The sequence below is a fragment of the Cenococcum geophilum genome, assembly GCF_001692895.1.
Source record: "Cenococcum geophilum 1.58 unplaced genomic scaffold K441scaffold_3, whole genome shotgun sequence".
NCBI classification, from domain to species: domain Eukaryota; kingdom Fungi; phylum Ascomycota; class Dothideomycetes; order Gloniales; family Gloniaceae; genus Cenococcum; species Cenococcum geophilum.
Window position 1 is genome coordinate 1,559,288 of NW_027137561.1, and position 125,060 is coordinate 1,684,347.

Sequence of the window (125,060 nt, forward strand, 5' to 3'; positions counted from 1 at the left end):
GCGTCCATATGCCAGCCTAAAGCTTCTTTTAATTTATCCTACGCTGCCTAGGTGATTAACCCTAATAAGAAAGACATAAAACTGCTTAATAAGAGGATTTAGTGGCAAATTAAGAACCTAATAAGAGGTTTAAACTTTGTTAAACTTAATATAGAGATATTATAACTACTTATATTTACTAATTCCTTATTTATAAACAATAAGGATCTCTTATTATAGATTAGATACATTCTAGTACTAGCAGACTTATTAAATAAGGCGAACATCGTTTACTGGTCCTTAGTTAAGTGTAAGAGAATTACTAGAAGCGTACTAGCCTCCGAATTATATACTATAGCCCATAGTTTTAACATCGGTGCTGCAATTAAGGCTATAGTTAAATTATAACTTAATATTAGCCTACCGCTTATCCTTTATACCGATTTAAAGTTAATTTATAAATACCTCGTTAAACTAGGAACTATATAGGAGAAGAGACTTATAATTAATGTTATATGCCTATATTAGTTATATAAAAGACGCAAAATAGCTAAAGTTAAGTAGATCGATGGAGACAGTAACCCTATAGACGCTGTGACTAAAAGTAAACCGTTATTAGCTCTTAAGTAACTTATTAATATAAACCGAATTAAGTTAAAGATAGTAGAATGGGTAGAACGTGCTACTAACAATAGCACTAATATAAAGGCATAGGGTAAGGAAGGAAGAAAGGAAGGAAGGAAGAAAAGAAAGAGAAGTGTATATATAGATTTTCGAACTGCATAGTTGTAGAATACTAGTCCTCCGCATTTTCTAAAGTACTCCTAGTATAGCTAGAATATATTACATTACAATAGGAGGCAAATTGCTACTATGTGTAGCAAGTTGCCGTTATATAAGGCAAGTTGCCGTTACGTGAGGCAAGTTGCCATCACGTGTTACCGCGGCACTAGCGTGGTAAGGAACCTTAAGTCCCTTACTCTTCTTCGTATTGAAAGACAACATCCATTTACAACACCGTATAGTACATATCATTGTGATATATGTATTCTGCACGTTGTTAAAGCATACCAATAGAAAGAGTGTATTTCCGGTAACTGGTAAGGTCGTGATATCTATCTAATAGAGGGAAGAAGGAAAGAAGCCGAAGGCTCTATAAATATAGGAAAATGCCAAGACAGTAGGCGACGTCCAATCTACACCACTACACTATTTCACTACTATAGGAAGTAAGTAGATTGCTTCCGTTAATACAGCCACTTAGGCGTTAATAGGGATTTTTTTTAAAGCTCTGCCCAAAGGTGCGTATATAAGCATTTACCTCTAATACAATCTATAGTGCCTAGAAATCTATAGGCCTTCTACCTTATAATCCTACTACTATCTTAAAGACTCTTACTTATATAGAGCCTTCTAAAAGCTAGGATATAGAGAAATTAAATATAGTTAACTTAAATAGGGTATAAGGAAGAAACGACTCTACTGGAGCTTGGCGTTGCTAATATTAAGTAGAGCCGTTCTAAGCCCCAGTGGGTATAATTAGGATTAGGTGTAACCTATAGCCTGCAAATAAGTGGATTAATAGGTCGTTAATCTAGAAGGGGACGTCGTAGGAATATGGTAGTCGCCCATGCAATTAGTTAGCGCGCTAGTCTACATCACCACTATAACGTAGTTAAATTAATTTAAGCAACATCGCGATCAAAATAGAAATATAAAAACTTTAATTTGGCCTATCTGAAATATATATAAGCTCGTTGTTGATTTTATTATAAATTAATCAAATATCACCTATATGTGGCTCGCTACGTGGGGTTAGCTACGTTATGAACTGAATCTAAGGCCTCCCTATTGCAACCGAACATTCCCTTAATTCTGGAACGGAGTGCCTGAGCTTATGGGCGTTGTTTTAGGGTTCGGTTGCAGCTCCAGATTGAATATGGAGGCTTCAGAACCGATTCGGTCAATCTGGCGACTTTCTGATCTGGAGCTCCTCCAGATCGGCAACCGCGTTAAATTCGCACGCTTTACCGTATATAGTAGTTGAACTGAAGCTCTTGGCGTAGAACGATCAACCGAACAGTCGGCTTTATTTCAGATTGAGTACGACACCAGATTAAGCGCTAATTATCTACTGATTAACCCCGGTGAAAGCACGGATCAACGTCAGATTGAAAAAGCTTCAAATTGCAACCGAATACGCTCGTTTAGATTTTAAAAGGAATCTTCATAAATTTAGACTAACTACCTATATCTAACTTTTAATATAATATAGCTATAATTTAACTATAACGTGAAGTAGCGGAGGGCTTATACATCATTATTTTTAAAGCAATTAGACGATGGAAAGGTATTAAGGTTTAGCAGTAATTTAAGAATATAGTAGTTAAATCGCGCCCATAAGCTCTCAGACCCTCCGCGGAAATTTTCGTTGGTTAACAAGGAGCAGCAACGCCGTGCAACGTGCCAATGATCCACGGAGGGTCTGATTTATGAGGTGAGGGTATAAGTGCTTGATATCTCTGTGTCTTGTCCGGATGAGTGGAACCCTTGGATGCATGTGGCGCCGATGTACTTGATGTGGAAGCGAACCCTCTTTAGGCCGGGTTTGAGTTGACCCCCTATCCTCCTCTCCCAAAGAATCCAATACAACCAAATTAAAAAAATTCTCACGGCACTGAGGTTTCCAAGAGGCGCCAAGGTGCTCAAGCTTTTTGATGGCACTTCGCCATATAAGGCAGTCTTAGCTGAAGACACTGGCCATTAACAGGCCGCTCAAAACCCGTCGCTGCTCCCGCAGAGAGAGCTGGGATACCAGGTACATACAGTAGCGTGCACGGCTACATGGCTACTAGTACATGTAGGCACCCACTAGAGAAAGGCGTCGGATGATTCGTGGAGAAACTCTTGTCTCTCTGCGGAGAATTTCGGCCATGGCTCTGGGGTCCCCTTGGCCTAAACCCCACCTACCACGTGCCGTCATCTGCCTTTGCGCACGAGATAATATATAGCTCCGGCGCCATGCAGTCCCTCACATCTGGCGCCTCTGTATTGCACTCCTGAAGTCGGCCTTCAACTTGCACATCGAGCAAGACTGTCCATCTTCACCATGGCGCCCAATTTCTTCAAAAACCGCAGAGTCTACCTGCTTGCCACTGTTGCCTACATGGGTTCTCTGCTTTTCGGTTTGTTTACTCCTCCGCTCCCAGACATCATTTTGCTAACCAATCATGCTTAGGCTATGACACCGGTGTAATGGGAAGTGTTCTCGCCCTCAACAGCTTCAAGAAAGACTTCAATCTGCCGACTGGCTCTTCAGGCTTTGCCAGCGCCAAAAATGCATGTTTCCTCAAATGTCGTTTCACTCCTTACGGCAGGGTGCTTCTTTGGCGCTATTGCTGCAGCCTTCTTGAATGAGCGGTTTGGCCGCCGGTACTCGCTCATGTTCTTCGCCGTGATTTTCCTTATTGGCGCGGCGGTGCAGACGGCAGCCCACCATGAGATAGGGATGATCTACGCCGGCAGAATCATCGCTGGCCTGGGCGTTGGAGGCATGTCAAGCATTACACCTGTGTTTGTGTCTGAGAACTGCCCTCCAAATGTACGAGGGCGCATCGCAGGACTATTTCAAGAGTTTCTGGTAATAGGTAGCACGTTTGCCTACTGGCTCGACTATGGTGTCTCTCTCTGCATTCCAGTATCGACAAAGCAGTGGCGCGTACCGGTGGCTATCCAACTGATCCCTGGAGGTCTCATGCTGTTTGGTTTGCTCTTCTTGAAAGAATCTCCCCGATGGTTGATGAAGAAAGGAAGGCATCATGAAGCAGCTGAGTCGCTTGCACATATTCGCTGCGAGACTACGGACAGTCCCGACGTGGCGAAAGAGCTTGCTGAAATTCGAGCGGCCATTGAAGAAGAACTGAACGCAACTGAAGGGGCTACTTGGAAGGAGTGTCTGCTACCCGGTAACCGCTATCGCTTCTTGACTGGCTTCGCTCTAATGTTCTGGCAACAATTCTCGGGAACGAACAGCATTGGGTACTACGCACCTCAGATTTTCCAGACCGTTGGGCTTTCGAAAGCTCTTCATCCCTGTTTGCAACTGGCGTCTACGGCACAGTCAAGGTAGTCACTACTGCCATTTTCCTTCTGATTGGGATAGACAGATTTGGCCGAAAGAAATCGCTCATATTTGGCGCTTTATGGATGTCAGGCATGATGTTCATTATCGGCGCCGTGCTTGCTACACACCCTCCCAATAATCTCGGTTCCGTCTCGCATGCATCCATCGCGATGGTTGTCATGATATATCTTTACGTCATCGGATACGCTGCGTCATGGGGACCAGTTCCTTGGGTGTATCTGAGTGAAATATTTCCCACACGTCTCAGAGCGTATGGTGTGGGCATGGGCGGTATGGTTCCCTTTCATATTGTTATTCTTGTGTCCATATCTAACATATATTAGCCGCCACTCAATGGCTCTTCAACTTTGTAATCACGAAAATCACACCCGAGGCTGTGAATCATATAAAATGGCGGACTTTCCTCATGTTTGCAATCTTTGTGAGAGCACTCCCTCTTTGGAAATTTATAATGCTAACCAAAACAGTGTCTTGGCATGTGTGTCTTTGCCTTTTTCTTCATCAAAGAAACCAAAGGCCGCTCTCTCGAGGATATGGATATTCTTTTCGGAGCTGTCAATGCTGAACAGCGCGCTGAGGATGTTGAAAGAGTATTGGCTTCCGAAAAGGGTGCTGTGCAAATGGACGAAAGCTCCGTCGATATGACGAGGCGGAAATCATAGGACTCTAGCAGCCTTAAATCGATTTCTTCGGCGGAGAGTCGAAAGCTTATAATGATGTATACTAAATTAGTAACATCCAAATACTGAGCTTGCATGCATTTGGCAAATGGTCTGAGTGATAATTAACTAATTCCAGCGCTATCCAGATTGAAAGAAGTGATGATTATGTACCTAATTTAGCGTATATACAAAACCTTCCAGCGAGAACGTCACAGCATTCAAGATCCAAGCAAAATTGCTCTTTCCCAGATTTAAAGAGTATCAGAAGTGAAGCGCCGTGGTAGCATCTCAACGGAGGCCCGATCAGGAGCTTCATGCCCAGCTTGCTCTTTACCCAGCTTGCTCTTTACGAACTCCCGTGCTGTCGTGCTCAGTGATCTACTTAGACTAGAGCTATCTTAGAGCGCCATATGGATTGCCTAAACTTCTGGAGCTGGATCGCTTGATTTTATTGGTGGACTGGACTAGATCTGGGCTTGTGGAGGCTCCTGGCGCTCCAGTTCCATTCCTTATTCAGACGTGAGGCTAATAAGGACAGGACGCTGAGGAGTTAGTGCAGGTGGTAGCGGCCAATTAGTAACTTTTATAGTATTACGCCGTCTTAAAAGACGGTCAATTACCCGTAGATTTTTGCCGTAGAATTAAGGAGTTACCCTCCTGTTGCTCCTACTGCATATACTCTTCATTAATTTAGTATTTTGTTTCTACTATAGCCGCTAAATAAACTTGCCTACCAGTAACAAATTAATCCAGTATTACACGCTTCTTACCTAATTACTTAGCTACACCCCTATCTAACGACATTATTCTTACCCTAAAATATATTAACTCTGTAGCTAAAGGCCGCCTAGAGATAGAGAAGTTTAAATATAGCGGTAGGTAGTATATCTAGTGCAAGTCCCTTATACTTAGCGTTAAAAACACTAAGCCTTATACGTTACCAATACGGAAATAGGGGGAGGACGTTTACCTTAAGGGCGCGGTTAGCAATAGGAAAAAGGTATACTACTACTGTTATATCTATAAGAGGGTAAGGCGTTAGCAGAAGCTTATAATAATCTTATTAGAATATACTACTACCAGGGTTGTCAATGATGAATGAATGAATAAATAGGCCCAATATTGTATTCAATTTATAAGCCAACCAAAATATCGCGATATAAATGAATAATCACGATATCTTAGTATCGGAACGTTAATTATGTAACGTGGTTACGAGACCACGTAGCGAGGTTAGCTAACCTGACCTTGGAGCAACCCCTTACTTCTAGACAACAATTAACTACCAACTTCAACACCGCATACGTACCACTACAAGTGATATTCGTGCACGTTGATAAAGAGAGTTATACTAACACTAATCAGTAGACGTATAGATTAGGAAATACGTAATAGTAAAGCTCGAAACCACGTATTAGCTTAACTGCTAACGCGTTAGATCGCAGAGCTATCGCCCTATTTTAGTTAAAGGAGAAAACTACGTTACCCTTAAAGCTCGAAACCACGTATTAGCTTAACTGCTAACGCGTTAAATCGCCTAGAGAACCATATCTTTACTTAGAGAGAGCTATATTATCCTTAAAGCTTAAAACTACGTATTAGCTTACTAATACGTTAGATCGCCTAGAGGACCCTTAAAGCTTAAAACCACGTATTAACTTAACTGTTAACGCGTTAGATCGCCTAGAGGACCATATCTTTGCTAAGAATTATCTATAGTGTCTAAGAACTGTAGATTCGTCGATAGGACACGTATATACCTTTACACCCTTACCTTAAACCTAATAACTACCCTTACACCTACCCTTATATACCAAGACACGATAGTATAGAAATTAACTAAAAGGAAAGAATTACTAAATACGGCTATAGAATTAACTTAAAAACGGCTATAGATGACGACCTAACGGAGTATATAAAGACTAAGATGCACCTATATACATAATCTAACCTTATAGACTTTGCATTATAGATAGTATTTTAGGAAGACTTTAAGAACTTTACGCCGGAGACCTTTAAATAAGTATAATCTAATACTAAAATAGGAATCCGTTAATACCTAGTTAAGAAAGGAGTATATATTATTAAGTAAGATAAGAGATACTCCCTTAGCAAGGTGTTAACGGACGTCGCTAATAAAGAAGAGTTTTATAAATAGACGGATAAGGAGCTTATTGCGGCCCTTATAGAGGTAAAGCTAATAATTATAATAACTCTATAAGACTAACTTAATTCAACCTTAAATAAGCTTGCTATACCTCTAGCCCTATTACCACTACTAGCTACTCCACTAACTCCACCAGCTATTCCAGCTGCTATATTACCAGCTACTTTAGTTACGGCACCGCCAGCTACTCTAATTGCTACCCCCACTACTCCTCCTAGTCCTTAATCCTCCAATTATAACTAAATCTACGCTCTTATTAACTAACTACTATAGCTAAGAGAGTAGCAACTATAGCAGCTATAGTAACCGTAGTAGCTATATATATATACACTACCTAAACTAGCCGTGCCTAGTGTGGAGTAAGGACCTAGATATAGTAAGGAGGTGGCTATAATTACGAAGATCTATATAGACGACTAAAAGTACAATAGAGTTAATGACAGCTTTAACTTTAAGCTAACCATCTTTTATAACATCTGTAAGAGATCTGGCTTACTACTAAAAGGCTATATAGTGGCATTCCCTAGCATACTAAAAGGGCTTGCTTAGGATTACTACTATAACAGTAACCTTAAGTTAAGACCTTTTATAGAAGCCTGTAACCATATATAATAATTCTTTAAAGGGCTAAAATACTACTATAAGAACCTTATAGAGTGGAATAGTATAACCCTCTAAGGAGTTATAGACAAAAACCTTAATAGATTAATCTATTAAAACTTCTAACTACTTATAAACAAGCTACTAAAGTAACGTTATAGACTACACCTAGACTTTTATATAAACTATATTCTTATAAATAAGCTAGTTACTACTTGCTAGGAAGTACTAGTATGCTATATTACTATCTCCAACCCTTTAAAAAACCTCTCTTAATCAACCAATAAGCTATAATCCTCTATTATTACATAGGAAAAAGAATACCCCCTATAGGCCTTAATAAGATCGTCTTATTAAGCCTTTTTTATAGATTAACGTTACTACTAAAATAACCAGAATTAAGACTAAAACACTAATCGCTATAGTAGTAATCGCCCCTATAAAACTAACGGCAGATTAAAGGCCAAGTGCTATATCTATAAGAGGGAGGACTGCCATTTATAGAAATATATAAAGGAGGAGCGTAATCAGTCTAGAGACGACTATAAGAGACATTTTATTGATATTAAGGGCCGTAATAAGGGTAACTTTGACAACCACTTTAAATAATACGTCGCCGCCTGTAAAAGAGATAAAGAGGATAACTTAGACTTTAAAGCCTATATACACGACGCTAATAACTCTAGAAGCGATGCCAGAGAACCTAATAATAGTTCTACCTATATCACTACCTTTAAAACGCTTACTATAGAGGAAGCAACCTCTATAAGCGTAGAGCTAGCTAATAAGGCTTATACGTACCTACTTATAGCTTTAACACTTACTACAAAGTCTACTACGGAGCCTTATACGAAGACCGACCTATTTGCCTATAGTACGGCTACAGCTACAGCGTCACAGTATACCTTAACGGTCTTTATGGGAATTATAATTAATATAGGTGCTTCGCGTAAGTCTATAGCTAGCTATAGTTAATTCTAAGCTCTATAGGCCGTAGATAAGTCCGTAAGTCTTAATATGTTAACTAAGGGCCAAGTAACTATCTAATTTGGAATTAGAGCCTCTACGTCTATCAGAACTATAAACGTCAACAGCCCCGTAGGTAAGGTATAATTCTATATCATTAAAGTAGATACTCCCTTTCTACTTTACTTAGCAGATATAGATAGACTCTATATTAAATACGATAACCTAAAGGACGTCATCATTACTCGCACTAAAAAGGTGCTAGTGGTTAAACGATTTGGCCACCTATTTCTCTTATAGAGCTTCTCCTTATAATCTTATCTCGTCAAGTCTTTTAATATAAACCCTTGCTATTTAACTAACGTAGAACTACAACGCCTATACTATTGATTTGGTTACCTATTAGTTAATAAACTATAAAAGCTTCTTAATAAGACTAGCTATGGCTATAATACTAATAGATCTGCTATTAAAGAGCTAACTAGACTCTGCTACTATTACTAGAAGTTTAGCAGATCTCTAGGTAGATTTCGCTTTACCTTATAAGACGACGTTAATTTTAATTATAATATCATCGTTAANATTATNTATATTANCNGCTCCCCCNTACTANANNTAGTNGANAAAGCAACTTAATTTTAAGCTAGTAGATAGCTATAAGATATTAGCGCTAAGCATACTTAGGACGTTCTACAAATGTGCTAGATTAACAGCTATTTAGGACTACTAGACTTAATTACCATAGACACTAGAAAGAACTTTATTAATAAGGAGTTTAAATACTATGCTATTACTATAGGAGCAACCACAAAGTTAGTTCTGGTTAAATTATACAATTTTATTAGAATAGTAGAACGCTACTATAGTCCGCTATAACAAGCCTACTAAATTATTACGACTAAAATCCCTAAAATTAGCAAGGAGATAGCCCTATAAATGGCCTTTAAAGCCATTAATAACACGGCCGGCCTAGAAGGCCTAGTCCCTATACTTTTAGTCTTTAGAGCCTACCCCTAAATAGTTAAATTGGACGCGCTATTACCTTTAGTTATATAGCGAGCTGCGGCTATTAAGAAAGTAATAGTGGAAATTTAGAAGTTACGAGCTAAATAACAGATCGCTAACGCTCTTAATATGCAAAATGGACCACAAACTAACGCTATTCATGGCCTCCTACCTAGTTCGCCTGTCTTAGTCTAGAGAAAAGGCAATACTGGCTAAAGTAGTTATTAGGACGGACTATATATACTACTCGCCGTTAACGGCGAGACCTATACTATAAAGCTACTAAATAGGCCTATAACCTTCCGCTCTACGGTTATAAAATCTTACCTACTAGACCTATAAGACCTAGTTAAACTATAAGAGTCTGCCGAATTAGATAAACTAGTACCTTTACTAGCCAAACCTTAATTATTACCTAAGGCTAAACTATAGCCACTGCCAAAGCGAGGTAAAGGTCGCCCCTGTAAATACCTATTACTTACGGCCGTCGCAGACATAGCTATTACGGATACTACGATAGATATAGGCGCTTTTACAGGTAATATTGCGGATATCGCTAATATCGCTATCTACCTATAGGACGATAATACTATAGATATGGCTAACACCACTATTTACTTATAGAACGATAGCAACACCTAATTTAGTACTTTACGACAAAAGGAGGTTACAGGCCTACTTAAGAAAGGCGTCTTTAAGATTATTAAGCTGCATAATATACTAAAGGGGGTTAGACTCTTTAATTTACGGTTTATTAACAAGATTAAGAATAAGGGAATTAATAAAGCCTTTAAGAAATTATAACTCGTTATACAGGCCTATAATAACTTGGAGAAAGAGCTAGTCCTTACTTAGTTACCAACAATTTAACGAGTTAGCTAGCGGCTAATTCTCTATATCGCTGCTATACTACCGTAGATATAACTTTACCTCTAAGATATCTTATAAGCCTACGTCTAGTCTACTATAAACCTAAACCGCGAGTTTTATGTATAACCACTATATAAGCTAAATAAATAATTGGGAATTAATACGGACTCCATTCTAAAGGTTATAAAGCTACTTTATAGAGTACCTAAAGCTAGAAACCACTGGTTTAAGATATACCATTTATATTACGTTAATTAGCTATAAATGGACCAGTCCATATATAACCCTTACTTACTTTATAGCAATAAGCCTTTTAGAATTATTGGCCTATAAACTAATAATATACTATTTCTTACAGATAATACCTTTATAGAGGCTAAATAAAGCGAACTATATAAGGCTAAATTTATAGCTAAGGAGCGAGAGTAACTGACCGCTAATATACCAATTAAGTTTAACGGAGGACTTATTTAATTAATATAAGACGAGAGTATTACGCTAATGTAAAAGCGCTAGTGTAAGAACCCTAGTGTGATTAATACTATGCTAGTAGACAGCACTAGCTCTAAAGAAGTTATATATAGCCTACTTACGCCAAAGGACTAGTATATCGCTTAACGCGCTAGAGGAGCCTATATCGCCTTAGTCTATTAGCTAGAGGCCTTATTTAACTTATCCTTTACTACCTAAGTAATTAACCCAGTTAAAGATAATATAAAGAGTTTTAATAAGCGATTAAGCTAATAGATTAAGAACGTAAATAGAGGCCTAAAGTTCGTTAAGCTAGACGTTAACACCTTATAACTCCTGGTATTTATAGACGCTTCCTTTACCAATAATAAGGACCTATCTTCGTAAATTAGCTACGTTATTGTACTAGCTAATATAACTAAGAAGGCTAATATCGTCCATTGGAGCTTAATTAAGTGTAAGAGAGTTACTAGAAGCGTTTTAGCCTCTAAACTCTACAGAATGGCTTACGGCTTTAATATCGCTGTCGCCATTAAGTTTACGGTAGATAAGGTCCTATAGACTAACCTCCCGCTTATACTTTATACCAATTCTAAGTCGCTATATAACTATCTTATATAACTTAGAACTATATAAGAGAAGCGATTAATAATTAATATAATGTGCCTATAATAAGCCTATAAACGTCAGTAGATTATAAAGGTTAAATAGATTAATGGCGAAGCTAACCCTACGGACATAATAACTAAGGGGTGTTACGGACGCTTTAAGTACAATATTATGACTACTTAGAGAGGAGTCGGAAGAAGCTAGTTGGTTAATACAAGCACGGTCTAGGATAGAACCCGTGGAACTATATAACGAGGAATAGTAACTAAGGTTACATAAGGTGCTATAAGAGGAACGAGAGGAATAAAGGGAACTTACGTACCTTATGTATAAGACGTATATTATGTACAAGAAGGATTTTATAGGAGTACGGTTGTGTATTTAAGGACCCTTAGTCCCTACCTAGATAGTTCCTTCCTAGTAGTAATTCTTAGAATATAATTAGAGTTAATCTGTTAGGCAACCACTCCACCAGTTATTATTACGTTATTAACTTAATTTGCTTTACCTATATACCTAGCCCAATAACAAACCTACCGTAGTACCTACTACAAGGTTCCGTTACACAATTACTACCTAATTATGGTATAAATATAGAAGTCGAACAACATGCCACCAAAAGTAGCCACTATAACGCTATTAACGGCGGCAACTACTTTAAGATTAGGTAACAACACCAGTATAGCAGACACTGACTCGCAACAGCCTGTAATAGTAGGGCAATTATAAGAGATAGTTAATTAGCTAATGGAAAACAATACAGCACTAGAATAACGGATTAACGGGATAGGAGTAGTAAAGGTTAAGTTACTATTAATCGAAAGATTCTTAGGAAAGAGATTAAAGCTTAAAGGATTCCTTATATAAATACACTTTAAGGTTACGCAAGAGGGAGCAAAGCTAGTAATACCTATGGATTAAATAGCGTATATAGAATTGTTCTTATTAAAAAGGGCACTTAAATAGTTTAAGCCTTACCTTATAAAGATATAAGTAAATAGAATAATAATAATAAACTAGGAAGTACGGTTTATGTTCTTAAGCTAGAATAGATTTATAGAGCGACTTATATAAATATTTGGAGACCTAAAGGCAACGACCACGGCAGAAAGAAAACTCTAAGACATTACGCAATAAACCTTAGCCATTAAATACACAACGCAGTTCTAAACATTAGCGATATAAGTTAAGTGGAATAATAGGGCGCTTATGGCATAGTATAAATAAGGACTTAAGGCTAAAGTCTAGGACATAATTATTCTAATAAAAGATGCGGATACCCTAAGGGAATTAATAGATTAAGCGATTAAGATTAATAATAGGATCTTCTAAAGGGAACAGACTAAGAGAGGTTAGGATAGAGTTTTATAGTTATATAAGGCGCAGAGCACGTAATAACAAAAGCTAAGTTAGAAACTATAATATGGCGTAGAGCTAATAGACCTAAGCGGTACTAAAAAAGCCTATAAGAGATAAAGCAAGAAACTATAAAAACTTAGAGGTTAAGGATCTAGTAATTATAGGACTAAGGAGCATAAGCTAAACTAGAGATCTTATTAGCAGAAGATGTTTAGGCGGACTCTATAATAGAGTTAATAGTTTAGAGATAGAGCTTATATAAATTACGGGAAATAAGGTCATTTTATAAGGGATTATAAAGATAGTTAGAGTTACTATATAATAAAGGGAACTAGACTAATAGTAGAAGACATATATATATAAAGGGATAATAGTATACTATAAGGAACAAAAGAGTGTTTAATTAAAAGTTTCGCGTTTTATTATAACAACGCATACTAAATTTATAAAGACGCTAAGTACGGCGCAAGCTATTAGCTATAAAAACTAGAGTTAAGAGGACTTAAAGGGACTTAAGAGTTAGATAAAGAATAAGATTAACTCTATAAGCTAGATTAAGATATTATAGTAACATACGGATAAAGATTAGCAATAATAATAATAGAGTTAGAGTACTTATTAATTAATAGCGATAAGGATAGTAAAGGAACCAACTAGGGGTATCTAAACCTTAATAACGTAACAGAAGTAAAGACTAAGACCGCTATAGAGCAAGGTTTAGTAACGGGTATTATAATACCGTTAGATACGGCATCCATCGCTTTATAAGACGGAAGGAGTAATATTTAAAGATAATTAAGCAAGCAGACAACTGCTAGTGCTAGCTTACCACTTAATAAAGGTAAAAGGCCATAGGCTTAAGATTCTTAAGATAAGATAAAAGATAACCAAGATTCTTAAGACGAGATAAGGTACACCTAAGGACCTATAACAGACGAAAACCAATAGAGTAGGGCAGCAGCTTAGTTTAAGAACATACAAATAAGCTTGGGATAAGAGTTTCCTACAGTATAAGATTCTTAAAACGAGATAAATAAGATTTAAGACTCTTAAGATAAGATAAGAACACCACGGACGCCTAATTAAACTAAGGCGGGAGCCAAACTTAAGTTAGAAGTAAGCTCAAAATTAAAGAATCTAAGGGACTAAGAATTCGGAGTATAAATAAGGATACCTATAGGCAAGAGGCAAGGAGCTTCTTTATAGATTAGAGAATCTATAATATAAATAGTAGTTAGACTAGGAGACAGATATATAGACCTAAAGGACTTACTAGGGGAACGCAGTATTTAGCCTAAAGATTAAAAGTTTAATACCAAGATTAAGAAGCATAAAGACTTTAAGAATCTACTTATAAGATATAAAAGAAAAGAAACTATAGAGGAATTTAGAGCAAGAATTACCTTATAGCAAGAACAGAAACTAAAAAAGAGATTTAGTATATTAGGACATATAAGGGACAAAGCACTAGTACGAAGAATTACTAATAGGCTAAAAGTAGGCATACTAAGAGCTAAGTGGCTTACTAAACTAGAACAAGAAGAGGATCTAGGGATTCTAACTAGGTTTAAGAAACGACATACTAAAGGTTGTTACAACGCAGTAATAAAGAGATACTTCTTAACAGACAGACCGTATATACTTAAGTAGCTATACCAAAAGTGGTATAGGCAAAGGCACAATAATAAGTGGGAAGATTTCTATATATAGTTGGACGAAAAAGTTGTCCAAGACTATCTAATTATAGAGAAGGCAATAACTTATATTAAGGGAGCCTTAATTATAATATTAAAGGATCTAGAGGAGTAATTAGAGGACTAGAGAAGTAAAAGGCGAATTTTAGTACCTATAAATAAAGTCGCGACGCTTAGATTAATATAAGAAAGGTTTAAACTCTAGGACGAAGATAAGCTGAGAGTTAACCCAAAACACTAAGTATATTACACACTATCGTGGATAATATACGTGGATAATGCGTGTAATATATATAGAGCACTAAAAGATAAAAATCGGAAGTATTTAATAAGGATATATTAGATAACGGACGAGGCGAAATATTAAAATGCTAAGTATATGCATGGTTGGTACCTAGTAGAAGTTTAAAAATAAGGGGACTTAATACTTTAACTAGGAAGATTCCTTACGGAAGAATACCTAGAGGGATAACAATAGTGGGAATGTCTAGAGAATACCTATCTATAGTATATTAAAAATAAAAAGCAAACTAAGTATTAGCCTAAGTTAGACTAAGTATAAATAGGATTAAGCAGCTAATAGTTAGGAAAAGTAAAGGCCTACAGGACTAGAGGGAACTAGTAGTAGAGCCTTAAACCCTTAAAGGAATTTAAGGATAACACCTAAATTTATAAATTAAGTGGCAAGATTAACAGTTTAAGGTATTAATAGATAGTAGAGCAATAAGGAACTATATCTCGCTAACAGCAGTTAAAAGAATAGGGTTACTATATAGATAGAAGGAACACTTTTACCTATTAGTGACAATTTTAGGAGATCCAATAGCCTATAGAGGAGGCATTATTAATCTTAAAACAAGACCTATTTAGCTAACCATTAAAGGAAGACCAGTTAAGATATCTTTTAATATATTACCATTAGGGAATAATAAGGCAGTGTTAGAAATGCCTTAGTTATAGAAATATAATCTAAAGATCGATTAGATTATAGGTTAGGTCGATATTAAAGATACTTAATACCGCAAGATGCGACAATAAACTAAGTTAGTATAGTACTAAGTCAGAGCGATATATAAAGAGACTAATTAGGGATTAAGTTATATACTAAAGAGATACTACAAGTACAGCAAAAAACTATAGTTACCTAAAAGTAAAAAGCTGTTAGAGTATATAGTATAGGACTATAAGATAGAATTAGAACCAGGAATAAGTCTAAGGTTTTTTCTAATCTATAAGCTTACCAAAGAGAAAGGCAGAGCACTTAAAGAGTTTGTCTAGAAGAACTTACGAAAGGGATATTAGACTATTGCAGTCATTAGCGGGTTATCCAGTACTGTTTGTACTAAAGAAAAATAGTAAACTAAGGCTGTGTATTAACTATAGACAGTTAAACAGCATTACTAGGAAGGATAGGTATCCTTTACCCTTAATTAGCGAAATCTAAGATAGGATCGGCAATGCGTAAATCTTTACGAAGATAGATCTAAGATAGGCGTATTATTAGGTTAGGATTAAGGAAGGCAACAAATAAAAGGCAGCCTTTAGGTTAAAGGAAGGACTGTATAAACCATTAGTTATGCAATTTAGGCTTATAAACGCACTAGTAACGTTTTAAAAGCGAATTAATAATATATTAAGAAAACACTTAGATAAATTTGTTATAGTATATCTCAATAATATTATTATCTACTTAATAACTAAGGAAGAATATAGAAAATACGTTAAATAGGTTTTAGAGAGACTATAAGAAGAATAGATGCTAGTAGCAATTAAGAAATGCGAGTTCTTTACTAGGAAGACCAATTTTGTTAGATTTATTATTAAACTAGGCTAACTTAGTATAGATCCAAAGAAGATCGAGGCTATAGTAAATTGGCAGGAACTAGAAAACGTTACGCAGTTAAAATCGTCCCTAGGGTTTTACAATTACTACAGAAGGTTTATAGCGTAATGGTTAAAAGACATTAAGCCATTTACGCGGTTAATGAAGAAAGAAGAACTATAGATATAGGGAAAGGAATAATAAGAACTATTTAAAGAAGTTAAGAGGTTATTTACCTAGGAATTAGTTCTTAAGATCTATTAACCAGGACTAGAAACGGTTGTAAAAATAAACATATTAGACTTTATACTAGGAGCATACTTTATATAAAAGCATCCAGACGGATAGCACCTAGTAGTATACTATAGTCAAAAGATAACACCACTAGAACTAAACTATAACATCTATAATAAGGAGTTATTAGGTATAGTTACAGCACTAAAGAAATAAAGAGCATTCTTATAAGGTATAGAGAACCATTTATAGTTAGAATAGACTATAAGAACCTAACAGGATTCCTAACAACAAAGGAACTTAACTAAAGACAGGTTAGATAGGTAGAGATACTTATAGAATACCATTTTAAGATTTAGTATACTAAGGGTATGGAGAATGCATAAGCAGATGCTCTAAGCAGAAAGGCTAAACTATAAAATAATAAAAAGCCATTAGGGGCTTTATTGCGAAAGGATATAGACGGATTAATTAGGTATAATTATCCAAGAATTATAGCAATATAAGAAGAAAAGATCTACAAATTACTAGAGAGTGATTGGACACAGAAGATCTAAGAAGCACAAGTAGAGGATCTAGACATAGAGCAGTATAAAAATTAAGAAGCAACGTACGTGCCAAGATCCATTATAAAGGAGTTTATTAAGTCGTTTTATAAAGGACTAACTTAAGGACACAATAGAGCTACAGGCTTAGTGTTAAGACTTTAAGAGGAGTATATTATTAACGGAATCTAGGGACTAGTAAGACAAGTTATAAGAGAATATCTAGATTACTAGAGAAATAAACTAACGAGGCATAAGCTATATGGAGGGCTACAACCTATTAAAATACCAGAGAGACCATGGGAGGTTATATTATAGGACTTTATCGTTAAGTTACTAAAATTAAGAGATCCTATTACCGGACGAGATTATAATATGATCTTAGTAATAATAGACAAGCTTATAAAGTAGGGATACTTTATAGTATGCACAGAAGAAATCTTAGTAGAAGATGTCGCTAGAATCTATATTAAAGAAGTATTTACAAGACATAGAGCACTAAGTAAAATTATATCGGATAGAGATCTAAGATTCGTAGCAGCATTTTAGGAAGTGTTCTTAGCAGAGCAAGGAGTTTAAGCAGTAACTTCTACCGCATATTATTTACAGACAGATAGTTAAATAGAAAGACTAAATTAGACACTAGAGCAGTATCTAAGGCATTATGTTAATTATACACAAAATAATTGGGTATTGCTATTACTAGTTACACAGTTTGCATACAATATAACACTATAAGAAGAAATAGGTACGTTACTATTTAAGGCAAACTACGGATATAAGCTAAGGACATTATTATTGCCACAATAAGTAAAGAAGATAAGTAGCAAAGCTAAGTAGAGAATAGAGAATTTAATAAATCTTTATGCAGACCTTACGGAAATAGCTAAGGTAGTACAGTAAAGAATAAAAAAGTACTATAATACTAAGAGATCTAAAGGACCAGATCTTAAGGAGGGAGATAAAGTATGGCTACTATACAAAAATTTTAAGAGTTAACAACTAAGCAAAAAGTTAGACTATGTTAGACTAGGACCTTTCAAAATTATATAAAGAATTTTATTAATTATATTTAAGTTAAACCTACCAGCCAAAATAAAGATCTACCCTATATAGCATATCGCAATGCTAGAGCCAGCACACGGGAATATTAAGCCACTAGTTTATAAGGCAAACACATATAGAGGACAGGAAGAAGATAAATAGTAAGTTTTAAAGATCGTTAGTTATAAGGACATTAACAATAAAATATAGTATGAGGTAAAGTAGATAGGCTATAATAAGACTACCTAGGAACCACTAAAAAATTTAAAGAATGCTATAGAAAAGGTATAGGAGTATCGGAAGAGAAAAGGTTAGGTAATATTAATAAAGAAGGATCGCCAAAGAACGAGCCACCTAAGGGGGACCCAGGAAGAGCGACTGCCGAACTACTTAGAGTTGTTTCCTTTACTATAGAAAGAGAGTCAGTTTTTTTATCACCAAGTTCCTACAGACCTTATTCTATAAGTTTCCACTCCTTAAAATAAACCTTCTCACGCACCTTTTTAAGACGAAGTAGATGGGTAGACGCCGCAATGCGAGCATCTAGGGCCTTCTGTTCCGCATCCTAAGAACGCTTAAGCTTAGTAAGGGCCTGCGCTAGGTTACCATTAAGCTTTATAGCAGCAGATTAAACACAAGACCCTATAACAAATTACTTAGGGAACTTAAAGACTATTAAGAGTTATAGGGCGCGTATATTTAGCGTTAGAAGTAAAACGAACATCGCAAGACGATTAAACGTTTACTTTAGTGCACTCCGAATAAAAGGAGGGTTACCAAGATAAAGGACTCGCCAACGCAATATAAACTAACCCCTCTTTCGCACAATAAGAACATGGAGACGGCATTATTTCACTAAGCAATAATATTACAGTAATAGTACGAGCACGACGTTGCGCGTGCGAAGAAGAAGAAGCTTTAGGTATAATAAGTAACGATATTAACTAAATTAATTAGACGGATATTACACCTCTAGTAAACGACTTAAAGATATTTAGAATCTTTAATGTTGGACTCACAAGGGGATATCACGTAGCTACGGTTTATAGATAGTATAATGGTTATAAAGCTTATTCTTAATAGGAATAAGGAAAGGGGTAAGGAACTTAAGGTTCCTCACCACGCTAGGGCTACGTCGATACGTGACGACCGCTTGCCTCATTCCCAACACTAGCAACTCTTCTTTTATGGTTGCCATCTATATACACTTATAGATTGCCACTATATAAAGATACAAAGCTAAGGAAAAGAAGTAGAAGATAAAGAAGGACGTTAGGTTTAACGAGAATACAAAGGGAGTCGCTAAGGCGCTAGTAGTAAGCGGGCTAATAGCGATTTTCTATGCCGGGCATGGAAAATCCTAATTGGCTAGCAGAAGTTAGGGTCGGCAGAGTATGGTAGGAATTTGGCAGGTAGTACGCCCTAGGAAACTATGTCGTTAAAATAGGGTTATGGAGCTAGCGGAGCGTAACTAGATACGGCTAGCTTAAGCAAATGGGAACGACAGTCGACCAATAGGAATGCTCTTAAATTGCCTTTGTTATCGCATCTGCCGGGTTGTCTTGGCCACTAATCCATCGAATCCTAAAGAGTTCTTAATGCTCTACGAGGACCTCCACGAGAACCTCTGCGAGGACCCCCACAAGAACCTCTGCGAGGACCTCCATAAGGACCTCTACGAGGACCTCCATAAGGACCTCTATAAGGACCTCCACAAGGACCTCTATAAGGACCTCCACAAGGACCTCTACAAGAATCTCCCTGAGGATCTCTACGAGGACCTCTACGAGAATCTCCACGAGGATCTCCACGAGGACCTCTACGAGAATCTCCACGAGGATCTCCACGAGGACCTCTACGAGAATCTCCACGAGGATCTCCACGAGGACCTCTACAAGGACCTCTACAAGGACCTCTACGATTACTTTATAGTTAACATTAATTGTGCCCTCTGCCGTGTTCCAATTCCCTGCTAAACTTCTCCTAATCTTGTAGTGGTAACGTAGATCTGGGTTGTTAAGGAGGTTGTTGCAGAGGTTGGTACGGAGGTTGTTGCGGAGATTGCTGCGGAGATTACTGGTGGGACGGAGCTTGAGGCACGGGTTGAGATACGGCAGCTTAAGGCACTTAAGGTATTTAATAGCCTAAGGTTATCTGTGGTGGTTCTTATAGAGCTTACTACTAAGATTGCTGCGGAGATTGCTGCGGATATTGCTGCGGAGGTTACTGCGGAGATTAAGGCATAGGTTAAGATACGGCAGCCTAAGGGACTTAAGGTATTACGGGTTGTATTAGTGGATCCTAGGGAACTGAAGATAGAGGTGGAAGCAATAGATACTAGGAAACTGAAGATAGAGGTTAAAGCGATAGATGCGGAACGGAGGAACTTGTGCTTAAATTCCATCATAAGCTGAGCTTCTTTTAGTGCTTAATCTCTTATAGAGTCCATTCGTGCTCTTCTTCTGCGTTAAGGACTTGCTAAATATTGTCTCTAATAGTACCCCTATTTATAGGGATAAATACTCCTTTCTCCTAAAGGAAGTCTCGAAAATCTTAAATAATATAAATGGATATGTCTATGTGGCTAAGCGAGCACTGCAGCAGCACCCCTGCATCTTAGCAATACTAACATTATTAATATTCACAAAATTGAGCCTTGCTTGCTTGCTTTCTATATTAGTCTCATTTAAGAGCTAATGCCTTATTTACTCAATTTCTAATAATTAATTGTTGCTGTTAATAACTTAACGACCTATACGCTCGTCTAAACCTTCGCGAATTATTTGTGAAAACCTTAAAAACTTAACTAATAACGACACACTCGACGAGCTAAACTCCTTAAAGGTTACCTACTAGTCTCCCTCACCTTCCCCTATACCTTTAGGCGATACGCCAGCGTCACAGTCTCCATCCTTTATAATGGCGCCTCTCTCCGCGGCTTAACGCGAGACTTTAGCCGCTGAAAAAGCCAAAGAATAGCTTTAGTAACTACACAAGGAGGACCTAAGGATTAGAAGAGCTTAGGTAAAGGAGGTTAAGAACTAGGCAACTAACTAAAAAATAAGACTCCTTTAGGAATAGGAGGACTATACCAAAATGCTACGCGTCCGAAAAGAATAGGAAGATTAGGCGACTAAACTCTATATATTAAGCCTTACTACAGTAATAGCGAGATTAGCTACGGCAGTGTTATCCTTAACCCCAATTAATAAACTGGGTAAATTACTCCCATCTATAGCCAATATCCTAAATACCTTTCTCCCTGGCGTCCCGAATAAAGAGATACTTAAGGTATTTTAGGGTACTTTCTTGCCTAATAACCTCTCTCGCCTCCGGATATACTAGCTCTAGTCTAAGCCTTAGAATAATATCCTTATCGTTAACAGCGTCCTTTCTATAAGACCAAAAGAAGGGATAATAAAGGACTACCTGTCTATTAAAGTGTAGGTAGAGGGCTTCTTTAACTATATAATAATTTTAATCGTTATATATAAGAATCTTTTAGTAGATCTTATTCCCTAAATACTTACCTTCTATAATTAAGTTATTTAGCTATCTACCACCTACTAAATTGCTCTCTTAATGACTATAGCCTTGGAGCACCACTCTATGGTTATTTAAAAGAACTAGTTAGAGCCAGCTAACTAGAAGATCTTTAGTAACTTCCTGGATATTTATTGCAATTCTAGTACTTATAAATCCGCATCTATCTTAAAACGCGCGCGAGCAAGCATTAATATCTTAAGGACCTGTTATAGCTTTAATAGAGGGAAGTGTGACCTAGGCAAGGATTATAAGTTCCTATATACCTACAGCAAGTGCGGTGGCCTATATACTACGAGGAATTATAAGTAGTAATTACTAGAGGAAAGTGTTAATAAGGAAAAGAAAGAGGAGGAAGAGGATTTTATTAAGCTATACCTACACTCCGCTAAAACTATGCTCTACCCTTATAGTACGGGTAAGCCGAATACTATACCATTATTTCCAGTCTTTCTGCCTTCCTCTCCTCTATAGGACTCTCCCTCCCCCTTAATTATTTAAGCGTGGGGGCGTTATCTATCCCTATACCCCAGCAACCTCTAATATAATATTATTGGTATCTTAAAGTTCGGATACCAGATTAGGGCAGACCTAAAAATTAAGCTCCTTTCCTAGAAGAACTAAGCCTTAATAGCCGCAAATACGGTCCTAATTTTAGAGAAGATTAGCGCCAATTTAGACATAGGTAGGATTATAATAGCAATATCTCCCATTATATCTTTACCGCTAGGTTTAGTACCTAAAGCGGATAGGGGATAGCGCCGTATTTACAACTTATCCTTACTATTTAGCCAATCTGTTAACGACTTAATCCCTATAGTATTTGCTACACTATAATATTTAATAGTTAATTAGGTTCTCTAACACGTTATATATACAGGCCATAGTTATATAATTATTAAGAGGGATATTAAGGACGCCTTTTAGAACATCCTACTTTCTATTAAAGCTTAACGCCTTATAGGGTTCTCCTAGAAGGGTATAGTGTATTTCAAACGTTGCCTTTTATTCAGCCTTTAAACTACACCCTTTTTATTTAATTTTTTTGCGGAGGGATTTTACTGGATACTTATTCAATATATCCCGAACGCCGCCTTAGAGCACTATCTAGATAACTTTATCTTTATACTCTCTAACACTTCTATTCTCCCTTAATTACTTAGTGTATATAACCAATTAAGCAACAAATTAGGCATCCTATAAAACAAATTAAAGAATATTAAAGGCACTACGGCTAAAGTCCTAGGTTATATTATAGATACTCTAAAGTCTAAGCTACGTCTTTTTCCTTTAAAACAGGCCACTACGATTAAGGAGATTAATAAAGCGTTAAGTGGTAGATCCCTAACGCTGGTTTAGAGTTAAAAACTAGCTAATAGACTTACTTAGAGCGCCTAGGTAATTAGGCTTAGGCGTTTATATAACCGCTCTATTTAGGAGTTTATCTCCACTTTTATAAAGGTAGGTAGTTATCCTTACCAATAGCTAACAGCTAAACTTCGCCAAGACTTATTATGGTAGAGGAATGCTCTTACCCTTTTAAATAGTATCCTCTTCTTTAATAATACGGATCAAAAATAATTCTATCTCTTCTTAGACGCATCCGGGATTCTTAGTTATAGGGCCTTCTTCTTCCTTAAGGATTCTTAAGGGACAATATAGCCGCCCTATTCGGTATCTCTACCCTAAGACGATTTTTTAAGCTGCTACCCTAATATAGAACACCGCCTTGCCCTAATTAATAAGTGGGAGGTTTAAGCGATTACAACCTCATTCTAGCTCTAGGTAACGCGGTAGGAGCACAGCTTAGTCTATATCTATACGGATAATATAGTAGCACTCTTAGGATTCTAAAATACGGTAGTAAAAGGACTAGGTAATTATTCGCTCCGTAAGATCCTCTAACTAGCCGCAGCCTATAATATTACGCTCTATATAGAGTAGGTTTCCTCTATAGAAAACAGACTAGCTAATGCTCTATCTCGTTTTAATTGCGATAGGGTGTTATTACTATACCCGTATTAGGATACTTCTAATTTACTGTTACTATACGCTTCTTTATTATATTTAATCTAACGCTAAAATAGGAAACCTGGTCCCTCTTAAAGACCCCCTACTTAATTTCTAGATTAAGGTAAAAGCCCCCTTAGAATGCTTTGGCTAACTATTATAGTACGGCCTCTCTAATAGAATGAGAGATTTATACCATCCCGTAATTAAAAGTTAGGAGGGCTACTGTGACCTTTACGGAGCGGTAAAGTACCTAGCGCCCCTCTACTACCTAGGAGAATAGATTACCTAATAAATCTTTAGCAATGCTAGTCCAGGAATAAGCCATATTAAGCCTACTATAGTTAGAGCCTACGTCTCCGCAATTTAATCCTACTATATTAACGCTAATTATAACACCTCCGTCTTTAATAATCCTATTATTAAGAGAATCCTAGACGGTATAACATCTATAAATCCCTTTACTACGGCTAAAAGATTACTAATTACTAAAGACATCCTCACCTAATTAGTTACCCTAAATGCCTAATCCGTTAAGGATCTTAACTTTAACGCCGCCGTTACTATAGCCTTTGTGGGATTCCTTTATCTAGGTAAGATTACCTACACTAAGGCTTAAAAAGATAGCCACGCCTTCTTTATTATAAAATATACTAGAAACAATATAACGCTAGCAGAGGACTATATAATATTATATCTAAAGCATAGTAAAACGGACGTTAATTATTAAGGAGTTTTAATTATAATTGCCGCTTTAGGGCAACCTAAATGCGTAGTTTAAGCTATAAAACACCTATTTAAAAATAACCCCCAACCCAGAAACGCCCCTCTTTTTCGCTTTAAGAGATTGGCCTTTATAAGCTACGTGGTTAGGAATAAGCTAAAGTATAAAATTACCGCTCTTAGCCTCCACTCTAAGCTCTATAACGGACACTTGTTTTAAAAAGATGCTGCTTAATATACTTAAGATAACGGTTTTACGGACGGCTAAATACAGCAACTAGGCCAGTGGTCCTTATAAGCGTTCTAGCTTTACTATTTATTATCCCTAAAAAACCTATTCTGGCTAAGTGTAAACTTCTAACATAGAATACTAATACTGTTCTTATTATTACTCGCCCTAGATATAATGGGCGAAGGTATTTAGGTATAACGGCGTATAGGAGTACCTATTTTAGCACTCTAATATATTAACTTAAATCTCTCCTTTCCCCCCCTTTTTTATTTTTTATTTTTTTTTCCCCCTACTCTACCTTATATGGTACAGGCGCTGCGCTTCTAGGTCTATAGGCATTACGTTTAGTTAAGGCAGGGTAATCCCCTATAAATGGCCTTACAAATATACCTATTCTTAATTAATGCCTTTAAGCCCGTACCCACCAATTAGATTAATTAATTCTCTTCTCTATAAGCGTGTAAATAATAGATAGATATATCTATGTGGCTAAGCGAGTACTATAGCAGCACCCCTATATCTTAGTAACACTAACATTATTAACATTTACAAAATTAAGCCTTGCTTGCTTGCTTTCCCTCCCACTCGCACCTTTTTCTTTAGTTGTATATTTTGGGCTTTATAAATAGATACTGCAGCAATATGCTTGCGCACGGGTCCATGGGCATCACGTTTAGTTAAGGCAGGGCAATCCCCTGCAAATGGCCTTGCGAATATACCCATTCTCAATTGATGCCTTTGAGCCCGTACCCACCAATCAGATTAATTAATTCTCTTCTCCGCAAGCGTGTGAATAATAGATATTACCAAGTGCCCAGGTGTTGGCAGTCCATCCTATAAAATCCTCCCTAAAATATTCCTACAGCTATAAATTAGCGTAGTATCTACTTTAGTAAAATAGAATACGGTGTAGGAGAAAGCCGTTAACTTGTTTTGCGGTATAAGTTGTTATATTAAAGGTAAATTCATCCCAATTTTCGTCGATAAGTTTCGCGTACGTAGCTACCCCTAGTGGTAAAGAGTCTTTCCAGTTATTTAACGTGACTGTAGCCATATTTTCGGCTTATGGCTATATTGTTAGGTGTCATAATAGAGATTATAGGGTTATAGGAATTGTCGTTTAGTACGCGTTTGTGATGTATACTTATCGTTTAGTACGCGTTCATGGTTTAGTACGCGTTCATAGTTTGGTACGCGTTCGTGGTTTAGTACGCGTTCGTGGTTTGGTACGCGTTCAGACATATATTTACAATTATAGGGCTCAGGACCAGTTCTAGCCTTAAATCGCGAAGACTCGTAAAGCGTGTTGTTCTGCGTAATAGACGCAAGAATCCGTAATCTTAGAAAGGCTCAGGACCAGTTCTAGCCTTTTAGATCCTTAGATTCGTAGAAGAGTTCTATTTAAGGTTTAGGACCAGTTCTAACCTCAAAAGACAGCTTCCCTTAGCACGAGTAGCACTAGTACAGTGGCTCGTCTCTTCTTAGTGAATACCTAGCTGTTCTGTGGCATAACTGTAAAGTTAACCACTAATCAGTGTTAGACTCATAAGGGGATATCACGTAGCTACGGTTCGTAGATAGTATGATGGTTATAAAGCTTGTTCTTAATAGGAATAAGGAAAGGGGTGAGGAACTTAAGGTTCCTCACCACGCTAGGGCCACGTCGACACGTGACGACCGCTTGCCTCATTCCCGACATTTAAGGACGAAGATAGAGAGAAGGGAGATGGTATTACGGACGCTTTAAGTACAATATTACAACTACTTGGAGAGGAGTTAGAAGAAGCTAGTTAGTTAATATAAGCACAGTCCAAGATAGAACCCGTGGAACTATGTAACGAGGAATAGTAATTAAGGTCATATAAGGTGCTATAAGAGAAACGAGAGGAATAATGCTGTTTAACTATTTATAGTTAATATATAGCCTAAGTTTTCTATTCTTCTTTAGTACGAATAGTACTAGATATCCTACTAATAACTATAATAGTCTAATATATCCTTTTTAAAGATTTTCCTGGACAAACTCCTTAAGTGCCTATAACTCTTTTTCTATTAACTTATAAGTTAGGTAGAACCTTAAACTTATTCCTAGTTTTAGTTCTATTTTATAGTCCTATACTATATACTCTAACAGCTTTTTACTTTCTAGTAACTATAGCTTCTTGCTATACTTATAGTATCTCTTTAGTATATAACTTAATCCTTAATTAGTCTCTTTATATATTACTCCAACTTAGTACTATACTAACTTAGTTTATTATTATATCTTATATTATTATATATCTCTAATATTAACCTAACCTATAACCTAATTAATTTTTAGATTATATTCCTATAACTAAGGCATCCCTAATACTGCCTTATTATTCCCTAATAGTAATATATTAAAGGACATTTTAATTTATTTTCCTTTAATAGTTAGCTAAACTAGTCCTGTTTTAAGATTAATAATACCTCCTCCGTAGGCTATCGGATCTCCTAAAATTATTACTAATAGGTAAGGACATTCCTTTTATCTATATGGTAATCCCATTCTTTTTACTGCTGCTAGCGAGATATGGTTCCTTATTGCTCTACTATCTATTAGCGCCTTAAACTGTTAATCTTACTATTTAACTTATAAATTTAGGTGTTGTCCTTACATTCCTTTAAGGGTCTAAGGCTCTACTACTAGCTCCCTCTGGTTTTATGGGCCTCTACTTTTCCTAACTATTAGCTATTTAATCCTGTTTATACTTAGTCTAACTTAGGCTAATACTTAGTTTACTTTTTATCTTTAATATGCCATAGATAGGTGTTCTCTAGACATTTCTACCATTATTATCCATCTAGGCATTCTTCCGTAAGGAATCTTCCTAGTTAAAGTATTAAGTCCCCTTATTCTTAAACTTCTACTAGGTGCTAACTATATATATACTTAGCGTTTCGATATTTTACCTCGTCCGTTATCTAATATATTCTTATTAGATACTTTTAATTTTTATTCTTTAGTGCTCTATGCATATTACACGTATTATCCACGCATACTATCTATAATAGTGTGTAATATACTTAGTATTTTAGGTTAACTCTTAGCTTGTCTTTATCTTAGAGTTTAAACCTTTCTCGTGTTAATTTAAGCGTTACAACTTCATTCGTAGGTACTAAGATTTATCTCTCGCTTCTCTAGTCCTCTAATTACTCCTCTAGATCCTTTAATGTTATAATTAAGGCCCCCTTAATATAAGTTATAGCCTTTTCTATAATCGGGTGGTTTTAGATAACTTTCTTGTCTAACTATATATAGAAATCTTCCCACTTATTATTATACCTTTATCTATACCACTTTTGGTATAGCTACTTAAGTATATATAGTTTATCCGTAAGGAAATATCTCTTTATTACTGCGTCGTAATAGCCTTTAGTATATCATTCTTTAAACCTAGTAGGAATCCCTAGATCCTCTTTTTATTCCAGTTTAGTAAGCCACTTAGCTCTTAGTGTGCCTGCTTTAGGCCTATTAGTAATTCTTTATACTAGCGCTCTGTCCTTTATATATCCTAATATGCTAGATCTCTTATCTAGTTTCTGTTCTTGCTATAAGGTAATTCTTACTCTAAATTCCTCTATGGTTTCCTTTACGTCACGTCTTATAAGTGGATCCTTAAAGTTTTTATACTTCTTAATCTTGGTATTAGCTTTTTAATTTTTAGGCTGAACACTACGTTCTCCTAGTAAGTCCTCTAGGTCTATATATCTGTCTCCTAGTCTAACTACTATTTATATTATAGATTCTCTAATTTATAAAGAAGCTCCTTACCTCTTACCTATAGGTGTCCTTATTTGTACTCCAAATTCTTAGTCCCTTAAATTCTTTAATCCTAAGCTTGCTTCTATCTTAAGCTTAGCTCCCGCCTTAGTCTAACTAAGTATCCGTAGTATTCTTATCTCATCTTAAGAGTCTTAAATCTTACTTATCTCGTTTTAAGAGTCTTATACTATAGGAAACTCTTATCCCAAGCTTATTTATATATCCTTAAACTAAGCTACTACCCTACTCTATTGGTTTTTATCTATTATGGGTCCTTAGGTATACCTTATCTTATCTTAAGAATCTTAGTTATCTTTTATCTCGTCTTAAGAATCTTAAGCCTATAGCCTTTTACCTTTATTAAGTGGTAAGCTAGCACTAATAGTTGTTTGCCTGCTTAATCGTCTCTAGATATTACTCCTTCCTTCTTATAAAGCAATGGATGCCGTATCTAACGGTGTTATAATACCCGTTACTAAACCTTGCTTTATAGCAGTCTCAGTCTCTACTTCTATTGCGTTATTAAGGCTTAGATACCCCTAGTTAGTTCCTTTACTATCCTCGTTACTGTTAATTAATAAGTACTCTAACTCCATTATTATTATTGCTAATTATTATCCGTATATTACTATAATATCTTAATCTAGCTTATAGAGTTAATCCTATTCTTTATTTAACTCTATAGTTCCTCTAAGTCCTTTTAACTCTAGCTCTTATAGCTAATAGCTTATACTATACTTAGCGTCTTTATAAATTCTGTATACGTTATTATAATAAAACGTAAAACTTTTAATTAAACATTCTTTTGTTTCTTACAGCGTACTATTATTCCTCTATATATATATATTATATACTACTAATCTAGTTCCCTTTACTATATAATAACTCTAACTACTTTTATAGTCTCTAGTAAAATAACCCTATTTTCCATAATTTATGTAAGCTCCTTCTTTAAACTATTGCTTTTGTTATAGAGTCCGCTTAAACGTCTTCTACTACTAAGATTTTTAGTTTGGCCTATACTCCTTAGTCCTATAATTACTAGATCCTTAACCTCTAGATTTCTATAGTTTCTTACTCTATCTCTTATAGGTTTCTTTGGTACTACTTAGGTCTATTAGCTCTACGCTATACTATAGTTTCTAATTTAGCTTTAGTTGTTGCGTACTCTACGTCTTATATAACTATAGAACTCTATCCTAGCCTCTTTTAGCCTATTCCCTTTAGAAGATCCTATTATTAATCTTAATCGCTTAATCTATTAATTCCCTTAAGGTGTCCGCATCTTCTATTAGAATAATTACGTCCTAGACTTTAGCCTTAAGTCCTTATTTATACTATGCTATAAGCGCCTTATTATTTTACTTAAGTTATATAGCTAGCGTTTGGAATTATATTGTATACTTAATTGCTAAAGTTCGTTACATTAGGTCCTAAAGCTTTCTTTCCGCTATAGTTATTACTTCTAGGTCCCTAAATATTTATATAAGTCGCTCTGCCAATCCGTTTTAGCTTAAGAATATAAACCGTACTTCCTAGTTTATTATTATTATTCCGTTTGCTTATATCTCTATAAGGTAAAACTTAAACTATTTAAGTGCTCTTTCTAATAAGAACAATCCTGCATATGCTACTTAATCTATAGTTATTGCCAGCTTTACTCCTTCCTACGTAACCTTAAAGTATATTTACGTAAGGAATCCTTTAAGCTTTAATCTTTCTCCTAAGAATCGTTTAATTGATAGTAACTTAACCTTTACTGCTCCTATCCTATTAATCCTATTTTTAAGTGCTGTATTATCTCCTATTAACTAATTAACTATTGCTTGTAACTGTTTTACTGTTATAGGTTATTATAAGTTAGTATCTACTATGCTAGTGTCGTTACCTAATCTTAACGTAGTTGCCGCCATCGATGGCGTTGTGGTGGCTGCTTTTAGTGGCATATTATTTAACTTATTAAAACCGTAACTGTAGTAGTGATTATATAACGAAGCCTTGTAGTAAGAACTACGGTGGACTTTATTAATAGGCTAGGTATATAGGTATTATAAGTAAGTTAATAACGTAATAATAACTAGTGGAGTGGTTGCCTAACAGATTAACTCTAATTGTATTCTAAGAATTACTATAAGGAAGGAACTATCTAGGTAGGGACTAAGGGTCCTTAAATACACAACCGTACTCCTATGAAATCCTTCTTGTACGTGATGTACGTCTTATACGTAAGGTACGTAAGTTCCCTTTGTTCCTTGCGTTCCTTACGTAGCACCTTATGTGACCTTAGCTACCATTCCTCATTATATAGTTCCACGGGTTCCATCCTAGACTGTGCTTGTATTAACCAACTAGCTTCTTCTAACTCTTCTCCAAGTAGTTGTAACATCGTACTTAAAGCGTCTGTAATATTTATAGGTAGTCCCTATAAGCTTTAGAAATTCTATAGTTATTACCCTAATAAACCTAGACCTCTAAAGTACCTTAATAAGTAGATAAAGTGCTAGAATAATAAAGACGATAAGCTGCCTATTAAGTATAAAGATAAGAATACCTTATAGACATAATACGGACGTATAAAGCTTAAGGGTAGGCTTTTTCAGAGGGGGGGTAATATTACGGCACTGGTGGAAACTGGTAGATTGTGGCTAATAGATATTAGTGGATTATCGCAGATAGTTGTAGATAGTTGCCGTCACGTGACCAGAGGATCGTATATAACGTTAAGCGGCGCCGCCCTCTGTCTCCTTTCCTTTCTTTAGCTTTAGATCTTTGTTTATAGACTACCAATTATATAGGCTTACGCGTCCCTCTTGCCATACTCGTGCCTCGATTGACTAAGTCGCTAACACTAAATAAACTAATATAATTACTTTCTTAAGCCTCCTAAACTAAGTAACTTTAATTAGCTAATAATTAAGGACTATTCTAAATAGTAGGTGCTTAAGCAGAGGTTAAACTTTAAGGCGTTTAAGCAGCTATTAATTAGGTAGATTATCTATTACTATATTACTTTTTTTTAGTTTAAAACAAATACTTTTAAAGCCTTCTTTATTACCTCTATCCGGCCCTTCTAAAATTCCTACTAAAAGCTAGAAAGACAATTTGGGGCTAGATTATAGTAGAGTTTAAGTAGAAAAAGGATAACCTAAAAAAGGAGCTGGCCTCTACTTATAGCTCTATATCTATATCCTTTAACTTATAGATATTACTAAACTCCCATATAATTCTTAGTATTATTAGTTATTATAACTTAAATTTTATTAAAATTTATTAGTGCTGTAATTTACGCAGCCGGTATTGCAGCTTATGTAGCAGTGCTAAAAATTATGCATTTGTAGCGGGATCGTGCCTAAATTTACGTGGGGTAGGCTGATAGCTGCGCACCCGTGATTGCGCGTGCGCAGTCGCTTAATTTCCTAATTAGGAAGGTGCAAGAACTTAGGAGCAGATGAATTGCGAAAGCACTTTCGACGTAGTTTAGTAGACATTATGTGGCCCGTGTGTCAGTGGGACCAATTAGAATCACCGAACCATCGGGGCACACGCTCATTACAAATGGTCATCGCGTTCTGCAGACTGACGTCATTATACGGGGCGAGCGAGAAACGACAGCTCGGCAAATCATGCTGCGGTCGATTGCACTGCATGTAAACCTTAAAACCACAGTTACAGTAACCGGCACTATGGCTGAACCCTGCTTGTCTTCGTTTGGGCATGGCATCCATATCGAAATTTTGGAAGGTTTGCAAAAGCCGATTGCATTGAAGACGAGCTTGCAAGCACTACCGCTTATTGGCTAGCTCTTGATTTCCCAGTCCCTCATCATATGCGGGCGACGAAATCCCATCAACCATGCGTTACTTGCTGACCCTGAAATTGATTTCCGTGAACTGAAGTCCAACGGTAGAGGTATGGCTTTCGCTAGAAGTAACCCACAACTACTCGATTTATTTAGATGGCCTAGTGTACCTGTCAAGTTTTAGCACTGTTGACCGCAGCAACTCTATCGTGGTCGACGTAGCAGCCCGTTCAAAGAAAGCCGGGTTACTAAGTACAGCTTGTACGAGCTCCGGCTTCTCCCCTGCGTGAACTCGTAACAAACACCTAATTTCGCTTTCTTGCGCACTAGAGAATTTCAAGTTTAACTCTTATAATTAAGCTTAAAAGTTAGAGACTTTACCTTTCTTGTAAGTGCACATACTTTGCTTGTGAGTGCACAACCTTTTTTATAAGTGCACAGTATCTACGCTTGATAGTGCACTTGACTAATTATTAGCCAAATTGGGTGTGTGTTGTGCGCGCACACTGAGGGAGAAGCCGGAGCTTGTACAAGCTGTACAACGGCGCGGAACCTGATGGAAAAGGCAGATGGAACAGTAACCGTTTCTCGCAAGCAGCACCCAGCAGCACCCAGCAGCACTATGAGGTGGCGATTCATACTCCTCTAAATAGCGCAGATCTCTCAATGCAGCAAGACAGTTTAGGATAAGCCAAGAGGCAAGATATCGAAACAAAATATGTCAGCCAAGTCTACGCAGCTGCAAATGTTCGCACGCCTGGCCTTCTCGAGTACCTTGCGCCAATACTTCAGGGCTCTTAGCGAAAACGTCCGTGCAGTTACACTAATACGTGGCCTTTTTCTTGGGGTTGAAACTCAAGCTGTTATATAACTGAAGGTTACAGTGCAGCGGCTGCGAATATTACCCCCATAACTTTACAAATGGTGAAAATGAACGCACGGACATGCCGGGCGCAAGACCCTGAAATTACTGGCACAATTTCAATCTGAAGCATCTGAAGCATCTGATACAGATTGTACTAAGTTAATAAATGGGAGCCTGTAAGGTATGATAATATAATGTAAGTGAATAAGAGAGAGGCTGGGTGGCCCAGCGTATGCATATCCAGCTCCATCGTTAAACGATGCCCAATCTTTGTTGGGAGAACCATTGTGTGGAGATAGGAGTGCTGGGGGGCGAGCTCGATCGGAATGAGGAGGCACTCTGCGACGAAATTCAATGGTACAGAGGCAGGTGTAGATGTTATCAGGAAAATAGTGGGTACTAACTCCGCCCCTTGATGTTCCGTGGGGAGTAAAACGCCGAACCTCTGTTCCACTCCACATTTAACCCTGGCTTCGATCGTTTTCCGCGGCGTTCTGAATTTTAGCGTCCGATACTAGTGGACTCCTCGGAGGCTGTATTGGCTTGCCTACGGCCCGTGAGGAGTCGGGAATAGGAAGCAGGAAGACATATGGCTTTGAATCCTTCTTCCAATAGGTCAAGAAAACGTCCCTGTAATCTATAGAAGGACGATACACCAATGTCCCAGTTGCATATTATTTCCGACCTCCATCATGATTCCCAACTTCAAGGCGCAAACATTTATGGCTCCTCATTTCAAGACGCTATAGCACTGATCTAAACAAATTCATATCATTTACACGAGAGAAAATTATACTGGCTGCAGTACATTCGTACAGTCAATTTGTTCCTTATTAATTTTAATAGCGCGCTTCTGTATTCATCAGGAGTATACTTCGCAAGATGACAACATTCCAACCCAGTCACTATGAAGATTTCGAATTCGATCCAGACGCAGACGCTGAGATGTCCACATCGGATGCCATCGATAGACGTTCAGAAGGATACTCGAACAACCAAGACTCTTTTCACGGATTTATGGCATATATTCCGGGTACCTCAGGTCTGAGTGACCGAATCACTCTTGATGGACTAATCGAAGCATCAAGGCCTGGAGGCTCACGCATAGATGCACCTCCAAGCCATATGATCGCCCAGAGCGCGGCTGTCATCGACGGCTTCGTGCCAAACCTCACGACATTCGCACTTACCACACTCCCTTCTGGTGAAAAAAAGAGGAGAGGTTCTCGAGAAAGCTACACGGAGAGTATAGATTCCTTCTCGGGAGGGCACATGTCACTTTCTTCGCAATCCAGTTTGTTTTCGAGACGTCAGCCGAAACGTGACTTGATGGACGCTACAGAAGGGGATTCGCCAGGCCCTAAGAGAGATTCAGACCAAATATTCACTGGACGAACAATGACCCGCCAAGATGAATTTATGTCTAACCTGACAACATACAAACTTGGAGTTGAGGATGAAGCCCAAAGACGGCCGACTCGAAAGAGAAGCTATGACGAAACTTCGCAACAGCTCGAAGCTGGAGATGTACCAGCAAGACACAAGATTAAGAAATCGGAATTGGGTGGTCCAGATTCTAAGCGGGCGAAATACCTAGAGAAGAACCGACTTGCAGCAAGTAAATGCAGGAACAAACAGAAAAAGCGGGTAGAAGAACTAATGGGAACTGCTAAGGAGGCTGAATCAAAGAACAAGGTGTTGAAAGCGGAGATTGCCTCTCTGAAGGCCGACATGTTGTCGCTGATAGAGGACATAGCGAAGCATAGTTCGTGTCAAGATGAGAGGCTGCGCCGCTATGTTGAGCGCGAAGCTGATCGACTGGTTGGTTACAGGAAGGCTGGTTGCGAGTACAAAGCCGGTGCTGCATACGAAGGTGCAGGGCCAGCGCCTAATATGCATGCAAAGGGAGTGCGACACGTTGGAGAGCAAGAAGAGATTGACGAGTCAGGAGAACGGGATTAGATGTGGGCTGATGCCCGATGCAATGCAGCCAACCAGCCCGAAGGATGACGATCAAGATGGTCGGTCGCAGCCGTTCGAGGGTCTCGGGGTCTGGGTGTCTCCTGCGAAGACGATATTTGCCCCACACTATGCTAGCCATGGACTAGTTGGGAATGGTAGTTAGTAGAGAGCACTGCGGAGCGAGACGTTGAAGCAGGGCGAAGTTGTCAAGCCACGCAGCGCACATGTACTTTAATAAGGTCGAAGTCTCGGAGCAGCTTGAGCAGCTTCAGCAGCTCTCGGATTCCGCTTGGAAGTCGTGCAGTTTTCAAATGGCCCTGGGGCGAGCTCTGGAACAGAGCCAACCGACGAAGGTAGGCAAGGATTTGTGAGTCTCATGGGCAGTGGAGATGAGCGTAGGCAATATGACGGCGCTTTTGGAATGGCGAGACAGTGTTGATCGTTTTTGTTGAATTTCACCCATTTAGCGAGGCTGGCGCGTTGGAGGTTACATGCCGCCAGGGTTGGGTTACGTACATCTGGTGTTTTTGATGGAAGAATCTCCGGACCTCTGTCCAGGTCTGCAAGCCCAAAAGCAAGCACCAAACAGTAAGAACAGCCGCAAGAGTGCACGACATCTAGTAGGACTCAAATGAGAGAGCCTGACAATAGCCACCATTACCTACCAGGCTATAGGATAGGTGGCTCTTAGCGATGCCATCACATGCGAGATCCAAGTGGCCGCTGGAGGAGTCTCTCGCCCTTGCTATCGATTTGCGATTTTGTCGGTTTGGCGATTTGTGGGTTTGGTGATTTGGCGTTCTGGCGGCTTGACGACACAGGTACGCACCATGGCCATCATTGTCAATCATGCACGCGGCGTCGCTCGAACAGGCCGATGGTGTTATTTGATGGCATCAAATCCCGTATAATTAGTCGAACCCAGCGAAACCACGGTCTCCAGACCCTTAGACCCTGTATTTCCCGTTGACCGTAGCCTTATGGCTTGGGATTGCTGCGTCTGCCCCTGCTCCTGCACCTCGCCTAAAGCGTGTGCATATCCCCCCGCAAGTGGCAATTGCACTGTAGCACTGGCTTGACTGGTTGGCTAGGTAGGCAAAGCGGGGCCAAAGAGAGGCATTAAGAGGTCTGATGGTCTGACGGGTCTCCTCGGTCTGGCTGCCGGGGGCCTTTGGGCTATCCATCGTCCTCGCCCAGCTACTTTATCCTCAGCGAAGAACACACCTCACAGCTGGCCTGCACTCAACGGAATCAGGATAAAAAACAGGATGATAGGTCCGCCCTCCAAGCAGCCGTGGAGACTCCCTTCGCAGTTTCGCTCTCTCCGCAGCTTTTCCTTTGTCCTGTCGTGCGACTCGCGCCGCATCCGAAGCCTCGCAGGTGTTCTCCCCGGTGCAAATGCTGGCTCTGAAGCGTGGTTGGAGAACCAGAGACTCGGTTCCATCGTCAGAGGCTCCAGACTGCCACCGTTGATTGTCGTCCTGCATTAGAACGCCCGCACGTGCACCTTGGTCTCCAACGTTAACATGCTCGTTAGTCCCGGCAGAGTGGTAGTCATCATATTCCCGCCGTCATCGTGAAGAGTGCAGCAGAAACATCACCCCGCATCCCTACTATCTCTGTTTAACCAACTTGCTAATTCTCAATACCCTACATGCCTATGCCACGCTCCCTTAGCTGTTGATCCTTTCCTCACGTCCGATATGTCAATGGATTCGAAGAGGACTCCCATATCTGCAAAACCTTTGCAGACCTGCGATGTTTGCAAGCTAAGACACCAAAAGTGCAGTGGTGAGCGTCCTAGGTGTTCGCATTGTGAACTGCGCAATCTACAATGCGTTTACTCCAATGTCCCAGCACACAAAGTGGATCGTTCGGTCATTCGTCGAAGCAGTTCCATACGACCAGGCCGAAACGCAACTCGCCGTGTGTTCAATTCCCCTCCTGCCTCAGTAAGTGAGGCTGCAGTGGCCTCGGACTCCTCGTCAACCGGAAGGGAAGAAACTCCAAGCCAGGGAACTCCGGATGTTCACAAGAATCAGCTGCCAGCTAAAACCCAAGCTCCTCGGTCTGCGGCTACAGCGAGTCTTCAATACTTTGTCGGAGCTATAAGACTAATTCTTCTGGGAGATGGTGGGGAAAATGCCTCTAGGCCGCAGTCTTCCGCCAAAATGGATGACCCTTATCCAAGCTCCGTATGGAAAGGCCCTGATGTGCGGCCTTCCAAACTCATTGAGCGTGACGAACTCCCACCGAAAGAGTACTCTCAGGCTCTTCTCAATGCGTTCCTCGATGGACCTAACAAATTCATATATGTCTGTGATCCGTTCGAAAGCCAAAGGCAGTTAGATTTGTTGTACGATTTCAACATACCAATGCGCGAAGACTTGCTCGCTTTGATATATCTACAACTATCTCTGGGTGCGCAATTTACCGATGATATGACCGAACTTACCTGTTCTGCTTGGTATGAGAGTGGGCGTAGCAAGATGGAAGTCGCGCTTGAAAGAGATCAGGAGTGCTGGCTATGGGTTGCACAGGCTATGCTTTTAACCTGCCTTTATTCTGTCGTTGCCAAGCCTTCCATGTGCTGGATAGCTCTTGGTATGTCAAATCGTCTCAAAGAGGGTTCCCCAGATGCTGAAGCGCCCAATCTTTAGGCTCTGCAATCCGCATAGCTCAGACGTACCAAATTGATCTAGATTATGAGTGCTCATGTTGTACATCGCGAGAAGACCACGCCCACTGGAGACAAGTTTGGCTGAGCATGATAATTCTAGATGCGTGAGTCTTTGGTCGCTACCCCGTGACATGCTCACTAACTTGATTACTCCAGTTGGTACTCTGCTGCCCTTGGACGACTACCACAAATATCTGAGAACACAACACAGGATCCATTCCTCCGTAACACCAAACTCAATCCCGGTCTACTCCCACAACTTGTTCAAACCAACCTTGCTAGACTTGCGGTCATTGTTGGCAAAATCGTTCGAGACATCCATGGTTCCAAGAATGTCGAGCTTAGTACATACGATCGTTATATCCAAGAGCTAGAGAACTGGATATCAGCTTTGCCACCTTCATTGAAACTCCATACAGATCATCCGAGCATTAGTGATTACACTCAAATCTCTGTTGGAGACCGATCGGCAAGAGTAGGTTTCATTAGAGCTATTCCAGGATCCCTCTAATAGAATACTAACCTCTAGTCACTAGTTTCACCTCGAAATTGTTTACCTAGGTACGATGATGCTGCTGACGAGGCCTCTGCTTTTGCATTCTGCTGCCCTGGAGAAACAGCAGCCGGGACGGCTACTCCCTCTTAACATTAGGAATTACGCACAGACCTGGTAAGTGCCATGCTATATAACTTCTGATATGTCCTGGCACAGATCACTTATGCTATTCAGCGTTGACACCGCCATTCAAGTCGGTCATTCATGTTCGACCATGTTGGCCCGCGGGCTTTTGGTGAAACGAGCTTGGCTTATTATGTTAGTCAACATTATGCCTCCTAATTTAGAGCCAGCCACGACTGACTCATGGAAAGCTTTTTTAACTTCAATGCATCGTTAAACCTAATAGTCAGCCTCTCCAGGCGAGGAACTACCCCTGGATATAGTGTCACCGCAGCCCAGGAACACACACGTCGAAGTTCAGAAGAGTCTGCCTTGAATCTGTGCATGGGTGTATTATCTTATTGTGCCAAACAAGATCGCCTTGCACAGCAGTATCTGCGAATTACGAATGATTTCCGATCCATTCTCGTAGCTCCTCATTCGGCATCTTCCACGCCATCAGTCTCAAGTCCTGAAGGTTTCGCTCCTCCAGTTCAATATCCAGAATTCGCTCCTTTGGGGCCTGCAGAAAGCTTTTCTGGCCAATCAACGTCTGGTCGAATTTTTTCAGAATCCTCGAGTGGTATCGATGTCGCTCAATATTTAAACGGCCCCTTTCAATCAATACACGAGGACTTTGCTATATCGTTGAACTCGCCAGTTCCCAGCCTAGCAGGACTTCATCCTGACACTATTAGCGCACTCAGCGATTTGAAAGATAACCATGACATATCCGACTGGTTTATCAACCCTCAGAGTGTTTTCTCCTAGCTGTACAATGTCGAGCCAAATGCCTAGACAGCTTCCGCATGTCCGCGAGACCTCAATATCCTCCAGAGTCGTCAGAGTTATTTAGAGGGCCAGGTGATGATTTATGCACAAAGCGCCAACAATAGCAAGTTCGGTTATGATTTCGTGAAGACCCAGCGGCCAGAGTTCCCTGTATAATCATCTTGAATCAATATAACGTACCTACAAGATTTGGTCTCCCAAGCCCAATTTGTGAACCCTGTGCTTCATCATGTTGTATCTTTAGCACCTAAATGGACAGCGCGTCACGTTGAGCCTCTAAAGGGTCTCTTAATCATCGCTCATCGATTTTATGGCTAAATTGCGAGAATATCCGCGGTTAAGCCCCTTAACTCGACGCACTCAGATTTGTTCCCTTTAATTTCATGCCTTTGTTCCCTACACCGAAGAGCTACTGTCGTTGGAAGCTAATCTCAGATGGTGTTTGGAACTCACTTCCGTTTGGGGCTAGGAGGGCTAGCGACTAGCTGCTATTCACGTACCTAGACAGCTCGCGTTAAATTTTGTAACCTTGTCTGGGAAGCTTGATTGGGGAGCTCGAATCAGAAGAATTTGGTGAGATTAAAACCGATTATATAGTTTCTTTCGTTGAATGCTTCATGTCTATAGCTTGGTGTATAATCGAGGAGTGATCTTGATTGCCCCCAAAAAAATGGGAGCGCTTCTATACCGCCAGCGCGTTGAAGGGGTTTCACCGTTAATAAGCCGTCCCTTGGGATACCTAGGAATATACCTGGCCAATATGCTCTTGGGTTTACCTGGCTTTTACGGAGCAACTTTTCAATATGAGCCGGCCACGCGACTTCAGCCCACATGAGGCAGGGAGGTATGCGAGATTCTTTTTAGGGAGAAAAGATTTCTAAATCCCCCACAAGTCTACTTTTAACAGAGCTGTTCTGCCTAATACCGGTATACAACTCGTTCCGGATTATTTCTGCCTTATTCTAAAACAAATTGTCTTTAAAAGGAACACAGTTATATATTATTTTAAAAGGTTATACTCGAAAATAAATAATATTTTAAACAATATTTTAATATAAGTATTTAATTAGCTATAATTTAGAGGCTTTTTATGGCTTTAATTTTATAGGGCCTTAGCTTAGGGGCTTTTAGTTTGACGTCGGATCGCTATACCAGATTGGGGCATTGGTGGTGGTGGCTTGCTACGCCTTCCGTTTTAGCTTTTCCGCTGTAGCCGACGTCAAGCAGCTGAAACGGGATGTTGCTGCGGGCTCGGTGTTATCCGGTACAACGCTCAGCTGCACCCCGGCTCGTGCGCTGTTACACACCGAGCACCGCGGAAGTATTCCGCTCATCTTATTTTTTATGCCGAAGCTGGCCGCTCCGAAGCCGGGCATCTGACGCGGGAGTGGCGCCGGGAACGTTTGCCGACTTGATGCAGACCGAGCTAACGGGAGCGCCACGAATGATCCACGGCAGCGGGGGTGTGTGGGGTCGAGCAAACGTGAGGGGCAAGCAAAGAGAACGAGGGTGTGAAGCTACAAGACCTCGTGTTTCACCGCGTCGGAAACTCACGTTTGCTGATACTTTCACTATACCCTTGGGTACCTTTCAACTTTCATCACTTCCTGAACCACAATCCCGAAAAGCACCAGAATGTACGTTCGCTCTGCAACCTTCTCGTTGGACAACTCGGGTCTCCAGGCTTAACGCGAGCATAGGGTTTACACCGCTTCCTTCGCCTTCTTGGAGGCCATATGGGAAGCCGGAGTCACGCACTGCTTCGTAAACCTAGGTTCCGACCATCCAAGTATCATTGAAGCCATAGTGAAGGGACAAAATGAGAAAAAGGGCCGGTTCCCCAAGATCGTTACATGTCCAAACGAGGTAAGTGACTCTCGGTAACCACATCCACTTTGATATATACATCTCGCATCTGGCTAGCTCCAATTCTTAGTAATGGAAACTAAATACTGAATCCTAAGTAGATGGTCGCTCTATCCATGGCAGATGGCTACGCGCGTCTCACCAATAAACCCCAATGTGTGATTGTACATGTTGACGTCGGAACACAAGGCCTCGGAGCCGCAGTACACAATGCCTCCTGTGGTCGTGCCCCGGTTCTCATCTTCGCTGGCCTATCTCCATTTACAATTGAAGGAGAAATGCGGGGGAGCAGGACCGAATATATTCATTGGATACAGGATGTGCCGGACCAAAAGCAAATTGTATCTCAGTATTGCAGATACACTGGAGAAATAAAAACGGGGAAGAATGTCAAGGTATGTTCACGGCTGCACAGACTTTGCAAGGCTTAAAATTAATTCTGCGATGTCCAGCAAATGGTCAACCGCGCTCTCTCATTTGCAATGAGCGAGCCCAAAGGTCCGGTATACTTATATGGTGCGCGGGAAGCTATGGAGGAAGATCTAGAGCCGTACTCTTTGGAGCAGACATACTGGCACCCAGTGGAACCTTCAGCGCTGTCCCAAGACGCCGTCAAGGCCATAGCGGAAGCGTTAACTGAAGCACAGGAACCACTTCTTATTACTGGCTATAGCGGACGCAATCACGCTACGGTGGGTGAACTTGTGAAGTTGGCAGATACGGTCAGGGGACTGCGCATTCTAGATACTGGAGGCAGTGACATGTGCTTCCCAGGTATAGATGACAATCTTCGCTCCAATCTGCCATAATTTGCCCTGACATAAAATTCTTAAAGCAAACCACCCGGCCTGGCTCGGGCTCCGCTATGGTGTCGATCCAAGCATAAAGACCGCTGATGTTATCGTTGTTCTCGACTGCGACGTTCCCTGGATAAATACGCAATGCCATCCGAAAGCTGGCGCAAAAATCTTCCATATTGATGTTGACCCCTTAAAACAGCAGATGCCAATCTTCTACATCAAAGCACTCCGCCGGTTCCGCGCAGACAGCTACACAGCGATCAGCCAAATCTACTCGTACATCAATTTCTCAGACCTCAAACAAAAGGTCAGCACTGCCGAGTATTCCGATCGGTGGGACAAGTTGCAGAGACTGCACAAGGAGAAGCTCGATACGATAACAAGTGAAGTTAAGATAAGTGAAAACGGGAATTTTGCAACCTCCTACCTGGCCCACCAGATAAGAAAAGCTTGCCCGGAAGATACAATTTGGGTGGTTGAGGCAGTCACACAGACGGTACTCGTAGCAGATCAGTTGCAAGCTAATCTTCCTGGTTCTTGGCTGAATTGTGGCGGCGGTGGATTGGGCTGGAGCGGTGGTGCTGTGAGCCTTAGCCCCCGCTTTGCTTATTTTCGTATACCTTCCCTAAAGCCTAGAGCACAACCATTGACTTCTCTGGTAGGCTCTAGGGGTTAAGCTCGCCACTGACGACCAAGGCAAGAAAAAATTCGTCTGCCAAATTGTCGGCGATGGCACATTCCTCTTCTCCGTTCCTGGCAGCGTTTACTGGATTGCGCAGCGATATAACATCCCGATCCTGACGATCGTGTTGAACAATAAGGGTGAGCTTTCCTACGGGTCTTCCTGGTCTTTCTACTTTCACTGTCCATTTTTTACAAGCCTGTCTGAGACTGCCCATAGGCTGGAACGCTCCACGTAAATCTCTTCTCCTCGTGCATCCTAATGGCGCCGGTTCTAAAGTTTCCAACGAGGAGCTCAACATCTCTTTGGCGCCAACTCCAGATTACTCAGGCATTGCTAAGGCGGCTTCGGGCGGTGAACTTTGGGCTGCACATGCGAGCACGGCCAAAGAGCTGGAGAAGCTATTGCCTGAGGCTGTTGCAGCGGTTATGGGAGGTAAGAGCGCAGTCTTGGATGCACATTTGGAAGGGCCAGAGGGGAAGTACAAAGGGGGAGCTTAAGCAAGCTCCTTGGCAAAGGGTCTGAGCTTGTTGAGATTATATATTGCAATACGCAATATGAGGCTTCGCAATAAATACGATACGCAATATACTCAAAAAGTCGCCATATCGCATATTTCATATTGTTTACAAACCTAGCGAAGGCCTTTTTATTGCATTATTCATCATTCGTTCGGTCGAAGCGTTTCCAAGTGCGCTATCATCGCTCGCCCGACAGGAGGGCCTGGCCTTGAAGCCCAGCGAATCCGCCACAGGCAATAACATTACGTTTAAAAGCAGCCTTCACAAATTCTATCAACGACTCCCCGTCCGCTCCTCATCTCATCCTCAGCCTTTTCGACAGCACTTTCAACATCCCTCAACATCTTTCGTAACTCAGCCAGGCTTCCTCTTTCAATCTGTCCTGCGAGATGTTCTCTCGACATTTTTTCCGCTGCATCCCCCAGCATGCCATCAACATGACGGAGTCGTTCCAGGACATCATCCAACGAGTCAAACCGATTAGTAGGCACTCTGGCGTCGTCAGCGCAAGCAATTGTTCGCTTCCGTAGCCCGCATAGCGTGTCTTGCGCAGTGGCTAGTTTTAGGTAGAGGCTAACACCTTGTGAGACGAGAATAGCCCGCGTGGCAACCGTGGCGCACTTCTGCGCACCGAGAGCAATGAAAAATGCCGCAGCTTGAGCCTCCGGCCTTTGCTTGAAGGTTCGGGTAGCCTGAAGTTTCGGGAAGCAGGATCGCCAGAACAGCTGGATTGTGGTTACCGCTTCTATCTCGCGCGTCGAATACTGGTCAGTGCTGCTGGCCGAAGTCTCAGGATGCCCTGCTAAGGGCTCCGTCGGACGCAGCGAATAGAAGAAATCCATTGAAACAGTTTCCACGCCGAGCTTTTTCAGGAGACCAGAGAAGACATGCGGCTGTCCCGTTCTGGTGATTACGATGAGGGAATTCTTGTCACCGTATATAGCGAATGAATGGGTCAGCTTTGCGTAGAGCTCTTCAACAGTATTGTGTCGAAGGTAATCAGCCCTAACATGACGGTATTCGAACGCCTTGCGAAGTGTTAGACGTTAGCCAATTAAATTAATTTGATCCGCCTTAGCTGGTAACAAACCTCTCTAGCTCTCATCCACGCATCCGCAAAGCCACGCACTGGGGTGTTAGTACTACCCAGGTTGATTATCGCAATCGCCAAAAGCTCTGCATTTCGCCGTTGCAGAATCCATGGCGAATATCTTCTACCGCCAAAGCAGAAACCGAAATCAGGATCATTATTAAACGCTTCATTCAACCGAGAGAGGATGCGACAGAAGCCAACCACAAGTTGGACAAGGCACTGTTGGTAAATATATCTCTTCCACTCGGGTAGTATCGCGGATGGATGCGCAGCTACCCACAAGAGATGCATGTCGGCCCAAGATTGAGGAACGACAAATGCCCTCGGACAAGTCAAGAAGATCTTTTATGAGTCATCAGTAAAGTACTCACTGAGAAAATTGGAGCTTAGGGCTGGATACCAGATATAATGTAAAAAATTCAAAAACTGCAGTCACAGCATGAAAGGACGTCAGATATCGAATTTCGGCGCGATCCAGACTAGTGAGGAAGGCCTCCAGATTGGATTGCTGCATGGTTTTTAGCACCAGAACAATCCTACTTGAGGGTCACTGGACATACAAAAGTTGGAGCGTTTTGAATGTTAATGTCTCCCTCGAGAAGTCTGAGCACCTGCACAACTTGCAGCTGTCGTTTCATAAATCCGCCGTCGGTGAGGCTGTATACCTTGTGCGACAAAGCCCGGAAAAGGCGCCTTTCCACATATAGCCCTACGAGCGTCAGCCACTCCACTGATCCTATATCGGTAGAGTACATTGGGAGGTATACCAAAGCTCTGCGAGAGTTGTATCTGCTCCAATAAGGAAGAAAGCTCGCTTCTCTGGTCCCATTCCTTACCCAGTCTGTGAAATAGCAGTCCCTCAAGACATGATGCGATGACCACAATTTGACTTCCGCAGAATAACTCTGTTTGTGCATTTATTAAGACTGAGGTGTCCTGCTCAAAGGAGGAAATGTATATTAACTCCCGAAGAAGCCGTTCCAGCCAATAACGTCCTATACGAGGAAGACGTTAGATACAGGCTAGTGAAGTGACAAGTATTGATTACTTACTGGTCCTCAGGAAGCTTTCCTGAAATTGCTCCGTCATGATACGGCGATAGTACAGAACAGTCAAATCGCAGAAGACAAGGTTCACCCGTAGCAAGTCCTAAGGACGACGTTAGACAATCCCTGAGATCAACAGGTCTCTCATAGAAGTCTGATACCTTGATCACTCGTGAGCAATCAGATGAATGGGGCAATTTATGCAACTTCATGCATTCTCCCTGCTGCGTTTTTGGGCAATAGCCTGTGCGGAATTAGCTTTCCCAACAATACATGACCGTTTGGTGTCCGACCTTTTGTCAGAAACTGCGCACATCGCAGAGGCCACTCCATTTTCCACAACTCCCTTGCCTTCTTATCTAGCATTAATATCGCCGACGCCATTTTATCAAGCAGCCAGGTCTTCGCCAATTGTGGGTAATCTCCGTCGATGATATCCGTTGAGATTTCACGAAGAGGAGACCAGGGAAGTAAGACATATGCTTTACCGTCCATATTGAACACCCCTGTGAGAAGTAGTACAACGGACCAGGCATCGCTCTCGGCCCGGACGAAAAGGTCTTTGACCGTATTGATGGCCTTTTCAACTATCTCGAAGGGAAGCTCGGCCAAACTTGGCGACTGGGTAATTCGCATAGGGGTGAGAGTTACCTTGAGACATTAGGGTGATATTGAAGAGTAGGGATTATACTGACTCACGTAGAGGCATAGGAATTTCTTTATTGGAGTGTCTTCCGTATCTCCAAGTTGCTTGTACGTTTCAGCGCCTTGCAGGCGGTGGATAAGCTGGTAACCAACATCCCATTCCTCACATCTCTTCAACTGCTTGGGTGTAAGAGAGCAATTCCCCTGATAAGTGAGTTTGGCGGTGGCACCAGGAGGTTGTTCAGATGCGCAAATAAGACGACCTGCCCAAGCATAATCTAGCACTTTCCGAACGTAATCTTCAGGGATTTTAGGGACAGACCGTAGGGAGCCATCACCTGTTAGGACATTTAGCGCCCTCTCCATCTCTCCCATTCTGACCAGCAAGTAAAAGAGATCATTGTACATCCCCCGATCCGCGTAGAATCCCGCGAGCTGCTCATGCATCTCGTACTCGATAAAGAATGCCTCCTGTTCTACATGTGACCCGAGTATTTTCACCGCAAGCTCGCGGGATGCTGGGGGGATTCTCCCTTGTTTGAGCAAGAGGTTGCAAAGGCGACTGTGACTCCGGTNACATGTGGGGTCGATACGTTCACGGTTGCTATATAATGCCCGCCTTAGAGTGCACCTCTCGAGGGATTGGGCAGAGGTGCAAACATACCTGCTGAGGTAGGATACCAGTTGGTCAAAGTGGTTCCCTTGACGCAGCGCAGCAGCGGCTTCGTCATATTTCTCGCTAAGGTGATAGAAGGTTGCGGCCCTGTCGAACAAGCCGGCCTCCGCGAATAAAGGTGCTGCTTTGCTGTATTTCTCTTGTTGGACCCATAGCTCTTGTTTATTCAGCTAGACTCTAATTTGGTAGAACGGCGTGGGTCACCTCACCTGCTGCCTCACTGAACTTCCCCATTCTCTCAAGATTCCTAACCGCATCACCCACTAGCTTCGCCTCCAAAAACAGTTCAACCGCAGTTTGGAGGTTATGTATAAAACCCTCAACATTATCAACAGCGTCACAGCGTCTCCCTTCCTCTTCCAGGATGTGAGCCTGCGCGATTCTCTCCCCCCGGTGGTCTTTGGCTTTGCGAAAACACATATGGGCCTGCATCTTTGTGAGGATATGACGTGCGACAGAAAGTGGGGCGGGCATTGTGCTAACATCGTTGAAATTTCGCTGCCGCATGAGCTGCTCCCCTCTTAAAGACCATCGCCTAGGGTCGATGGATGTACCAGGCCGTAGCGCCTTCAACTTGTCCGCGAACTTTACGAAGTTAGTCTGAGACTCGCGTACAATTCTGGTGGCTCACGATACTGACATTGGGATCGTGTGGTCTGGTCACTTCAACCAGTTCCGGGAGGTCTTGGGTGAGTAATTTTACGACTGGTGCGACTGCACTCTCTGAGCTCTCAATAATCGAGAGTTGGATGCGAGCTCTTGTAATGGCAACATAGAGATGCTAGTTGCAAATTACAATCGTCAGCGTTTTGTGACAGATGGTGGAAAGCAGATTTGTTTACCTTGAGGTCGGAACACATCGCCTAGATTCCCATTAGCCAATAGAAGAATTCACGACAAACGAACCATTTGGTGCCTACCGCATGCTTCTTCGCGTCAAACTCCCCTGCCGCGCCCTTTACCAACGCACCCAAACATCTCACACCCGCTGGGCATGGACACCCCGTAAAAAAGTCCCATAAAATTACATCATCAAACTCCATACCCTTGCTCTGAAGGATTGTTAACACCAGCGCCACATCCCCTATTTCGGCCTGCAGCCCTGCTTTCGCATCCTCATCACGCACCAGGATGACTTGCTCGGCTCCAAAGTCGGCGACTTGCTCAGAAAGCTTGACAAGGCCGACGTTCTTTGTGACAAGAACCTGGGAATTGCAGCCGACTTGATAGGTGTTAAAACGTGAGGAATTTTAGCCTAGAGTGATTGCTCACCGAAAAGAATAGGTTTCGGTCCGCAGAGCTGCCCGATCTCTGGTTCCAGCTTGTCCACCGTTTCTGGGAAACCTTCCATCTCAGAGGTTAATCTCGCAGCCGATAATAGGAGACTGAATAAGGGGAGGGATTACCATTCCACAACATGTCCATAACCAGCGATGCCAAAGTCAAGATACCTTGATGCGAGCGATAGTTCTTCGACAATGTAAATAGTGTGGGCCGCGCAAGTTGGGCTTGGTTTGCTGATGCGCCGGCGGCAGCGAAGTGCTCGTAGAAGAGCGCCTTAATGTCGGAGAAGCGGAAGGTGGAGTCTTGGGAGATGGATTGCGCGGTATCGCCAGCTGATGGATAGAAGTGAGCTCGGAGAAACGAATACGAAGAATGAAAGGCTCACCGAGGTGGAAACCGCGCCCATCTTTGATTATGCTCAAGAGCAATTCGATATCGAGACATCTTTGGTCTTGCACTTCTATCAGTTTGTCAGCAGTCAGAACAGCCTACTCTATCCCGCACCTCTGTCCCTAACCGTCGAAGTAAACCTCATCAAATACGGATCCCATATGTCGTCTCAGCATGTGATCTCCCCTCACTGCCCCGAGCACTCTCACCACACGATCCACATAATCTACATCCCCCCAACCAACCTTCAGCGCCTCATACGTCTCGAAAATGTCGTATACGCGCGCTCGCTCGCTCGCTTGTGCAAACGCCGGCGCCAATCGGCAGCTTCGCGTGAAGTACTCCTCACGACGCAGCGGTGCGAGAGAAGTCCGGGAGGAGGCAGAGCCTTTGATCACGCCCATGATCTCGGCGAAGACGAGCTCGATGGGGAAGCCCTTTGTGAGTCTGCTGGGGAATTTGGGCCAGTAGTCTAGCTGGAAGACGCGGAAGTCGACGATCTGGGGCTTTCGGCGGCGCTTTGCTCGTGTTCCTCTTTGGCTTGATCCAGTGGAGATATAGCAGCGTTCGGTGATGGTTTCTGTTGGGTTACTGAAATCTTTCCGGTCCATCACTCTGATGTGGTTGAGATCGGGCATTAGCTTTACCTAAGTTATGTAAAGCAGGGCCGGGCTTGGCTGGCAATGCAAAGACTTACCTCACCGTATTCTCTAAGATTCTCAGAAACTGATCAAACGTACAGATAAGGGGGAAATTTTCGTCACTCAGTGTAAACACCGTATCACCAGATAGATCCTCCTCCCCGGTATCTAGAAACGGTTCCTCATCCTCCGGAAGCTGCTCCAGATTTAGCGACTTAGAAGTCAACGTCTCAATCAGCTTCTTGGTATAAGCCCTCAGCTTATCCGACAGAAAACTCGATCGCGTGAGAAGCACCTAGACCCGTATTCCCCCCCGGTCAGAAGCTAGTCGTAAAGACTGCGTGAATGCAACCCACCTGCCTGACTGGTCTCTCACCCGCCACTGCCTTCCTGGCTACGTACTTTCCCACCAACCTGAACACCAAACACGATGTCTTTCCCGTGCCGCTGCGCCCCAGAATCAGACTGGCCGTCTTGAAATGCCGAATCACGCGGGCTTCGTCCTCGGAGAGATCAAAGGGAAACTCAGCCGTCACGTCGTTGGCCAGGACCGAGCGGATGACCGGCTCGGTGAGGGCGTAGAATTTGTCTGGTGACATGTCAGCGGGGGTCGAGGAAGAGGAAGAGGAGGATCGAGCGCACTGGACATCTCAATGATGTCTTTGTCCACAGCCCGAATATCCGGTTTCGGCTCCCGCAGGGCTGGCGCTATGGAATCGGGGGGCCCAGGGAACCGTGTGGGGATCAGTTTCTCGGCGACGGTGAGGGGGCGTTTGCGACATCGGTGGATGAGGTCAGTTGAGTAGTATTTCTGGAGGAGGACGACGCGATCGATGGCCTGTGAAATCTGGGGAGGGCTTAGGGCGGAGATAGCAAGGACAGGTTAGGGGAATAAAAGCGCACGAACCTCGGAGGAGGCACCGATTTCCCAGACTGTTGCGAAAGTCATGAATGTTAGAGTACCTTCATATTGATTTCCAACGGATTAAAGACCCACCTTTCACCACCTGCTGCTCCGCCTCCGTCTCCTCATCAAACCCTACATCCACTTGCCATAATATCGATAGCTTCTGCCCACACTTCGTCCACGAAAGCGGCACCTTCATGCGCTTCCTCTGTGCCTCGGAACCCGCAAGTTTCCGAGCCCAGCATCCGGACGCCAGGTCAATCAGTTCTGCTTTGACGGGGCTGAAGGCGCCTAATTAGACTGGTCAGTTATATGGCTCGTGGCCATGTAGCAAGGGAGGGGCATGGGAACCGGAGTGATTTAGATCCTGAATGCTCTTGAGCGCCTGCTTCGACAGGAGCACCTTCCAATTCCCCATTCGTTTACCCAGCACATCCAGTCCCAGTTTCCGCGCGGCCTCCGCATCCTCATCCCTCGTCGCTGAATTCGCAACTTCCGTCGGCCGGGACGACGCGCGATGGGCCGCTTCGTTACAAAGCCTGCACGGAAATGTCGCCACCGCAGCGGACAAAATCGCGATGGTTTCCTCGCTCTCCAGCCTTTCGATCGTATTTCGAAGCATTCGGCATGACGCCGGGACTGGCAAGTCGAATGTGCCTAGCAATTCCACTACGTCGTCCTTCAAATCTGGAAGACAGTCATTGGGTTTCTGCTGCCTTGCACGGTGAGTTTTCTTGTCGTCTTCGATAAGCTGAGTCATGCCAGCCAGCAGTGGCAAGTCGCTGTTAGACGATTGGTATTGGAATTTACCGGTTTGCTGTGCGTGCATGTGTTCTAGCTCCAGGAGAGAGCTCTTGAGACTCATCAAAGCGCTCCATCGCTGTATCTCTTCAGCAACGCCATGATCGCTTGTGCAGGAACTAGTCATCTCCATCACCCTCCTAGTCCACATCTCCAGCGTTGCAGCATCTCGAACAGTGTTTCTAGACGAGAGAGCCCAATCCTTTATGACCTCGCTGCAGGAGCGATCGGACGTCAGTCGTTCCATGAGGTTCCCGCAGTCCGCTATCACAGTCACGAGGTTTCCTAACGTTGGAGGATAGCATGGCAGTACTGCGCAGAGAGCGTGTACTATGAGTTTAAGCAATGTGGCTTCGTCGACGAGCTCGTATAGCGAGGGGATAAGTGACAAGAGCAACCTGACGATCTGCGCCGCTGTCTTGCCTGTTGTCAAGCGTCGGAAATGGAGGAGGTGGAAAAAATGAATTAGACGATCGCCGCGGCTGGTGATGTGGATGAGGATCCCACCTCTGATATTGTCGCTCACCAGAGCGGAGATTTGCTCAGGGTTCTCGGTGACGCTTTCAATAACATCGTCGTAGAGGGTGGAGGTGGGTTCTCCGTCACTAAGGAGAAGAGTAGAGAGACATGAGCGCTTGGACATGATTTCTGTAACTATTAGATTGGATACTGGATGAGTGCTTTTGTGAGGGGATTGCTATGACCAGAACCCAGCGGTGTTTTATCTATCCATTTCCATTGGATATATATCAATTTTTGTTAGTAAGCGGTTTTGCCTGTTCTCTTCTTGGCATCATGTAAACCACCAAACTAGCGACTCAATCACGTACTATTACACTTAATTCAACACGGATATGGTAGATCGACAGTTCCAATAGGTTAGCAAATAGTTGCAAGCTGCAATACTAGATTCACCAAGGGCTGAACGGGCATAGAGCCAAGACCCTTAGCAACTGTTAGGGATTTTCGGGGGAATTTTGAAGCCCCGCTGGAAGAAACACGGGCTATAGAGGACTGAATCAAAGCCATCTTTCTTGCATGTTATTCGTTGTTTCCTTCAGTGACTTGAGTATGTCATAACACGTGGACATGTCAGCAGAAGAGACAAGTGGAATATTGGAATGTTGAGACTCAGACTGGAGGCTTTAATGACAGCAGGAAGGATATGCCAAGGCTCGGCAAAGTACAGTCAAATATCTTTAATACGATACCGTTTGTTCGGTCGAACGTATCGTAAGACTAATGGTATTGTTATATTAAGAGTCACATATAGGTAAATAAGCAAGAAAAACGGGGATTTAATACCTAGCAAGGCTTAAGACATCTACCTCACAGGCTAAATAGGGCTCTTTCCTATACAAATTCTCTACTGGTTATACCGATATTGGTAATAGGTGCTTAACGATATTGTTAAGTTAGATTATCGTAATATTACATCAAAAAAGGTTTGATTAAATGGTGTAGATCGTAATGTAGAGGATATCGTTATATACCCCATATCGTATTAAGGGGGTTTGACTGTAGGTAACGTTAGTCACTGGGTTATGACGGACGACCTGGTTCTGACGGAAACCTGACCGCCTTTCTAATTAGGAAAAGCGGTTTCCTACTGCAAATCGGCATTTGGCAGTACTTTGGTGTTCTGTCATAATTAGGTCGTCCGTCATAACCCAGTGACTTACCGTTCGGCCGGAATATTTACCACAGCAAGCCCAGACGTGGGCGGATTTTCAATCGGCCCGTAAGCTGGCTAACCGCATTCGTGGTGCACCACCGGAATCACGTCTGAGGGACTTTTCCATCGTTTGTTAGGCAGCGCAACGCTTTTTATAAACTTCCTTATGTTCGCGGTCGAATTGCTCAACCATGACGGCCTAAAATACTACCAAAAGTTGATCGATTAGAGAGACGACCCGATATTTCATTAATAATCGGGTCCAAATTAACCCGCAACTGCCTAAAGCTGGGATCAATTTTGCAAAAAAAAAAAAACCCCGTTGTTAAGCGTAGCAACATTGCTTATAACGTCGCAACAAGCATACGTACAAGAGCCAAAAATTAATCGTTAATATATCTGGCTCTTGCGATCATTTTAAGCTTATATACAGCCCTAGACCTTACATGGGTGGCTTTATTAATTTTATAAGAGATTGTATATACCCCCATACAAATTTAGACGACGTAAGACTGTTGTACATACAAATTTGGACGACTCCGTAATAAACGTTGGAAATGTCCCTTAGACCACAGAATCAACATTTTGACAAAAAAGGTTAGCGATATCCGCTAATTGATTCCATGCGTCTGAGCTTGCTGAGGTAACCGGAATCTCACATCTCACACGGGCTCTCGCATCACCACCGGAACGGACACGACACTAATTGCTTTGTTGGTGGTGCATAGATGAGGATAACACGCACCCATAGGCATTATAGAAGCCGACCGCCGAGCTCCTTCCAACACATGTAATCGCCTGGAATCGGCTGCTTTCGCCGCCGTGTGCGGGTATTATTAGCAACTCCTGCAAGATGCCGCAAGTTTCAACTTTCAAAAAGGGCCGACAAGCGCTCGCCGGACTCTCACCAATGTGTCGATGAGAGGGCGGATCCGATGGTGTGAACGGGGCTTTTCCAGGTTCTAAACGTATGTAGCGGCTCCGCCACAGGGCTCAATGCGACATGAAACACGCTGGAGGCGGCGAGGCAGAGGCTAACATCACAGATATACGAGCATACATGGCATTACAAATCGACTAAGACTGAGGCATAGGCTGAATTTTGGGCGAAGGATGACGACAGGGTTAAGGGAAAACGACGACGCAAGTCGTGTTGCGTCGATCCCCTAGACGAAGCTCTGGGGCTGGCACTGTGGTAGGCTTTGGGCTTGCTCACTGCTAGGCGTATGCCCACATGATTGGCGCAGACAGCAACTACGAGTGAGTGATCCAGGCACCGGGCGTATCGGCCTGCTGTTCATCATTGGCCTGTGCTGATTCTACCAGTACGTAAGTGGTGCGGACAAGGCGCGGGCAACGGCTGGGCACCTGCAAGCCGCAACGGAGTTGGGTATGCTCAAGGTGATCCGTTGCTCTGCCTGTCCTTCCTCGACAGTGGGTCCAGAACTACGTAGTGCCGTCAATATAAGAATCCGTCACTTCCTCGTACTCATTCCAGTATCGTCCGCCCAAGCAAAAGTCATCTCCCTTCGCCGTCAAAGCTCAAGTTTATTAGCTTCAGCAAGCCAGTCAATCGGTTAGTCAATTAATCGGTGAGTTCCATCCTACCCGCTCTAGCTCTTGCCAAACTGCCGTCTAACGCGACCCGCCGCCTAGCCTTACCTCGTATACCCAAGTACCAGGCAGCCCACACCAACCACCACAATGCGTTTCTCTACCATCTTCGTCCTTGGCCTCGGTGCCGTCGCCAGCGCTCAAATCTCTTCTATTGTGCAATCTGTTGAGTCTCGAGTCAGCTCGGCCGCTGATTCCATCATCTCATCCGTCGTCTCATCCGTCAACTCCGAAGTCACCAGCATTCAAGCCTCCCTGAGCAGCGTCGAAGCAAGCCTGGCCTCCTCCTTCGCTTCCCTCACCACCGGTTCCTTGGCCGCCTCAGCCCTCTCCGCCGAATCCTCCCTTTTAAGCAGCGCTGAATCTGTTGCCAGCTCAGCTCTCTCCAGCGCTAACAGCCTCGCCTCATCCGTCCTCACCTCTGCGGAATCCAGGTTTTCCAACGCCACCGGCACTGCTACCTCAGGTGTAGGCGCCGGCTTCACCACCACCACCAGCTCTGGCAGCACAAGCGCTTCCGCCGGCTTTGCTGCTCCCACTCAAGCTCCTGCTCTCGGCGCGCTTGCGGGCGGTATCCTGGTTATTGCCGGACTGTTGTGAATGAACACACTCACCGACAATGCTACTTTCAGCTAGTTCCCAGCGATTTTCGGAGTAGGGTTACTGCATATTGATGGATTAGTACGGGCGTATCGGCGGCGTCTTTGGGGTTGACATAAAGTTTCTGACTTCGGACTTCTGAAGTAAATAATCTGCTAGGTTAGATAGCGAGAGCTGCTTAACAGAATATCAATCTTTGCTTAGGTCCAACTCAAACTGCTTAGCTGCTTAGGTGTTTGCGACGTCGTTCATGTACGTCGAATTGATTATCTAGCGGGATTGCTCTGGTTCAGTTGGAGCACAGCGTTATTACCTAGTTGTGATCTCCAGTCCATACTAATGCATAATAATTCATCCTTGCGTGCCGCCTTAGTCCATCTACATATGTAATTTTTCCATCCCACCAAGATGGCGTGTTGCCTAGGATACTGAATTTGCCGGAAGCTAGACGTGAAGTCTACCTCCACATTAATAAATCAATAGCGCACGTAGCAGTAGCGAGATGCATGCTGTGGAGATAACGCCTCTCGTGGGGATTTCTGCCGCCGCACACAATCAAGAAATGGACGACATAATTCGGGTCGTAAAGAACTTTGCACTTCGCGAAAGTCATCATATAACGGTGGGCTCAGAATAGGTACCAATTGCACCATGTGAGCTGCTTCTGTGCATATTTAGCCATGTAGAGTAACGAATACAACATGTCGCAGACGGACTTGTGTGCACACGGTGATATTGTGCCACTCACCATACCACCCACTGCAATAACAGGGTCAAACAGGTCTTCATCACCCCTCCAATCATTAGCACAATCCCCGTAACTCAACCTAGCCTTACCTCCTTACTGTATTTTAATCAAGGATTCAAGACTAACTCCTCATAAAAGAGTACCCTTTCCCCACTCTCACTCGCTAGGCGCTTTCTGCCTTTTTCTTCCTAAACGCGAATAATGCCTCATCCTTGCCCGCAAAACTCGGCAGTGGGATCTGGCACACTTTCTCCCATCCCAGCATCTCCTTCTCAACCCACTCATCCACCACCTGATCCGAAAACCCAGTAAACCCGTTCCGGTTCTGCGTCCCTGCCACCACAATAGTGTCGCCTTTGTACGCCCTAAGAACCTTCTCGGTGAAATCCTCCGTCGTCTGCGGATACACAAGGAGGAGAACGGCGTCCCTGCCGCCATCATGCCTCTCGAGATACGTAGCCCCGGACGCGACGATGGTATCCGGGATCCACACCGTGCGGTACAGCGACGCCTGGTTGTCTATCGCGCGCACAGTGAGCGGGGAGAGGTGCTCCGGCAGCAGCAGGCGGCGCAGCATGTACGTCCAGTACCCGCATCCGGAGCCAACGTCGAGGATGGGCTTGCTGGCCTGCTTGGGCGGCTTATCCGGCTGTGCGAGCCGCGCGATCAGGTGCAGCGCCGTGTAGCTCGGGCAGACGCAGCCGAAGTGGTGGTAGAGGATCGGGAGCACGTGATGCGCGATTTTGGTGTGCGCCGTGGATTCGATGGGGCCGCCCCATTCGAGGTTCTGGCACGTCCAGGCCCAGATGTCGTAGTATGGGTTTATATGCGGTGATTTGGCCTTCTTGGGCAGCTGGATGGTGGAGGACACGAAGAAATGAGAGGAGATGTAAGCAGCGATTGAAGCGCGGAGGGAGGCCTTTTTGGCATTGGAGCGGAAGCTACTGAGCGCGCTCTGGAGAGAGGATGTGCTGGCGAAAAGGGAAGTATAGGCCGTGATGTCGGCGGGTGAAGGTGGTAGAATCTGTAGACGACGTATACTCAGGATGGAGTTTGCTTAGGGCATGGTAGACTGCGAGGGCAATAATTAAGAATATGGTATCATGGGCAAGGGAGGTTAGGTGATGGGAAGAAGTAGTGGAATACCTCGTTGTCTTCATCGTTCCGGTACCAGGCGTGCAGCCCATTTTTATTGCCGGCGTCAATCGCAGCTTGAGCTTGTCGGAGGTTCGTAGCGGCCATCGCGCGGTAGACATAATTGTCAGTTGGGGCGAGGTTAAAGATTTTTATTATGGTATATCCGAAGTCATAGTTGTTTTGCGGTAAGCAATCATCATCCCAAGTAGCGAAGAGGAGATTAGGATCAAAGGCTGACTTTGAGCCTTCGCAATAGGGCCCCTGCCTCTGAGGCATTGTTTCTGGATTGATTGGTGATGCGGTCGAATTCCGCTGTTGATGATGTTGGTGTTGGTGATCTCGTAGGGCTGGTGCCCCTCCTGGCGTTTTGTCATCGCTGACATACTTGAAATCCCGCGGCACCCTGACAAACACCTTACGAAGACCTTAGTACGCCGAATAGAGAACCATCCACAACCTGCTGGTTCCTGCTTTCCTTTCTCTTGTGTATATAAAGTGCTCGAGAGTCCCATACCAGGTCTCTCCTCTCTCATTTCAATGACAGACAACCATTCAATTACAAAGCCTACTCTGTTCTCACTCTCAAAGACTTCACTTGCTTCACTAATCGCCATCATAGCAGTCATCCTGGCTCTCTTTACTTCCCTAAGAACCTCTGTGCCCAAGTTATTCTCAAAGTCAAATACTTCAGTTCTCCGCACCATGTCTACAGTCAACAGCCCCTCGCTCAAACTCACAAAGCGGCCCTGGTCTGCCCGCGGCCATGCCGACCACGACTGGCTCTATACCTTCCATACCTTTTCCTTCGCCTCTTATCACGACCCAAGCTACGCATCCTTTGGGCCTCTCCGCGTTATCAACGAGGACCGCGTCGCGCCCTCCACAGGCTTCGGCACGCACCCCCACGCCGAATTCCTCATCTGGTCGTACATCGTCTCCGGGACGCTCGAGCACAAGGACAGTCTCGGCAACCTCGAGAACCTCAAGCGCGGCGAGGTGCAGTTCACGAGCGCGGGCACGGGCATCAGGCACAGTGAGTACAACCGCGATAAGGACGAGGAGGTGCATTTCCTGCAGATCTGGGCGAGGCCGGACAAGCGGGGCTTGACGCCGCATTATGAAACGAAAAAGTTTACGGATGAGATGAAGAAGGATCGCCTGGTGCGGATCATGGAAAGCACCGAGCGGATGGGTGAGAAGAAGGGTGAGGAAGCTCCGATTGCTTTACAGGCCGATCTTAGCATGGACGCGAGCATTCTGAGCCCGGGAAAGAGCGTTACGCATGATATTGTCACGGATGGCCCTAGGAAGGTGTACCTACATGTTGTAATGAGTAAGAGGGCTCAGCCGAAAGAGGGTGGCGCGAAGATCAAGATCGGGGACGTGGTTTTGGGGGAAGGTGATGGCGTGTTTGTTGAGGGTGTCAATGGTCCTGCGAAAATTGAGGTAGAGAGTGTGGGTGATACATCTGCAGAATTCCTGTTGTTTGATATGGGACTTGATGCATGATAGGTACGCACGTTCTGACACCTCCAATTTGTAAATAAAGTCTTTTTATTCCGTCTGTGAATACGTCAAAATCTGATCCCCTATATTCTCAAAGGAGTAAACGCAGCTGAAACATTCTCTCCTTTATCCTGTATTTTATCTCTGCTTCCAAGGCGCTAAATCAATCATGAAACTCCACGTACATTAATTTGCCCAATGGTCTTGATTACATCTACCTGCAATCAATATCTACTACAAGCTGTCCATATTCTTACCCTACTATTCCATATCTCATACGCTTCAGCTGGGGTCCTTCCTCAGTTCATTTATTTCCGTCACTCATAGATCATGAATTGCCATACCGTATGGGTGTAGCCTCGGAGCCATTGTGTTTGAATAACCGTAGTCCATCCTTTTATTGACAACCTCAAGCAAACGTTCACTCGCTGGCAAATCTACTATATCACATAGCTAATAAATATCCTTGCTCAGCGTTCGGAATTTTCCTGTTCGGCTAATTCTGCGTTGTGTTAGCAATTGTGTGACGTATGAAGCTACCAATTGTCTTGGGAAACCCACGTTCAAAACCACTGGTGACCATACTAATGACAGCGATGGAGGTAACAGAGACTAAATGGTTGCTCGATTTTCTCAGCTAAAAACTAGAAGTTAAACTCTCAAACACCTCCTTGGACTGCTTGAAGCCTGGGTAGTGTAAACAAATGTCTTGAGGGGACCAAGGCGCTAGTAGTAAGCGAGCCAATAGTAGAATGGCAGAATATGGCAGGATGCGGCAGGTGACAGCGGGAGCCATCACAATCACTAATAAGTGCCGTGGACATTTAAGAGGACCTTTATTTGACATACCGGAAACCTCTATATACCGGACCAAACCTATCGACCCAGATCGTGTTTACGTACAGTGTCTCAGTTGTCTCTTAACTTATGACTAATTACCGTCTTTCTTGATTTCGTATGTCTCATCGAATGTCTTATCGAATGTCTCATTACCTGTTTCCATTAACTATTACCGACTGAATGACGACGTCATCGTCATTCTATTTGCCACCTATCTGGTGTATATAGTGAGGCTCTAGAGCCTCTTGCAATAAGACAGAGTTCTCATTCCTGATCGTCTGTTCTCAGATTTTTTATTCCGGTATAACCAGGTTTGGCTGTACGAGTAAAGGAAGCGAAAGTCTGAAGGATCGAGATGTCTTGTTCGGTTTAATGTCAATAAGTGCCTTGCATGAATATATATTGCTTTGGCTAATAATATGCGCGATTTTTCCTTAACCATCTCGTTTAAGTCCCACTGCTATCTCCTTCAACTATTCTTCTTGTCCATCCTACCTTCCACAAATCGAATCTTGTAAGAGTAAGTACGCAAGCATGGACGAAATCAAAGCTCTCAATGACTCGACTGGACCATCCATCCCAGCAATCCTCTCTCCATCATTTACGATCTTCGTACCTCACCTGGTGAGGAATAAAGATGCAATTCAAGCCATCTCTCCAAAAACTGAAACTTATGGCGAGCACCCACGTCAAAAATTGGATGTCTACCGACCAAAAGGCGACATTCCACCGAATGCCCCAATCATGGCATTCTTCCACGGCGGTGGATTTATTGTAGGAGATAAGATCTCTCCTCGAGTACCTGAAGGCCTAGTGTACCACAATCTAGGCACATTCTTCGCATCTAGACCCATCATTACAATCATCCCCAATTACCGACGAGTCAACTCTGAGATCGGGGGCGAGGATGCAGAGTTCCCATCGGGAGGAGAAGATACCTCGCTAGTCATGAAGTGGCTAGAGACCTTCGCATCTGATCAGAAGAGGGATGTCTATCTTATGGGGAACTCAGCTGGTGGTGTTCACATTTCAACCTTCCTGTTTGAGCCGAGATTTTTGGAACAGAGATTGTCCTACTTCTCTGGAGAAAAGTCTATCACGCTGAAGGGAGTCATTGAGGTTGCTGTACCTTGTCATTTCCGAAAGACTACTACCAGCCGATTGGAGACGTTGCGGAAGTATTACGGCAATGAGAATGATGTTGAGACGGGGTGTGTTTATGGCCTACTTGAAGCCATTGTTCATAGTAAGCAATCCAGGGAGGAGGTCGGTGTGCCAAAGGTGCTTGCTCTGCTAGGACAATATGACCCAGCTGATGAGATTGGTGAGCCTATGGAGGATTTTGTTGCGCTGTGGAAGAAGACTTGGAGAGAAGGCTTGGAATTTGCTTTCATGGAAGGTCATAATCATATTAGTCCGCCTCTTGCGTTGATGAGTGGAGACGCCAAGGGCGAGAGATGGGGCGAGGATGTGGTTAAATGGATCCAAGCTTCTAAGTAGTTAATCAAAAGTTTTGTTGATAGTGAGAATACATCTGACATTTCTACCTGAAATTTCTATCGACTTTATCCACAACGCCGGGGTATCTTTCTAGTTCCATCATCGAAGACTCCGCCCGATGCCTTTCCATAACTAGCTTGGGTCCCAGCGAGACTGAACTATCTGTGTGATTGCCGAAGTTTTGCCTTTCCGCCCTCATTTGTGAGGTTATCGCCAAAACGCTGTGGGGGGTTTTTTGCTGGCAATAATTTTTCACTCGCCTTTCTAGACCGAGTCACGAGCTTTAAAACTGCCTATATTCTTTATATTCTCGGTCAAAACAAATCTGCCGGTGCAGACTTGATATTGCCAATACGCATGTCCGATTAGCGAATAGACGATAGCGCCACGTATGTCTCTTGGGGAGGGTGACACGTTAACTGGCTAAATCTACGAAAACATGCAAATATGCTTACAAGCGTTATTGGTCATTATGGGAGTCCGAGCATCTCTATGGATTATGGATTTGACCTCTGAGATAAAACATGTATTCGACTTTTGGAGTTTGGTTAGTGCAGGTACCAGATGCCGCAAAATTGCTTGCAATCTGAGGAAAGGTAAGTCAAATCCAGAACTATCGACATACATAGAACAGCTGTTTTTCGAAATGCTACTACCTACCCTGCTACCCCCTGCTACATACCCTGCTACATACCCTGCTACATACCCTGCTGCCTCGCATCCACAGTCGATAAACACGTTCTGGTGCAGACTGCAGGATGGCCTAGTGGTTACGCTGGTCTACTATTGGCCTGCTGGCTGTGGCTGGTCGCGGAAAAACGACGGCCGATGGTCCCACCCCAGCCACTTTCGTCAGGTTTACTCCCCCGCAAAGCAAGCTTCTCCCCTACCCCGGCAGATATCCCAAATGAGCCACTCCTCTCCTCTCTTCTTTTCCATCCTATTCCACCATTTTTTTAATCCCACAGACTCCTTTCCTACACATGTATATTTATATCCCTTCGTATGGGCCATTGGCAGGATAGATTAGTCTTCGTCCGCGATTTCGCCTATACCTCCCGTCGACTCCGCATGGCCAACGGCAATATTGGCGATGCGCCCGCTTCAACCTTTGCCGAGTACGTGAAAGAACCACCTTCAGGGCTTGTAGTCATTTCCCAAATCCCCGAACCAGACTCAGGGTCGGAGGGGGAATCTGCTTCAGAGTCGGAATTGGATGCGTTGTCTGATGCACCATCCCAATCTCGCTCCGAGTCTGATTCTGCCCTGCGACAGCCCCGACCTCTTCTGGCCCACCGTCTCCATTCGCATCGTCTGCACGTGCAAGAAAAAGCTAAGTCGCGGCGTGCCAGGCTCCTCTCAGGTCCCCTCGTAGACATCTATGTCGGCGAGTCCAAGCGCCATTGGGCGCTCCACCGTAACCTCCTCTGCCACCACTCCGAGCACCTCGCCTCCATACTCCTCCCCCCGGATGAAACCAAGAAAAAGGCAGAGAATAAGCTCGACCTTCTCGATGACGACCCGGCTGGCTTCGAGCTGCTCGTAAAATGGCTGTATCAGGGAAAGCTAGATGACGTCTCCAATCTCCCAGACCCCCTTAGCAAGTACGACTATGCAGTCAGTTGTCACAAACTGTATCTGCTCTGCGACCGATTTGAGATGCCTCAACTGAAGAACATCGCCATGGACCAGTATCGCAAAGGCCTTAGTGAAGCAAGGCTTGTCCCAGACGCTGCGGAAATGAATGAGATATACCGCAATAGCAGCGAAGGGTCACCTTTTCGGAGGTTAATGACCAAGATTGCCGCACGTCAGATCATGNACCCGGACAGTGAGAAGGATGCCGAGTCATACCGGGAGTGTTTCGATGGCAATCTCGATTTCGCCATTGATCTGGTTAACGCAATTAAAATGGGTACAGGCGGTTTACTCTTCGACGATCCGACGTACGGCGATGAGTGCGAATACCATGACCATGATGCAGGCCCAAACTGCCACATCAGAGGCAAAGGCAGAGCAAAACAAGGTAAATAGAGGTTCTGTCAAGCCCAACACACCACTCAAGCCATCCTCAATCTCTTGGGATGAAGATGAGCAACCAGACTCGCACCGCTACTGCACATGACCACCATGATCGGTTCGTAATCAGTACATTATCAATAACAAACATTAACAACGCAGTGTATAAGGCCCCGCCTCGCCGCGCCCGCAAATCCGTACCACCCGCTCCGAGCGCTTCTCTCGAAAACCCTCCCCTCCCAACTCCGACCGCCTCGCCCGACCCTCCCCGCCCCCTTCTCCCCCCTCTTCCAACAACTCTTCCCCATCCCCGCCCACCTCACCGACCGTGCGCGGCCGCCGGACCTCTCCGCCGGGGCCTGACGGCCCCCGCTTCGTCAACGGTGTCAACGTCAAAAGAGATAGCGACGGGAACGCAGACCTCGCCATCGCCAAAGGAGCAGAGGGACAAGTTCCGGATGGTGCCAGGAGAGGGTCAGGTCAAGGTGGATTCGACAGTCCCAGACGGCCGCCGCCCAAGCTACGGCGACGGGCTTCACCCCCCGGTTAAACCCCCCGATAGCAAACCGGGCGCTTCTGCAGCGGTTCCCGTGGAAGATCGCCCTTCGCGTACAGGCATTTGGGAATGGGCAGGGGTGGGCAACTTTGGAATTATGTGGAGAAAATCGCACAGCGATCTCAAAGCACCAGCGAGTAAGGAGGGTGAAGGCGTGGCGGTGATTCAGGGGACGCAGGACGACTTTATCGTGCCATCTACGATCGTTACAGATGTCGCCAACGGCCCGGCCGGGACGGTTTCTGAGACTACGAGCACCAGCACTGCGACCACCCCGAACGGGAGTCTCGATTTACACTAGTCGAAGCTTGAGTAGATACAAAAACAATAATGACCAACACGAGCGGGGAGATGGCGTTAAAGGGCCCAACGCACGCCGAACGCTATAAGGCATAGTTGGCAGCTGACTTTCCCATTGGGAGGTCTCGAATACCCTTGGCATTGCTCAAAAGATTCAGATTGACTTCAGTCAAGGGAAGACAGGCAGTCCCTGATGCTTAAGAGTATGTACAAATGACACTTCGAAACTCGATGGCCAGATGTCAGTTAGAATACCACACAGTATTATCAAATCCACCCCGGTTCATAATTGGATATCTACAACCTCGGCCATACCGTCGCTTCCCCTGATCAAGAACCAGGTGTGCCCCCTACTCCCCCGGCCTTTCCCCAATCGTCCCTCTCTTCGGTCTTCGGAAACACGCAAACTCGGCCTTCGTACTCTCCTTCAGCCTCTTCAATATGAGTCTCAAACTGGGCAGCTCATTCTGCAAATTCACCCTCGCTTGGTTATCCGTCCTCGTGTCCAGGACCTGATATATATCCGTCTGGAGCACCGTCGCCTTGTCCGTAGTATAGGAGCTCAGGGTCTGCGAGATGTACTCGACGTCCAGCGTTGCCTGCATGAGGTCGGTGAGCGAGTACTTGGGTCGCTGCTTGAAGGTCGCGGTGAGCGCGTTGAGGATCTGCTCCAAGAGGTACTTCAGGATGTCCGGCGTGAGTGGGGTCGCCGTCGTCGACACCTCCGTGTGCACAATCACCATGTCGATCAGCACGCTGGACGTGAACGGCGACGGGTTCCGAGACTCGCGCGGGCCTGTAGGAGCCCACTTGGGGCTGGTGAGGCCGGCCTGGATGGTGTTGTCGAGGCGGTCGGCAATGGGCTTGGTGTAGATTTGGAAGAGGCGCGCGTTAATTTGCTGCAGGACGTCTTGAATCGTTTTGGACTCGTCGGTGAGCTTGACGGAGAAGTTTGTTTCGAAGAGCGAGATTAGCTGGGGGACGATCTCAGCGCGGAGGTCGGCGAGGTTAGAGATGGTGAGGAGAAGGCGGATGCTCTGGATTACTATTAACAATTTTCCTTTCTAATACTTACGTTGGAGAAAAGTGGGACGCCGGTGGCCCTTTAAGATTTCGGAACAAATTCGATATGATGATTGGCATAATGTTCATAATATAATGAAATGACATACCTTGTTGGACGCATCAATGCTGCTCAAACTGAGATCCTCCACAGCTTTCCGTGCCGGCACGGTAAGCTCGTCCGGATCACCATCCCAATCCTCATCATCCACTCTCTTCCCAACCTCCGCATTCTCCACCATCCCACTAAGCGTCTTATACAAGCTCGTCACGAACTGGCTCCTGACCATCTGCAACAGCTTCGCAGACGGCGGTACCACGACGTCCGCCGAACCCTGCTTGCTCATGGCCTCGGTGATATAGAGGATCTTCTGCATGCTCCCCAGCAGGGCGCTCTCGAGCGCCATGAAGCGGGCCGGCATATTGGTGCGGTCGGGGCGGCTCGCGGAGCGGGTCCAGTCCTCAAGCAGCTTGACGTTCTCGGCGTCGGCGTTCCAGGCCGCGCACACGGCCTGGACGGAGCGCTCGCGCACGCCGCCCACGAGCGCCTTGAGCTGCTCGCTCAGCCGCACCCCGCCGTCGCCCCGCTCCGGCAGCTGCAGCGATGCCATCTCGCTTGCGGCCGTGCCGATGAGCACCAGCATCTTCGCGAGGTAGTGCACCCCGCTGAGTGCGTTGGAGTATGGCGGCCAGAAGGCGTACTTCTCCCAGGATTGGCCGCGGGAGGGGGACGGCGGGGGGATGTTGTTTGGGTCGAAGCGGAAGCGAGTGTCGCTGAGCGGGGACAGGCCGGCTGAGAGAGGGGTTTTGGGCGTGGCTGGGGTGGTGGGGAGGGGCGAGAAGAGAAGGGAGATGTCTTCGATAGGGGGATCGGAGAAGAAAGAGAAGAGGTGTTCCCGGATGACGCTGACGAGCTCGATGATACCCTTTTCTAGTTCGCGTACACCATCATTGGAGAGACGGTGGTGCTGCCGACTCTGGCCGTCGATTCCGACAGGGAGATTTTTCTGGGCTTTGCCGTCGATGAACGAACGCGCAGTGTCCCAGTACTCGATGATCTCGCCGAGGATGCCCCCTTTGGGTGAGAGGAGAGCGCTCATTGATCCCTGGACATGCTCCCAGAATTCTATGACTTTGGCTGAATCTGTCCTTGCCGTGTCGCCGGAGCGCCCTCGCTTTGCCACAGAACGAAGGTGTGTGGCCAGTACCCTTAGAGTAGGCTTTTCGCCGTTAGCAAGATGGCGTCGCAGAATCTCAACCTCAACTTTAGAGCGTTCGCAGGTTGCAGTGATCTTGTTCTTCAAAAAGTCGTAACGACTTAGAAGCCAGAACCAGATGGGATTCTCTTCCACGCCGATTTCCAGCATAATAGCAATGAGTTCCATATGCTCCTCGGGCTTGCCCTCTTGATCTCCTGGCTGCTTGCTGAAGTGCATGCCGGTTAGCCTTCTCCAGGCGTCACGCCTAAAGGAATCAATCTGATGTTCAACATCAGCCCACATGCGAGCAGTAACGATGATTGTGTGGGTTTCCGCGTCCGTTAGAAGAACCTGTCTGTACGAGGCATGTTCAACAATGGATCTTGCCTCATTAGCATACTTTCTCGCGCGAGTATATTCTTCAACAAGTGTCTCATGATCTTTGCGCTTGATTGCGTCCTGCAAGGAAGCCCCTACTTCAAAGAGGCCGCGATTCTTGTCGAAAGAAGTAAGAATGGCTTTCAGGATCTCTTCTTTCTCGCGCCCACCTAGAGCCGGCCCGTATACCTCTTCGACCTTCACTGACGCTTCATAGAGAGGCGCTTTAATCCCCTGCACGCCATATTCGCTCTCTTTCAGGAGTGCATTCTTCTTTTTGTCGCTAGGTAGAGGTTTGTTGGATCCAAGGTTAGGACCGAGGGGTCCGCTGGCGCCTGGTTTGCTAGCATGACGAGAGTGAGGCCGTTTAGGTGCAGACTCGATTTCGCGACCTTGGTCGCGCATCTCTGTGTATACATTGTCGATTGTCGCCTTTGCTCGAACAAAGCGCTCGAAGTTAGATTCTACAAGAACCTTGAGGGAAGCCGATTTCTTCTCGATTGACCGTGAGAGGAAATCTAAGCCTTGGAGAAGGGAGTCGGTTGATGCGTTATTGTGGACTTGTGAGAGGAATAGCGCGGGGGAGAACGTTGTCGATGATAGAAGGAAGCGGTTTCCTTCGAGAATCAGAAAACGCTACTAAATAGCCTGTGGATAGACCTACTCAGCTTCGTGTCATCCTCCACGGGGAGTCCTCGCGCCCGGAGAATCTGTACGACACTTGAGGACGCCCCTAGCGGATCTGGCTCATCCTTCTGCACGAGGTTCTCTAGACCGTCCCTGGTCTTCTCCGCTCCAGGCAGGTTTCTACGATAGCTCCTACTGCGCTCGAGCACTGAAAACCGCGATTTGGATCGCCGGGGAGGATTGGGAGTGCTGGTCTTTGGAAGTTCATCATCATCATCGTCGGAGCTCACGTCCTTTTCGGCAGGCCATTCGGAGGGGAAGAGTGTGGTTACGTTATAGTGGTTCAGCAGTGTGGTTTCAGTGGTATTTGCCATGGTGGATCGGAATTTATACACGGCCAGTTTACGAGTGCTGGTGTGGCATGGTGGAGTTGTGAGAGTACTCTATAGTGGTTACAAATGAACGTATACTCAGTTTCACATGAGACGAACCACCCCGAATGCTTGGCAAATAAATTCCCGGCATTTATTTCGTATGCCCAAAGACAACCGCCATAAGTATTTACCATGCTAAAAATAGGAAGAGACACCCTTACGACATGAGCTGTGAAACTATAATGGCAACTTTTTAATATAACTTTCCAATTGCGGTATTTATCCTGGGTTTTAGTTACTCTTTCCCATTACCCAGCTGGATAATGGGATTGTTAGAACATTGGTCGGGACAGCCAGCGATTGTATTCACACTCTCCTATTCCTAGACGTAACACCTGGCAACAGCAGTAATTGCAAGGAGGCCTATGTGTTCTGGTGAGCCATGTGCTCGATCGCCGTTAAATCGTGCCGAACGCTTGGCGGCAATGCACAATTGGGTAATCAGGGTCCGAGCAGAGCTTGCTTTTCAAACTTATCCAGCTTCTCCATAAAAACCTCCCCCACTCCAACCAGCGGCGCATTACTCCTGCAGCAGTCAATCTACTGCAGCAATTAACTACTAGTCTTTGAAAACAATCTTCATGATGCTGGCTTCTCGCTCTTTCGCCGTGCCCGCGCGACAATGCTTCCGCCGGGTGAACGCAACACAGCGATTGGTACCAGCACTAGTACAGGTGAGTTATTTTGCAATTAGTGCCTGAAACATGTACGACCTATGTTGCACTGCACTTTCTGGTCTGTAGAAACTAACTCTCTGCCTACTGTAGCCCCAATCGCGCTTCTACTCTGTGCCCACCAAAGACAAGGTCGCCAAGTTTAAAGGCACCAAAGGCAACGACGTAAGCTACCACTACAACCATCGTAATTGCACGCTGTTGTCACCAAAAGCCCGAAATTACATATCTTGCGGCTCGATTAGACTACGGGAAACCACTGACGAGGCTACCCCGCTATAGGGTTTATACACAGTTACGCTTATCGAGGGAGACGGTATCGGGCCTGAAATCTCCCAGTCCGTCAAGGATATCTTTGCTGCTGCAGGAGTGAGGATAGCTGAGCATTAGGGAGATTCTCAATAGCTAATAGCATCAAGGCACCTATTAAGTGGGAACCAGTCGACGTTACACCAAGGCTGAAGGATGGAAGGACCGTCATTCCAGACGAGGCGATTGAAAGCGTTACGAAGAACTATGTGGCTTTGAAAGGCCCTCTGGCTGTATGATGTCTCCATTGTTCCTAATTCCGCCCCACACTTACATTTGGCAGACGCCTGTAGGCAAAGGCCATGTTCCGCCCCACACTTACATTTGGCAGACGCCTGTAGGCAAAGGCCATGTTCCGCCCCACACTTACATTTGGCAGACGCCTGTAGGCAAAGGCCATGTCTCCCTCAACTTGACCCTTCGACGAACATTCAACCTATTCGCCAACGTGCGTCCCTGCAAGTCAATCGCCGGATACAAGACCCCTTATGACGGCGTCGACACCGTTCTCATTCGAGAAAACACTGAAGGAGAATACTCAGGCATTGAACACGTTGTAGTCGATGGAGTCGTTCAAAGTATCAAACTGATCACCAGGGAAGCTTCCGAACGCGTCCTTCGCTTCGCTTTCCAGTATGCTGAAGACGTTGGAAGGAGGAAAGTTCGAGCAGTCCACAAGGCCACCATCATGAAGATGTCCGACGGTCTTTTCCTAAGCACGGCACGAAAGGTTGCTAAGGACTTCCCGAACGTTGAATTCGACGCTGAGCTCCTGGACAATACTTGCCTAAAGATGGTTACAGACCCTACTCCATATAACGACAAGGTACTTGTTATGCCTAACTTGTATGGTGATATTCTATCCGACATGTGCGCTGGTCTAATCGGCGGTCTCGGTCTTACCCCTTCTGGGAATATCGGTGACGAATGCTCCATCTTCGAGGCTGTGCACGGTTCTGCACCAGACATTGCTGGCAAAAGTCTGGCAAACCCCACTGCGCTGCTTCTGAGTAGTATCATGATGCTGCAGCACATGGGTTTGAATGAGCACGCGGATAAGATTCAAAAAGCTATTTTCAAGGTGCTCGGAGAGGGCAAGGTATGTAAACCTCTTGAAATTTCACATTATTAGTGCTAACAGTTTCAATTGCAGACTATCACCGGCGATCTGGGCGGTAAGGCGAAGACTTACGAGTATGCTAATGCAGTTATCAAAGCATTGTAGACATGTTTTGGTTGGGACGGGATTTACTGAGCGATGCATTTCTGTTTATATGTACTTGTGTATACTGTACTATACACCTGATATTTGAGTTTTCCCGCGAATATACATGCCCAGTTCTAAAGTTGCACGCAGACATGAAGACCCTTAATTTCTCGCCCCTTTCCCCTAGCCATAGAAGAAAGGGAACAATGACAGTAAATAATGCAATGCAAAATAAAACGCTAAACCTTAGCCAAACCCTTTGTAAAACTCTTACGCTCAATAGAATAATTTAATACAACATGGTCTAAAAAGTCGCGCTTAGTTTTAAAGACGATTGATATCCTGTGCGGATAATGCACGAGTTTCTTCATAAACCATATTAGATTAGCTTAGAGGCCTCCATTTCTTGCGAGGTTTGCTTCCAAAAATGGAGGCCTTTACCAGCAAGCTCAGACGTGATTCCGTTGGTGCGGATTTTCAATCGGTCCGTAAGCTAAGGTTAAAGATCCGCAGCGTAGCACTAGCCCTAATCCGCCTGTAAAGTATACTAGTTAAGTACTAGCGAGATTTACTTGTCTTGGCTTACCGAGATGAAGCGCTAAGCGCCCTCTGCTAGTCTCGGCTCACCATCTGCTCAGGTCTCGCTCGGGCTGCACAGTCACGTTCCTGCTCCTCCATGTCATTAACCAATCATGCCTTGCCTGTTACGGCCTCACTATCATTAACTCTACACGACAATCACAAGGGCCGCGTTTGGGGTCCCCAAGGGGTCCCAAATTGGACCCCTCCCAAGCTACATCCGCGTTATGACATGGCGTCCCCGAAGGTATTGGGTGTAGAGGAGGCGCCATTATCTCTCTTGCTACAAGATTTCTCCTCTGGTCGCGTCCGTTCACTCTGTTCTACCTGCCTACTCATCAAACCAAACCAAACCTGTCCGAGCACCGTCAATGGATTCCGAGAGAAGAAGAAGTTGAAACGACAACTCAGTTGGCGTCCACCTTTGATAAGCCCACGAAGCTGCGGTGGTGTTCAATGGAGCAAAACTTTACAACCATCTGCACTAGCCACAACGATTGTGAGATTCTGTTTCTCCTGTCCTGTCTTTTCCTTTTGAATTTCAGGAGGTAATCTTAGATTGGGGAACGTCTGGATGATTTTCACGATTCCATAGGATGCTTCCATGAGCGCAAAATCCTCTATGATCGATCAGTATCATACTTTTCCGGTAGTATCGCACTCAAAGTTAGAATAACTTACTACCGAGACATATTCTCGGGCCACCATGAAAAGGCATAAAACCCCACCCGACCTTTTTTTCCAAATCAGTGTTTTCCCAGCGTTCGGGATGGAATTCGTTTGCGTTGGGACCATAGAGAGAAGTCATGCGGTGCATATGGTAGACTGAATAGCCGACACCAGTGCCTCGACGGATTAGCACGGGAGACGTGCCGGTGGGACCGCCACCCGAGGGCAGAAAAGTGGTTTTTAGGGCTACTCGTACGTTTACTGGGAGTTGAGGGTAGAGTCGAAGGGCTATGAAGAAAAAACAAGGGTCAGCAGGAAGGCGGCGGGGAAGATGGGGCAAGAGGAAGAGGAAGACTGAGTTTGGCGGGAAAGGGTGTATGAGATTTACTGACTTTCATTAAGGACACATTTGAGGTAGGAGATCTTAGCTATGTGAGATCGGGTTAGATCTTCGGTTTCTAGAACAACGGCGGATATTTCCCCGCGAAGACGATCCAGAACTGCTGGATGGCGGACGAGGAGATAGCTATGAAGTATCATTTGTTAGTCAGGTACACTTGAAAGGGCTCTATACCTACAACGTCCATGACATGAGACAAGCTGTGGTATCCCTGCCAGCAATAAGAACATTCACGAGCTGATCTCGCACCAAGGCCGGGTCCTTGAGGTCTTCATAGAGATCAAGGATGAATGCATGCCTTCCAGAGGTAGCATCCTCGCCGTGTTGCTTCTTGTCTTCCAAAGCTTGAGAAACAAAGTGATTGGCATACTTCTTAACCACTCCACAGGCATTCTTAAACTTCCTCGTCTTATAGAGCCAATGAAAATCTGCAAGCCGTAGCCTGATTGCGGAAATTAGCGATGCATAGTCGAAATTGTTAGAGAAAGTGTCTTGGACATCGTCGCCCAGAGTCCGTACGGGCTCTCCGAAGATGAGATCAGTGGTTGTGGCAAGAGTAAAGCGAAAGAAGTATGGCTGTAAATCCACAATGCCATCACCCGAGGAAGAGAGCCCAGCAATCAGATCGTTGACATGCTCATCGAATACCTTCAGGTTCTGATATTGGATTCGCGCGAACTGGCGACGGAGAAGTTCGCGGGAGTGTTTCCATGGTCGTCCATCTTGTGTAAAGATACCTTCTCCAAGTAAAGGATAGAGACCGCCACGGCGAGACCCAAGGCCCCAGTCTGCAGCAAGGATAAGCTTCTACTAAACCGTAAAGCCAATTGAGATTGGGCCAAAGTAAACCTTCGAAGTGTGTAGACAGGATCGATTCTATGTTCTTGGGGTCTGTCGTCATATATCCTACCTGCCCAAACAGCATAAGTAGCATGTTCGGTCCCATCTTGTCAAAATACTGCGACTGGAAGGCCAAAAGACGTTGAGATGGGAGGGCGTCATATTGCCGCTTTAGGATGTCGAGTGCGAAAGGCCATTTATATGGTAATTTTGTTTCCATGGGCAAACAACCATGTTGCTCGCCAAATGCTTTATCTGCCTTCGCAAAGTGAGCCACCGGAAAGGAGAAAAGGAACAATCTTGATCACGCACTTGGAACTGGTGTCTTCTCTGAAAATAAAAAAAGATTAAATAGCCTGCGGCGAGCGTCGCAAAGACGAGACGTGGAGTCAAGCTAGCCTCGCCTGTGATGGTTAACCAATCCATGATCGTGGTACAGGAACAGATTGCGAGAAAGATGAATTGACGCCTAAGATGCAGGTCGATGTATGAATTTCAAGAAGGCCGCGACGTGGTGATGGCTTAGGACCCCAACAGCATAATGCATATTGGGGCTTGGCCCGCTTCTTGGCTATCCATGAATTGCTTGTTGCCCTGTTGCCTTCGGCTTCAAGTTCTGGCTTAACTAGAGCAACGGTTCATTGGGTCTCCCCCTGAAGCGTAATCAGACAGCCTAGTGACTTGCGGCACAGCGGCAAAGCCGAGGGCGCTTAAGATTGCGGCTGAATCACCAAGCTCTGATTGGGACATGCGAGACTCACCGGTTACAGAGCATCGAAAAACCCCTCAGTACTCGTGTGTCGTGTAATGCTGAACTACTCGACCTCGGCAGGGCAAGGCTGAAATCCACCTTAAACCGCTAGGCTACTCTTACGCAATCCTATCACGATGCCACACCTGCTGTATTATATACCTAGGTATGTTTTCGCTCGACGATGCGTCCTAGTTGACGGTCGCAAAACAAATGATGGACCCCTTCTCCATCCTCACAGGCACCACTGGCCTGCTTGATGTCTTGTGGCGCTGTGGTAGCTACCTTAAGCACGTTCACGACTCAGCCGGGAAGATCGATGAAGATATCGCCGCACTAACCCGTGAGATTGACGCCCTCATCTCAGTCAACACGTCGATAGATGACGCATTCAAAGCCGAACACTCGAGGATCCCAGACCCACCTCCGGCGGATTCAAATCGAGTCGAAAGCCTTTGGCGGAACGTGGGGACATTGTTGAGGGATTGCCAGACCACTGTCGAACAACTAGAAGTTGTGGTGCAGGAGATAGTCGGTAAAGGAAGATCCTCGAAGTCTTTCGATGCTATCAAAAAGACACTTAGAATGGACAAGAAGATCGATGAATTTAAAGACCTACGCCTCCAATTGATGAACTACAGGAACAGTCTTCAAGTGTTATTGACCGCCTTGAACCTGTGCGTCGAGCGGTTCTACAAAGCTCTTGACTTGCGCTGATCTCTTGTAGCTCTTACACCCGTAGCTCGCAGGACTCGACCGGCCAGTCGCTTGGCCATTTATCTCAAAATGTCCAACTGCTAGGCTTCGCATTACAATCTCAGATTGCTTCTTTGCGCCCGAAACTTGCAACACCTAATGGCGACCATGTACGTTAACGATATCCACCCTATTATCATATCGATCCCTAACGAGTCGCAGTTTCTTGACGCCATCAAGCCTGCGACTGCGGTGGCCTCACTGGTGTCCATTAATAAACATTTTGATATTCCGCAGACTGTCAGCAGCATATTTACTGGCCGGGATTCATTGCTGGAGGATCTACAAAACGCCTTCGATGTCTTCGAGATCTCAAGGGAGCCTAGGAATGTCCAAAGACGCTTCATCGTATATGGGCTAGGTGGCTCGGGAAAGACACAATTCTGTTGCAAATTTGCTCAGGATAACCGAAACAAGTGAGTAGGCGCGACTTCCTTGTTTTCTGACCTTCACATCTCTGACAGGCCTCTAGTTTCTGGGGCATATTTTGCATCGACGCAAGCTCCCCACAAACCGCCGAACATTCATTCTCAAAAATTGCCAAAATTGGGGGCGTTGAGCCGAGTGAAGGATCGAATCAGCGCGCAGCTAAAGAATGGCTTTCGAGTCTAGAAGAGCGCTGGCTACTACTTATTGACAATGCGGATGACTCTTCTTATCCCCTTGAGAGTTACTTCCCAAATGGCGAACGAGGTTGCATTCTGGTCACCACACGTGTCCCAGCATATAAGGTCCACGGAACAGTTGGCTCACAATCATATCGTTTCGAACAATTGGCAGTTAATGAGGCGAACGACCTGCTCTTGAAAGCAGCTGGCAAGCCAAGTCCTTGGGACATCTCGACAAGAAAATCAGCGGAACGTATTGCAGATGCCCTAGGTTTCTTGCCACTCGCTTTGGTTCATGCAGGCAAGACAATCATGAATGGCTTATGCACTTTGGCAAATTACATTGAGTATTACCACAAGAGTTGGCAGAGAATCCGTCAAGCTAGAAGGAACTCTGGATATCGAGGGGATGAGCGAGAAAATATGAACGTTTATTCAAGCTACGAAATCAACTTGAAAAGTCTCGAAGAGTCAAACACGGAGGAATCCATCGATGCAGTCCAGCTTCTTAAAATGTTCTCCTGCCTCCACTCTGAGAATATCCGTGTTGATGTCCTAATTACTGCAGCAATGAACCCTCAAGTTGAGCTAGAGCAGCAAAAGAAAGACATGCAAGAACAAGACCGCATCAAGACGGTCTCAAGACCCAAAACACCGGCAGAATATCTCAAGGAGAGAGCGCTCGCTATATTGGAGTTCGTTTCCAGAGACCGCAGTCCTCCTATTCTTCCAGCTCTTCTGCGCGAATCTGAGCCCTTATCGTCGTTTGGCGACCTTCTTGAACTACGCCTTCGCCATGCACTGAAGGTGCTCTCGCAAATGTCGCTAATAACTCATCAGGAAACAACCGACAACTACTCTATGCACCCACTGGTGCATACATGGGTGCGAGAGAGACCCGAGATGACCATAGCAGAGCAGGCCCTCTGGTGTCAAGCTGCAAAAACCACGCTAGCACAGTGCATCCTTCTACCACCACATGGGTCTTTAGAAAAGGACGAAGCGATGCGAAGAAGTCTTTTGCCTCATGTGAACTATGTCCGAAAGTGCGAAACGAGTATCAACACCAGGATTAAAGAAAATCAGAAATCGCGAAGCTCATCATTGGCTTGGTTTCCAGCGCTCAAAACGAACTTTGGGCGACGACAGGCGCTGGAACATGCGAAATTCAGCCGCGTATACTTTGAATGTGGTCTTTGGAGAGAAGCAGAAGAACTGCAGCTGGCGGTCAAGAACTTCGTTTGCGGGATGTTGGGCACCGATCATCCCCTTACCATGGATGCAATGTTGTTCTTATCTGCGACATATTGGAGTCAAGCTCGTGCCAACGAAGCAGCAGAGCTACAATATCAAGTTTTTCAGGCTTGCATGAGGTCCTTGGGTCCAGATCACCCCAGGACTCACAAAATCATGGATATCCTGGGTTCGAGTCGGTGCTTCCAGGGCAGATTCAAGGAGGCGCTCGAACTCCACGAAAAGGCCATTGAGGGAATGAAAAAAACGCCACCCACAAACCAAGAAGATATCTTCATTGCTATGGGTAATCTAGGCAGAGTTTTGTGGAGATATTTCCGCTACGAGGAAGCAAAAGAAATCCATACGGAGGCTATGGAGGGGATGAAAAGGGTACTGGGTCCCACGCACCTGCAAACTCTGGTTGCGATGGAAGATCTCGCCACGTCATATTTGGACTGCGGAGAAGAGCTGTTGGACGACGCACGTGAGCTCATGCTGGAAGTGCGCGACCAACGTAGGAAAAGACTCGGTAAGGAACAGCCTTTCACTCTGCTGGCGATTTGTAACCTTGCCAGAGTCGAAAGTGCTCGTGGCAATACCGGGGAAGCAGAGAACTTGTTTCGCGAAGCCATACCGATTGCAGAAAGAAGCCTCGGGGAGAATCATTTCGGCACGCTGGCTGGAAAAGTGCATTTTGCACAGGTGCTTGTTCTCCAGAAACGATATGACGAAGCAGAAGAGGTGTTCACCAAGGTCATTGAGAAACAGCGATATGTGAGTGCAGCCCGAGAGGATGGCGATCACCCTGATCGAATTTTTGCGTTGTGGCACTTGGTACAATGCTATGAGCTGCATGGCAAGATCGACGATGCCATTTATAGAGTCGCTGAGCTTGAGCAAGCTGTGAAAACGATTGGTGGGCAGGGACTGGGAAAATTACATCCGTTCGCAAAAAAACTTCAGGACAAGCGAACTCAGTTGGAGGCTGCCAAAAAGGTATCTCAGGAGAATGCCCAACCCGGTGTTCCCGAGCCTCTCGAGTCTGCGAGCCTTTCCTCTACCGATGCCTGACCCTCGCACTCTCCATCGCCGCGAAAACTCTCCGAGAAAGACCGCACATCCCTTGATCTCGAAGACAATGGAAAGCTTTCCCTTTCTCTACCTGGGGTGGAAATTCTTGCTGCTGTCGGCCTCATCGAAAATATCGTTGGGATTGTCAATCTCAGCGGCAAGCTAATCTCAAAGTCAACCGAGCTCTGCCGCTCCAGCAAAGGCGCACTCGGAGAAAACATCAAGACTAAGATCACGACAAAGCATCTGCTTATGTTCAGCAGGAAACCAGAAGATTATGTCGTCACTGCCGGCAAAACACTTCAGTCTCTATGTATATTGCACTGTACCATAGTAACCAATTACTAGTGACGTTGAAACAGTACAGACAAAAGGCGAATAGTAGAAATGAAAGAGTATAAGGATGGGGTTGCGGAGTGTATAGAGCGAGGAGAGGATCAGAGAATTGGAGCGACAACTGACCAAATTTAATTTAGAACCGTGCCTACAGCTTACTGCAGACCTGAGGTCAACATAAACCTCTGGATGCCGTCCTTCCTTACTGGTATTTGTACCGTAAACTTCCACTAATAATGCTTGACGAGAAGGTGGTCGAGGTTATGTATCTTACGAACTTTACAATTCCTGTTCATGATAAGTTGAGTAAGAGAGATTTGAGAGCTAGGAACAAAGAAACTGTTTCCAGTGCTTTTATCAATATTCAGCATTGGTATAAGGCCGTATTGATATTGATATTGAATATTGAACAGTCTTGGCATGGTGTTTTAATTGAAAGTAGGCTCCACGCCCCTGGGCTCTGGTAGAGCTTCAAAATAGCTACTCTCTCGCGACTACTCTCACCACTATCGTCACCTTCGTGATCCTTGGCGTGGTGTAGTAGATGTCGGCTGCTCCCTAGATTGGGCCAAGAGCTCAGAAGCCTCTCGCACTAGATTCGTTGCCATAGGCCTCCCCCTGGCGGTAATATTACTTAGTAGCTAGCTCTTTAAGCATTCCGTACGTTTAATATTCGTACTCCCTAATAATATACGGTCCCATGGGGTTATTCGCTGTGTATCGTAAGAGACTCGCTTAGCCTCTGCCGGTATTAATGGTATAGACAGGGTTGTCAATGATATTTTTATTCATTGCTTTATAACGATATATTCATTTATAAGGAGTAATAATAATTAAATATTTTGCCAGCCCTTATGAATGAATATTTATACAATTATAAATATATATAGAGGCTTGGGCTAGTAAATATTAAGCCGTTAGAGTACTTAAAGTTATAGAAAAAAGGATAAGTTATATAAGGCTAGGAGGAGAGAGCTGCTAGTGAACGTTTAGGGGGGGTAGAAGGGGGGGTAGAGGGGGGTAGAGGCCTCTAAGGAGACATCGGCCCCATCGATTTAGTGCCCCACTATGCTAAGACCGGTAATACCGCCTATATCTAAGATATCGTGATTATTCATTCATATCGCGATATTTCGGTTGGCTTATGAATTGAATACGATATTGGGCCTATTTATTCATTTATTCATCATTGACAACCCTAGGTATAGATAATATATTAATTGCTATTTAAGAGTCGTAGGTAGTCGGCTCTATAAGTTAGATTAAGCTACTATTATACGCTATATCTTAGATTAAAATAGGCTTTAAGTTAATAAAGTCTTCGTACTTCTCTTCTACGCTGCTAGTGACATTGTCACGGAACGAGGGCAGTGGCTACAGAGCGTATGTATTCGAAGAGTCTATAAGACGTTGCGCGATCGATCGTAAGGGTCGAGGGCGTAAGGAGGTGATATACCTACGCGTAGCTGATATAAGCTGTACGCGAGGTATACGCGAGAGCACGGGGCTCTCCTATGGAGGCCCCTGCGTTGGGGTTCCGTGACACTACCCCCCCTCCTATAAAGGCGGAGCTCCGGCGACGCTGTGGTTACTATATATATATAAAAGGGACACTTAAGGTATAAAAAAGAAGAAAGGGGGGTATTATTAAAGGTTTAAAATAATATTATATAATAAGGCTTAGCATCTAAAAATCTAACTAATTAGATAACTTTAACCGCCGGTTAAAGTTCCTAAACATCTTAATAATATTCCGGTTACGTAATTGCACTTTACCGTAATCTAATAGCAATTTGCCCTTACGTAGTAATATATAACAGTTTAACTCTATAAGGGCTCCTATAGAGGATTAAATATAAAATCTCTACTTAGGCCTGGTTTCTATAGGTTTATATAGTAAAAGTTGCTAATTAGATCCTTTATATTTTAAAAGTCTTTCTATAGTTGCCATTTTAGCTAATTTATATCAAATCCTATATATATAGCTCTATAGTAGAGCCGTTGTCCTCTACCTTTACTAAAGTATTTAGAGTTAATAATTCGTTTAACGGTCCACTCCTTATAGTTCTTATCTTCGTTTTTATCTTAAATTAGTACTAGTAGGGGTTTAGGCTATATCTGCCCTAGTAAGGGGTTAGGCTAATAGAGGTGTAATAGCCATAGTTAAAATATAGGCTATATCCCATAGGTGGCTAGGGTAGGTAGAAGTTCTAGCTTATATACGGCTCCCCTATTAATAACTTATTTAATTAGATAGGGGCTAAGGTTTTTATAATTAAGTAACTTTATAGGCCTTTATATAGAGATATTACGTGCATTTAGCTATACCTAGTCGCCAATATATATCTCTAGTAGTAGCGTTTTATAGCGGTCGGTAAAGTAGGCCTACTTTACTTAAGCCTAGGCTATTTCTCCCTTGTAGTAGTTAAGTAGATTTTTTATACGGTTTATATACTAGTTAGTAAGTAATATCTTAAGGCGTTTTCTATATAGCAGTTTCTTATTAATAGGTTTTAGTGGCTCTATACTAGATTAGGGGTAATAACCCTTATTCGCGAAGAACGGGGTAAGTCCTATAGTAGTTAAGACATAGTTATTCGCTGCGAATTTACCTAGTAGGAGGTAATCTATTTAGTTATCTTAACTATAGGCGACTACCTATTGTAGGTACGCTTTTATACTAGCATTAGCGTTTTTTAGTTGCCTAGCAGTTTTATAGTAGAAGGATATAAATATCTTAATGGAGATGCTAAGGCGTTAGCAGATTTGTCTTTATATATTAGAGTTAAATTATATACCTTAGTTGAATATAATTAAGTTAGATAGCCTATGTAGTTAGTAAACTTCGTAGAGGAAGGTGTTAGTAATGTCGCTAATAGCTACGCCTTTGGTTAGGATATAGTGGCGCTCTTTTATAAGTCGGCATATTATTATAAGGATATTCTTATAGGTACGGCCGTATCGTTTATAGGGTAATAGGTTAATAACGAAATCTATAGCGATATCTGCCTATTATCGTATAGGTACTAGTAAAGGGTATAGTAGTCCTTAGTACTTTATATTAAAGGCCTTAGCGCGCTTATAACTATAGCAGGCGCCTATAAAATGTTTAACTAAGTCTATTATTTTTAGCTAGAAGTAGTATTGGCTAAGAAGCTTATAGGTTCCTCCTCTGCTTAGGTAGCCGCTTAATTAAAGGTTATAGGCCATTTAGATTAGTTGCCGTTGTAGATTTTCTAAGTTAGGGATAAATAAGCAACCTCTATAATAGAGCCTATTCTCTTTTACTTCTAAGGCTGCTATATTAATCTAGTCTAAGCTTTAGAGGTTAGTGGGTAGCGTATAGGCACTAGCTGTAACGAAGCCTTGTAGTAGAAACTACGGTAGACTTGTTAATGGGCTAGGTATATAGGTATTGCAAGTAAGTTAACAACGTAATAATAACTGGTGGAGTGGTTGCCTAATAGATTAACTCTAATTATATTCTAAGAATTACTACAAGGAAGGAACTATCTAGGTAGGGACTGTGGGTCCTTAAATACACAACCGTACTTTTAAGAAAGTTATTGCTCTATTTACTTTGTCTACTCTGTTTACTCTATTATAGATCTTATAGATTATATAGATTATATAGATTATATTACGTGACCTTACTTACTATTCCTTATTACATAGTTCCACGGGTTCTATTCTAGACTGTGCTTATATTAACTAACTAGCTTCTTTTAACTCTTCTCTAAGTAGTTATAATATTGTACTTAAAGCGTCTATAACACCATCTCCCTCCTTTTTATCTTCGTCCTTAAAGATACCTAGCATCTCTAAGTTATTTACTAGAGGTGTAATGTCCGTCTAATTAATTTGGTTAATATTATTGCTTATAATGCCTAAAGTACCTTCTTTTTCTTTAACTCTTTGTTATACGCGTATAGTCTCTTTTATACTATCGCTGGGTAAAATAATGCCGTCTCCGTGTTCTTATTGTGCGAAAGAGGGATTAGTTTATATTACGTTGGCAAGTTCTTTATCCCGGCAACCTTCCTCTTATTTAGAGTGCACTAGAGTAAATATTTAATTATTTTACAATATTTGCTTAGTTTCTAATACTAAGTATATGTATTTTATAACTTTTAGTAGTCTCTAAGTTCCCTAAGTAATTTATTATAGGGTTTTATGTTTAATTTACTACTATAAAGCTTAATAATAAGTTGTTTATTGCTTTAGCGGAACTTTATTATTTACGTAACGCTAAAAGAGAGGCTGCTAATGCTTAACAATAGGCTCTTAATTCTCGTCTTGCTGCGTTTACTTAACTAATTCGTCTTAAGAAAGTTCGTAAGAAAGTTTATTTTAAGGAGTGGAAGTTTATAGAATAAGGTTTATAGGAGCTTAGTAATAAAAGAACGGATTCTCTTCTAATAGGGAAGGAAACAACTCTAAGTAGTTCGGCAGTTGCTCTTCCTAGGTCCCCCTTAGGTAACTTATTCTTTGGCGATTCTTCTTTATTAATATTGCCTAACCTTTTTTCNTCTAATACTCCTATACCTTTCTTATAGTGTTCTTTAGGTTCTCTAGTAGCTCCTAGGTAATCTTATTGTAGTCTATCCACTTTACTTTATACTATGTTTTATTATCTACGTCCTTATAACTAACGATCTTTAAAACTTACTATTTGTCTTCTTCCCGTCCTCTATACGTGTCTGCCTTATAGATTAGTGGCTTAATATTCCCATATGCTAGCTCTAGCATTGCGATGTACTATATAGGGTAGATCTTTATTTTAGCTAGTAGTTTTAACTTAAACATAACCGGTGAAATTTTCTGTATAATTTTAAAAGGTCCTAGTCTAACGTGGTCTAACTTCTTACTTAGTTATTAACTCTTAAAATTTTTGTATAGTAGCTATACTTTATCTCCCTCCTTAAAATCTGGTCCCTTAGATCTCTTAGCATCGTAGTACTTTTTTATCCTTTACTATACTACCTTAGCTGTTTCCGTAAGGTCTGTATAAAGATTTATTAGAGTCTCTATTCTTTACTTAGCTATACTACTTATCTTTTTTACTTAATATAGTAATAATAATGTTCTTAGCTTATATCCATAATTCGCCTTAAATAGTAATATACCTATTCCTTCTTATAGTGTTGCATTATATACAAACTATATAACTAGTAATAGTAATACCTAATTATTCTATATATAATTAATATAATGCCTTAAATACTATTCTAGTATCTAATTTAATCTTTCTATTTAACCGTCTGTCTGTAGATAATATGCGATAGAAGTTGCTACTTAAACTCCTTACTCTGCTAAGAATACTTCCTAAAATACTGTTATAAATCTTAGATCTCTGTCTAATATAATCTTACTTAGTGCTCTATATCTTACAAATACTTCTTTAATATAGATTTTAGTAATATCTTCCGCTAATATTTCTTCTATATATGCTATAAAGTACCCCCACTTTGTAAGCTTATCTATTATTACTAAGATTGCGTTATAATTTTGTCTAGTAATAGGGTCTCTTAACTTTAGTAACTTAATAATAAAGTCCCATGATATAACCTTCTATAGTCTCTTTAGTATTTTAATAGGTTATAGCCCTCTATATAGCTTATGCCTTATTAGTTTATTCCTTTAGTAATTTAGGCATTTCTTTATAACTTGCCTAGCTAGTCCCTAGATTCTATTAATAATATACTCCTCTTAAAGTCTTAATACTAAGCCTATAGCTCCGTTATGTCCTTAAGTTAATCCCTTATAAAATGATTTAATAAACTCCTTTGCAATAGATCTTGGTATATACGTTACTTTTTAATTTTTATATTACTCTAAGTCCGGATCCTCTGTTTGTGTATCTAGGATCTTTATTATTTAGTTACTTTCTAGTAATTTATAGGTTTTCTCTTCTTGTGTTGCTGTAATCTTTGGATAATTATACCTAATTAATCTATGTCCCTTCGCAATAAAGCCCCTAATAGCTTTTTATTATTTTATAGTTTAGCCTTTCTACTTAGAGTATCTGCTCGTGCATTCTCTATACCTTTAGTATACTAAATCTTAAAATGGTATTCTGTAAGCATCTCCGCCCATCTAACTTATTTATGGTTAAGTTTTTTTATTATTAGGGACCCTATTAGGTTCTTATAATCCGTTTTAATTATAAATAGTTTTTCTATACCTTATAAGAATAATCTTTATTCCCTTAGTGCTATAACTATACCTAATAACTCCTTGTTATAGATGTTATAGTTTAGTTCCGGTGGCGTTATCTTTTAACTATAGTATGCTACTAGGTGCCATCTATCCTTATATTTCTATAGGAAGTACGCTCCTAGTATATAGTCTAATGCGTCTATTTTAACCACTATCTTTAACTATGGTTAATAAATTTTAAGAACTGGCTCCTAGGTAAACAACTGTTTGATTTTCTTAAACAGTTCCCTTTATTCTTCTCCCTATATCTATAGTTTTTCTTTCTTTATTAGTTTTATAAACGGCTTAATGTTCTTTAACTATTAAGCTATAAACCTTCTGCAGTAATTATAAAACCCTAAAAACAATCTTAACTGCGTAATATTCTCTGGTTCTTACCACTTTACTATAGCCTTAATCTTCTTTGGATCTATACTAAGTTAGCCTAGTTTAATAATAAATTTAACGAAATTGGTCTTCCTAGTGAAGAACTCGCATTTCTTAATTGCTACTAGCATCTGTTCTTCCTATAGTCTCTTTAAGACCTATTTGACGTATTCTTTATGTTCTTCCTTATTTATTAAGTAGATAATAATGTCGTTAAGGTATACTATAACAAATTCATCTAAATATTCTCTTAATATATTGTTAATGCGCTTCTAAAACGTTGCTAGTGCGTTTATAAGCCTAAATTGCATAATTAGTGGCTTATATAGTCCTTTCTTTAACCTAAAGGCTGCCTTTTATTTATTGCCTTCCTTAATCCTAATCTAATGGTACGCCCATCTCAGATCTATCTTTATAAAGATTTGCGCATTGCCGATCCTATTTTAGATTTCGCTAATTAAGGGTAAAGGATACCTATCCTTTCTAGTGATGTTATTTAACTATCTATAGTTAATATATAGTCTTAGTTTGCTATTCTTTTTTGGTATAAACAGTACTGGATAACCTACTAATAACTGCGATAGTCTAATGTATCCCTTTTATAAGTTTTCTTAGATAAACTCTTTTAATGCTCTACCTTCTTCTTTAGTAAGCTTATAAATTGGAAAGAACCTTAGACTTATTCCTGGTTCTAATTTTATTTTATAGTCCTATATTATATACTTTAATAACTTTTCGCTCTTAGGTAACCATAGTTTCTTACTATATTTATAGTATCTTTTTAGTATATAGCTTAATCCTTTTTCCGTTTCTTTATAGGTTGCTCCTACTTAATACTATACTAACTTAGCTTATTATTGCATCTTACGGCGTTATGTATCTTTAATATTAACCTAACCTATAACCTAATCAATCTTTAGATTATATTCCTATAACTAAGGCATTCCTAATACTACCTTATTATTCCTTAATGGTAATATATTAAAAGACATCTCAACTTATCTTCCTTTAATAGTTAGCTGAATAGGTCCTGTTTTAAGATTAATAATACCTCCTCTATAAGCTATTAAATCTCCTAAAATTATTACTAATAGGTAAGGACGTTCCTTCTGCTTATATAGTAACCCTATTCTTTTAACTATTGCTAGCGAGATATGGTTCCTTATTGCTCCACTATCTATTAATGCCTTAAACTATTAATCTTGCCATTTAACTTGTAAATTTAGGTATTGTCCTTAAATTCCTTTAAGGGTCTAAGGCTCTACTACTGGCTCCCTCTAATCCTATAGGCCTCTACTTTTCCTAACTATTAACTGCTAGATCCTATTTATACTTGGTCTAACTTAGGCTAATACTTAGTTCGTTTTTTATCTTTAATATACCATAGATAGGTATTTTCTAGACATTCCCACCATTGTCGTCCATCTAGGCATTCTTCTATAAGGAATCTTCCTAGTTAAAGTATTAAGTCCCCTTATTTTTAAACTTTTATTAGGTGCTAACTATGTATATATTTAGCGTTTTAATACTTCGCCTCGTTTATTATCTAATATATTCTTATTAGATACTTCCAATTTTTATCCTTTAGTGCCTTATATATATTATACGCATTATCCACGCATACTATCCATAATAGTATATAATATACTTAATGTCTTAGGTTAACTCTTAGTTCGTCTTCGTCCTAGAGTTTAAACCTTTCTTATATTAATCTAAGCGTTACAACTTTGTTCGCGGGTACTAAGATTTGCCTTTCGCTTCTTTAGTCCTCTAATTACTCCTCTAAATCCTTTAATGTTATAATTAAGGCTCCCTTAATATAAGTTATAGCCTTTTCTGTAATTGGGTGGTCTTGGACAACTTTTTCGTCTAACTATATATAGAAATCCTCCTACTTATCATTGTGTCGTTATTTATACCACTTTTAATATAGCTGCTTAAGTATATATAGCTCATCCGTAAGGAAATATCTCTTTATTACTGCGTTATAACAGCCTTTAGTATATTGTTCCTTAAACCTAGTAGGAATCCTTAAATCCTCTTCTTATTCTAGTTTAGTAAGCTACTTAGCTCTTAGTATGCCTACTCTAGGCCTATTAGTGATCCTTTATACTAGCGCTCTATCCTTTATATGTCCTAATATACTAGATCTCTTATCTAGTTTCTGTTCTTGCTATGAGGTAATTCTTGCCCTAAATTCCTCTATGGTTTCTTTTACGTCGCGTCTTATAAGTGGATCCTTAAAGTCTTCTTACTTCTTAATCTTGGTATTAACTTTTCGATTTTTAAGCTAAACACTATATTCCTCTAGTAAGTCTTCTAGGTCTATATATCTGTCTCCCAGTCTAATCGCTGTTTATGCTATAGATTCTCTAATTTATAAAGAAGCCCTTTGCCTCTTGCTTATAGGTGGCCTAACTTATACTCCAAATTCTTAACCCCTTAGATTCTTTAATCCTAAGCTTACTTCTAACTTGAGCTTAGCTTTAGCCTTAGTCCAACTAGGCTTTACTAGTGTCCTTATCTTATCTTAAGAGTCCTAAATCTTACTTATCTCGTCTTAAAAGTCTTATGCCGTTAGGAACGCTTATCCCGAGCTTATTTATATATTCCTAAACTAAGCTGCCGCTCTGCTCCATCGGTTATCGTCTATTATAGGTCTCTAAGCATGCCTTATCTCGTCTTAAGAATCTTGGTTATTTCTTATCTCTTTTTAAGAATCTTAAGCCTTTGGCTTTTTGCCTTTATTAAGTGGTAAGCTAGCACTAGCAGTCGTCTACTTGCTTAATCGTCCTTAAATATTACTCCTTCCGTCTTATAAAGCGATAGATGCCGTATCTAACGGTGTTATAATGCCCGTTACTAAACCTTGCTCTATAGCGGTCTTAGTCTCTACTTCTATTGCGTTATTAAGGTTTAAATACCCCCAGTTAGTTCCTTTACTATCCTCATTACTGTTAATTAATAAGTACTCCGACTCTATTATTATTATTACTAATCTTTGTCCGTATATAGCTGTAATATCTTAATCTAGCTTATAGAGTTAATCTTAATTTTTATCTAACTCTTTAGTTCCTCTAAGTCCTTTTAACTCTAGCTCTTATAGCTAATAGCTTATACCGTACTTAGCGTCTTTATAAATTTAGTATACGTTGTTATAATAAAACGCAAAGCTTTTAATTAAACATTCCTTTGTTTCTCGTAGCGCACTATTATCCCTTTATACGTGTGTATTATATACTACTAGTCTAGTTCCCTTTACTACGTAATAACTTTAACCACTTTTACAGTCTCTAGTAAAATAACCTTATTTTCCGCAATTTATATAAGCTCCATCTCTAAACCATTATTTTTGCTATAGAGTTCGCTTAAACGTCTTTTACTACTAAGATCCTTAGTTTGGCCTATGCTCCTTAGTCCTATAATTACTTAATCCTTAATCTTTAGGTTTTTATAGTTTCTTATTCTATCTTTTATAGGCTTCTTTAATACTACTTAGGTCTATTAGCTCTGCGCCATACTATAGTTTCTAATTTAGCTTTAGTTGTTGCGTACTTTACGTCTTATATAACTATAGGACTCTATCCTAGCCCCTCTTAGCCTGTTCCCTTTGGAAGATCCTATTATTAATCTTAATTGCTTAATTTATTAATTCCCTTAGGGTATCCGCATCTTCCATTAGGATAATTACGTCCTAGACTTTAGCTTTAAGTCCCTGTTTATACTATACTATAAGCGCCTTATTATTCCACTTAAGTTATATAGCTAGCGTTTAGAATTATATTGTATACTTAATTGCTAAAGTTCGTTGTGTTAGGTCCTAAAGCTTTCTTTCCGCTATAGTTATCGCTTCTAGGTCCTTAAATATTTATATAAGTCGCTCTGCAAATCCGTTCCAGCTTAAGAACATAAACCGTACTTCTTGGTTCGTTATTATTATTCCGTTTACTTATATCTCTATAAGGTAAGGCTTAAACTATTTAAGTGCTCTTCTTAATAAGAACAATCCTGCATATGCTACTTAATCTATAGTTATTGCCAGCTTTACTCCTTCTTACGTAACCTTAAAGTGTATTTACGTAAGGAATCCTTTAAGCTTTAATCTCTCTCCTAAGAATCTTTTAATTAATAGTAACTTAACCTTTACTGCTCCTATCCTATTAATCCTATTTTCAAATGCCGCATTATCTCCCGTTAACTAATTAACTATTGCTTATAACTGTCCTACTGTCACAGGTTGTTATAAGTCAGTATCTGCTATACTAGTGTCGTTACCTAATCCTAACGTAGTTACCGCCGTCAATGGCGTTATAGTGGCTGCTTTTGGTAGCATATTATTTAACCTATTAAAACCGTAACTAGGTAGTAATTATATAATAAAGCCTTATAGTAGAAACTACAGTAGACTTATTAATAGGCTAGGTGTATAGGTATTGTAAGTAAGTTAACAACGTAATAATAATTGGTAGAGTGGTTGCCTAATAGATTAACTCTAATTATATTCTGAGAATTACTACGAGGAAGGAACTATCTAGGTAGGGACTGTGGGTCCTTAAATATACAACCGTACTCCTAAGAAAGTTATTACTCTGTCTACTCTATCTACTCTATTCGCTCTATTATAGATCTCGCAGATTATATAGATTATATAGATCACATTATGTGACCTTGCTTACCATTCCTCGTCATATAGTTCTATGGGTTCTATCCTGGACCGTGCTTATATCAACCAACTAGCTTCTTCCAACTCTTCTCCAAGTAGTCGTAATATCGTACTTAAAGCGTCCGTAACACTAGCAGTCTTTACAGTAATAAGTTAATACAGTAATAGGTTAATAGAGGTATTATATACTATAGTAATAAGCTTATTAATTTCGGGAGATAACTCTAGTTCTATAGTATAAAGCTAAGGTATAATTAGCTCTATTATAGGTAGTATACCTAGGGCCAAATTTCGTGCTTTTAGGATTATCTATTATTAGAACTAATTATAGGGGTTATTTTTAGACTAAGGAAGGTCTTATAAGCGGCGTATTAGACTATTAGGTTTAGTACCTTATACTTTTAGTCTATATACAATTTTAAAGTTAAAACTAAAGAGGAACTCGTTCTAATGTGCTTAGCGTTAGTTTAGCTACTTCGTAGTTATAAAGTACTTAAGGTTACAATAGTCCGTAAGGACTTTAGTTAGCTAATTAGGCTCTATTAAGAAGAGTTTTGGTTAGAATTCTTTAAACGCTTATATAATTATAAGGAGTTCTTTATTATAGATCTTATAGTTATACTTTTATAGTATAAGCTTAGACAAGTAGAATGTAACTAAGTAAAAGAAACCGTTATCGCCTATCTAGAAAAGGATACCTGCGTCAATATAGTCTAAGGAGTCGGTTTTAAAATAGAGTTATTGTCCTAGTATAAAGTGGGCTAGGATAAGTGCTTTAGTAAAGGCATTTTTAAGGTCTTAGAACGCCTTCTTATATTTAGGCGTCTAGGTAAAGCATAGGTATATTTTTCTTCCTTTTATAGAAAGGCCCTTCGTTTATATTATTACTATAAGTGGTGCTACTACGCCTAAGAAGTTGTATATAAATTTCTAATAGAAGTTAGCGAAACTAAGGAAGGCTTATACGTCCTTAATGCAGTTAGGGGCTTACTATTTGGTAATTATATATACCTTCTTAGGGTCTATATAGACACCCTTAGTAGTAATAATTAGTCTAAGGTATTTTACTTCTATAACTAAGAATTTATATTTCTTTAAGTTAATATAAAGTCCTATATCCCTAAGGCGCTATAGGACCTTTTAAACGTGTTCGGTATGCTTAGAAGGGTTATTGCTATAAATAAATATATCGTCTAGGTACGCGGAGTAGAAGTCGTTAAGGTAGTCCTATAAGGCGTTATTAATATAGCCTTAAAAGGTGCCTAGGCCGTTATATACGCTAAAGGGCATAATAGTATATTTAAATTGGCCAAAGCGTGATGTAAATATAGTTTTCTATTTATTACCTTCCCGTATTTAGAAATAGTTAAAAGTGGCGATAATATTAAACTTAGTATAGATTTTGGCTTAGCTAAGCCGCTTAAGGGTCTCCTATATAAGCGGTACTAGGTATTAGTTTTTAATTATAATAGCGTTAAGTCCTCTATAGTTAACGTAGAATTAAATACCTCCTCCTAGCTTCTTAGCAAGAAGGATAGGGGCGGCTGCTAGTAATATACTGGGATAAATAAACCCTTTGTTAAGGTGCACATTAATATACTTTCCTATAACTAGAAGTTCGTCTTTTAATATTAGGTAGGGTCTTTTATAAAGTAGCGTTTTTCCTTATTTAATGTTAATAGTATAGTTATTAGGTTAATGCGGGGGGAGTATATTTACGCCCTTTTATAAGCATATATTAATAAAGTCGTAGTATCTCTTAGGGAGGAGCTTGCGGAGTTCTTCGTTAGTAAGTCCTTTTTTAAGTTTTATAAACTTTTTAAAGTCTAAAGGTAAAAGTTTATAAAGTTCCGTAAGGGCGTTATCTTCTAAAAGGTTAACTATGTCTATTCTATTACTATAGAGGACGTAGTTCTATTCTTTATTAAGCTTATATAGTTATAATTAGGAAGCTATAGCAACGGTCTAGCCTTTCTTATATACTATGCGGTAGAAGGCCATACCACTTATATAGTAGTAATTGGTTATAGGTAGGGTAATAAGGGGTTTCTTAGGTTAATATCTTAGTAAGTAAATAGAGGCGGCTAAGCCATATCCTAGGTAAGTCTCTCTATAATATTTAGAGTTAAAGGTTACTTCTTTTTTTCCCCAGTTAATAGCGAGGTTGTGTTATTTAAGCTAGCTTATTCTAAGGATAATAGGGTAGTTAGTAAGTAATATAATATAGACCTAAAGCTTTTCTTAGTACCCGTTTATATCTAAGTAGAGTTATACTACGTAGGTAATCTTCTGTGCGGTATAACTACTATTAGCGAGTTATAGGGCACGGGCTTTAGTAAGGGGTAAGGTAGATAGGTTATAAGTATATACGAGTTAGGTATCTATAAATTAGTTAGTAGTTTTATAGTTAATTATAGAACGGCTTTTATATTGTTTTATAGCAGTAGTTCCTATTATAAGTAAAACTATCTATTTCCGTCCGTTTATCTTTACTAAGTTATTTATTAAATAGGCCGATATATAGATCCCTCTATTATTAGGGCGTCCTAACCCACAACTTAGGGCTAGGACTTAGCGTTTTCCGTTTCCGTATCTAATTTTACTACTATTACTACATCTTTATCTTGTACGGTAGTGGCGCGTAGCAACGTATTTAGTGTTTAGGGTATTAGGTTAGGTATTAGGCGGCGGGTACTAAACCTAGCTATTAGGTAGTTTAGGTTATCGCAATAATAGCCTTCTTAACGGCATTTATAGCAGCGTCCTAATTTCCGGAGTAGCTTATGGTCTCCATCTAGGAGTTTTTACGGAAAGGTTAGTATAGAGATGTTAATATTGGCTCTAGTAGCACCTAAGGTAGTAGGCGTTGGTGGCTTAATATATATAGGTTTAGTAGGCCTAAAGGGCTTCTATAAAGAGGTCTTTAAGTAAGGGTTAGTAGTAGTAATCTAATTTAGTTATTATTTAATCTTCTATAGGGCTGCTACTATCTTATAAATATTATTATAGTTATAGCTAGCGGCTGCGTAACTAAGGCAATAAGTAATTTTTTTTAAGGAGATCCTCCTGGTCTTTAGTATTATCTTAGGTAAGGGCTTTAGTGTATTTCTAGAATTTAATATAAAACTTGTTAAATAATTTAGTAGGGCTTATCTTTAGGGTATATAGTTTAGCTTGGTTGGTGGCTAGTAGGTTATAGTCGCGGTATATTAGGTTAAGATTGTTAAGAACTTCTTAGTAAGACTACTACTTCTAGGGGCTATTAGTCTCCTATTAGGCGAAAAGTCTATTAAATAGTATACCCTTTATTCGCCTAATAATATAGCCAATTTTAGTATCTTCTATAGGAAAAAGGCAGGCGCTTTAAGTTAGTTTTTTTGCGGAGTTATATCTTTTAGTAACTGTATTCCTTGCGATCTCCTTAAAAGACTAGGGGATTAGGGTAGCATATATTAGATCCTACGGTAGTAATTTAGGTCCAATTATTATAGCTTTTATTATTGCTACTTTAGTAGGGGTTCCTATTAGGTAAAGCTGCTTAGCGCTAACCCTCTATTAAGCGTTAAGTAGGTAAAGTTGCTAGGGGTATAGAGACTTAGGTGGCGTTATATATAGTAAAGAGGTGTCTAGTATTATTATAAATATGCTTATTAAGCTAAAATTGTAGGTATTTAATTATGCCTTCTTTTTTAGTAACCGTAACAATTAGTGTAATCTCCTTCTTCTTTAACTATTGGACGTTGTATTTAGATACGCGGAGGTTATTTTTAGTTTCTTAACGTGTGTTATTAGCGAGCGCTTTATAAGCTTATAGGTCTTAGATAATATTGCGATCTTAGGTAGTACGCATCTTAGCTTATATAAGCTTTAGGTAGTAGTTCTATAGAAGGTGGTAGTATTTATTAAGGTTTCGTGCTACTATTTTTGCAAACGTTTTAGCGTCTCGTATTTCGATTTTAATAGGTAATAGCCCTTTTATTTGCTTGTCCGTAGTTATATAGTTAATAAAAAATAAGATATTATCGGTATCTATCTCCTTAGGGGTTAGGGCTAATAAATCGAATTCTCCTAGGATTAATTGGCGTTGTAGGTTAAGTATAGGTATTAAATTGTTCTTTAGGTTTAATATAATAGCTAGTAAGGAATATTATCTTACTATTATGGGTTCCTTAAAAGTATAAAATAAGGTAATTTATAGACACGCTGCTTTTGGCAGCGCCTGCAGTATTGCAAAGATATAGAATTGGTTATAGGCTGAGCGTTAGTGGTAAAAAGGCGCAACGTAATATTATAGAACGAGGGTAGTAGCTATAGAGCGTATGTATTCGAGGAGTCTACAAGACGTTACGCGATTAATCGTAAGGGTCGAGGGCGTAAGGAGGTAATATACCTACGCGTAGCTGATATAAGCTATACGCGAGGTGTATGCGAGAGCACGGGGCTCTCCTATGGAGGCCCCTACGTTAGGGTTCCGTAATAGACATTAAGTATGCATATATAATAATAATTCTTCTTTAATTAACGTCTAATACGGATACTATCTAGCCCTACGCAGACTACTCTGTATATAAGGGAAAAGTAATATTAACGGGAAAAAACCCTTGCTGCTAGGGGGGAGGAAAAACCCTATAAGCCACCTTAGTAGGATAAAAAACCCCAATTTGCCATGTCTATCCATAGCGGCGGCCCTATGGGTCTACGGCTACGTCCTATCCTCCTTAGATGTTTAAACTTCTTAGGAACTACTACTTCCTTCTCTAGCTTACCCTAGCTAGGGTTTACTACGTCCTAGCTAGGCCTTGCCAATTAATTGCCGTACTACTGTTTCCCATATCTTAGCTATCCCCTATATGCTATTTCTTGTTTAACTATTACTATATACGCTATGCCTTCCCCCCCCTAGGGCCTATTAAAGGCGTAAGGGGGATTTATCCGTTCTAACTACCGTAATACTAATAAGCGAGCGGGATATTGTATATTTGGGTATCTTTTATACCTAGGCCCCAGCTAGGCCCTTTCTAAGGGTTACTACTCCGTTAAAAGAAGATAGGGAAAACCGTAGGTCGCAATCCAGGCTGCTAAGTAATATTTAGTAGAAAAAACGGCAAGTAACCGTATGCTCCGCGGGCAATCGCCCTAGGGGTTAGGAGGGGCCGTATATTTGCTTATTCGTCTACTTATTCGCTTATAATCGCCTATTCGTTAATATAAGAGGTCGTTAATACTTTCTATTAGGGGTTGGGGGATGCTATTAAATGCTATATATCTACGTTGGATTATATAGGTGCCTTAATAGGAGAATAGCGTAGCTAAATTATAGAGGGCCACAGTAGTGGTTTTTAAGATCTTACTATCTGAAATTTTTTTACCACCGCCTATAACGCTTACAACCACGACTACTAGGTCCTATCGCACGCTGTATAACGTCTCTGCGTTGGCTTTAAGTCTAAACTTTAAAGACCTAGGTTTGTAGCCGTCACTACGTATAGGTGCAGAGTCCGTTTTCGACGGCCAAGTATGTATATATAGAGTTTAGTTTTAAAAGGCTTAGTAGAGTAATTAGTAGAGGTAAGCTTTAGTCCAACTTTATAATATATATATTGGTCCTTCTAAAGCTTCCTTACTATAGTAAATAATTGCGCTACTTCTTATTCTAATAACCCTCTCGTTAATTATAAGTGTTCGCGACTTAGTTTATCGAGGTATAAGCATAGCAAGAAAGACGCGTGTAAGCCTATACGATTAGATTGTCTATAAACGAGGATCTAAAGCTAGAGAAAGGAAAGGAGAAGAAGAGCAGCGCTGGTTAAGGTAGGGTTCTTTTATGCGGTCCTTTAGTCACGTGACCGCAAGTTTTTTGCCAAGTTCTGCCAACTAAATTCTGCCGTTCTCTGCCAGTGCCGTAACATTACCCCCCATTTAGTAAAGCCTGCCCTTAGGCTTTATACGTCCATATTATACCTATAGGGTATTCTTATCTTCGTGTTCTTTTAGTAGCTTATCGTCTTTACTATACTAGCACTTTATCTACTTGTTTAGGTACTTTAGGGGTTTTAGTTTACTAGGGTAACGGCTATAGAATTTTTAAAGCTTATAGGGGCTACTAATAAAGTTCTATATAGGGTACTAGGTAGGATCTAGGTTATAGCCTTTCTAACTTATATAGTACTTTAGTGTTCTTCTTACTAGCTTATAGGCTAGTATTTCTTTAATTTCCTATTTATTATTGCTATTAACTTAAATCGGTAGGGGAGGTTTGTTTTTTTGTCTAGGTAATAGGTCGTTTACGGCTTTCTATAGCTTATTCGGCGAGAAAATAGGGTGGATCTTAATTGACTCTAGGAGCCTTACTTTATATAAGTTGCCTATCTTCTTAAAAACCTTATATAGTCTTACTATTTAATAGTCTAGCTTACGGCTAGGCCGTTTTATCTTTTAGTTTCTTATTATAACCTAGACCCTATTACTTATAGTAAAGTTAGGCCCATGCCTATGCTTATTTACCTACTGTTTTATTAATTTCTAGGCTTTTCCTAGATTTATACGGGCTACTATTTAGGCTTCTTCTAAGCGCTTAGTGTACTACTAGGCTTCCTTATAGGATAGTTTCTCGCGTATAGTCTAGGGTCCCTTTAGTCTTTTCTAGTTAAAGCTTATATAGGGTAAGTAGCTTATTTCTAGTTAAATAGGGGCAAATCTAGTAGAGTTATAGGGTAAGGTTGCTTGGGTATAGTCTATTAAGGGTAGCAGTTTAGCCCAATTATTCTAAAAGTAGTTAATAAAAGGCCAGAGTCTCTAATCTAAATATTAATTTATAATCTCTGTCTAGCCGTTTATCTAGGGGTAGTATACTATAAAGAGCTTTAGCCTAATACCTAGGACCTAGGTAAACTCGCTCTAAAAGGCTAATATAAATTGCAGCCTATATTGGATATAATAGTATTTAGTAGTCCGTAAATACGGTAGACGTAATAGATATATAGTTAGGCCGCTTCTTTAACATTAATATTCTTATAATAGGGAATTAAAAACAGGCGCTTACTAAAGTGGTTAACTAAAATTATAACTATATTATATCTGTTATGGTCTAAAGGTAGCTTATAAAAGTCTATAAAAATATACTGCTAGGGGCAGTTAGGTATTAGAAGAGGTTTTAATAATTCTAGGGCCTTATCTTATAGAATTATAAATCTATAGTAGTTGTTATAGTTCCGTATATAACGGTTAATATCTATAACTATTCTAGGCTAGTAGGAACGTTTACTAATAATCTTACAGGTCTTATTTTTTTTAAGGTAGGCTGTAGAGACCTAGGTATATACTTTAGCGATAAGCTAAGTCTATAAATTCTATTTCTCTACTACTACTAGCTATTTATAGTGCTTAAGCAGTCCATTTTCAAGGGACTATAGGCTAGTAATGTCCTTTACCTTTTCGCGGTACTCCTATAGAGAAGGGCCCGTATAGTATACTTATAGTAGTTTATTAATAAGGTTAAATTCTATAGGGTTAACGGGACATATTTTAGCGCTTAGAGGTTTAGTACTTAGTTCTTCCTATATTTAAGGGTTATGGTGCTCTAGTTATAGTAGCATCTAGGTCTATAATAAGATCTTCGCGGCTATCTAGTTATTTAGGTCCTATTTACGCCTTATAAGAGCGTCCATACAGTAAGGTAGGACATAGAGTATACATTAAATAAGATATATTAAGTGCTATAGGTTATTAAACGGTTTAGTTAGCGGTTATTTAGTATAGAGGATTAATTAAAGGTAGTAAAGAAGGACTTAAAGGAGGCTAAGTAGGGCGCTGCACTAAAGTCTTAATATTAGTGGCATAAGGAAGTAGAGAGCTTAAAATAGTTACCTAGTCGTCGCCTACTAAATAGAAGTTGTTAAAGCACTAAAGGTATAGAGGAAGCCTATAAACCTTATATTTATATACTGTTCGCCTTATCTTTATTATAAGCTTCTTTACCTCCTACTATCTATATATTTAGCACCTTAGTAGGCCCTTATAACCTTACTTCTTTATAAATCTTTTAATCGAATAGTAAGTCCATATCCTACACTGTCAAATTATAGGTAGTAGGGTTTTAGCGGTAATATAGGTGGTTTTTTAACTTATTTTAATATTTTTATAGCTAGGCCTAATACCAGGTTAATATTACTTGTATTTTAGTAAGCCCTAATAAAGAAGACGCTTAATATCTTGCTTATTAGGCCTGTCTACTAACTACCTATAATAACGAGATTCTATACTAATTATATACGGAAATGGCGGTAGTTTTAAAAAAAGGGCCTGCTTAATATTTAAAAGATCTTCTTACTTATAATATAGGCGTTAATTATAACTATATTAAGCGCCTAGAAGAATAAGGGCAGCTAAATGCATATAGTAGTAATCTAAGTAGTATAGTAGCTTTAAAGCTAATTATAAATATTAACGCCGCCTATTTAGTTATCATAGTTAATAGAGACCCTAAAAAGCGTTAACTTCTTAACTAGATTATTACCCTAAATATTAGCTACTAGCTTCTTAAGGAAGGAATTATATACCTATAGTTAACGCTAATTAACTTTATTAACGTCTTTATTACTATATAAGTAAGCTATTATTAAAAACCGTACTAAATTCTTATCCTACCATATAATTAAAAGCACTAGATTAATTACGCTAATAACTATATCCGTAATAAAATTAAACAGTAACCTTTCCTTTATTTTATTAACTCTTTTATATACCTTTAGATAGTCCTTTAAGTTTAATTAAGCCGTCCTAGCTATAGCAATTCTAAGTTATTAAAGCATATAGAGTAACAGATTATTTATAAAGTAGTTATCTAAAAATAGGCAAAATTAATAAGCTTAAAGAGGAAGTTATTGGGTAAGGTAGAGGACGTATTTAGAGGTATTTAAGAGAATAATATCTTAATAATCTGTTTAAAAAGAAAGCCTAAAAAAGTAGCTAGGTAAGGTAAATATAAAGCTATAGCAATATCTATATTAATAAAGGCTTATTATCTTAGAGCCCTTAAGTATTAACTTACTAGGCAATTTAACTATAGTTATAAATTATTTAGTAAACCTTACTGTCTAAATAAGGTTTTGCAATACGGTGGATACGGTTACTTATAACTAATTAGGTTGATTACGTAAGCTAAGCAAGCTTAGGAGGTCTATTAAATTCCACCTATAGAAGTAGAAGAAAAGAATAAGACGAATACAATTGAACCAAAAACCCCCCCACCGTAATTCCAACACTGATCAGTGCTGCATAGATTAGCAAGGTATAACGAAAAGAGGCACTGTCTGATTCTCTAGACCTCTTGTTAAAGGCTAAAAATTAAGGTATTACTTGCTAAGCCCAAAGGCCAGTTTATAAGGTTACTCGCGCTTCTAACCTACGTCTATCACGCCTTTAGAGCAACTAGTTTATGGGTATATCCACGCTTCTAGTCTAACTATTAAATTAACTACGGAACTAAAAGATGGCTACCTCCGCAACAAATACTGCCGCGATAGCTACCTCCGCAATGGCTACCTCCGCGTTAAATACTAAAAAATAGGAGACTAAAAAATGGAAGACCGGAATTAACGCAACTATAACCGATATTAAGGAAGTTAAAGTATTTATTAATTAGCGATTATCGATATATAAGGAGAATAGGTGGAAGGGATTTGACCTATGGGAGAGCTTTATTAACGATTTTGAGTCGTTTATAAGGGATATACTTAATAATCTTGGCAAGGATCGATTAAAGAAGATTAGGGATTACCTCTATGAAAATAGAGTATACGTACGGAAGGAGGCAAGGAAGTTAATTGCAGACGGCCTCTTAGGAGCTATTTATGAACTAACTCCCTCAAAATGGCCTACTGACGACCCTACTAATAACCCTGTCGACGACCCTACCGACGACCCTACCGATAACCCTACCGACGACTCTACCGACGACCCTACCCCACCTCTACTATCGACTGCTCCTATTTAAACTACCCTAGTTATAGACTAGCTCGCCCTACAAGGAAGCTTTGGAAGAGAGATCACTAACTTAGCTAAGCTCTATATAGATGAAGTTAAATACTCTAGCGAACAAGATAACTTTAATTTTAAGTTTAAGATCTTCTAAAACTACTACCTCTAAGCCGGCGTCCCTAAGCAAGCGTATATTATTGCTATTCCTACTATACTCCGCGGCCTTGCTCTTAAATACTACTTTACCCACCTTAAAGATCTTAACCTTCTCGAGAATGTATGCATAGGCCTTAAATTATACTTTAAAGGCGATGAATATAAACGCGATATCCTATTAAAATAGAATGCAATTACGCTTAAATAAGTCACTGCTTAAAAAGGACTTAATACAGGCCAAGCATTTTAGGTATTAATTAATGAGATGTGGCAACTATAACGCGGGTTAGCAAAGGACCTTCAAAATGACACGATATTCTATAATAAGCTCCTTACTATATGCTAAGACGTATCAGCTTATAAACCAGCCTACTTTTAACCCACTACTACCCTCGCTGGCCTTATTAGCGATATTAAATCCTTAATCGCGACGTACGGTAAATAAGAATAAGAGATTAAGTCATTTTATACCAACCGACGATACTACCCCTCCAACTAACAATACTACCCCCCTAACCGTTAACACCGTAATAAGGGTAAAAAGTGCTTTATATATAATAAATCTAGATATTAATCTACAAACCATATAAAAGACGAAAGGGACCGAAGAATACGTTAATATATCTCCGACTTTAAGGGCAGCAACGGTAATACTAAGGATAACATTAAATAAGGAGATTAGGGAGCCTCTAACTTCTATCTTAATATAGAACCCTATTCTAGTTATTACGACGACCCTAAGGCAGAGGTGTTTTGGACCGAATTTATAAGGGAACAGGAATAGAGACTATGGACTTATTTACCACTTTTCTTATTTTCTTAGTTGTTGCCAGTGTCTGAATAAGGTTTTGCAATACGGTGGATACGGTTGCTTGTAACTAATTGGGTTGATTACGTAAGCTAAGCGAGCTCAGGAGGTCTATCAAATTCCACCTATAGAAGTAGAAGAAAAGAACGAGACGAATACAATTGAACTAAAAACCCCCCCACCGTGATTCCAACACTTACTATTATCTTATTAAAGCTAACTATAGACCTAGGTATAATATACTTTCTAAACGCCTCGCCTAAAAGAGTTATTAATGGCTCGATTTTCTTAAAGATATAACGTTTAATATTACGGACGCTTTAAGTACGATATTATAACTACTTGGGGAAGAGTCGGAAGAAGCTAGTTAGTTAATTTAGGCACGGTTTAAGATAGAGCCGATAGAACTATATAACGAAGAATGGTAACTAAGGTTATATAATATGCTACGTGTTAAATAAGAGGGATAGGAGGAACTTATGTACCTTATATATAAGACGTATATTACGTATAAGAAGGATTTTATAGGAGTACGGTTGTGTATTTAAGGACCCTTAGTCCCTACCTAGATAGTTCCTTCCTTATAGTAATTCTTAGAATATAACCGGAGTTAATCTATTAGGCAACCACTCTACTAGTTATTATTACGTTATTAACTACTATCTTTATATTTCTTATACACCTAGCCTATTAATAAGCCTATTGTAGTTCCTACTATAAGGTTCCGTTACACAATTACTACCCAGTTATAGTATTAAATATAGTAAGTCAAATAATATGCCACCAAAAGCAGCTACCACAACGCCATTAACGGCGGTAACTACTTTAAGGTTAGGTAACGACACCAGTATAGTAAATACTAACTTATAGTAACCTATAACGATTAGACAGCTATAAGAGATAGTTAACTAGCTAATAGAAAATAATATAACATTAGAAAATAGAATTAATAGGATAGGCGCAGTAAAGGTTAAATTACTATTAATTAAAAGATTCTTAGGAGAGAAATTAAAGCTTAAAGAATTCCTTACGTAAATACACTTTAAGGTTACGTAAGAGGGAGCAAAGCTAGCTATACCTATAGATCAAATAGCGTATACGGGATTGTTCTTAACAGAAAAAGCACTTAATATCACGGTGCTGCAATGAAGTAGACTAAATAACTATGTTGTGGTATGAAGAGGAGAAGAAGGTGAAAAGGGGTATCGTACACGAATAGTAGGGCCAGCCGCTGAGGCGCTAGTAGTGGGCTAGCTAACGGTAGGAAATAGTATAAGATAGTATGGAACAGTATGCGACAAGTCAGTGCCGTGACAGTACTCCCCTCCCCTAAAAGGTTTGGTCCCTAAACTAAATAGGTAACTCTAAACCGAATAAGTAACTCTAAAAACAGGCAATACACGATTTTCCATCTTGGGGGTGGAAAATCCTAATTAGTTAGCTCAGTAAATGGAGTCGGTAGAATTCTACACCGCCCTCCGAATCAGTTTAGTGCTACGCCTTTTATAAGAATCTAACTAATTAGATAACTTTAACCGGCGGTTAAAGTTCTATAATATCTTAACTATTATATAATTAACCTCGGCGTAATAACTCTCCCTTATCTTATGCCCAGTCTAAGGGTTTTAGCTTCTTAGGGTATTGCTTATAGAACTTAAGTAGTGCGCGCTTATACCCTTTTAGGGATTTCTTAGGTTTCTAGGTTTCTTTATTATAATACTTCCACTTAATATAGTATGTTAAGCCATACTCGTCTATTTATTTATTGTGCACATTAAGGATCTTCTTAAACTCCTACTTGTCTGTAATATTGCCGTTATTATCCCTTTTAGCTATCCTGCTTATAACGTTATAACGTTCCTCCTTATTAATATATACTTGGCTAGGGATCTCTTTAGGGAACTAGAGGCGGACTTTTAATGTATAGAAAGACTTATTAACGTAAATATGGTTTAGAAGGTTTACTATAACTACCCCTTTATAGGTAGCTAAGACGGGCTAAGGTCTATCCTAATTATTATCCTACTTCCTTTTAGGCCGGTTAGTCTTTATGTTTTTAAGGCTAACTATAACCATATTATCCTTTTTAAATATTATACCTTTATCCCGTTTTGTATTGGCGTTATCTTTATAGCGTTGCTAGAAGATATAGGCTAGGGCCTTAAGCTAAGTTAGGATATGCTTAAAGCGGTTTGCAATGGTATTAGCTTATAGGTACTCTTTCTTTATATATACGGATAGGGCTAATAGCTAGGGGCCCGCTGGTTTAACGCCCAGACGTGGGTTATAGCCATAGTTAGCGAAGAACGGTGAGAATCCCGTAGTCTTATTAACCTAGTTATTTATGGCAAACTTAGTAAGGGGGAGCCAATCTACCTAGTCGTCTTGGGTAAAGCTTATAAAGGCGCGTAGGTACTTATTTATTGCTGTATTAATAATCTTAGTTTAGCTATTTATTTTAGGGTGCTATACGGAACTAAAGCTTAGGGTTACCTTTAGGCGCTAGTTTAGGCGATACTAGAAGTTAAAAACAAATAAAGAGCCTCTATTAAAAACGATAGTATTTAGAGCACCGTGTAACTTATAGATAGTGTAAATAAATACTTTAATAAGCTCCTTAGTGTCTAGGCTAGTAATAGGAATAAAGTATCTTATCTTTGTTAGGCGGTTAACAATAACGAAGATATATTTATATGTTTTGCTGTTGTAAAGGCACTTAGGTAGGTTAATGACGTAATTAATAGAGATATTAGTCTATGGGCGGACTGGTAGTTTTAGTGGTTTTAGAAAACTGGGCGGTGCTAAGCGTGGGGTCTTTATACGGAAGTAGAGAGCGTAGTCTTTTATAAAGGTAGCTATAAACTATAAAATACCTAGCTACTAATAGGTTTGATTGAGGAGGTCTAGTGTCTTAACGCGGCTTAGGTGGCCTATAGGACCCGAACTGTATATATGGTGTATAACTTCTAGTTAGAGTTTAGGCGAATTAGGGACAAATACTTAATTCCTATAGTAGATTAGGCCGTTAACAATTAAATATTTGGATTTATTATAGTGGAGTAACTTCCTAATCTGCTTAGGCTAACGGCGTGCTTTACGGCCTTCCTGTTTGCGTAGCGCAGCTAATATATCCCTAGCGAGTTTATTCTTCTTATAGGCATTCTTAATAAGCTCCTTAAGGGGTTTTTTTTTTTAAGTTTTGGGTCCATTACTGCTATAAAGTCTTTAACGCTCTAGTCTTAGGATTTGCTTAGTAGCTCTTCTAGGATAGCGGGGTTAACTTTCTTTGGTAGTAAGACAACGCGGTTTTAGTGTCGTAGGCGTTTATTACTAGCGTTAGCAGGTGCTATACCTAGGAGGCGGCTAAGAGCGTCTGGAATTGTGGCTTTAGTATTAGGCCTATAGGTAATAACAAAGTTAAACTAAGAGAGGAACTTAGCCTAACAGACTTAGCGCTAGTTTAGTTATTTTGTTATTATAAAAGTCTAGAGGTTCTTATAGTCTATAATAATCTTAAACGGTTGCTTAGTTTCTTATAGTTTAAGGCGCCATTCTTCTAGTGCTTTTATAATTACTAGGAGCTCCTTATTATATATTTTATAGTTATATTTAGGGGCGGAGTGCTTAGCGGAGAAGAACGCGACTAGCTTAAGTTTACCATCTTCACTAGCCTAGTAGAGCACTCCTCCTAAAGCCTAGTTTAAGGCGTCTATCTCTACTACGGTCTTCTTTATATAGTTGTAGTACGCTAAGACTGGTGCTGTGGTGAACGCTGTTTTTAGGGTCTAGAACGCCTGTGCTTAGTTAAAACTCTATAACTAGTTAGTGCTTTTTTTTAGTAGCCTAGTTATGGGCTTAACTACCTTAGAATAGCCTTAAATAAATCGTTGGTAGAAGTTTGTAAAGCTAAGAAATTACTATAGTTCCTTAACTAATATTAGGTCCTTCTATTCCTATAAGGCCTATACCTTCTTGGGGTCTATAGTTATACCATTAATTAAGATAATTAAGCTAAGGTATTTCGTTTTTATAGTGTAGAACTTAGACTTATTAATATTAATTTGGAGTCTAGCATTACTAAGTCTCTAAATGATTTTATTTATATGTTTTATGTGCTTGGTGCGTGTTTTTAAGAAAATAAGGACATTATTAAGGTATGCAGTGTAGTAGTTGTTGAGGGCGTTATATAGAATATAGTTAATATAATTTTAAAACGTAGTGGGCGCGTTATAGAGACTAAATAGTATAACTAATATCTTATAGAGTTTAAACCGGGTAATAAATGCTATAAGCTATTTATAGCCTTCCGTAATCCGGATCTAGTTAAACGTAGTAATTATATTAAGCTTAGTAAAGTACTTAGCACTATAAAGTGCGTTAAGCGTCTTATAGACTAGTAGTAATAGGTACCAATTTTTTATAGTAACTGTGTTTAGGCCTCGGTAGTTATAGTAGATTTATATACTGCCGCCAGGTTTTTCTGTAAGGAGGAGGGATACGGCGGCTAGTAAGGTCGATTCGCGGATAAAACCCTTATTTAGTATCTTGTCGATTCACTTCTTTACACAACTAAGTTTAGCGGGTAAAAGTAGTCTATTTTTATAATATAGGGCCTGCTTTCCGGGTATAATCTTAATTTTATAGTCCTATGGTTGGTAAAGGGGCAGCTTCTCTATATTTTTAGGGAGGAAGTATTTAATATATTCGCGAAACTCTTTTAGTAGGTATTACAAAATATCTCTACGGGTTAATCCTAGTTTGCCTTTTAGAAATTTTTTAATATTAGTGTTAACTATTTTTCGGCGTAGAAACTTAGACTTAGTTTTTAGGTTCGTCTTAAGGAAGTTATAAAAATAGGAGAATAGCGCTTTTTAGGCTTTCTCTATTATATAGTCGCCTTCCACCAGCCGGCGGAAAGACCTTTTTAATAGGTTTGGTACTTCTACTAGGCCTATAGGCAGTTCTTTAAGCAGCTATCAGTGTTCTTCTTATTTAACTAGTTCTACTAGCTTTGCTATATAAATCCTTATTACTTTTATATCTTTTTATTTATAGAACTGGGTAAAATTAATAGTATGGGTATATCTAATGTTGTCTAGGTTGGGGCGTATCTGGTTCTCCGGTGCTATAGCTAGGCTGGCATAGTTCAGTCGGCCTAAGAGGGCGGAAACGAGGCGGCGGCCCTATATAGTACGCGCGGGAGACGGGTATAAGGTTAGGCGTTGCGGGGAGAAGGTCTTAATTACTCTGGTTTCGGTCTTAGCTATAATACTCTTGGCTGTTATACGTGCGGTCGTATGTGTATATAGCAGATAGCTTAAAGTTGGGTGTCTTATTAGCTGTCTTAGGTTAAGTAGGTATATGCGGGGGACTTATAATTCTAGCAGTGTTTATTTTTTTAGGGGTAGGGCGGTAGTCTAGTTTTCTAGAATCTCCGCTTTATTTACTGCGTATATTAGCTTACTGGTGTTAGGTACCTTTTCTACTATCGGCTGATGGTATCTAAGCGTTGGCCGTGCAATGCGTTTGCGTAGTGCTATTCGGTTACAGTTAGGGATGTGCTATAGGAGACAGTTATAGGCGTAGTAATTAGAATTAAACTTAAGCTCTAGAACGGGGAAGTCTAGTCTTAGGTTATGCTTTTTGAGCTAGGGCATTTTAAGAATTACTAGTATTAAGGGTAATAACTTTGTGACGTAGAAAAGTATAAATTCTATATAGTGGCCAATTATTATTTTTGCTGTAAAGTAATGGGTAATAAAGCTAGATAGGAGTCCGTTAGTAAGGCGGAGTGGTTTTAGGACTAGGAGTCTTTTTATTATAATATTATGCTTTTTTATAAGTAAGTCTTCGTCTACAAACGCTGGTGCTGTACTACTACTATTAATAAGGCTTACTGTTTTAATAAAAGCTTTTAGAAGTGGGTTGCGTAGTAAGGAGAGATAGGTCTAAATAAGGATGGTATTTCTATTATTGTTTGCTGTTTTAAGGTTAAGTAGTAGCTAGCTTAGAACAAGGTCTAACTAATTTAGTAGTATAAATCTAATCCTTTTATCCTCCTCCCTGTATAGTTCTAACCCTTAAAGGCAACTTAGTTTAAGGGTTAGTCTTTTAATGATTGGATTATGGGGCTTGGCTAGTAGCTGTGGTCTTAGCTGGTATATCCTAACGTGTTAGTCTCTAACGGTGTATATATGCTAGGGGGTACTTTACTAAGGACATGGCCGGTCTTATAATTAGTGGCGACACGGAGTACTTATCCGTAGTTTGCGTACGGGACCATTAGCTAGGGCTGTATTAGGAAAGAGAATTGTGGGGGTAGGTCTCTATATCTAAACCCACGTCCCTATCCGTGGTTATTATTTTAGTTATTATTCCCTTTACTAAAGAATCTACCGTGGCTAGGAGGGGGTTAGCGCGGTAGTATTAGGAGGGGATTTAGGTTTATTTTAGGGTTATAAGCATCTTTCTAGTAGCTGGGTTAACTATATGCTATATAGAGTCTGTTATCTATGCGATGTCTTTAAATATTATTAGGGAGGCTACTACTACTACTGCCGAATTTAACGGCGTTAAGGTCTATTAGGTTATTCTATAGTACTAGTGCTAAGGTATTATTATTAGGTAACGTAGGTCAATATCCGCTAGCGGTATTTAGCTTAGCGGCATTTAGCTTAGTATAGTGGGCATAGTTCTATAGGTTGTGAGCAAATATATCTATTTACTTGCTCCAGCCCTTATAGTCGGCATTATCGATCTTACGGCTGAGGGTAAGAGCTAGGTCCTTTATTTTAGGGGAAGTATTCTTTCTAAGCAAATCCACCTTTTATTCCTCAGTCTTATTTACTTTAATTATTAACTTATTAAGCTCTGCTTTCTAGGACTAGTAGTTACGCTCGCCTTAATATAAAGTATCTAACTTATTTTTAGCTACTTGGGTTATATCTATAGTCTTATAATGTCTTCTTATATATATAAACATGGACTCTCAATTAGAAAAGGTCTATTTGCTTAGGTCGTTTGGGTATATACATAGCATATTAAGGCTATGTTTGATATAGTTATAGGCCTTATCTATTAGCATGTCTAATATATAGAGGACTTCGTCTATTAGGGTCTTAAAGTACTTTATATCCCTTTGGAAAACGCCTTGGATCTTTATTTCCTATATTTTAAAATTTTCTTACTTTTTAATTGGTGATCCCTTGCTATTAAATGGGGTTGGATTTTTTGCTTTACGCTTTTTTCTATAGGGCTTAGCTAGAAGAGGGGAGCTAGTCGTGGGGTTTGTATTCTTATTAGTAATGGCCTAGATAAGTGTAGCAATCTAAAAGCTTAGGCTTTATATAATCTTAGTATATGCGAAAGCTTACTGTTTGTATTATTTAATATATAGTTTAAGTGTTTTAAGGGAGTTAATTCTGTGCTAAGCTTTTTTGAGTTAGGATGTTATAGTTTGACCTTTATTATAGATAGCTTGGAGACCGCTCTTAATGCTGGTTAAAAAGGTTGTATATATAGAGAGGTGCTGGAAGGTTCCTGCTATATTAAGGTCCTTAGGGTACTTTAGACCACTCCTAATTACCTAGGTAATATAAGTATAGGGGGTATTAAAGAGGCAGGCGAGCGCTTCGCGTGTGTTCGTCGATGGGGTATTATTTGTATTTTAGTCGCCCATTTTAAGGGATCTGGGTAAAGCAATCAAAATCTTATAAGGCTGGCTGTGATACTTAGATTATTAAGACTGTTTAGGACTATACTAAGACTGTGCTGAGGCTATACTAAGACTGTAGTATAGTGTTATTAGTCGCGCCGGGTTGCGATTATACTGGGAAAAACGGAGACTATAAATGGAGGCGGTAGACTAGGAGGGCAAAGATCGCGATGGGGCGCAAGAGGAGATACCACAAACTATTATAGTGCTGTAATGAAGTAGACCAAATAACTATGTTGTGGTATAAAGAGGAGAAGAAGGTGAAAAGGGGTATTGTATATAAATAGTAGGGCCAGCCGCTGAGGCGCTAGTGGTGGGCTAGCTAACGGTAGGAAATAGTACAAGATAGTATGGAATAGTATGTGACAAGTCAGTGCTGTGACACTTAAATGGTTTAAGCCTTACCTTATAGAAATCTAGGCAAATAGAATAACAACTATAAACTAGGAGGTACGGTTTATATTCTTAAGCTAGAATGGATTCGTAGAGTAACTTATATAAATGTTTAGAGACCTAGAGGTAGTAACTATGGTAAAAAGAAAACTCTAAGACATTACGTAACAAACCTTAGTAATTAAATATATAACGCAGTTCCAGACGTTAGTAATGTAAGTAGAGTAAAATAATAGGGCGCTTATAGCATAGTATAAATAGGGACTTAAGGCTAAAGTCTAGGACGTGATTATCCTAATAGAAGATGCGGATACCCTAAGGGAACTAATAAATTAAGCGATTAAGATTAACAATTAGATCTATTAAAGGGAATAGGCTAAAAGAGGCTAGGATAGAGTTTTATAGTTATATAAGGCGTAGAGTACGTAATAACTAAAGCTAAGTTAAAAACTATAGTATGGCGCAGAGCTAATGGACCTAAGCGGTACTAAAGAAGCCTATAAGAGATAGAGTAAACGACTATAGAAACCTAGAGGATAAGGATTAAGTAATTAGAGGTCTAAGGAGTAGAGGCTAAACTAGGGATCTTAGTAGTAGAAGATATTTAGGCGGACTCTATAATAAAAAAATGGTTTAAAGAAGGAGCTTATATAAATTACGGAAAATAGGGTTATTATATTAGAGACTATAAAAGTAGGTAGAGTTACTACGTAGTAAAAGGGACGAGACTAGTAGACGATATATACGTATAGAGGGACAATAATATACTGCAAGGAATAAAAGAATGTTTAATTAGAAGTTTTACGTTTTATTATAATAACGTATACCAAATTTATAAGGACGCTAAGTACGGCGCAAGCTATTAGCTATAGGAGCTATATTTAGTAAAATATAAAGGAATTAATGAACTAGCTCGCAGATCGGATATTAAGGATAATAAATTTAATAAAGGCGAAGCATTTCGTAACGATAAGGCAATAGAAGCGGTTTACTAGGAATACGCAGCCATTGGAGATATTATACTAGAGGTAAAGGATAATTCCACTATAGAATAGGGAATATTAGTAGGGATTAAGACCCTACTAGATATAATATCTATCGCTTTATAAGACGTAAGAGAAGTANNATAGTNNNCTACTTTNGCACTTAATAAAGGNAAAAGGCNAAAAGCTTAAGACTCTTAAGATAAGATATAAGACGACTAAGATTCTTAAAACAAGATAAGGTAAGCTTAAGGACCTATAACGGACGATAACCGATAAAGCAAAGTAATGGCTTAGTTTAGTAATATACGAATAAGCTTAGGATAAAGTTTCCTAAAGGTATAAGATTCTTAGGACAAGATAAGTGAGATTTAAGATTTTTAAGATAAGATAAAAACACTAAGTAAGCCTAGTTAGACTAAGGCTAAAGCTAAGCTTAAGTTAGAAGTAAGCTTAGGATTAAAGAATCTAAGGGACTAAAGATTTAGGGAACGAATAAGAGAACCTATAAGTAAGAGGTAAGAGGCTTTTTTATAGATTAGAGAATCTGTAATGTAAATAGCAACTAAACTAGGAAATAGATATATAGACCTAGAAGACTTACTAGGAAAACGTAGTATTCGGCCTAAAGATTAAAGAGTTAATACTAAGATTAAGAAGTAAGACGACTTTAAGGATTAATCTATAAGACGCAAACTAAAAGAAACTATAGAAGAATTTAGGTAACAAATTATTGCATAGTAAGAATAGAAACTAGATAAGAGATCTAGTATATTAGGACGTATAAGGGATAGAGCGCTAGTATAAAGAATTACTAATAGGCCTAGGGCAGGTATATTAAGAGCTAAGTGGCTTACTAAACTGGAAAATAAAGAGGATTTAGGAATTACTATTAGGTTTAAAGAACGATATATAAAGGGCTATTACAACGTAGTAATAAGAAGATACTTTCTTATGGACAAGCTGTATACACTCTAATAGCTGTACTAAAAGTAGTATAGGCAGCGATATAATAATAAGTAGAAAGATTTCTATATATAGTTAGATAAAAAAGTTATTTAAGACTACCCAATTATAGAGAAGGCGATAAGTTATATTAAAGGAGCCTTAATTATAACGTTAAAGGATCTAGAGGAATAATTAGAGGACTAGAGAAGTAAGAGACACATTTTAGTACCTGCGAATAAAGTTATAACGCTTAAATTAGTATAATAAAGGTTTAAACGTAAAGATAAAGACGAGTTAAGAGTTAACTTAAAGCACCTAGTATACTATACGCTATTATGTGTTATAGTACTGTAATGAAATAGACTGAATAACTACGTTGTGGTATAAAGAGGGGAAGAAGGTAAAAAGGGGGTATTATATATAAATAGTAGGGCCAGCCGCTAAGTCGCTAGTGGTAGGCTAGCTAACAGTAGGGAATAGTACGAGACAGTATGAAATAGTATGCGTTAGGTTAGTGCCGTAATAGTACTTCTCTCCCCTAGACGGTTTGGTCCCTAAACCAAATAAATAACTTAAAAATAGGCAGTGTATAGGGTTGCCTATTTTCTACCACAAAGATATTAGTTCCGCTTACCGCCCTTAACTAAGCTAATAGCGATTTTTTATACCGGGCATGGAAAATCCTAATTGGTTAGTTTAGTGAGTAAGGTTAGTAGAACTCTATACCGCCACCTAAATTGGTCTATGTGGCGTTTCTTAGCGAGAATTTAGCTAATTAGACAACTTTAACTGCTGGTTAAAGTTTTATAATATTTTAACCACCATAAATTTTAATACGGTGGTCGGCCGCGACCTTAGTATAACTTTTCCTTATTTTATGCCTAGTCTGGGGGTTTTGGCTTCTTAGGGTGTTGCTTATAGAAGCGCTATACAGCTTATTTATAACCCTTTAGGTTTTCCTCTAGCTGCCAGGTTATATCCTTATAATATTTCTATTTAATCTTATAAGTTAGGCCCTAGGGGTCTTCGTTGTGTATATTAAGGATTTTCTTAAACTCCTATTTGTCTTCTATGTTGCCGTTATCGTCTCTCTCTACCACTTGTCCTTGTATATTATGGCGCTCTACGGTATTAATATTTGCTTGGCTAGAGATTTCTTTAGTAGCCTAGAGGCGGACCTTAGATATATAAAAGGATTTGTTTACTTAGATATGGTCTAAAAGGTCTACTATAACTGCCCCTTAGTATACTGCGAGTACGGGGTACGGGCCGTCCTATTTGTTGTCCTATTTCTTCTTAGGTCTGTTTATCTTTATATTTTCTAAGCTAACTATAACTATATCACCTTCGTAGAATAACGCGCTCTTGTCCCTATGGGTATTAGTATTATCTTTATAGCGTTGCTGTAAAATCCGGGCTAGGGCCTTAAGCTGTGTTAATATCCGCTTAAAGCGGTTAGCTATAGAGTCTGCGTAAAAGAACTCCTTCTTTATGTTAATAGTGTTAGTAGATAGGGGCCAGTAGGCTCGATTCTGAGGTGAGGGTTAAAGCTATAGTTTGCAAAAAATGGGGAGATGCCTATATTCTTGTTAACTTAGTTATTTATAGCAAACTTAGTAAGTGGTAGGTAGTTAACCTAGTCGTTCTATATAAAGCTAATAAAAGTATAAAGGTATTTATTTACGGCGGCGTTAATAATTTTAGTTTAGCTGTCTATTTCTAGGTGCTAGGCTAAGCTTAGTTGCAAGGTTGTCTTAAGGCGTTTACTTAGTTGTTGCTAAAAGTCGCTAATAAATTATATGCCGCGATTAGAGATAATTGTGCTTAGTGCACTATGGAGCTTATATACGTTGTTAATAAAGCTATTAACTAACTCCTCTATTAAGAGTCCTATTACTAGAACGAGGTATTATATTTTAGTTAGGCGGTCTATAATAATAAGGATATATTTATATGCCTTGCTGTGGCGTTGGTATACTAGCAGCGTTATAATATAGTTAATTAAGATATCGGTCTACGGGTAGGCGGGTAATTTTAGTAGCTTTAGGAAACTGGGTGGGGTAGAATGGGGGGTCTTAGTATAAAAGTATAGGGTATAGTCTTTAACGAAGGTAGTTATAAACTAGGAGATTCTTAGCCACCAGTATGTTTAGTTTAAGAGGTTAAGAGTCTTAACCCGACTAGGGTAATTAGCGGGGCCGCTGCTATAAGAGTAATAGGTAACTTTTAGGTGGAGGTTTAGGGCGTTAGGGATAAAGAGACGTTAGCAGAAGTAGATCTATCTGTTAATAATACTATATTCTAACTTATTACAATAAAGTAATTTCCTAATTTTCTTTAGCTAACGGCGAGCTTTCTAATTACGTAGGGCTGCTACTATATCTCTTACGAGTTCGTTCTTCTAGTATTTTAGCTAAATTAACTTATCTAAAAAAATTTCGGCTATTTTAGGGTCTAGAGCGGCTATAAACTCTGTGTTGTTAGAGTTACGGGACTTATATAGTAATTCTTCTAAGATTATAGGGTTAACTTTCTGGGGTGGTATAACGACTTAGGCTTGGTAGCGGAGGCATTCGTTATTAGCGTCCTTAGGCCTTATTCTTAGTAGCTAGCTTAGGGCGTTAGGGAGCGTAGCTTTGCTGCTAGGTCTATATATAATTATAAAGTTAAACTATAAAAGGAACTCTACCTACTAGACTTAGCGCTAGTTTAGCTGCTTAGTAGTTATAAACGTCTATAGGTTTTTATAGTCGGTAATGATTTTAAACGGCTCCTTAGTCCCTTATAGCTTAGGATACTATTCCTCTAAAGCCTTAATAATAGCTAGGAGTTCTTTATTATAAATCTTATAGTTATATTTTAGCGCAGAGTGCTTTATAGAGAAGAATGCGACTAGTTTTAATTTTCTATTATTATTATACTGGGAAAGAACTCTGCTAGAAGCCTAATTTGATGTGTCTATCTCTACTACTATTTTCTTTATATAGTTATAGTATGCTAGTACTAGTGCTGAAGTAAAGGCTCCCTTAAGGGCCTTAAACGATTTAGCTTATTCTAGTCCCTATAGCCATCTAATATCCTTCTTTAGAAGTTTTATTATAGGTATAGCGATAGTAGAGTAGCCTTAGATAAATTGTTAGTAGAAGTTCGCAAAGCTAAGAAATTATTGTAGTTCTTTAATTAATGTCAGGTTCTTCTATTCCTATAAGGCCTGTATCTTCTTAGGGTCTATAGTTATACTATTAGTTAAGATAATTAAGCTAAGGTATTTTGTTTTAGTAGAGTAGAACTTAGACTTATTAATATTAATCTAAAGTCTAGCATTACTAAGTCTTTAGATAACTTTATTTATATACTTAGTATGCTTAGCGCGTGTTTTAGAAAAGATAAGGACGTTATTAAGGTAGGCAGTGCAGTAGTTATTAAGGGCGTTGTGTAGAATATAGTTAATATAGTTTTAGAATATAGTAGGTGCGTTATAAAGGTCAAATAGTGTAATTAGTATCTTATAAAGTCCGAACCGGGTAATAAATACTATAAGCTACTTATAGCCCTTTATAATCCGGATCTAGTTAAACGTAGTAATTATATTAAGTTTAGTAAAGTATTTAGCGCTATAAAGTGCGTTAAGTGTCTTATAAATTAGTAGTAGTAGGTATCAATTCTTAATAGTAACTATGTTTAGGCCTTAGTAGTTATAGTAGATTTATATACTACTACCGGGCTTAGTAGTGAGGAGGAGTAGTGCGGTAGCTAGTAAGGTTGATTTGCGGATAAAACCCTTATCTAGCATCTTATTAATCCACTTCTTTATATACCTAAGTTTAGTAGGTAAGAGTGGTCTATTTTTATAGTATAGGGCCTAGTTTTTAGGGGTAATCTTAATTTTATAGTCCTATGGTTAGTAAGGGGGCAACTTATCTATATTTTTAGGGAGGAAGTACTTAATATATTTACTAAACTCCTTTAGTAGGCGTTGTAGAATATCTTTATGGGTTAATCCTGGTTTGCCTTTTAGGAATTTTTTAATATTAGTGTTAACTATCTTCCGACGTAAAAGCTTAGGTTTGGTTTTTAGATTTATTTTAAGAAAGTCATAGAAATAGGGGGGGAGCGCTTTATAGGCTTTCTTTATTATATAGTCGCCTTCTACTAGCTAGTGGAAAGACCTTTTTAATAGGTTTGGTACTTCTATTAGGCTTATAGGCAGCTCTTTAAGTAGCTGTTAGTGCTTATCTTGTTTAACTAGTTTTACTAACTCCGCTATATAGATCCTTATTACCTTTACATCTTTTTATTTATAGAACTAGGTAAAATTAATAATATAGGTGCATTTAATATCGTCTAGGTTAGGGCATATTTGGCTCTCTAGTGCTACGGCTAGGCTAGCATAGCTTAGTTGGCCTAGGGGGGCGGAAACAAGGCGGCGGCCCTATACAGTACGCGCGGGAGATAGGTATAAGGTTAGGCGTTATAGTGGCGCGGTTTTTATTATCTAGGTCTTAGTAGTTCTATAGTTAGTCCTTGCTATAACGTAAGCTATAGTGTGCGTATATAGCATATAGCTTAGTTCTAGGTGTTAGGCTAGGCGGCTAGGGTTTAAATAGTGCTTAGGTTGGGGTTAGTTTCTTAATAGTGGTGGTGTAAAGCGGACCTTCTTTCTTAGTCTTAGTAGGGCTGGCTAGCCTATCGTTTTGGTCTTAAGTACTAGGTTAGTTTAGTCTTTTACTATCTTATTTCTTTACAGCTATATAGGCTCCCCTTTATTAGGAACGTCTTTTACTATTAGGGCTTTATATATAGTCCTAGGCACTAGGCTTAGTAGTACTAAGTATCTATATAGGGCGTCCCTACTAACGTTAGCTATCCCCTACGGGAGGTAGTGCCTAGAGTAGTAGTCTAAGTTAAAGCGGATCTTAAGTTTCCTAAAGCTAGGATGGGGCTTATACTTCTAAAGCTAGGGCATACCTAGGATAATTAGGGTAGTGGGCGAGAGTTTAGTAATAAAAAAGAGTATAGCTTTAGTATAGAGGCCGATTAATATTTGGGCGGTAAAGTAGTCNNTAATAAGCGAAGTTAGNATACTNTNTNNNAGGNNNAGTGGCCTAGGTNCNAGNAGCTTCTTAGTTATAACGTTATACTTTCTTATAATAGACTCTACGTTAGTAAATGCTATTATAGTATTACCGGAGTCTATTAGGCTTACTATATTAATATAAACTTAGGGGTATAGGTTATATAATAAGGAGAGTTAGGTTTAAATAAGGATTAATTTCTTATTACTATTTATTAATCTAAAATTAAGTAGTAGTTTACTAATAGAAAGAACTAATTAATCTAGTAATAGGGATCTAATTTTCTTATCTTCCTCCTTATATGGTTTAGACTCTTAGGCGTGACTTAGTTTAAGGGTTTACCTTTTAATGACTAGGATATAGGGCTGTCTTAGCAGGGTAGTCTAGTGTCCGTCTGGCTGGCGGTGTCTATCTCTATTTCAGTTGGGGTATAGGAAGATAATACCTTGCTAATAACGTGGCCGTATTTATATTCGCTAGCGCGAAGTCGCTAATACTAGGCGTTATTAATGGGTTAGGCTTCTATATAGGGTATAGTTTGGAGTAACTAAGCTATAGGGTTAAAGGGGGGGGGGTTGTCCGCCGTGGCTATAATAGGCTCTGCGGTTGCCGCGTCTATAATAGACTCTACGGTCGCCGCGTCCGCGGTTATTTATTTATATCATTTAACGGGGTAGCATTAGGACTAGGTTTGCTATCTTAGTAGGGTTATAGGTATCCTTCTAGTGGCTAGGCAGGCTATAGGTAAGGCATAGTCTATTATTAATGCGGCGCTTACGCTCCGTGTTTAAGATTCTATTAAGGTTTATAGGTTCTTTAGTTACTATTAGGGTTGGGGTTAATATAGGGGCAGGGGCTTAAGCAGGTAGGTAGTGGTTAGCGTTCTTCTTAAGGTTGGCTTAGTGTATATGGTTCGCGAGGTTTTTAGTAAATATATCTATCTACTTACTCTAACCTATATAGTTACTATTATTAATTTTATAGGCTAGTCTAAGTACCAGCTCTTCCATCTTTGGAGAGATAAACTTTTAAAGTAGGTTCACCTTCTATTTATCTGTCTTCTTAGCGTAGACTATTAGCTTATTAAGCTCTCCCTTTTAGGACTAGTAATTACGCTCGCCTTAGGGGAAATGGTTAAGCTTATTCTTTACAACCTAGGTTATATTAAGGACCTTATAGTAGGTAGTAAGGTCTTTAAGCATATCTTCCTTAGTAGGCTATTTTTACACAGATATATTATTTAGGTTCTTATATATAAGCTCTAGGCCCTATTTAATAAACTTATAGGCCTTATTCTCTAGTATATCCGAGATATAAAGGATCTAGGACTAAACTGTGTTAAAGTAATCCTAGTCCTAGTCGAAGACTCCCTTAATTTTAATATGCTAGGTCTTAAAATTAGCTTATTGTTCTAGTAGGGTGCCTTTTCCGCTAAATATTGGCGGGTCTTTAGATCTTCGTTTTTTCTGCTAGGTTACTACCGTTATTATAGGGGTTAATTATTTTAGAACAGTAATAGTCTCTACTTAGGAGTTAATAGTTCCTATCTAGGAAGTAATAAGGGCACTAAGGTTTTTATTAGCTTTCTTATTGGCGGTGTTTGTGTTATATATACACTATAGTCCTACTTTAATATTATTAAGGAACTCATTAGTATAGTTAATAAGGGTAAGGTAAGCTTTACTAGGCTTAAAGGTTTTAGGGTATAGTAGGGAGCGGCGGATTGTCTACGCGATATTGGGGTATGTCTCTATAAATAGGTCTATAAAAACGTCGCGGGGGTTCTAGGTTTCGGCCATTTTGGCGTCGTTAGTGTCGCCTATTTAGGCGCTGGGTAAAAACTAAGGATTATTCTAGAACTGTGCTAGGGATGTATTAGTTTTAGCAGAGGCGCGCGTAGGTCGCGATTGCTCTAGGGTGGAGGTTAATTGGCTAAGGTATGGGGAATTAGTGATCGCGATAGGGCGTAAATTAAAGATACTATAAACTGTTACAGTGCTACAATGAAGTAGACTAAATAACTACGTTATGGTATGAAGAGGGGAAGAAGGTAGAAAGGGGGTATTGTATATAAATAGTAGGGCCGGCCGCTAAGTCGCTAGTGGTGGGCTAGCTAATAGTAGGGAATAGTACGAGATAGTATAAAACAGTATGCGTCAGGTCAGTGCCGTGACATTATAGATTGCATACGTAGATAATATATATAAAATATATAAGAATCTAAAGGAAAAGAATTGGAAATACCCTATAAGGATATATTAGGCGCTAAATAAGTAATAGTATAAAAATGCTAAATATATGCACGGATGGCATCTAGCAGAAGCCTAAGAGGAAGGAAATTTAATACTTTAGCTAGGAAGATTCCTTATAGAAGAATACTTAGAAGGATAATAGTGGTGGGAATACCTAGAAAATATATATTTATAGTATATTAAAGACAAAAAGCGAACTAGGTATTAGCTAAAGAGTAAGCTAAGTGTAATAGGATTAAGTAGCTAATAGTTAGGAAAAGTAGAGGCCTATAGAACTAGAGGGAGCTATTAGTAAAGCCTTAGACCCTTAAAGGAATTTAAGGACAACACCTAAATTTATAAGTTAAATGGCAAGATTAGCAGTTTAAAGCGCTAATAGATAGTAGAGTAACGCGAAACTATATTTTACTAATAGTAGTTAAGAGAATAGGTTTACCTTATAGACAGAAGGAGCAATCTTATCTATTAGTTATGATTTTAGGAGATCTAATAGCCTACGGGGGAGGGATTATTAATCTTAAAATAGGACCTATTTAGATAACTATTAAAGGGAGACAAATTAAGATATCTTTTAATATCCTACCATTAGGACGGGATAAGGCAGTATTAGGCATGCCTTAGTTATAGAAATATAATTTAAAAATCGATTGGATTATAGGTTAGGTTAATATTAAAAATACTTAATATTATAAGATGTAATAGTAAACTAAGTTAGTATAGTACTAAGTTGGAGCGATATATAAAGAGACTAAGTAAGGCTTAAGTTATATATTAAAGAGATACTATAAATATAGTAAGAAACTATAGAGCCTAGAGAGTAAAAAGCTAGCAGATTATATAGTATAGGACTATAAGATAGAATTAAAACCGGAAATAAGTTTAAGGTTTTTTCTAATCTATAAGCTTACTAAAGAAGAAGATAAAGCACTAAAAGAGTTTATTTAGGAAAATCTACAAAAGGGATATATTAGACTATCGTAGTTATTAGCGGGTTATCTAGTACTGTTTATACTAAAGAAAAATAGTAAACTTGTTAGCGACTTAGTCAATTAAGGCACGAGCACGGCAAGAGGGACGCGCAAGCCTATATAATTGGTAGTCTATAAATAAAGATCTAAAGCTAAAGAAAGGAAAGGAGACGGAGGGTGGCGCCGCTCGACGTTATATACGATCCTCTAGTCACGTAATGGCAACTATCTAGAACTATCTGCAACTGTCTACAACTATTTACCATAATCTACCGGTTTCCACTAGTGCCGTAATATTACCCCCCCCTCTAAAAAAGCCTGCCCTTAGGCTTTATACGTCCGTATTATATCTATAGGGTATTCTTATCTTTATGCTTAATAGGTAGCTTATTATCTTCGCTATTCTAGCACTTTATCTACTTATTAAGGTACTTTAAGGGTCCGGGTTTATTAGGGTAACAATTATAGAATTCCTAAAGCTTATAGGGGCTACCTATAAAGTTCTATATAGGGTACTAAGTGGGGTCTGGGTTATACCCTTTCCAACTAATATAATATTTTAACGTTCCCCTTACAAGCTTATAGGCTAGTATTTCTTTAATTTCCTATTTATTGTCGCCATTAACTTAGATTGGTAGGGGAGGTTTATTCTTTTGTCCAGATAATAGGTCGTTTACAGCTTTCCATAGTTTATCCAGAGAGAAAATAGGGTAAACTTTAATTAAATCTGGGAGCTTTACTTTATACGCGTTGCCTATCTTCTTAAGAACCTTATATGGTCCTACTATCTAATAGTTTAGCTTATGGCTAGGTTGTTCCGTCTTCTAGTTCTTTATTATAACCTAAACCATATCTCCTACGGCAAAGTTAGGCTCTCGCCTATACTTATTTGCCTACTATTATATTAATTTCTAAGCCTTTTCTAGATTTGTATAGGCTACTATCTAGGCTTCTTCTAAGCGCTTAGCGTACTGCTGGGCTTCCTTATAAGATAGTTTTTTGCGTATAGTCTAGGGTCCTTCTAGTCTTTCCCAGTCAAAGCTTATACGGGGTAAGTAGCCCATTTCTAGCTAGATAGGGGCAAATCCTATAGAATCATAAGGTAGGGTCGCTTAGGCGTAGTCTATTAGGGGTAGCAGTTCGGCCTAGTTATTTTAGAAGTAGTTAATAAAAGGCCAAAGTCTCTAGTCTAAGTATTAATTTACAATTTCCGTCTAACCATCTATCTGGGGGTAGTATACTATAGAAAGCTTTAGCTTAATGCCTAAGATCTAGGTAAACTTATTCCAGAAAGCTAAAATAAATTACAGCCCGTAATTGGATATAATAGTATCTAGTAGTCCATAAATTCGGTAGACGTAGTAGATATATAGTTAGGCCGCTTCTTTAGCATTAATATTCTTATAATAGGGGATTAAGAACGGGCGCTTGCCAAAGCGGTCGACTAGGACTATAACCATATCATATTTATTACGGTCCGTAGGTAGTTTATAGAAGTCTATAGAGACATACTGCTAGGGGCGTTCTAGTATCGGAAGTGGTTTTAATAGTCCTAGGGTCTTATCTCGTGGAATTATAGATCTATAGCAGTTGTTATAGTTCCATATATAGCGGTTAATATCCACAACTATTCCGGGCCAGTAGTAGCGGTCGCCAATAATCTTACGGGTTTTATTTTTTTTAGGGTAGGCCGTAGAGACCTAGGTATAAGCTTTGGCAATAAGCCGGGTCTATAAGTTCTATTCCTTAGCTACTACTAGCCATTCCTAGTGCTTAAGTAGTCCGTTTTCGAGGGACTATAGGCTGGTAACGTTCTTTGCCTTTTTACAGTATTCCTATAGAGAGGGGGTTGTTTAGTTGGCCTATAGTAGTTTATTAATAAGGTTAAGTTTAAAGGAGTTAATAGGATATATCTCGGCGCCTAAGAAGTCCGTGTTTAGTTCTGCCTATATCTAGGGGTTAAGGTATTCTAGTTATAGTAGCGTCTAGGTCCGTAGTAAGATCTTTATAGCCGTCTAGTTATTTAGGTCTTACTCGCGCCTTATAAAAGCGTCCGCACGGTTCGTAGCGCCTAGTCTATATATAATTAAGAAGTTAAACTAAGATAGGGTATCCGCCTAGCGTGCCTGCCGGGCTATAAGGGCCTTAGTTATTATAAAGTATTCTAGGGCCTTATAATCTAAAACTACCTTAATCGGCTTAGGGGTTCCCTCTAGCTGTACACGCCAGTGCTAAAAGCTAGAGATAATAGCCAGTATTTCTTTGTTATGGATATGGTAATTTAACTTAGCATCTATTATAGTCTTTAAATAGTATGCAATAGGGTGCCACTCTCCGTCCGGTTACTTTTAGGAAAAAACACTAGCTATCGCGCCGTTTAAGGCATTAGTTTCTAGTATTAAGGGCCGTTCCAAGTCAAAATGGGTAAGTAGGGAAGCTGATACTAGCCGTTTCTTAAGCTTATTAAAGGCCTGCCTATATATGGCATTAAAGTGGAAGGGCTGGTCTTTTTTAGTAAGACGGTTAAGAGGCTAGGCAATCCTGCTATAGTTCTTAATAAAGCGTTAGTAGAAGTTACAAACCCCTAAAAAGGATTATACCCCCTTTACGGTCTATAGGGGTGCCCACTAGTTAATTACGGCCGTTTTCTCTAGGTCGGTTTTAATTCCGTCTATACTAATAATAAAACCTAGGTACTTTATACGCTTAATATTAAACTCTAACTTCTTAATATTAACCTAAAGGCTAGCCTCGCGGAGCCGTTATAGGACTTTATAGACGTGCTCCTTATATTTTAGCTTATTCTTAGAGTAGATTATAATATTATCTAAATAGGCCGTATAGAAATTATTAAGGTAGTTAAAGAGTATATTATTTATATACCGCTGGTATATAGCTAGTCCGTTAATTAGTCTAAAAGGGAGTACTTTATATTTATATGTTCCGTAACAGGTTTAAAATATAGTAAGATCTTTAGACCTGGGGTTTATTCTAATTTAGTAGAAGGCCTAGCGGATATTAAGCTTTATAAAGACCTTAGCTTTACTTATTTAGGCCAAAGTCTTATTAAGTAGGGGTAGCGGATAGCAATCCTTGCGGGTTATATTATTTAGCTTATAGTAGTTAATGCAGAAGCGGAGTCCTCTATTTAGCTTTTTAATAAAGAGAATAGGCGAGGTAAAAGGGGCTTAGCTAGGCTTAATAAAGCCCTTATTTAGGTTATTAATAAGATACTGCTTTATAGCCTATAATTTAGTAATAAACTACTTGTAAAGGGGGCTAAAGCTAAGGGTATTTTCTTTGCCCTACTTAATCTTAATCTTATAGTTATATAGTCGGTAAGGTAGAAGTATATTAAACGCTACTTTAGAGAATACGTCCTTAAATTTCTAGTATTAATAGAGTAGCTTTTATTCTACTAGTTCCTTATCTATAAACTCGCTTTCTTATCCGCTAAGCTTATTTCTCTTTTCCTTAATTATTTAATTAATTTCGTATAAGCTCGTCGTAAAGGTAATAGTATTAGGCTAAACCAAGTTTTAGTAGAATTCTATGGCACTAATACAGCAGACATTAACTGGTGGGAGGTCCGCTAGTTTCCTTATAGCCGTTTTCTAGACCGTATTTTACGGTCTAGAGTTTATAATCTTTCTTAGCTCCTATTCCATCTTCCGTAGGTTATCCCTCTAATCTATTAGTTTAGTATAACGTCTAATATCCCTTACTATTCTTTATAGCTATATAGGGCCTAAGCTCTTTATAGGGGGCTTTTCTAGGTTACTACTAACTTCCTAGGTCTTTAATACGGGTGGCGTAATATAGGTAGTCTGGGGGCGACGTAGTATACGAATCCGTTGCGAATTAAGCTATATATCTTTCTTAAAGGCCTAGTCCCTACGCATAGTATTAGCCTAGTAAATAGTATTAATCTAGGGCCGTATAAGGTTTTCTATTATAATGCTGATTTCTTTTATAAAGGAAGGGGTCGGGGGTAGGGTTTTGGGCTAGGTAAGCCGTCTACTCTATATATTAAGCTATAAGCCTAAATAGGCTAGCCATTTTCGCCCTAAGATTATATTATGGCTACCTAGGTCCGTAATAAGGAAGGGGGCGTTATACTACCTTTGTCCGTTAACACGGAGGTAAATTCGCAAGATAGTCGTAATAGGTAGTCCTATCCGCCTATTATACCCACGGATAGGAATTAGTTTAGGTAGTTCTTTAATAGGTACATTTAAAAAGTCAGCCAGCTTTACGGTATACTAGGTATCTATTAAAGTAAAGGCATTTACTCTAGAGTTAGCTAAAGTAGAGGTTAAAACTTGGTATCTATTATGGAATAAAGTATAAGGGATAGTACAGCTTCTTCTACTAACTAGTTAACCTAGATTAACATCTAATATATTAATCCCTTTTAACCCTAGAGAGGAGTCTTCCTCTAAGGTTCCTCTTTTTTTAACTCCGCGCTATCCTCCTAGATTAATAGAACCTCGTCCACTTTCACGTTTATTAGGTAATCCTTTATACGGTAACCTTTCTATCCGTAAAAAAAGCAAGCTCCTTAATTACTAAGGGCCTATATATAGGGGTTGCTATATATAGGCCGAGCATTCGCCGGACCTATAGCAAGGCTAGCCGCACGGCTAGCTGCTAAATTGGCGGTGGGCTATATAGGTGGTACTATGGGGGTTACCAATCGTGCCGGGGCATTATAGGCCATTCTTATATTGCTTATAGTCTAATTTAAAGGGTTTCTGGCTTTATACCGTTTAGCGCGTGCCTTAATTTAGCGGAGGCCTTAGTTAATAGCCAAGCACTAGTCTATAAGTTCCTTTAGCGTCTATACAGTAGTAAAAACTAGCAGTACGGCTTGCTATAGGTCTAGGGTAAGCTTATTAAATAGGTCTAGCATTAGATCTTCCTGGGAAATTTAAGCCTGGCTAGCTAGGTATAGAAAGCGGGTCTAAAAGGCTAAGAAGGTCTCTATTATTTTTATATTTAGGCTTTTATAATTAAGTTAGGCGTTCTATACTTTAAAGGGGTCCTTATAAATAGAAGATAGGTAGACAATTATCTCTTCTTTAGAGAGGAAGGGCTCTACTAAGTCCTATACGTACCACGGACGTAGGTGTATCTATATATCCCCGCCGGTACGGCCGAAGACGTAGGCCATTTTAGCCTAAGTAGTAGGGAAGTAGTCCGCATTAACTTTAAGCTTATCCTATAATTAAAGCTTCTAATTATTAAATATAGGGTCGGTTCCATCTATAAGTAATAGGGGGTCCGCAACCTTTATAGACCGCGATAATACTAATGCTGTACGTTAGGCTAGAGCCTTAAGGACTATAGCAAGTCTCTAGGTATCTAATAATTCCTCGCTAGGTATAGGGGGTTCTCTGGCTTTAAGCAGCTCTTAAAGTCGTTTAATTTTAGCATTGGCTGCTATAAGCTCTACTTGGGAGTTCGAGTTAGTTACTATTTTACTATCGGAGGTATTTAAGGGTCCTACGGCTGCTTTGCCGGCTACCATATTTCTTAGCATTGTAGTACGGTTATTAGGGTAACCTTTAGTAGGATTCTGCAGGGGTTCTGGTCTGTACGTATTCTATAGGTCTTATTATTCTTTTCTATTCTTCTAGTTCTAGTAATATTCTTTAGGTTTAATTCTGTGTTCTGTTCTAGTTCGTGGTCTATAAATATATTTAAGTTCCTTCTTAGGAAGAAAGGGTAGTTAAGCTTTAAATAATGTTAGCAACTTAGTTAATTAAGGCATAAGCACGGCAAGAGGGACGCGCAAGCCTATATAATTGGTAGTCTATAAACGAAGATCTAAAGCTAGAGAAAGGAAAGGAGACGGAGGGTGGCGCCGCTCGACGTTATATACGATCCTCTAGTCACGTAACGGCAACTGTCTAGAACTATCTGCAACTATCTACAACTATCCACCATAATCCACCGGTTTTTACTAGTGCCGTAACAAAACTAAGGCTATATATTAACTATAGATAGTTAAATAGCATTACCAAAAAGGATAGGTATCCTTTACCCTTAATTAGCAAAATTTAAGATAGAATAGGTAACGCGCAAATCTTTATAAAGATAGATCTAAGATAGGCGTACTATTAGATTAGAATTAAGGAAGGTAACGAATAAAAGGCAGCCTTTAGGTTGAAGGAAGAACTACATAAACTATTAGTTATATAATTCGGGCTTATAAACGCACTAGCAACGTTCTAGAAGCGTATTAATAATATATTAGGAGAACACTTAGATNAATTTATTATAGTATACCTTAATAATATTATTATCTACTTAATAACTAAGGAAGAATATAGAGAATATGTTAAATAGGTTTTAAGGAGACTATAGGAAGAATAGATGCTAGTAATAATTAAAAAATGCGAGTTCTTTACTAGGAAGACTAATTTTGTTAGATTTATTATTAAACTAGGCCAACTTAATATAGATCTAAAGAAGATTAAGGCTATAGTAAATTAGTAGGAACTAGAGAATATTACGTAGTTAAGATTATTTTTAGGGTTTTGCAATTACTATAGAAAATTTATAGCGCAATAGTTAAAGGATATTAAGCTATTTACGTAATTAATAAAGAAAGAAGAACTATGGGTATAAGGAGAGGAACAACAAAAACTATTTAAAAAAGTTAAAGAATTGTTCACCTAAGAGCTAGTTCTTAAAATCTATTAACTAGGACTAGAGACGGTTATAAAAACGAACGTATTAAACTATACACTAGGGGTATACTTTATGCAGAAACATTAAGATAGATAGCACCTAGTGGTATACTATAGTTGGAAGATAACACTACTAAAGTTAAACTATAATATCTATAACAAGGAGTTATTAGGTATAGTTATAGCACTTAAGGAATAGAGAGCATTCTTATAAGGTATAGAGAAACTATTTATAGTTAAGATGGATTATAAGAACCTAATAGGATTTCTAATAATAAAGGAACTTAACTAAAGATAGGTTAGATGGGCAGAGATGCTTATAGAATACCATTTTAAGATTTAGTATACTAAGGGTATAGATAATATATAAGCAGACGCTCTAAGTCGAAAAGCTAAACTATAGAACGATAAAAAGCTATTAGGGGCTTTACTATGAAAAGATATAGACGGACTAATTAGGTATAATTATCCGAAAATCGCAGCAATATAGGAAGATAAAGAACTAGAGAAAGTCTATAGGACACTAAAAAGCTTTTAGGTATAAAGAATTCTAGAAGTATAACTAGAAGATCTATAGATAGATATATACGAAAATTAAGAAGTAAAGTATATCCTAAGAAGCATAGCAGAGCAATTCGTAGAAGAATTCTATAAGGGATTAACTTAAGGACATAATAGAGCCATAGGCTTAGTATTAAAACTTTAGGAGGAGTATATTATTAATAAAATCTAAGGCTTAGCACAAAAAGTTATAAAAGAATATTTAGATTACTAAAGAAATAAACTAATAAGGCATAAGCTATATAGAGGGCTATAACCTATTAAAATACCAGAGAGACTATAGGAGGTTATATTATAGGACTTTATTATTAAGTTATTAAAGTTAAGAGACCCTATTACTAGATAAGACTATAATATAATCTTAGTAATAGTAGATAAGCTTATAAAGTGGGGATACTTTATAGCATGTATAGAAGAAATATTAGCGGAAGATATTGCTAAAATCTATATTAAAGAAGTATTTATAAGGTATAGAGNACTAAGTAAGATTATATTAAATAGAGATTTAAGATTTATAGCAGTATTCTAGGAAGTATTCTTAGCAGAGTAAGGAGTTTAAGTAGTAACTTCTACTATATATTATCCACAGATAGACGGTTAAACAGAAAGACTAAATTAGACACTAAAGTAGTATCTAAGGTATTATATTAATTATGCACAGAATAATTAAGTATTATTATTACTAGTTATATAGTTTATATACAATACAACGCCTTAAAAAGGAATAGGTATATTACTATTTAAGGTAAATTACGGATATAAGCTAAGGACATTATTATTACTACGGTAAGTAAAGAAAATAAGTAGCATAGTTAAAGAAAGAATAAAGACGTTAATAAATCTTTATATAGACCTTATAGAATTAGCAAAGAAAGTATAAGAGAGAATAAAAAAGTACTATAATGCTAAGAGATCTAAGGGACTAGATCTTAAGGAGGGAGATAAAGTATAGCTACTATATAAAAATTTTAAGAGTTAACAACTAAGTAAGAAGTTAGACTACGTTAAACTAGGACCTTTTAAAATTATATAAAGGATTTTACTAGTTATATTTAAGTTAAACCTATTAGCTA

General features: G+C 40.4%; 17 protein-coding genes across 17 annotated transcripts; 11 read left to right on the forward strand and 6 right to left on the reverse strand.

The window, feature by feature from the left end:
* Window positions 1-3,088: 3,088 nt before the first annotated feature.
* On the forward strand, window positions 3,089-4,785 carry K441DRAFT_673229 (quinate permease; the record flags this gene model as incomplete). The annotated part of the gene is made up of 5 exons (XM_067650632.1): window positions 3,089-3,164; window positions 3,261-4,104; window positions 4,146-4,393; window positions 4,447-4,544; window positions 4,591-4,785. The coding sequence occupies 5 exons, from the start codon at window positions 3,089-3,091 to the stop codon at window positions 4,783-4,785; spliced, it is 1,461 nt and encodes a 486-aa protein (XP_067509191.1).
* A 28,978-nt stretch (window positions 4,786-33,763) lies between these two features.
* Window positions 33,764-34,642, forward strand: K441DRAFT_651857 (uncharacterized protein). Its single transcript, XM_067647268.1, has 2 exons — window positions 33,764-34,493; window positions 34,562-34,642. Exons 1-2 carry the CDS (start codon window positions 34,016-34,018, stop codon window positions 34,585-34,587), a joined length of 504 nt encoding a protein of 167 aa, XP_067509192.1. The 5' UTR covers window positions 33,764-34,015; the 3' UTR covers window positions 34,588-34,642.
* Window positions 34,643-34,705: 63 nt separating this feature from the next.
* K441DRAFT_461498 (uncharacterized protein) lies at window positions 34,706-34,891 on the forward strand (the record flags this gene model as incomplete). Its single annotated transcript, XM_067641779.1, has 1 exon — window positions 34,706-34,891. A coding segment is annotated over one exon (186 nt), but the record flags the coding sequence as incomplete, so codon positions are not given.
* Window positions 34,892-36,798: 1,907 nt separating this feature from the next.
* K441DRAFT_673231 (uncharacterized protein) lies at window positions 36,799-39,204 on the forward strand (the record flags this gene model as incomplete). Its single annotated transcript, XM_067650633.1, has 5 exons — window positions 36,799-37,699; window positions 37,798-37,879; window positions 37,932-38,250; window positions 38,312-38,445; window positions 38,646-39,204. 5 exons carry the CDS (start codon window positions 36,799-36,801, stop codon window positions 39,202-39,204), a joined length of 1,995 nt encoding a protein of 664 aa, XP_067509194.1.
* A 1,421-nt stretch (window positions 39,205-40,625) lies between these two features.
* Window positions 40,626-43,208, forward strand: K441DRAFT_157980 (thiamine diphosphate-binding protein). Its single transcript, XM_067640236.1, has 7 exons — window positions 40,626-40,862; window positions 40,926-41,091; window positions 41,193-41,486; window positions 41,544-41,865; window positions 41,927-42,474; window positions 42,554-42,713; window positions 42,793-43,208. Coding segments are annotated over exons 1-7 (1,773 nt in total). The 5' UTR covers window positions 40,626-40,860; the 3' UTR covers window positions 43,074-43,208.
* An 834-nt stretch (window positions 43,209-44,042) lies between these two features.
* On the reverse strand, window positions 44,043-45,758 carry K441DRAFT_158163 (uncharacterized protein). The gene is made up of 6 exons (XM_067640237.1): window positions 45,395-45,758; window positions 45,240-45,336; window positions 44,955-45,182; window positions 44,748-44,896; window positions 44,588-44,695; window positions 44,043-44,529 (listed from the first exon to the last, which is right to left on the reverse strand). The coding sequence occupies exons 1-6, from the start codon at window positions 45,443-45,445 to the stop codon at window positions 44,149-44,151; spliced, it is 1,014 nt and encodes a 337-aa protein (XP_067509196.1). The 5' UTR covers window positions 45,446-45,758; the 3' UTR covers window positions 44,043-44,148.
* On the reverse strand, window positions 44,988-50,981 carry K441DRAFT_651865 (P-loop containing nucleoside triphosphate hydrolase protein). The gene is made up of 20 exons (XM_067647269.1): window positions 50,128-50,981; window positions 49,867-50,067; window positions 49,777-49,802; window positions 49,512-49,716; window positions 49,226-49,458; window positions 48,926-49,164; window positions 48,356-48,843; window positions 48,224-48,298; window positions 47,961-48,170; window positions 47,827-47,898; window positions 47,475-47,776; window positions 47,397-47,417; window positions 47,195-47,335; window positions 47,038-47,139; window positions 46,764-46,980; window positions 46,543-46,711; window positions 45,933-46,482; window positions 45,395-45,884; window positions 45,240-45,336; window positions 44,988-45,182 (listed from the first exon to the last, which is right to left on the reverse strand). Exons 1-18 carry the CDS (start codon window positions 50,822-50,824, stop codon window positions 45,432-45,434), a joined length of 4,401 nt encoding a protein of 1,466 aa, XP_067509197.1. The 5' UTR covers window positions 50,825-50,981; the 3' UTR covers window positions 44,988-45,182; window positions 45,240-45,336; window positions 45,395-45,431.
* A 2,926-nt stretch (window positions 50,982-53,907) lies between these two features.
* On the forward strand, window positions 53,908-54,818 carry K441DRAFT_651868 (uncharacterized protein). Its single transcript, XM_067647270.1, has one exon. The coding sequence runs from the start codon at window positions 53,957-53,959 to the stop codon at window positions 54,464-54,466; it is 510 nt and encodes a 169-aa protein (XP_067509198.1). The 5' UTR covers window positions 53,908-53,956; the 3' UTR covers window positions 54,467-54,818.
* A 559-nt stretch (window positions 54,819-55,377) lies between these two features.
* K441DRAFT_536309 (uncharacterized protein) lies at window positions 55,378-56,627 on the reverse strand (the record flags this gene model as incomplete). Its single annotated transcript, XM_067642406.1, has 2 exons — window positions 55,378-56,238; window positions 56,361-56,627. 2 exons carry the CDS (start codon window positions 56,625-56,627, stop codon window positions 55,378-55,380), a joined length of 1,128 nt encoding a protein of 375 aa, XP_067509199.1.
* Window positions 56,628-56,765: 138 nt separating this feature from the next.
* K441DRAFT_651869 (RmlC-like cupin) lies at window positions 56,766-58,290 on the forward strand. The gene has a single exon (XM_067647271.1). The coding sequence runs from the start codon at window positions 56,889-56,891 to the stop codon at window positions 57,858-57,860; it is 972 nt and encodes a 323-aa protein (XP_067509200.1). The 5' UTR covers window positions 56,766-56,888; the 3' UTR covers window positions 57,861-58,290.
* A 678-nt stretch (window positions 58,291-58,968) lies between these two features.
* K441DRAFT_158323 (alpha/beta-hydrolase) lies at window positions 58,969-60,255 on the forward strand. Its single transcript, XM_067640238.1, has one exon. The coding sequence runs from the start codon at window positions 59,232-59,234 to the stop codon at window positions 60,195-60,197; it is 966 nt and encodes a 321-aa protein (XP_067509201.1). The 5' UTR covers window positions 58,969-59,231; the 3' UTR covers window positions 60,198-60,255.
* A 947-nt stretch (window positions 60,256-61,202) lies between these two features.
* Window positions 61,203-63,073, forward strand: K441DRAFT_683974 (uncharacterized protein; the record flags this gene model as incomplete). Its single annotated transcript, XM_067651741.1, has 3 exons — window positions 61,203-62,223; window positions 62,387-62,761; window positions 62,799-63,073. 3 exons carry the CDS (start codon window positions 61,203-61,205, stop codon window positions 63,071-63,073), a joined length of 1,671 nt encoding a protein of 556 aa, XP_067509202.1.
* Window positions 63,074-63,422: 349 nt separating this feature from the next.
* K441DRAFT_535665 (uncharacterized protein) lies at window positions 63,423-66,712 on the reverse strand (the record flags this gene model as incomplete). The annotated part of the gene is made up of 3 exons (XM_067642380.1): window positions 63,423-64,109; window positions 64,245-66,328; window positions 66,376-66,712. The coding sequence occupies 3 exons, from the start codon at window positions 66,710-66,712 to the stop codon at window positions 63,423-63,425; spliced, it is 3,108 nt and encodes a 1,035-aa protein (XP_067509203.1).
* A 534-nt stretch (window positions 66,713-67,246) lies between these two features.
* Window positions 67,247-69,199, forward strand: K441DRAFT_651875 (uncharacterized protein). The gene is made up of 6 exons (XM_067647272.1): window positions 67,247-67,446; window positions 67,540-67,611; window positions 67,729-67,815; window positions 67,866-67,988; window positions 68,135-68,854; window positions 68,909-69,199. Exons 1-6 carry the CDS (start codon window positions 67,354-67,356, stop codon window positions 68,978-68,980), a joined length of 1,167 nt encoding a protein of 388 aa, XP_067509204.1. The 5' UTR covers window positions 67,247-67,353; the 3' UTR covers window positions 68,981-69,199.
* A 795-nt stretch (window positions 69,200-69,994) lies between these two features.
* On the reverse strand, window positions 69,995-71,876 carry K441DRAFT_683977 (cytochrome P450; the record flags this gene model as incomplete). Its single annotated transcript, XM_067651742.1, has 6 exons — window positions 69,995-70,161; window positions 70,223-70,498; window positions 70,603-70,736; window positions 70,789-71,398; window positions 71,460-71,709; window positions 71,763-71,876. 6 exons carry the CDS (start codon window positions 71,874-71,876, stop codon window positions 69,995-69,997), a joined length of 1,551 nt encoding a protein of 516 aa, XP_067509205.1.
* Window positions 71,877-72,414: 538 nt separating this feature from the next.
* On the forward strand, window positions 72,415-75,872 carry K441DRAFT_537345 (tetratricopeptide repeat domain-containing protein; the record flags this gene model as incomplete). The annotated part of the gene is made up of 4 exons (XM_067642474.1): window positions 72,415-72,878; window positions 72,929-73,067; window positions 73,120-73,373; window positions 73,430-75,872. 4 exons carry the CDS (start codon window positions 72,415-72,417, stop codon window positions 75,870-75,872), a joined length of 3,300 nt encoding a protein of 1,099 aa, XP_067509206.1.
* A 12,583-nt stretch (window positions 75,873-88,455) lies between these two features.
* On the reverse strand, window positions 88,456-88,680 carry K441DRAFT_423276 (uncharacterized protein; the record flags this gene model as incomplete). The annotated part of the gene is given in 2 exon segments (XM_067641560.1): window positions 88,456-88,584; window positions 88,603-88,680. Coding segments are annotated over 2 exon segments (207 nt in total), but the record flags the coding sequence as incomplete, so codon positions are not given.
* Window positions 88,681-125,060: the final 36,380 nt, after the last annotated feature.

What these genes read in the sequence shown, in the direction of transcription:
- K441DRAFT_158323 (XM_067640238.1), top strand. Translation starts at nt 59,232, where the DNA reads ATGGACGAAATCAAAGCTCTCAATGACTCGACTGGACCATCCATCCCA.
- K441DRAFT_651869 (XM_067647271.1), top strand. Translation starts at nt 56,889, where the DNA reads ATGACAGACAACCATTCAATTACAAAGCCTACTCTGTTCTCACTCTCA.
- K441DRAFT_651868 (XM_067647270.1), top strand. Translation starts at nt 53,957, where the DNA reads ATGCGTTTCTCTACCATCTTCGTCCTTGGCCTCGGTGCCGTCGCCAGC.
- K441DRAFT_651875 (XM_067647272.1), top strand. Translation starts at nt 67,354, where the DNA reads ATGATGCTGGCTTCTCGCTCTTTCGCCGTGCCCGCGCGACAATGCTTC. An exon ending in CTTTGAAAGGCCCTCTGGCT is followed by an intron (nt 67,989 to 68,134) that starts GTATGATGTCTC and finishes TACATTTGGCAG; the next exon opens with ACGCCTGTAGGCAAAGGCCA. An exon ending in AGGTGCTCGGAGAGGGCAAG is followed by an intron (nt 68,855 to 68,908) that starts GTATGTAAACCT and finishes TTTCAATTGCAG; the next exon opens with ACTATCACCGGCGATCTGGG.
- K441DRAFT_157980 (XM_067640236.1), top strand. An exon ending in TGGGCTGGAGCGGTGGTGCT is followed by an intron (nt 42,475 to 42,553) that starts GTGAGCCTTAGC and finishes CTTCTCTGGTAG; the next exon opens with GCTCTAGGGGTTAAGCTCGC. An exon ending in GATCGTGTTGAACAATAAGG is followed by an intron (nt 42,714 to 42,792) that starts GTGAGCTTTCCT and finishes GACTGCCCATAG; the next exon opens with GCTGGAACGCTCCACGTAAA.
- K441DRAFT_651857 (XM_067647268.1), top strand. Translation starts at nt 34,016, where the DNA reads ATGACAACATTCCAACCCAGTCACTATGAAGATTTCGAATTCGATCCA. An exon ending in AGAAGGGGATTCGCCAGGCC is followed by an intron (nt 34,494 to 34,561) that starts CTAAGAGAGATT and finishes TTTATGTCTAAC; the next exon opens with CTGACAACATACAAACTTGG.
- K441DRAFT_158163 (XM_067640237.1), bottom strand. Translation starts at nt 45,445, where the DNA reads ATGAAGTTGCATAAATTGCCCCATTCATCTGATTGCTCACGAGTGATC. An exon ending in ATTGCTCACGAGTGATCAAG is followed by an intron (nt 45,337 to 45,394) that starts GTATCAGACTTC and finishes CGTCGTCCTTAG; the next exon opens with GACTTGCTACGGGTGAACCT. An exon ending in GGAAAGCTTCCTGAGGACCA is followed by an intron (nt 45,183 to 45,239) that starts GTAAGTAATCAA and finishes TTCCTCGTATAG; the next exon opens with GACGTTATTGGCTGGAACGG.